We start from the raw sequence: 125,806 nt of genomic DNA on the forward strand, positions 1-125,806 counted from the left end.
TTATTGTCAGGCCTCCGCTGCCTGTAGGCCTGTCAGAATATTCTCTCCTGTTATTGTCAGGCCTCCGCTGCCTGTAGGCCTGTCAGAATATTCTCTCCTGTTATTGTCAGGCCTCCGCTGCCTGTAGGCCTGTCAGAATATTCTCTCCTGTTATTGTCAGGCCTCCGCTGCCTGTAGGCCTGTCAGAATATTCTCTCCTGTTATTGTCAGGCCTCCGCTGCCTGTAGGCCTGTCAGAATATTCTCTCCTGTTATTGTCAGGCCTCCGCTGCCTGTAGGCCTGTCAGAATATTCTCTCCTGTTATTGTCAGGCCTCCGCTGCCTGTAGGCCTGTCAGAATATTCTCTCCTGTTATTGTCAGGCCTCCGCTGCCTGTAGGCCTGTCAGAATATTCTCTCCTGTTATTGTCAGGCCTCCGCTGCCTGTAGGCCTGTCAGATTATTCTCTCCTGTTATTGTCAGGCCTCCGCTGCCTGTAGGCCTGTCAGATTATTCTCTCCTGTTATTGTCAGGCCTCCGCTGCCTGTAGGCCTGTCAGATTATTCTCTCCTGTTATTGTCAGGCCTCCGCTGCCTGTAGGCCTGTCAGACTATTCTCTCCTGTTATTGTCAGGCCTCTGCTGCCTGTAGGCCTGTCAGAATATTCTCTCCTGTTATTGTCAGGCCTCTGCTGCCTGTAGGCCTGTCAGACTATTCTCTCCTGTTATTGTCAGGCCTCTGCTGCCTGTAGGCCTGTCAGATTATTCTCTCCTGTTATTGTCAGGCCTCTGCTGCCTGTAGGCCTGTCAGACTATTCTCTCCTGTTATTGTCAGGCCTCTGCTGCCTGTAGGCCTGTCAGACTATTCTCTCCTGTTATTGTCAGGCCTCCGCTGCCTGTAGGCCTGTCAGACTATTCTCTCCTGTTATTGTCAGGCCTCCGCTGCCTGTAGGCCTGTCAGACTATTCTCTCCTGTTATTGTCAGGCCTCCGCTGCCTGTAGGCCTGTCAGATTATTCTCTCCTGTTATTGTCAGGCCTCCGCTGCCTGTAGGCCTGTCAGACTATTCTTGCCTGTTATTGAAGAGTTATCACCTCTGATCTGTCAGGCTCCTTGACCCCCTTCTATCTTTCACATGTGAGTTGTTCCCTGTCCTTGTAAGACATATCCCATTTTTATCTCAGCAATGATAACTACCAGGATGAGTTTACACCTACTTTGTGCCTTTGGACAAATAACACTGATGTAGGTCAAAGACTCTCCTTTCTCTGGTGTGTTACTCAGATTTCTCATTTCTGTTCTCATAAAGTCATAGAAAAGTACAGCACAGAAACAGGCCCTTCAGCCCATCTAGTCTGTACTGAACCATTTAAAGTGCCTACTTCCATTGACCTGCTCCGGGACCTCAGCCCTCCGTATCCCAACCTTCCATGTATCTATCCAAACTTCTCTCAAATGTTGAAATCGAGCTCGCATGCACCCCTTGTGCTGGCTGCTCATTCCATATTCTAAGGACCCTCTGAGTGAAGAAGTTTCCCCTCATGTTCCACTTAAAACTCTTCATCTTTCACCCTTAACCCATGACCCCCCGGTTGTAGTTGCACCCAATCTTAGTGGAAAGAGCTTGCTTTCATTTCCCCTATCTATACCCCTCATAATTTTGTATACCTTTATCAAATCTGCCTTCAATCTTCTACATTCCAAGGAATAAAGTCCAAACCTATTCAATCCTTCCTTATAACTCAGGTCCTCCAGCCCTGTACATTTGTCTGTACTCTTTCAACCTTATTTCCATCTTTCTTTCTTGTAAGTAGATTTAGTTATTTACATCATTTAGTTTCCCTTTGTGATACATCCACTGACTTTATTTCCTTTCTTTCTTTTCAAATCTTTTTATTGTTATATTATACAGGAAAAATAACATGAGTACATTGAAGTAACAACACTTACAATGCCTCAAAAAAAGCATTATCTTAAAGATTGAAAAAAAAATTTGTGATAACAAAAAAAACCTACTAAGCAGAAAAGTGAAAAAAAAAGAACCCATTGGGTGTACAACCCTGGAGTCATGTGTCATACAAAAAGCTTCTAAAAACAAACATCAAACCGCCAGCAAGAAAAGAAAGTACACTAAAAAATTTACAATTAGATCATGGAAAAATTATATCAATTAACTCAAATGATAATAACGAGCAAATGAGCCCCATCTTTTCTCAAAATCAAATAAAGATTCAACGGTTTGACTTCTAATTTTCTCCAAACTAAGACATAGCATCACTTGAGAGAACCATTGTGACAAAGTGGGAGCTGATGTATCCTTCCACTTCAACAAAATGCCCTCCTAGCTATCAATGTAACAAATGCAATAACATGTTGGTCAGACACAGAAATACCATGAATATTTTGAGGAATTATTCCAAAAACCACAGTTAATTTATTAGGTTGTAAATTAATTTTAAGTGCTTTAGAAATTGTTGAGAAAACCAACTTCCAGAACTGTTCCAATATAGAACAAGACCAAAACATATGTGTCAGTGTAGCTATCTCAGTTTTACATCTATCACAATGACTATCAACATTAGAAAAGATTTTAGAAAGTCTCTCCTTTGTCAAATGATAACGATGTACAATTTTAAATTGAATCAATGAATGGCTAGCACAAATTGAAGAAGAGCTAACCAACTTCAATATCCGCATCCAATCCTCCGTCATAAAAGACAAATTAAGATCCTTTTCCCAATCCTGTTTAATCTTAGATAAAGGATGCTTATCCCATTGTAATAATAAATTATACATTCGTCCAATAGAACCCTTAATCAAAGGATTCATACTCATAATAGTATCTAACAGGTCAGCCTCCAATATGTAAGGAAAATTACTTAAATATTTTTGTAAAAAATGTCTAACTTGAAGGTATTGCAGAAAGTGTGAGTATGAAAGAGAATATTTATCAATTAATTGTTCAAAAGGCATCAATCTGACTTTATTTCCATTCACTTTGAAACAATGAATACTCTCAGTTTTTGCAAACCTGGACCACCATGTCTGCATCCTCCCCTTCACTTCTTGACATCCCTTCAAGCCAGTGTAATATATAAAACTATCAACCCTGCTAACAAAAACTTAATTTCTTTCCCCACCAACCACAACACCTCACTTCTCAATCTCTGAAATCCAGCACAACACAGACTCTGAGTCAATAACGGGGGCGGGGGGGGAGGAGGAGACAGAGAGAGAGTAGAGTATATATATATATATATACACACACACACACACACACACGCATACATACATTATGGCATCTATAAATAACACCCAGGGGATACAGGTGGCCAGCCTAGGCAAGGAAACAATATTGCATTGTGAGATTTCTGACAGCACAATTGTTTGGAGATAGGGGTGTGGGAAGAGGTAAAATGTATAATTTATTGTAAGTGTATAAGTATGCTCCATATTCCTATGACCTGTAACCTAGGCCCAGTGTCTGCAAGTCCGAGGCCATGATCTGGAGGTGGCCATCCTGGGGTTAGAGGTGCACATGCACGTGTGTGTGTGTGTGTGTGTGTGTGTGTGTGTGTGTGCGTGCGTGCGTATGAATGTGTGTGAGCGTGAGTGTGATTCTGTGTGTGTGTCACAAAAAACTGTTGGTCACTTGTTTAAGAAAAATAACAAGATGACTTGAGTCGCGAAACTAGATTGAGGTGCTTTTATCTACCTCAAAACAAGACAAAAACTGGAAAAAAACAATATATATATAGCTACTCTCAGACAAAGCACAAAAGAAAACTAATCCCAAAACCTTGGTAACCTGAGGCTTATAACTGCTAAGCCCCTCCCCCTAGACCAACCAAAAGCTAATTAACACAATTATCCAATTAAAGATGGTATCCTCCGCCATCAGCACACCTGTGCAGGTTGCTGCTGCCTGGAGCAGCCTATGAGACAGCCCCATGCAGCAGCTCTGGTTCAGACCCAGTCACTATTACTGCTGGGGATGAGTGTTTTACCGAGAGCGCCATGTGCCGTCCGTAATCAGTGACGGGCCTTTGTCACAGTGTGTGTGTATGTGATCGTGTGTGTGGGGGTGTGACAGGGTAGGAAAGGGGATTGTTTTGTTGTTTTGTTGCTTGCTGTATGTTGTTCTACTGAATATTGTGGGTGGACTATGCCCGTGCCAGACAGTTGCAGGCTGCCTCCAGCAAATCCTGATGTTGTGCTGGTCGCTAATGCTAATGCTAACAATGTATTCCACTGTGCGTTGCGTTTTGATGTACGGGTGATTAATAAATAAATCAAATGATGGATGGATGAGCAACACACTGAACCTGCTCTCAAACAGCGAAGAAAAACAGCATTCAGCAAAATATAAAATATGCTTTAAAGGCAAATCAAGATAATAGGAGCTTATTTAAAAAATAATTATATTTTCTTACTTTCTTTTCACAACATAGAAGGAAGCCAGTTGGCTCAATGTCTCCAAGGACCACCAGGCTCCAGGACAGCTAATTCCACCAGGCCATCAGACTGATTATTTCACGCTGATACAATTGTATTTCTATGTTATAATTAACTGTAATGTTGTACATACTATTTATTATAAATTACACATTGCACATTTAGATGGAGACATAACATAAAGATTTTTACTCCTCATGTATATGAAGGATGTAAGTAATAAAATCAATTCAATTCATGTTGACTCCTATTGAAGTAATCTCATCAATCCCATCAATACTATCATCCCATCAATACTGTCAATCCCATCAATCCCATCAATACTGTCAGTCCCATCAATACTGTCAATACTATCAATACTGTCAATACTATCAATCCCATCAATACTGTCAATACTATCAATCCCATCAATACTATCAATCCCATCAATACTATCAATTCCATCAATACTATCAATCCCATCGATACTATCAATCCCATTGATACTATCAATCCCATCAATACTATCAATCGCATAAATATCATCAATACTATCAATCCCATCAATAGTATCCCTCCTCTTTAAGCAATTCACTCTCTCATACATGCCGATCACTGGCCCTTTAATTAATTTGCCACTAAGTACACTACAGGGTTAATGCTTCAACTTTTGACGCCTTTCATTGGATCTGGGAGCAATCAGAAATCAAACGTAATTTAAATTGGATTCAAACTGGGGGATGGGGTGTGGGCGGCAGAGTTGCAAACAGAGTGAATGACACAGGATGTTGGTGCCAGGCGAGAAAGGATGGTTAATGCTTCAGCCTCCTAGAGAAGATATAAGTAGAAATGACAAAGGAACGATTGAAAAGAACGAGACTTGATCTGGCATGTAGAACATTAAAATTATTGGAAATATAAATTTAAAAAGAATGCTGGAAATGCGCAGAGGGTTAGAACTGCAGTTGTGAAAAAAGAAGCAAAATTAGTTAATTTTATGTGTGGTTGAAATGCTCCGACTAAGAACTCACACTGGGAAAAAAAATTCTGGTGGAAATGACATCTGTAACAGTGAAATACAACAACCAACAAGCCACATTGGACAAGTATGTCGTAAAAACAGGAGGACCAGCAATGTGGGGCTGTGATTGGCTGAGACAACTATAATTTCATTGGAGATCCATCCACAATTTGTGTGCCACAACCCCTGCATTGAAGCCAACTGAAAGTGAATTAAGAAAGATACTGTATGATGCCAAAACTGTTTCCATGCTGAACACTATGAACTGCTGCCCAACAGAGGGCAAACGGGTGTTGGTGCCAAACATATTGGACCATGCTGCTCTGAGTGGTTTAACTACAACAGTTTTTATTAGGCAACATATCCGAGAACACTTCTGATATGTTAATTAGTTACTTGAGAAATGTGGTTTGGGATTAAGCAGGAAGAGAGTTCAAGGAGCTTCAGGAAAGATGCAAGCATACAGCTTCTGTGAGAAACAGAATTTACTCTGTGTGCATTAAGGTTATTGCATGAACTTCAAGTGGGGGATAAAAAGCTGCCTGTCAAAGTAGATGCAAACACCAAAGCTCAGCTGGATGAACGGAAGATCAAAAAGAAAGGAGTCAATGGAGAGACAAAAATAGAGGATTCATCAGATGATGTTGTGGATGAGGAAACCAAGAGGAGGGATCAGATCATAAAGAGAGCAAGAGAAGGATTAATAAAGGAATACTCCAGTGAACTAAATACACCTTCCTAAGATCAGAATATACAAACTAGAAGAAAAGGCATGAAGAAAGGTGTCCAAAGCTGTCAGAACCACTTCCTGCAGTCTCAGAACCAACTCCTACAACCACCATGTGGAGGCCCCAGAACCCAAGATGGATTCAGAGTCACAAGTCTCACCTGCCAGGCAGAGTGACCTCCCTTGTCAGGAAAGGCATTATCTCACAAGAGTAAGAAATCCTCCACAGCGATGAAATCTTCAGACTTGAATGGTACCATTTAAAATTCACTCTGCTATAGATGTCTATATATAGTAGCTGTTTTATATAGTATACTGTGTATGTAGTTGACATGCATTCTCTATTGAGTTGGATTTCATAGCTAAGCAGGGAAGAGGGCTTTGTATTTAATATTTCAGTTTTTTTTGATCAAGCATTCTGTTCATTTAAATAAACCATTATGTGTTATACGTGAATTGCATATGTTATGACACTACCATGTGATATGTGAGCCCGTTGCTAAAGTAAAACATGAAGTTAGAATCACATTTTGACCTCCAGTCTTTTCCCTTTAATTAGTTTAATGTATTGAAGTTACAAAACACAACACATTAGCTTGGAAAAATTGCGAATTATTTTGAACATGAATCATCCTGGCAATCACTCAGAGGTCTCTGCTATTTCTGGATTACCAGTTTTTCCTGATAATGGTCCTGACCATGGATGTCCAGTCCCTGTTCACTTCTACCCCCATCAAAGGCCTTAAAGCATTCCACTTCTTTCTCTATAAAAGAACCAACCCAGTTCCCCTCCACCACCACCCTCCTCCGTCTAGCAGAACTGTTCCTCACCCTCAACAATCTTTCCTTCAGCTCCTTCCACTTTCCCCAGACTTGACTGGTAGCCATGGGCACCCACATGGGCCCCAGCTATGCCTGCCTTTTCTTTGGCTATGTAGAACAGTCCATGTTCCAAGCCTTCCCTGGTAATACTCCGCAACTCTTTTCCACTACTTTGCCTTCAACTTCCACCCTGCCCTTAAATTTTCTCGGTCCATTTCTGACACCTCTCTCCCCTTTCTCTCGGTCTCTATCTCTGAAGGCAAACTGTTGACCAACATCTTTTATAAATCTAGATTCCCACGGTTATCTTGGCTGTACTTATTCCCACCCTGTCTCCTGTGAAATTCCCTTTTCTCAGTTCCTTCGTGTCCGCTGCATCTGTTTCCAGGACATCAGAGATGTCCTCCTCCTTCAAAGAACGGGGTTTTCCTTCCTCCACCATTGATGCTGCCCTCACCCGCATCTCCTCCATTTTCTGAACAGCTGTGCTCACCCCATCTTCCCGCCACCTTAATAGATTTCCTCTTGTCCTTACCTATCACCCCATGGGCCTCTGCATCCAACACATCATTCTCTGCACTTCCACCATCTCCAATGGGATCCTACCACTAAACACATCTTTACCTCTCCTCCCCTTTACTCTCCACAGGGATCCCTCCCTTTGTGACTTCCTTGTCCATTCATTCCTCCCCACAAATCTCCCCCCCGGACTTATCCCTGCAAGTGGCCAACATGCTACACCTGCTCACTCACCTCCATTCAGAGCCCCAAACAGTCCTTCCAGCTGAGGCAACACGTCACCTATGAATCTACTGGGTCATCTATTGTGTCTGGTGCTCCTGCTGTGGCCTCCTCTACATCGGTGAGACCCGTCGTAAACTGGGGTCTGCTTCATAAATTGATGCAGCTCCACTCCATCCGCCAAAAGCCAAACCTCCTGACGGCAAAACATTTTAATTCCGATTCTCATACTGACATGTCAGTCCATGGCCTCCTCATGTGCCAAGATGAAGCCACCCTCAGGGTGGGGGAACACCACCTTATATTCCGTCTGGGTAGCCTCCAACCTGATAGCAAGAATATTGATTTCTCCTTCCGGTAAAAAAAAATCTCCATCTCCCTCCCCTCTTCTTCTATTCACCTGCCTATCACTTCCCCCCGTCCCTCCTCCTTCCTGTTCTCCCACAGTCCACTCCCCCCTCCTATCAGATTCCTTTTACTCCAGCTCTTTAATTTTCCAATCCACCTGGCTTCACCTATCACTTTCTAGATATCTTCTCCCCCCGCCCCCCATCACCCCATCTTTTTATTTTGGTGTCTTCCCTCTTCCTTTTCAGTTCTCATGGAGAGTCTCAGCCTGAAACATCGACTAATCATTCATTTCCATAGATGCTGCCTGACCTGCTGAGTTCCTCCTGTGTGGGCTGCTTTGGATTTCCAGCATCTGCACATTTCTCGTGTTTCCTGATAACGTCTTAGTTTATAATACTAAAACTTACATCTGTGACAACTTTCTTTTCATCAGTGTTGTTAAGAATACTAGCTCATAGGATAAGGCTTCATCTGATGCTGTGTTCTTCATTTGTGGTGAATTGAGTTGCCAAAGAGCTATTGGCCTTCTGTCGTTATGTCACTAGATCGGGAGCCGAGGTTGATATCAGGCCAGTTTAATACAGCAGGAACAATACATCTGATTAGCTTCCTCATCCACTTCAGGGAGTACTTAAGAGTCATCCATATGAGGCAGGTTACATTTGAACCAAAACAGATTTCCTCCCATTAGTGAACGGAAAGAGTTTTACATTGACAACTAAAGACACTTCTCAAGATTTCAAATGAACTAGATTTAAATTCTGGCACTCGGGTGGAATTTGAACTTTTGTCTTTGGATTGTTAAGACTAGATCCCTTACCCATATATAACTTCAGATTAGCATTCCCTGCCACACGCACATCGAAAACAGCAAAAGATCGACGACCAACAGTTTGTGTGTGCTGGGGGGGAGGGGGTGTCCCCAAGTGACACTATGCTTCTGGCACCAACAGAACCTGCCCACAGTTTACTAACCCTTACACATCTGGGAGGAAAGCAGAGCACCCAGGGGAAGCCTACAAGGTCATGCTGATGGAGAGAACATTCAAACCCCTTACAGACAGGAGCAGAAATTGAACCGCTGGCTGGGGTTGCAAAAGCATTTGGCTAACTGCTAGGCTACCATGTTGCCCCAGACTTGGCTAAGGGTACTTTCCCTTAAACCAATTTTGCTACGAAATATTAAATATCGAAAGACATGCTTTTCAAAGTGGTGCTGTAATAACATCTACTTAAATAATGGCCTTGAGCACTGCCCCCTTAATTCTTCATTTTCCCTGAACAGCAGGTCATTTGCTGTTTTTCAATCTATAGCGAACTTTCCAGCAGAAGGATAATCACTGCAATCCAGACATCAGTTGTTGCTCTATTATTCCTTTTACTTTACTCCACTGATAACATTTTGTTTCTCACATTCTGCTGCTTCTCAATAAATTGAAAGCAAGTGACTATTGTTAACCAGCTAAACAAAAACCATAAACAGCAAATGCATTGGGTTTAATAAATATTTAAACAACATTGCAAATATTCAGTCTGATGCTATACATACAGATTCGGGATATATTGTCACATAGAAACAGTGGGTCTCAATGAGAGGCGGGTGGTGGATTCTTCATGTAAATTCATGGCAAAATACAAAAAAATGGCAAATGGAATATTGGCCTTGTACCTTAGGGACTGATATATAAATATAGTTCAGCTGTCTGAGTCTTGTTAGTTCATATTTGTAGTACCAAGGACATTGCGTACTACCATGCTAAAGGAAAAATTGAATGCAATATATACATACATTGGAAAGATACCTGGCCCCCAAGGGTTTAATTATAAAGAGGGATTGCACAAAGGGTTGCACTTAAATCAAACATGGTATAGAGCCAATACCCACAAGAGAGCACAGGAGCAGAACTGGGAGATCTTTGCACTTGTTTACGGACTAAGTAAGGCTACAACTCTAATGCCATTGGCCAAAGGTAAATAAGCATTTAAGTGGGAGGTTGGAAATCTGGTCGAATGGTGCCAAAACCTCTCATTCAACATCAGCGAAACCGAAGAACTGATTACCGACTACAGGAGCCAGTTCTCACTAGGGGTTTGGAGGTGGAGAGGGTGTCCTAGAACCAAATTGTGCCATTTCAAAGGCATAAGCCACCTCTTCTTTAGAAGTTTGTGCAAAATCAGCAGGTTACTTTACTGCCCCAAAGATTCTACAACTCATGTTCAGTATCATTTATTATTAATGATCTCACCAAGGACATTATCTTGTTATCCCATGCTCTCATTATTTACTTATATTTACACTTGGATATTGATACCTTCTATGCTCCCGCTCTTTCATTGATCCTGTTTACAGCTACTGTTCTGTAGGTTTGCTGAGTATGCCTGCAGGAAAAAGAATCTCAGGATTGTATGTGTACTTCCAACTTTTATTTGTTTCATATTTGCAGTTTGTCCATCTTTTGCATGTTGGTTGTTGTGAGACTTTTGTGTGTAGTTTTTCATTCATTCTATTATATTTCTTTGTCCTAATGTGAATGCCTGTAAAACAAATCTCAGGGTATTATATGGTGGCATTTCAGATACAGGAGCAGCAATAAGCCATTTGGCCCATTGAGTCTGTCTTCATCATGGCTGATCCATTTTCCCTCTCAGCCCCAATCACTTTCCTTCCCCCTGTATCCCTTCATGCCCTGACCAAGCAAGAGTCTATCAACCTCTGCCTTAAATGTACATAAAGACTTGACCTCCACAGCTGCCAGTGGTAACCAATTCCACAGATTCACTACTCTCTGACTAAAGAAATTCCTCTCATCTCCGTTCCGAAAGGACACCCCTCTGTTCTGAGGCTGTGATCTCTGGTCATAGATTCTCCACATCCACTCTTTCACCATTTGATAGGTTACTCTAAGGTAACATTCTTCTAAACCCTAGCAAGTACAGGCCCAAAGCCATCAAACACTCTTCATATGGCAAGCTATGCAATCCTGGAATCATTTTGGGGCACATCCTTTGAACCCTCTCCAGTTTCAGCACATCCTTTCTAAGTAAAGGGGCCCAAATCTGCTCACAATACCCTAAGTGAAGCCTCACCAGTGTTTTATAAAGTCTCAACATTACATCCTTGCTTTTGTATTCTAGTCATCTTGAAATGAATGCTAACATTGCATTTACCTTCCTCACCACAGACTCAACCTGCAAAGTAACCTTCAGGGAATCCTGCACAAGGACTTCCAAATCCCTTTAAACCTCAGTCTTTTGTATTTTCTCTCCATTTAGAAAATAGTCAACCCTTTCATTTCTTTTACCAAAGTGCATGATCATACAATTCCCAACACTGTATTTCATCAGCCACTCTTCCCAATCTAAGTCCTTCTGTAGCCTATTTCTTCAAAACTACCTGCCCCACTATTTTTGTATCACCTGCAAACTTTACAACAGTCATCAATTCTATCTTCCAAATCATTGACATATAATGTAAAAACGATCACTCCCAACACAGACCCTTATGGAATACTACTAGTCACCAGCAGCCAACCAGAACATACTCCCTTTATTCCCACTATGTGCCTCCTGCCAATCAATCACTGCTTTATCCATGCTAGAATCTTTCCTGTAATACCATGGGCTTGGAACTGGTTAAGCAGTCTCAAATGTGGCACCTTGTCAAAGGCCTTCTGAAAATCCAAGTACACAACATCCACTGACTCCTTTGTCTATCCTGCTTGTTATTTTATCAAAGAATTCCAACAGATTTATCAGGCAAGATTCTCCCTTGAGGAAACTATGTGACTACAGCCTATTTTATCATGTGCCCCCAGGTACCCCGAGACCTCATCCTTAATAATCGACTCCAACATCTTCCCAATGAATGTGACGGATGGAATCTGTTATAGGAAACTTGCAATGTCATTCACTTCAGCCCACATAACAGAAAAACAAATTATTTTGCAAATGCAAAAGATTGTTAAAATGACATTCAAAGACATCACTTTATCCTTCTCTTGAAGTCACTGCAAACTAGCATGCGGAGGAATCAACAATTTGGAAGGCAGTTGGAACATTGCCTGTGGAGCACCTAGAGCGGGGGTTGGCAACCTTTTTGCCTCTGTGGGCTGGATTGTGTATTAATGAGAGGACAGAGGGCCAGATAAATGCCATACAAACTTGAAATATGGGAATTATCCATTTAAATACATCTAGTTATGTTTTGCCTCAAATTAATGAATAATGTTAGAGTGAGTTTTTTGGGTAGATGAGGGGTACGTACTTAATCCTGTTCCATGCTGTATCTCAAATATAGTCAACGCAGACCACACCTCGGGGGTACATACTTAATCCTGTTCCTTGCTGTACCTCAAATATCTAATCAATGCAGATCACATCTCAGGGGTACATACTTAACCCTGTTCCATGCTATATCTCCAATATATACTGTATATATAACCACTGCGGTCAGACTACCTGGCCCCAGTTTCCTTTCTTCTGCTTCTCACTTCCATAAGAGTGGAGTGACACTTGCAAGTTTCTAGTCCTCTGGAATCATTCCATAATCTATTGATTCCTGACATCACTACAAATGCCTCCATGATCTCTTCAGCCCTCTTTCAGAGCTCTGGGATGTACACCAGCCGGTCAAGTACCTTCAGACCCTTCAGTTCCCTAGCAATGGTAACTGCACACATTTCATGACCCCAACACCTGCAATATCCACCATACTGCTAGTATTTTCCAGTGAAGACTGATGCTGAATACTTATTCAGTTTGGTCCACCGTTTCATTGTCCCCCATTACTACCTCTCCAGCATAATTTTCCACCCTCACCTCTTTTTCACTTTGTGTATCCGAAGAAATGTTTACGTAAGGAATAGGAGCAGGAGTAGGGCATCTGGCCCATCGAGCCTGCCCTACCATCCAATAAGATCATGGCTGATGTGCCTGTAAACTCAACTCCATCCACCTGCCTTTTCCCCATAACCCTTACTATGTTAAAACCTATCTGTTTCTTAAATATATTTAGTGAAGAAGCCTACTTCCCTGGGCAGAGAATTTCATAGATTCACCACTCTCTGGATAGAAGTTTCTTCTCATCTGTCCTGAAACTTCTCCCCTGAATCTTGAGGCAATGTCCCCTAGTTCTAGTCTCACCTACCTTTGGAAACAACTTTCCTACTTCTATCTTATCTGTCCCTTTCAAAATTTTGTATGTTTCTATAAGATCCCCTCTTATTCTTCTGAATTCCACAACTGTACCTCCTCCTCGATGTGTTCACCATTTTTTGTGTGTGTTGCTTCAATTTCCAGCACCTGCAAATTTCCTCGTGTCTAACCTCTTATGGCCCCAGAACACATCTGGCACTATCAGGAAATGTCACAAGGAAGAGAAATGGACTATACATATTGATGTCCACAGGCATTTACAGATATACAGTAGAGTGCATCCTAAAACAGCAGTGGTGGACAGACTACAACAGGTAGTCATAACTGCTCAACATCCCACCAGGCTCAGATACAGCCACTTTTCCCAAACATTATGGCTGACCAACACCACTACATTACCTTCTCCAGTCTTTTGTACAGATACTGTCTTTACATTACTTCAACATGTTACAATGGTCCCAGGAAGTTGTGTGCACTCACTTCTTTTGGTACCGGTGCACAAAGGTTTGTCACCCTCCACCTCAATGGCATGTCAAGTGCATTTCATGATCACACACAATCCCATTTCCTTTTCCAGTTTCTGATGCAAACAATGTTAGCATGGAGTTTGCAACGATTTTTCTACAGATTTTAAAGCTGGCTTATTTATACCACCTTTATGAAAGAAATTATTGATTCACTATGCTGAATTTAAAGAAGCAAAGGGTACATAATGGCTAGATTTTTTACATTGCAATGGCTTCCTGACCATTTCAAACAATTTTAATAATATGAAGAGTGTTAGTACTACATTCTGTCAGAGAGTATGATTAATAAGGCTCATGGATGTGTATTATTTTATTTCTTTTAAACAATGAACAAACTGGACTTGATAGTTGTTATCCTTAAAATAGCTTCAGGTTTACTTCCACTTTAAAAATTCCGTGCACACTCGCCACTAGGCAAAGAATTGCCGGTACAAGATTTTTTGCACATTGAATTGTACAAATTCAAGGGAATGTTGCATATGAGTGATCTCTGTATACAAGCTACCTTGTGTTTTTAAAAATTATTATGCATGTTACTTTGTGTTTTTCTCTGCATTTCTTTGTTATTCTTTACACATGCGTACTGGAAATGACATTAAATAATCTTGGAGCAATTTTCAAAAATGTCATCTGAGCATCTACAGTTCAATTTCATTAAGTTAACCTACAGTTCCAAGAACAGAAACAAGATGTGTCCATATGGTCCAGGATTCTTGCTAGACACAAACATCGCCAAACAAGGTCTGTAGAGATGAAGAAAAATATTAACAATGGTTGTTTTGGCATTACACCATATAGATTCAGTTATATCAAAGTTAAAAAATTCACTTTTATTCATTGCTGCAGACAGCAATTCACATTAACTCTTCAAAAATAGTGACAGTAAAAGGCAGTGTAGCCACAGGTTACTACCCCCATTGCAGGACTGCACCCTCATTTCAACTTTGTGTAATCTTGCCCCTTACAGGATCATATGGGTAGTTAGTGACATAGAATAATCACAGGGTCAGTCACTACTCAATCAAGCATCACCCATCGAAGTTACAGGATTCAAGTTACCTGATTTAACAGACCAAACATCTAGATCATAATGGCCCAGTCTTGGTGATAGTGTTCATGTCATTTTCGTATACATTATTTTGTAAATTGTATTTTTCAAAACCTTTTGGGAGAAAAGCAGTGTCAGTGTGCTTGAAAACAAACTTAATTTGTGTATTAATAGTCCAGTGAGCAATGATATCCACTGCCTCACCTGGAAAGTGAAATACAGTCTAGAAAATCCCCCAATTCAGCCTCACCTCCCCACTTCCATGCCCCTAGTAGCTTCATTATAGCTGGCACCAATCTGTCTCAGAGGACCATGGGGGATGATCAGTTATATTATTTATCATTTATATATTATATTTCCAGTGTGGGCACGTGGCCAAGTGGTTAAGGTATTGGACCAGCGACCTGACGGTCCTGAGTTCGAGCCCCAGCGGAGGCAACATGTGTTGTGTCCTTGAGCAAGGCACTTAATCACACATTACTCTGCGTCGACACTGGTGCCAAGCTGTGTGGGTCCTAATGCCCTTCCCTTGGAGAACACTGGTATTGTGGAGAGGAGAGACTTGCAGCATGGGCAACTGCTGGTCTTCCATACAACCTTGCCCAGGCCTGCACCCTGGAGAGCGAAGACTTTCCAGGCGCAGATCCATGGTCTCGCAAGACTAATGGATGCCTTAAAATGATTATTTCTAGAGAAAAGTACGTCAAATATAAAATACCACAAAAACACCACTCATCCTCAGCAAGTAAAAATGCACGAAGTTAGCTCAGTAACAGCCTCTGATACTTCCGCAGATATGATCTCAGAAAGGCATATGAGACTCATCACAGCCAACGCTTCAAAATTGTTTGAAATAGTATGCAAATATGTCCATCTAAACAAATATTTTTTAAAAATTCACCTAATTTGCGTTGTTGGGTTCAGCAAGTGCGATGACAGCAACTTTGGAGACAGCAGCCTCACCATCTGTGGTGTACAGACACCCCCTTCCTTCTATCGCCATCCTAAATATATTAGAAATCTTATTAAAATACTTTACTAGCAGCCAAAAGCTATCCTTTCAAATAGTAGTTATTTTTATATAGTCCACCTACATCAAGAAATGCAAATCAAAACATACAATTTAATCTGGAACATCAGCTTTTTTGACATTTAGGCAGAAATTTCTTAGCTGATGCTGCATGTTCATACATTTTCAAAATTGCTTTGTTAAATTTAGCTGGCTGACAAAGAATTTGCTAGGGCAGTAAAAGCACCCACCTTTCCAACCAAACTGATGCAAGTGGCTTCCGTACAAATCAGGGTGTAAGAATAGCTTGTGTTCAATGTGCATCTTAAGACTCTTGTAAGCCTAGTAACTGGGACACCAAAGACAAGAAAAAGTGTGAAGGAGGTTGGTTGCAGTTATATTATCAACCCAATACAAAACTTAGCCCAGAATCAAAAAAATAACAGTACCCTATATACAAAGTGATCATTGAAGGCCCGTCTCAATTCTAAATTCAGACCTTCTAATCATATGTTCTGAAACATGTCTTCAGCTTTACAACATAATCATAGAAAATCATGATGTGAACAGCAGTGATGGAAGTTCTAATCATCAGACATGTATATTCATCACAAAAATTTACTCCACGACACCAACAAGTAGGTGGGATTTGCAGGGTTAAATGCAGCACCAAAGCCAGAGTAGAATTTCAACGGGACCAGACAGAACACTAACATCACAGCTAGTCCAATTGGGAACTTAAAAGAACTAGATCTTAGTATTCTTGAAGGTAACCAATTTTGATGTCTATCGCAGGATGTGAAGTTAGTAAGTAACCCATAATTTGCATTTTACGGCATACGTTTCAGGACTGAATGTATAACAAGCAAACCGGAATAGTTTGTTACCTTGCAAGTTAGCCCCAGCTACTGTCTACGGAGGAAGACAAATTGGAGATATCCACGCCATTTCCACCTTATTACATGGAGAAAGAAAACAGAAAAGTTAGTGTTTATTTACAGCACATGATAAAAGGATACTGTTCTATTACTGAAAATAGACAGCCCTCATAATTGCAGGACATGTAGTCTTCTCCTTTATAAAAGGATAACTTTAAGTAAAGTGAAAGTTTGTAATCATCGGGCATTTAACAAGACTGTTTTCTGTCACCCCCAGGGGCGATATATTTTCCACAACACTTAGTTTGAGATAATGATCAAAATGTCACTATGCACCTGTGTATGCACTCGATTCCACTCGGCTCCATGGCTCAGCCAGTTTCACACGAGGAAACACGGACAATTAGCGGCAATCCAAGCGGTCCCCCCCCCCGCCGGCCTACAAACTAGAATGGTAGACTTTCGTTGCCAAGCCGGTCGAGCCCCTCACACTCGCCGCGGGCAACGTGGTGAGGCGGCGCCATGTAGGGAGGCCGCGCCGGCGCCCAGGCCCGGGCCTGCTAGCGCAGAGACCCACCCTCGCCTCGACCAGGGCGAGTCCAGGTTTCACAGCGCTCCGAACAACGCCATGCGGCCGCTCTCGGGCCTCGGCTCGCCCGCCGCGGTCTCGGTCTGCTCCTAACAACACTTTGTTCGGGTTCCACCGGCCAAAGAGTGCGGCGGACCGGCGGCCCCCATTCTCCCCACCCCATGCGGCCGAGGTATCCGGCGCTGTAAACCCCGTCGCTCTCTCATACCCAACATACGGGCTGATGGACGCGAGGCCTTGGTCTCGCTCGCCCACCAGCTCCGCGCAGAAAAGGCCGTCTGTGGCTGCGGCGCCGAATATAAAGCGATCTCGGCAAGAGGGCGGATCTAAAGGACATCCCGGCCGGGGCCTGCGTCCTATTGCAGAGCCGCAGAGACATTGCACACACCCACGTCCCCACTCCCCTCACCGTCCGGGAGACACGGCCCTGAACTCCCTCCATCGTCTGAGAAATGCTCACAATCTAGTCTAATAATTTTAACCAGTTATCGTTTTCATAGCAATACTTAAAACGCTGTCATGTATTAAAATAAGTGTTCGAGTAATTCATGCTGACACGACTGTATTTCTGTTATGTTGTCTGTCCTGTTGTACATAATATTTATTATAAATTACTATAAACTGCAGATTTGGACGGAGACGTAAATATTTTTTCTCCTCGTGTATAGAAGTAATAAAGTCAATTCGTAAGTTATCGAATAGATAAGTGTATTGGAACAATGTGGAACTATGAGGTCAAAGGATTTAAAGGTACAAAGTTCAAAATTATTTTGTATTATCCAAGTACAGTACATGTATGTCACCATATACGAGGGGTGATTGATACGTTCGTGGCCTAAGGTAGAAGGACAGGAGTTATACAGCTCTCGTTACATGCACGTGCAGTTCAACTCTGAGTGATTATGCAGAAAGTTTGAAGTTAATAACTCATCTCCTTCTATCTTAGGTCACGAACTTATTAATCACCCCTGCTGTGGACCACTGTCTGGAGGTCCAAGACGCCGACTTTCTAAGGGATCTGTATGCTCCACAACCGCTGGACTAAGTGTGTAAATGTAGGAGGGGACTATGTTGAAAAATAAACGTGCCAGGCAATTGGACTGCAGTGCTGTGTATCGGGCAGCTGAGGCCCATGAGTCTCTCTGGTTGAAGGATAACCTTCACCTTCTACCAACGGTTATGATAACGTAAAACTATATTGTCCTTACTTTGACTGCAGCTCTTTAAATTTATCGCAAACCACGGATGACTTGTGAAGACTACGCCATGACCCGTTCCGTGCAGCTCAATTTTAATGTAATGTGTTTCATTTCTACTTCCACGCTTGCCTTAACAGATCATCTGAACAGATTTGGGCTGTTGTCTGTTAACTGAATTTTAGGCACATGGCAAGAGAGGCATTATTTTTGATGCAAGTATCTACTAACTAGAAAAGGAAAACGAGGTTCCTTTGTGTCGTTTATTGCTGCTTATCGTGCGTTTCCCAAACCACGTAATTTTCTCCTTTGCTGTAATCGTAGAGATCCAAAACAGTGGTCATGTAACTAGTATAGTAGCTGGCATAAATTTTAACAGTTCAAAGGTCTACTTTATTGGGGAAAAGCTATCATCCTAGCCTACAAAAGAAAAACAGCTTGATTGAACTGAAAGAAAGACATTTTCTGCTTCCACCAACTGTGCAACAAGACCATGAATTAGGCCATTCAGCCCATCGAGTCTGCTCTGCTACTTCATCTTGGCTGATCCCAGATCCCACTCAACCCCATACACCAAACAAACCATCATTTTAGAATCATCAACAAGTTGGTGGTACTACGAGAACAAACCAGAGTAATTAACTGTACCCATAAAAAGTATTCACTCAGTTTTTGAGGAAGGCCTGCTCTAGGCAGCTTCAAACTGTGCTATATTCTTTCCATTTCTTGATGATGACTTAACTGTACTCCAAGGGATATTCAATGACTTGAAAATTTTCTTGTATTATCTCCTGACTTGTACTTTTCAATTACCTTTACACAGAGTTGCTTAGAGTATTCTTTTGTCTTCATGGTGTAATTTTTGTCAGGATACTGACTCACCAGCAGTTGGCCTTTCAAGACACGTGTAGTTTTACCACAATCAATTAAAGCACCTTTACTGCTCACGGTGACCTCCGTTTAACTAATTAGTGACTTCTAAAACCAATTGGTTGCAGCAGTGATGATTTAGTGTGTCATATTAAAGGAGGTAATCAAGGCACATGTGAGACTCTGAAATCAGCTCCATGGTCTGATGAAACCAAAATTGAGCTTTTTAGCCATCAGACTTAATGCTATGTTTAGCATAAGCCAAACACCACAAATCAAAAACACACTATCCCTAAAGTGAAGCATAGCAATGACTGCATCATGCTGTGAGGATGCTTCACTGCAATAGGCCCTGGAAGGCTTGTGAAGGTAGAGGGTAAAATGAATGCAGCAAAACAGAGAAATCCTGATGCAACTTGGTAGATTTACCAGCAAGACAATGGCTCCAAGTATAAAGCCAAAGCTACGCAGGAATAGCTTAAAAACAACAAAGTTAATGTCCTGGAATGGCCAAGTCAGAGTCCAGACCTCAATCCAATTGAGAATTTGTGTCTGGACTTGAGAAGGGTGGTTCACTCATGCAATCTGACAGAGCTTGAGCAGTTTTGTAAAGAAAAATGGGGGAAAATTGCAGTGTCCAGATGTGCAAAGCTGACAGAGACCTATCCACACAGACTCAAGGCTGTAATTGCTACCAAAGGTGCATCTAGTAAATACTGACTTGAAGGGGGTGAGTTATTATGCAATCAATTATTTTGTGTTTAATAATTGTAATAAATTTAGAGCAATTTGTAGAAATTTGTTTTCACTTTGACACGGAGGAGTCTTTTCTGTCAATTAGTGTCAAAAAACTCAAATTAAATCCACTGTGATTTGATGTTGTAAAACAGGAGAACTTCCAAGGGGGAGTGGGATGAATTCTTTTATAGGCACTGTATCTTTAATTTCTCCTTAGAAAGAGAACCATAGAGTTGTGGTTAACTACATTTTACATTTAAAATTAATAGTACCTTGTGAAGTTATCCACACAAAAGAAAACCAAATGGGACAAATAGCAAAGCTCAATATCTAAAATGTGCCATTTGGTTTATAGTTTCAGGAAGTAAACAAATTATTACAATATCTTCTGTTAAAGATTTCTTTTAAATATATATTACAGTTCTGAAAAGTCTAATTTAAAATGTTCTGGGAGTGGGACAGGTTTTAATCATCATTAACAGAAGAACAGACTGGTGTTTTAAATATAAACTCCTCAGTTATTGTTTGTACTTCAGGTGATGACCTGCATTCAACCATTCCAGACTGCAGGCCAAATGCAAATAAAAACCAAAGGCTGCATGTTAAAATCATGAGAAATGAAAAATAAAACAAGTGACCAATGATATTATTTATTATAAATGTAGATTATATATATATAAAAATTCACATTAAAGTACATGACTCAAAAAATGCTAAGAGTTACAAGTAAAATTAATAAACACAAACAGCTTCAGAATTTAATTTATTGTGGGAAATCATTAAGAAACAATGAACATTTAGACCCAAATTTGTTCTAACCACTGCAACAAAATTCTTCCGGATTATTAGGCAAGTCACTGATGTCTGAAAATAGCAGACAAATGTGGGGGGACATTGCTTTAAAAGTACATGCTAGTTATAATTGAGTTATATAGCATTAAATTAAAGTGATGATCTCTTGTGCACTCTCTCTCCCCCCCCCCCACCCCTCTGTAATGTCACCACTTAAAAGGAAAAACAAAATTGGAAACTGCAGCAGATGCCTCAAAAGCAGTTAATCAGTGGATGGTGTTTAATGTATAGATTCCCTTCATCATTTGTTCATTCAGACATTTAAGGATAAATCATAAGTACCATGCTCTGATAATTACAGCTGATTTCTCTTAAAAAAATTAAGTGTTGAACCTATTCAATGTTGATAGTGACATCATGAAACAGTCAGATATTTTTCTGAACATCAACAATAACTAAGTGCATACAGTTTCAGTACAGAGTATATAAATATAAAGACAAAATGATTTATAAAGACATATAACAGAATGATGAGATGTCAGTGGCTGTCATCCCAGGTCCTCATTTATTAATTCAAAGTGCACACAAGCAGCAATGTACATGAAAAATGAGCATTTATGATATTTAACTGCCATTAATCATTTCAATGATTTCATACCTTTTATCCAGCGGACTATAGATCAAGTACTGTGCTACTTGTACACCAGATATGTTAAGTGCAAATGTAATGCCAGTAAAGTATTAAATGTTTTGTTAGAATTTTATAATTGAAAATAGTTGAAATCATAAGTTGCACTGGATATTCAACAAAATAAACTTAACATCACAATCTCAGGAAAATTTCAAATCTAGGTGACGAGAGCTTCAACTTGCAAGGAAATCATAATCCAATTCTAACAGTGTTCTGAATGCAAATTATATAGAAAAAAGGTGACTATAAAATGCAATATTTAGATTAAAATATTAAACATGACTAACTGCCATTACATTTCTGAACAAAATTTGGATTAAAATGCCTGCATCATATTTTACTTCTCAAACTCTCACAATTTTACAATGCAACTAGTAAGTCTATAGTTTCAGTTGGATAGGACAAAAAATATGTAATTATATAGAAAACATCAGTACTTTTTCTTAAAATGTATCCCCTAAAATAGAAAGTAGAACAATTTCCATCATCGAGATTTGTTTAATCTTGTATATGTTGAAGTAGGTGGTGACAAGAAAGAGGTTTAAGATGGGGAAAAGAAGCTGGATTTCTTAACTAGTAGAAAATGAAAATCAGACAAGATTTTAACTTAAGATGTGACATTGTCAGGAAGAATTACTTGATAAATTCTTGTAGCAACAATATTTCAATAGGTGCTTAGGCAGGTCTTATTTTAGGGGCTAAAAATCGTACTTTCAGCACATGCTCTAGGTCCCGAAGCTTTGTTAATGCTATTCTGAAGCAGCTCTAGGTAGATGCTCTCAATAGGACTGCTGATAAAAGTCAGCAGACAAGACAGGATAAGACAAAGGCCAAGGAAGCAACAAGGTTGTGTGTTATGTCACGTGCCTGGCATCATGGTTAAAATTTTAAATCATACAAAATTTAACAAATATATAACACAATTCCAGAAAAAGGCTGAAGATGAAACCCATCTGTTTCCTTAGTGATTCGAAGAAGAAGCAATTTGGAGAAACCCACACAACCAAACCTCGTAACTTGCACCTCCAGCTGTTTTCTTGCTCCTTTGTGTGGGAAACACCATATAGGGATCTGAAAGAGAATATCCAACAACAAAAACAAGCTAAACTACAACTTCTTATCCAATTTTATTCTTAGGAAGGTGTGAACTTCTTACGAGATTGCACACAGACTGCAAATGTGAAGGTTGGGGGTCACCTGCTTATGAGTGTTATCCAATGCCACACAGCACGTTGCTCAGAGGTGGACAAGAACATTAGGGAGGATTTATGGATTTCATATGGCTTTTCTCAGTTCTTCTCCATAGCAATGCAGTTGAACAATTGAAATTTAGATCAGAAAACAAAGGATCCATGCCAGAAACTCAAGTACCCCAATCCATAGATCCCTTCCAATACCATCTTAAAAATATAATTAGTCTGGTCTCCACCAGAATACTTCTTTAAATTGTGTCAGGTTATCATTTAGCATATACATTTTAAAATTAAATTCCAAAATTGCAATCATTGTGGTTTATTCTCCAACCTCTTGAAATCGATGTCTACATAAATAAAGGGCGTCATTAGTAGAAAGTTGATAAGTGAATCTACATATTCAATGAGAACACTCACAACACACTGGAGGAACTCAGCAGGTCGGGCAGCATCTGTGGAAACGATCAGTCAACGTTTCCACGGATGCTGCCCGACCTGCTGAATTCCTCCAGTGTGTTGTGAGTGTTGCTTTGACCCCAGCATCTGCAGATTATTTTGTGTTGACATATTTAATGGGTCTGTTTAAATGTGTTTTCCAATCTGTCCAAATGGAATTTATCAAGCTGTGAAAATGACAGCAATTTAGAAATCTCCACTGAGATTGTCACAATTTATGACGAAGTTACAAAAGTAGCATAATTATGTTTGAGTAGATCTTGCTTACTGAGATTGTTACAAGCAGTACAAAGAGCATATACTGCTTTTCACTGTTACATGGTCATCCTAAATCCTGCATCTGAAATAGTTAAATATGATGAATGGAGTGCGTCATCTATTCAAGTACTAATGTTCACTGAAAAGCAAAAAAAAATATGCAAGTGTTGGAAATCTGATACAAAAATGCTGGGATACACAATAGGTGAGGCAGCACCTGTAGAGAGACAGACAGAGCCAATGTTTCTTCATGACCACCCGAATAAAATGTCATTTATCTGAAATGTAAATTTTCTTTCTTTTTTCAGGTTCTGCCTAATCTTCTGACTATCTTCAGTCCTTTCTGCTTTTATTACTTGTGTTCTCCAATTTACCAGGTTTATAGCACCATTTAAAAATAACTTCACAACTAGAAGTATTACCTGAAGTTGCACTATAACTTCAAAGTTTTCATATAAAACCTATTTAACCAAACATAATTAAAATGTATGTAACAGAAATAAAGCATGCTTCTGTTTTCAGATGTGACACAGAAGGAAATGAACTCATTTAATATTACATAAAGCTTATTGTAATGCATTTGAATGGAGTAGCAAGAAATAGTATTACATGAAAAATGGAGAAATACAGATAAATTGGAGGAAAATGCACATGGAAAATACAAAGGGAAAAAAATCAGAGGTGCCTGAAATCTGCTTCTTTAAATTAATGCCAGCAAAACACCCAAAGAAACCACCACACAATTTTTACAATCTACTTACTCCAAATGATAATTGGCTAGCCCACGTTTTTTTGTGTTCACTATTTAAATTGACATAATACAGCTGCAGTGACTAAATTAACAGTATATACAAAATTAGTAGAGCACTCCAATCACTGGTACAGCAGAGATAAACTACGCATATCCCCACTTATGACCTGATAAAGTAGAGGCTTGCCCATTAAAAGACTTTTTATACGCCATCGCTCGTCATAATAATTAATCTAAGGCAAGTATGGATTTTTAATTAGCATCAAATACCCTATTCTAACAGTCCGTAAAAATACATTCTTAAAAACACTTTTATCTATCATTTAACAGACTAATCCTTGTTACATGAAAGTAGCAGTAATCAACAAGCTTCGGTGAAGATTATGACACTGAGAGCACTAGTTTTATTAAGCTGACTGCTTGATCTTGATGATAAACAGGAATATTTCCAGAAGGTCTTTCTATAGCTGCATATACAAATAAATCATGTAGCAATACTTTAGAAAGCACTTTATTTTGTTTTGAAAGGAACTAAATATGGATGAGTTTCAATTTGCCCACATTTATAGGTCAAGGTTAAAACAAGGTATCTTGATTTTTTGCATATTGCACTGTCACAGTAAATGAATATGTTCAGGTTAACAATGTCACTTTTAGATTTCCTATTCCAAGTTGCCAACCTTCAAAATGGTTGTAGAATTTTCAACACAATAAGGACGTGCAAATATGCTTTAATAGAAAATAAAATACTTACATTAAAAAAGTGTTCTTTTTCCCACAATGTTGGATAACCTATATTTGATAAAGAGTACCTTTCAAAGACATGACAGATAAAACAGATTACCACTACCCTTGTTTCTCCCTTTTCTGACAGCCATTCATAATTGAGAAGTTGCTTCAACATCACAGCCAATACTGTTGAATTAAACCAGGAATGCCTCATTACTTCAATCTACCCTTTTGGCAGGAAACCAGCTGTGCTTCTGCATAGGCACGTCTCATGGCAAAAATGCCTAAGGAGGGCAATTTGTGTGGGAGGAGCCGAAAATCCCTCACACCACAGTATATTGTGCCATCCTGCAGTCTAGTCCATTGGCAGGTCTGAGGTGAGACTACTCACCAGCAGAAGTTTCAAATGGTCAACTATCAAGAGAACTGATGACCTATAGAGTTCCAAAAGGTGCAGTTTTGAATTGATCATGAGTGTGATAAAGCACCACTGAAGTCAAGCAATTTCTAGCAATTTGTAATTGTAGGTTAACATATTATCAATGTGCTCTGAAACAAGTAACTCAATCGTTAATGCTGCAACACAAAAGTAAAGGTATGTACATTTATATTATCAAAAAACAATCACACATAATGCTAAGCTTTTCAGCACTTAAAATCTAATTTCCACCCGCAGTCCCAAAACATATTTTAAAACAGAGTCCTTGTATCAAAAACTTGATCCTTGTCGAGTTTGTTGAAAGTCATTTCTGAGAGGTTGTTTAACAGTGGGTACAGTATTCAGCTCTTCCATTGTTAAATCCAGTTTGTACCTCAGATAGTTGTCATTCTGCGGGATGGAAGAATAGAATACTAAAAGAAACCCTAACATCTTGAGTGACAGATGATCAAAGAAACAGCCTTGCATAGAGGGGCGCAAAACACGTAAAATGTCATCAAAAGCTTCAAAATAGTGCCTCCTTCACAAGTTTTGCATATTCACACTGATTTACATCATAAAATCTACTTTGTATCCTAAGCATTTGAAATTTTAAAAAGGCACCGTAGTCAGACAAATGGCAGAAGATCTGCGAAGAAATAATCTGACTTATTGAAAGCCTTTGCTAACCGTACAGCTGTAAAACATGGCAAGCCCAAAACTGTCTTTGTTTTAAAATCTTTACAGAATTTTCTTAAATGGTTCTTCCTGTTCAGCTCCTGTAGTGGAGCACAAATGGATCAGCAGCTCAGAGCACAAGCATCTCCCTTGGCTTTGCCGGCTGAGTTTATAATCTGCATTAAGCAACGGCCAAATTCTTCCAGAATCATCCGCTCAGTGGCAGCTTTTGTTTGGCTATTCTTCTCTCCTTCCTCAGCTTGTGCAAGGAGACACTCACACGTTGCTTCTGCCACTTCCTTCGTCACAAATGTGAAAGGTAACCTGAAAAAAAGGACTTAAAATTAAGAGTCTATCAAAAGGGAACCATTAAGAGTTTTTATAACTTATAAAGAAGCTTTTGAAAAAATTCTTCTGTGCATTAACTGATTAAAGTAAAGTATAAAGTACCCAAGGGGAATTTGGTGCAAGAAAAATCAATGGAAATAGTTCTTTTAAAATTGATTTTGGAAGATGGAGAATAGGAAGTAAACTAATTGACAATCACTTGGCACTTTCAAAAAGTGCCCAGTGAATGATAGGCATAGAGCCATAATTATAAAGTTAAGATCCATATCAGCTTCTCAACTGACACCCCATGATCACAGAAGCTAGTTTTCAGTCAATTCAATTCACCTCATATACCAAGAAAAGGGAGAAGGCACTGGGTACTAAAAACTGGTTTGGGATCAGACAACCTAGCTGTATGCTGAGGACTCCAGAACTACTTGGGCCTTTAGTCAACACTGGTAACTATCTAGCAATGTGTAAAATTGTCCAAGTTCACCCACTCCATAAAAGACAGGGCAAACCAAAATCAAGCTAATTCCCCCCCCCACCCTCCAATCAGTCCATTCCCTATCTTCAGAAAATGAGGAGTGCCAATGACAACATTAATGTACCAATTACTTGATCAACTACATATAGCTTGCTTTGCCAGAACCAATGGGCTCCAGACCTTGTTGTAGTCATGGTCCAAACCGGGACCAAACGGTAGATTTCCAGGTGTGAGATACACTTAACTGACCTTAACATCAAGGCAGCATTTGATTATGGCATCAGAGATTACTGGTAAAAGGTTAAAACAATGAACAAAGGGAACTTTGCCATACTTAATTGGTTATTGATTGTTGGAGGTCAATCATTCCAGCCCCAGCACCAAGCCATCAAAGCCCCTGTGGGGCTGTTTCATCTGTTAAGGCTGATTTATACTTGTGCGCACCAGCTTATGCCGCAGCCTACGCAAGTGGGCTGTGCCGTTGTAAGCATTTATACTTGTGCGTTGGTGTGTCTGCGTCGCTCTGCAATTCGCGCATGTTATGCATGCGCACAAACCTGCCCGTGCAAGGCTTCATGGTCATGGTAATCTTTCTCGGGGTAAACAAGTTTAAAGTAAGCGTCTTTTTTCGTAAAACTGAAATGTGTCCTCCATAATTTCGGAGGCCTGTAAAGCTTTATAGAAAGCATTGCAGCCAGAGTTCCTTCCCTGCCCTTCAGTCGCCCAATGGGAAGCTACTGCAGCGTAGGAGGAAATGCGATGCTACCAAGTGGACCAATCACAGTTGTTGCGGTCTGCGTTGCCGCAATGCGTAGTTACATTTTGAGAGAGGCGCGCGTCAGGCTACCGCATAGGGATCCGCATAGGCTTTGCATAGGGCTCGTGGCTATGCCCTACCTTCAATGTCAACTTGACGCACAAATATAAATCAGCCTTTACTTTTCTTTCACCATACAGTCAGAAGTGGGAACGTCTACTGATGACAGCACTCATATTCAAGTCCTTATCAAAATGTATGCCTGAATGCAATAAGACCTAGACAACATTTCAGCATTGCTGAGAAGTGTCAAGTAAATTCACACATCACAAGTACAAAATAATGACCTTCTACAAGGTGTCAGTACCAGGGTGCTCAAGGCCTGTGCCCCTCAGCTATGTGGAGTACTTCGCCATGTATTCAACCTGAGCCTGAGGCTCCGGAGGGTTCCTATATTGTGGAAGACGTCCTGCCTCGTCCCTGTGCCGAAGGTGCTGCGCCCCAGCGGCCTCAATGACTACAGACCGGTGGCATTGACCTCCCACATCATGAAGACCCTGGAGAGACTTGTTCTGGAGCTGCTCCAGCCTACGGTCAGGCCACACTTAGATCTCCTCCAGTTCGCCTACCAGCCCCAACTAGGAGTTGAGGATGCCATCGTCTTCTTGCTGAACCGTGTCTACGCCCACCTGGACAAGCCAGCAAGCACTGTGAGGGTCATGTTTTTTGACTTCTCCAGTGCGTTCAACTCCATCCGCCCTGCTCTGCTGGGGGAGAAGCTGACAGCGATGCAGGTGGATGCTTTCCTGGTGTCATGGATTCTTGATTACCTGACTGGCAGACCACAGTACGTGTGCTTGCAACACTGTGTGTCCGACAGAGTGATCAGCAGCACTGGGGCTCCACAGGGGACTGTCTTGTCTCCCTTTCTCTTCACCATTTACACCTCGGACTTCAACTACTGCACAGAGTCTTGTCATCTTCAGAAGTTTTCTGATGACTCTGCCATAGTTGGATGCATCAGCAAGGGAGATGAGGCTGAGTACAGGGCTACGGTAGGAAACTTTGTCACATGGTGTGAGCAGAATTATCTGCAGCTTAATGTGAAAAAGACTAAGGAGCTGGTCATAGACCTGAGGAGAGCTAAGGTACTGGTGACCCCTGTTTCCATCCAGGGGTTCAGTGTGGACATGGTGGAAGATTACAAATACCTGAGGATACGAATTGACAATAAACTGGACTAGTTAAAGAACACTGAGGCTGTCTACAAGAAGGGTCAGAGCCGTCTCTATTTCCTGAGGAGACTGAGGTCCTTTAACATCTGCCGGATGACGCTGAGGATGTTCTACTAGTCTGTGGTGGCCAGTGCTATCATGTTTGCTGTTGTGTGCTGGGGCAGCAGGCTGAGGGTGGCAGACACCAACAGAATCAACAAACTCATTTGTAAGGCCAGTAATGTTGTGGGGATGGAACTGGACTCTCTCACGGTGGTGTCTGAAAAGAGGATGCTGTCCAAGTTGCATGCCATCTTGGTCAATGTCTCCCATCCACTACATAATGTACTGGGTGGGCACAGGAGTACATTCAGCCAGAGACTCATTCCACCGAGATGCAACACAGAGCGTCATAGGAAGTCATTCCTGCCTGTGGCCATCAAACTTTACAACTCCTCCCTTGGAGAGTCAGACACCCTGAGCCGATAGGCTGGTCCTGGACTTATTTCATAATTTACTGGCGTAATTTACATATTACTATTTAACTATTTATGGTTCTATTACTATTTATTATTTATGGAGCAACTGTAACGAAAACCAATTTCCCCCGGGATTAATACAGTATGACTACTACTACTACAATCATAATCCTCCAATAGAATTAACTTCCTGAACTACTGCCACTGTCATCCTGCTTGGAGGCAGGGAATGAGGTCACAGCTGATCAAAATTCATCCTGACCACAATAAACACTATGGTGAGAAAGGCAGGTCAGAGGTTGAATATTTTGTGGTAAGTCACCACTTGACCTTTCAAAACTTCTCTATCATCCGCAAGGCAAAAGTTGGGAGCATGATAGAGTGCTTGTCTGGATAAGCGCAGGTCTAAACAATTCTGAAGCAGCTTGAATACCCAGGACAAACTACCTGTGTACTTGATTGGCACAATGGTTTTACAACCTTCAATTTTCATCCACTTGACCGTAAGCACTTCATGGGTAAATTGTGTATTAAGTGTGAAATCACCGTAGGTACACACACCAACCATTCCAACACCAAACACACTCCAGTGACCTTCACTCCCAAACAGGAACATGTCGGTGTGCTTGGACAAATAGTACTGAGCTATGGAGAAAGAGTACTTTCAGAAAGAAGAGTCGATTCTGAGAGGGAACCATTTAATAGACCTTTATAAACTGAACAAAAATTGAGCTCAAATGAATTATGTCTTTAACGCCAAAATGATTTTCAAATATATATCTGCACTTCCAGATGATACCAAAGCTGGCTGAAAGATTGATTGTGAAAAAGTAGAAGGAAGTGTTGACAGAAATATCAATGGCTGGATCAGGTGGGAAAATGATGCTAAATGGAATAAAATTGGGAGAAGTCTTAGATAATGGATTTGAGGAAAGAATATGCAATGCAAGGTAGAATCCCTGAAAGCTGGTAAGATGGCATAAGGTAGGTGGACCAAGAGAATACTACAACATGAAAGAGTTTACGTGCAACCCCCGTATTATGGCCATTCAGGTAATGGAGATTCACCCTTACAGAGTCAAAAATTACTACTTAAAAATTCAAGATACTGAATAAAGTTCACTTTGGAATTTATGTGGGGTAAAAAGTAATCGAATAAACATTTTTTTTCCAATTTGTATTTCTTGATGCATGTGCTGATGATGCAGCTCCAGGTTATGGATAATTAAAATACAGACTGTTTTGTAGGAACACAATTCCTCTATAAACATGGCTATCACCTATATTGGTTATCTGAGAGACAAGGCTGCATAACTTGAATTACGAGATTTCAGTGAGTCTGAGGTTTCCTGTGACAAGGAGGTTGAGAGAAGATGGTGCTCTCGAAACCCCTGCTGTACATGGAGGGTGGGACAAATGCTAAGTAGCATTTCCCTTTGGCCAGCATTGTCACATTATGCCAAATGACTGCATGTGGCAATTGTTTTTGATTTAAGGAATAATATCCATTTTATGAAATCTGAAATCTACAACCTGGCCGAGATTTGAATCAGTGATCCACTTACTTTCCTCCACCACTTGTAACAGCTGGTGTTGTTCTGGTAAGCAGGTCAGAAATCTGTGATGAAAGCTTGGTCTTGGCAGCCGTCTGTTGCTGTACACGAACCTCTGCAGCATCTGCCAGATGCATTAGCGTTTTCCGCTCCGGGCTCTCTTCAAAATTTTTACAGCCGACACACTTACATATTGAGGAACACATAATCTTTGCCTGATAAGCAAAAACACGCAGGGAAACATTAGCTCTCAGTCAGGCACTATTTCACTCATGCCTCATCATCATCATCTCTAAAACAGGGAACTCTAGTAACAGATAATAATGCTTCAGAGAGAACAGCTGAAGTTAGCTAGCATCATATCAATTTTGAGATTAATGTCAAATTGTTGGGCAAACACAAGAGCTGAGCAAATTGCCTACCTACTTCTCTCAATGTATGCATTTGTAATTTAGTAAGGATTGTTCTTTCAGCTTTAAAAAAATTATACCTCTTAGTCGATATAAAATTTTGCAATACAAGAATGCCACCACTGACTTTTCATTTCTGTCACTGTGAAGATTTAACACAAATTTTGCAAAGGTTAAGACCACATAGACTCCAAATTAATTAAACACTCTCCTTCACCAATATTTAGTCTGAAAGAGGAAATATTTTTAAAATTCACACATTTGTAGGGATTTATATCACATGTATATCGCTTACGAGTGTAAAATGTAATCAGGAGTTTGTCTGAATGTTTGTCATGTAAGATATGATTGAGGTTGATCTCTTGGACCTACACTCAAGAAGAATCACTGGCAGTAGGGGACTGACAACCTGGTACATACCTCAAAAATTTCCTTTCCATTCGTGAAAGAGAAAAATAGTCAAGCTAGGGAAGAGCTCCAGAATTATTTATGCTCTTGATGTTAAATGCATCATTTATCTGGATGAAAGATTAAGGGGCCAAATTCAAGTTTTCAAAGCAGCAAGAGGCAAGATAAAGGCACCCTAATTTGAGCTACAAACAGGTTTAACTTTAAAGTATCCTAAGTTCAAAATATTTTTTCATAACACAGCAGACACGTGGAATAAATAGAAATATGACACTGTATTCATTGATTCCTTCTTTATAAAATACAAGATTCTCTGAATCTATTCTTAAAGGATCAAATACTCTGCAGCACATAAGAGTTAACAATTGTTTTGGTTCACAATTGTGCCCACTTTGTGCACTCCTCACAACCTTAAAATCTTGTCTAGCACTCTTTCAAGAATTTCAGCAATTCTCAAATCAATATCCACCCTCAACACATCCACCAATAATTTTTGAAATGTTATTCCTTTACTCTTTCTTTACAGGCTTCTATTTGATCCCTCTTATGATGTTATTGCCTGGTTCTTTTTATAGATGTCCATACAAACTGTTCATGTATTATTTATACTGATCCTCTGACCCCTATATCTCTCAATGGATAATACCATTTTTGACCTTCTCTACTACAAATCCAAAGCTCGTTTTTGATAAAGCTTTTTTTTGGAGTTAGAAACATAGAAAACCTACAGCACAATACAGGCCCTTCAGCCCACAAAGCTGCACCAAACATAGCCTTACCTTAGAAATGACCTAGGCTTACCTATAGCCCTCTATTTTTCTAAACTCCATGTACCTTAAAAGACCCTATTGTATCTGCCTCCACCACCATCGCCGGCAGCCCATTCCACGCACTCACCACTCTCTGCGTAAAAAAACTTACCCCTGACATCTCCTCTGTACCTACTTACAAGCACCTTAAAACTGTATCCTCTTGTGCTAGCCATTTCAGCCCTGGGAAAAAGTCTCTGACTATCCACACGATCAATGCCTCTCATCATCTTATACGCCTCTGTCAGGTCACCTCTCATCCTCTGTCGCTCCAAGGAGAAAAGGCCGAATTCACTCAACCTATTCTCATAAGGCATGCTCCCCAATCCAGGTAACATCCTTGTAAATCTCCTCTGCACCCTTTCTATGGTTTCCACATCCTTCACATAGTGAAGTGACCAGAACTGAGCACAGTACTCCAAGTGGGGTCTGACCAGGGTCCGATATAGCTGCAACATTACCTCTCAGCTCTTAAACTCAATCCGACAATTGATGAAGGCCAATGCACCGTATGCTTTTTTAACCACAGAGTCAACCTGCGCAGCAGCTTTGAGTGTCCTGTGGACTCGGACCCCAAGATCCCTCTGATCCTCCACACTGCCAAGAGTCTTACCGTTAACACTATATTCTGCCATCATATTTGACCTACCAAAATGAACCACCCTACACTTATCTGGGTTGAACTCCATCTGCCACTTCTCAGCCCAGTTTTGCATCCAATCAATGTCCCGTGTTAGTAACCTCTGACAGCCCTCCACACTATCCACAACACCTCCAACCTTTGTGTCATCAGCAAATTTACTAACCCATCCCTCCACTTCTTTATCCAGGTCCTTTATAAAAATCACGAAGAGTAGGGGTCCCAGAACAGATTCCCAAGGCACACCACTGGTGACCGACCTCCATGCAGAATATGACCACTCTTTGCCTTTTGTGGGTGAGCCAGTTCTGGATCCACAAAGCAATGTCCCCTTAGATCCTATGCCTCCTCACTTTTTCAATAAGCCTTGCATGGGGTACCTTGTCAAATGTCTTACTGAAATCCATATACACTACATCTACTGCTCTACCTTCATCAATGGGTTGGGTACATCCTCAAAAAATTCAATCAAGCTCTTAAGACATGACCTACCTTTCACAAAGCCATACTGACTATTCCTAATCATATTATGCCTCTCCAAATGCTCATAAGTCCTGCCTCTCAGGATCTTCTCCATCAACTTACCAACCACTGAAGTAAGACTCACTGGTCTATAATTTCTTGGGCTATCTCTACTCCCTTTCTTGAATAATGGAACAAAATCTGCAACCCTCCAATCCTCCGGAACCTCTCCTGTCCCCACTGATGATGCAAAGGTCATTGCCAGATGCTGAGCAATCTCCTCCCTTGCCTCCCATAATAGCCATGCTCAAGCTTTTCAGTCCGCTGTAAGTCATCCCTACAATCGCTAAGATCCTTTTCCGTAGTGAATACTGAAGCAAGATACTCATTAGGTACATCTGCTATCTCCTCTGGTTCCAAACACACTTTTCCACTGTCACACTTGATTGGCGCTATTCTCTCACGTCTTATCCTCTTGCTCTTCACATTCTTGTAGAATGCCTTGGGGTTTTCCGTAATTCTGTCTGCCAAGGCCTTTTCATGGCCCCTTCTGGCTCTCCTAATTTCATTCTTAAGCTCCTTCCTGCTAGCCTTATAATCTTCTAGATCTCTATCATTACCTAGTTTTCTGAACCTTTCATAAGTTCTTGTTTTCTTCAAGACTGGATTTACAACAGCCTTTGTACACCATGGTTCCTGTACCCTATCATCCTTTCCCTGTCTCATTGGAACGTATCTACACAGAATTCCACGCAAATATCCTCTGAACATTTGCCACATTTCTGCCGTACATTTCCCTGAGAACATCTGTTCCCAATTTCTGCTTCCAAGTTCCTGCCTGATGGCTTCATATTTCCTCTTACTCCAATTAAACGCTTTCCTAACTTGTCTGTTCCTATCCCTCTCCAATGCTATTGTAAAGGAGATAGAATTATGATCACTATCTCCAAAATGCTCTCCCACTGAGAGATCTGACACCTGACATTTCCCAATACCAGATCAAGTACAGCCTCTCCTCTTGTAGGCTTATCTACATATTGTATCAAGAAACCTTCTTGAACACACCTAACAAACTCCACCCCATCTAAACCCCTTTCTCTAGGGATATGCCAATCGATATTTGGGAAATTAAAATCTCCCACCACGACAACCTTGTTATTATTACACCTTTCCATGAGACTTTATATAAAAATCACCATGAAAGTTAAAATCGTTATTCATTGATGGATTAATTATCATTTGGGAAGACAAACATTGAATGCAGTGTAGCAGAGGTATGACGATAATCAGTCTGGTGTTTCAGTATTAACCTTGGAAAACTGGAATTAATCATTTGGAACCGAGACAGTATCAGTAGATGATAGGTAGACTGAGCAGGGTGGAGTTGGGAGACAGGTAAGTGGATGATAGCTAAAAGCAAGCAAAGTACAAAGAGTTATATTTAGTGAGAATGGGAAAGGCAGCGACGACAGCTAGGAGGGCTATTGGCAGGAAGACAAATCCTACTGGTGTTTGAATTTAATAAGAAAGGAAAGTGGTAATGGAAACCATCAGAGTAGAGGTGCATGTCAGATGGAATCAGATGGGGGAATGAGTGAAATGTATAGGTAGCAGGTGGATGGACGCAGGAGGGAGGACCCTGGGTGGATCAGGAAGTGGGTAAGGTTACTTGGAAGTTTCTCACAATAACATTAAACTCACAGGAATAAGTAATTGAGCTATCAGAATCAATCAAGGGTCAATAAAATCAGGAAAGAACAGAAATAAATTTGGGAAGGTCAGTTTTTTAAATTTAAAGTACAGCATTGTAACAGGCCCTTCTAGCCCACTGAGCCCGTGCTGTCCAATTACACCCAAGTGACCAGTGAACCTACTAACCTATACACCTCTGGAATGTGGGAGGAAACCAGAGCACCTGGAGGAAACCCAGGCTGTCAAGGGGAGAATGTACAAACTCCTTACAGACCGGCGAATTGAACCTGGATCGCTGGTGCTGTAATAGAATTATGCTAACCCCTATGCTACTGTGCCACCTCCAAAGTTGTAAATGGTCATTGCAAAAAATGAAATTTGAAAGATCTTGCTTCCTTTTAGAAGCCAACTAAATAACACATTTTAAATGGATTGTAAAGTGATAAGAACCAGAAACAAAATCCCATTCAACTATTCTTACCTCATAGCATTCACAATAATTTTTCAAACATCCTGACCTCTTGCAGTTACAGCCTTTACTATGTCTTCTATCAGATTCGCCTTCTTTGCCTTTTCCTATCTTTGGCTTAAATGCTTCTGGATTTCTGTCAAGACATGCCTGGAAATGAACAACAAGACTTAGGATATTTAGATATAACAGAATGCCAAATGGCTATGAAGAGCTGCAGCATCTTTTTCCTTCTTGCTATGTTTTCCAATCAAAGCTACTATACACTAATGGTAGAGAAAACTACTCAAGAGTCCTCTTGTAGCGAATTGGCATCACAGGCAAGCATTCAGATTTTAAAATCCTAATTATCTCCAAGAACTAAGAGACAAATTGATTTCAAGATTGATATTTGTCTACAGGTTTTATTCATGTTAATGCTCAGTTTAAATAAAAGGTTGAGAAAGAAAATATTTCAGAAGGCATGAAACCATAAATCAATTGGTGCTGCCACATCTGGTGAGAATGGCAGCTATAATCAAAAATAAAAATGCTGGAAACACTCAGCAGGTCAGGCAGTATCTGTTAATGAAGAAACAAAGTTCATTGTTAGATCAAAGATAGTTTATCATGCTGTAAACTCCATTTCTCTCTTTGCAGATGTTCTCAGCATTTCAGATTTTTTCAGCGATTTCAATATTTCAATTGTCAGTTAATACAGGCTTTCAATCTTTAGTTATCCATTTTTGGTTGTTTACATAGCCAAATTAGCTGGTGGTGTAGTGGCATCCGCACCGGACTTCGAGGCCAGTGGTCTTGGGTTTGCATCCGGCCGGCTCCCTGCATGCTTTCCGTCCATGCTGGGTTGAGCATCGAACTAGCAACTCGGCCTCGTACAAAATGACAGAAGTGCGAATGAAACAGCAAGGTTCCTGCCCAATGTGAAGGAAGAAACAACAATATAGCAAAAATTGCTTGTTTGATAACTTCATAAGGAATGAAGAGATAAATCACGTCTTTAAGAGACCAAAGCCACAAATATCAGAGCTCCGTCTACAAAGAACAATGAATAAATTATTTTCTAAGACAACTAACTAACTTCCTTGTCGACAAAAGAGACACAAATGGAAGAGAGAGAAAGAGGAAAGAAAAAACAGAATGCTGGAAGAACTCAGAAGGTCAAGTATCAACTGTGGAAGCAAAAGATCAATGCTGACATTTAGTGTCAAGATCATGTATCAGGACTGAGAAGAAAAAGAGAGACAGCCAGTATACCACAGTGCAATGGAGGGCAGGACTGAGGCTGGAGATCCAGATGAGAGCTTTGTGGGGACTGTGGAGGACGAAATGATGGGCAGATGAAACGAGGTGCAGATATGTAAGTGGGAAGGGATTGGGAAGTTGAACGGAGGGAGAAGAAATGAGACCCAGGCTGTAGATGCTTGAATCCGGAATAGCAATCTTCTGGAGCAGCTCAGCGGTTGAGCAGCGTCTGTGAGGGCAAAAGGTATCACTGATGTTGCGGTTTGAAACTATGTATTAGTACTGAGTGTGCAGAGGGAATTAAACCAGTACAAAGAAGAGAGGGGAAGTAATGAACAACGCAAACAACAGGAATTCTGCAGATGCTGGCAATTCAAGCAACACACATCAAAGTTGCTGGTGAACGCAGCAGGCCAGGCAGCATCTCTAGGAAGAGGTGCAGTCGACGTTTCAGGCCGAGACCAAGGATCCTGATGAAGGGTCTCGGCCTGAAACGTCGACTGCACCTCTTCCTAGAGATGCTGCCTGGCCTGCTGCGTTCACCAGCAACTTTGATGTGTGTTGCTTGAGGGGAAGTAATGAGGCTGGTCAGTAGGTGACAGGTTGAGCAAGGAGGAGTGAAGGATGACGGTCACATAGAACCAGGTAGGGAAGGAGTTGGGAAACAGAAACAGGTGAATGATAAATGGTGCAGACAAAAAGAAACAGACAGAAGCAGCTTGGGAGGGTAAGGGGGTTAGGAATGCTAAAACGTGAAGACAGCTAGGAGGATGATAAGTGGGAATACAAAGATTATCTGTATTGGAATCGGACAAGCATGGAAGATAATGATTGGAACCATAGGAGAAAGGTGAAAAGCAAATGGAACTAGAAGGGAGGAAGAGGCAGGGGATCCAATGGGAAAAATGCGTGGATAGTAGATCGGTGGAAAAAGAGGAAATAAAAGGGAGGACTGGAAATGGATCGGGGTGTGGGTGGAGCAGAAAAAATAACAAAACACGGGAGACAGGAATTAGTTGATACTGGAAAAATTCAATGGGCCGCAGACTACCCTGGTGAAATGTAGGGATTTGCTTCTCTAATTTGCAATGGCCCATATCCTGGCAGTGGAAAAGGCCAAGAAGAGGTCAGTTTGGAACGGGAATGGGAATGAAGTTAAAATGGCATAAAATCAGGGGCTCAGGATGGTCACCGCAGACAGAGAACAGCTACTTCTCAGTCTGGTCTCACTGAGTAGGCTACAGCAGGAGCACTGGATGCAATAAAGGGAAAAGAAATATAGTGAAAGGTGAGTGTGTGTGAAAGAAAAACTCTTTGAGAGTGTGCTTTACCTAATATTGAAAACCTATTGTTCATACCATTGGGTCATAATCTACCCTAACAGAAATTACAAACTGATGGTCATCCAATTTGCATTTGGCATCTCCATAGCAATAGAGACGGCTGCTTACAGACAGGTTGGTGTGTGAGTGGGAAGATATATTAAAACAACATAACTGGAAGCTCGAGATTGCCGTCACAGACAGAACACAGGTGCTGCACAAGAGTCAAATGCTTCCTTTTCAACTATATTTTTATTTTCGGTTTTAAATTTTAAAAAGATACTATAATCATATTGTCAAGGTTCAAAGATGGGAAGCAAATTTCCTTGTCTGAGCCATCAATCCAGGCCTTCTGATTATAGAGATAATTTTAATGCACAATACCATTAATCTTTACAAAGAATTTACTAAGACCACACGAATATGACAATCACAGTTTAAGAGAAATTAATTATTCCTTTCTGAAAGAAGTTGCCATGTAATCATTTTGTGCCTAATAAAGGTTCATGGCCTAAAATCCTGTTGTCCATATCATACATTGTTGGAGGGTTATCCAGCTGCTAATTCTCTTCCATAAAGTGCTCCAAAAGGCATGTGTTTCTAACTGCCTATGACAACCAAGTCCAACTCTTGGCCTTCATGTATGGCTTAGCTGCTAGGCCCAGCGGAACTGTTTCTAGTGACGAGAAGGGGCAAAGGTGGACCACTGGCACCTCAAAACCAGTTGCTTCAGGTAGGTGGGGCTTTTCAGTCTTGGACAGCAGCCCGCCTAGGAGAAGGAAAACTCTGATTTTAAACCTCCACTGCCTTGCGGCCATACCCACCCATGGGAAAGGCTTCGGGAGTAAACCCCAAGGAAGAAATCCAGAGCCGGGGTCCCTAAGGCAGTTTGATGTTGTTTACAACTTCACTCTGGCAACCTCTGTGACAACACTGATGCCAAGCTGTATCGGCGCTTGCCCTTCCCTTGGACTACATCAGTGACATGGAGAGGGGGAACCCACTGCATGGGCAACAGCCGGTTCTTCAAATCTTCCTGCCCAGGCTTGCGCCCTGGAGAGGACACCGTCCACCAGAGGCACAAACCCATGATTCCCTGGGAATGATGGCTGCCTATGTATCTACACAATTCTCTCGCTTAGTTGTTCCATTTACAGTAGTATGTTCATCTATGTAATTTCTACGACTGGAACAAAATTAGAGCCAGTTCAAAATGCTGGAAGAGGACAGCAGGAAGAACATCCACATAATTTCTCCAACTTTGTTTTTACTTCTTTAAAATCAAATAAACTTGCATTCCCAAGGGTGCCAGATTAGGACAATGGTTCTGCAGAGGATTCCAAATGTAAGCTATGTATGTGAGGGAACTATCTCTTAAAGGTAGGTGACGACAATGTTCCAATTAGGTCACAAATAGCCAAATAAACTTGCAGTTAATGTTCAGGAAAATAGCAAACTATTCTCATGGATTAAAGAGCCACTTGTAACTGACATCATAACATAACAGATAACATGTTTGAGTATTCTTGTAAGCTTTCAAAATCCTGTGTGAAGAACAGGAAGACAATCAATAAGCATACATTATCGTTAAGCTGCCTCAGGCATTTTATTGATAAATATCCAAAGCTCAATGATGAGAATTCCAAAAGCAAAATGACTCAACAGCCAAGAAATAAGCTTATCACAGTAGCACATTTATCCATTTGCACTCCTCTGCTGTGTACTTCACAACTGAAATCTGCATTTTCTGAAGGAACTGGCACTTTGCTGAGGGAAAATTCAAAGTTTTGTGCACTCCACGCAGCCTACTTTCATGTGCACTCTTTTGGAAAGTTGCAAGCAAGCTCAATCCTCATGAAATCTGTTACATAGGCAGGCATCTTTGCCCAAGTTTCTCAGTGTTGAGGGAGGTGGCAGGAATAATGAAGTTTTGAAGGCTGTAATATATTCTAAAATCGGTGATGTTGAGTAGGTGAGCCTGGTGAAAACAGGTTAATGATGGAAATTATCATTCCCTGTAGTGCTCTGAACACTTTACACAAATTACACCCTTACATTAGAGACACACAAGGAATCTCACTCACCTTTATTGCTTTCAGCCGCTCAGCTTCGTGATCCAGATTATTAAAACAGTTGGTACAATTGCAACTATTGCAAAATTCTCCATTTGCAAAGCAATCACAGTATCTAAATGAATAAATATTTATTGATTTTAGATGATTTACATTAAACAGAAAGATTTCACATAAATAAAATAAATGACAATTACCCCCTCAGATTGTGCACCATTCTTAGATAACACAAAGATTCCAACTTTTATCTATATGATCGTATCACTGTAAAATATATTAGAGATACAACCAGGGAGCTGTCATCCATTCCAGACCGGTCTAAGAAGGCACATCATTGTGCAGTTGCTTGTATGGAGTGCAAATGACAGGCTTAATTGCCAGTTGACAGATCACATGAACCATTTGTGTCTTAGCAGTGGGAGAGCAGGGTCAGGGATCACCAAAATGAAGATGCTAGCAGTACTCTACATGTGAGAGGATTATACCCAGCTGTCAAATACAAGAACACAATAAGAGCAGTGGACGACTGTGCCTTTCAAACCTGTCCTGCCATTTCAGTGCAATCATGGCTGCTATACTAGCCTCTACTTCTTTTGCACCAGTTTCCCAGAGCCTTCAATTCCTCAATCTTTCACGCAATCATCTAACTCCACCTTGAGAAATTCTAACAATTTGCCTCCACGACGCTCTGAACAGAGATGTTCACAGATACACTATTCTCTGAGAGAAGAGATTTCTATGCACCTCAGCTTTAAATGACTGGCCCTTTAATTTGTATCTATATCCCTTTGTTTGAGGCTTTCCCACTAGTGAAAACATCTTCACATCCACATTATCAAGCCACTTACACCTGTTTGAATAAGGCCATCCGTCATTCTTCTGAAAACCAAGAAATAGAACCACTTGAATGGACAGCCTCACATCCCAGGTACAGACTACTGTAGTACTATTAGTCCCTTCCATTTAATACAAGTACATAAAAGTATCAAATAAAAAAACAAAACTGTAAGTTACAACAATTAATCTGGCTTCAATTGTTCTGTAACAATATGCAACAAATGTGTAGTCTGAAAACAAAACACAAGTGGTCTAGTCAATCTTCACCAAATCCAATTTAATCAGAGCATAATAAATGGAAGATGTAGTGGTGATTCAGTGCCTTGTTCTTGCTCTGCTGTTCAGCAAGACCGTGACTGATCTCTAATCAGCAGTAATCTCTCACCATTTAAAAAAAAAGTTCTGTTTTTCCAATCTTTCCAGTGTTTGAACCAATGTAATTTCTTCCCATGTATTCAAAACTCACCCTTCTTGTTGTGTCTTAATTATCATTATCTGCTCCCGTATCATTTAACTCTCCCAGTCCATTGCATCTTACTTCTTCCCACTTCAACCAATTCAGTTTAAATGGTTCCCAAAAGCAAAGTATCTTCTACAAGATTACTGATTGCAGTCCTGTTGCTAGGAACCCATCCATCTTGATTAGGTTCTTGCATACCCAAAACTGGTTCACGTACACAAAAAAGTACTTCCTTTAGTACCTTGACTCTAGGCATGCATTAACATACCTTATATTCCCATTTCCACTTTTATTGGACCATGACATTGTGAGCAATTCAAAGATTACCATCTTTTGAGTACATGCATTTTAATTTCTTTTCCAGCCCCTGAAAACCCAACTAAACTACATTAGCTATAATCCTTCCCTTTATAATTCATTGTGTTGCTCAAACATAACGACTCCCAATCATTTCTTCTTCTAATGGAAAACGATGCCTTCCTGGTGGCAGGATAGAGGATGTTGAAATCTAATGCTGAGTACTGGTTTACGTATTCAACATGTTAAGATGATTCTTGCCTTTTCAAATAGGCATTTACCACCAAAAATTTGTAGCTGCAATCACCTTCTCAGATTTGATGATCACATGTACATCAAAAACACTGTGAAATGTGTCATTTGTGTTAACAAAAATAAATCAAAATAAATTTATTATCAAATTTATGTCACCATATACAACCCTGAAATTCATTTTCTTGTGGGCTTACTCAATAAATCCATTATAGAATCACTGAAAGACCGCTGCAACTTGGGCGTTCAAACAGTGCGCAAAAGAGAAATGCTTAAATACCAAAAAGAAATATTAATAATAAATAAATATCGAGAACATAAGATGAAGAGTTCTTGAAAGTAAGTCCACAGGTTGTGAGAACATTTCAATGATGGTTCAAATGCCTGATTGTTGAGGGGCAATAACGCTTCCTGAACGTGATGTTGTGAGGCCTGAGGCTCTTGTTTCTTCTTCCTGATGTTAGCAGCAAAAAAAGCAGCATGTCCTATGTGGTGGGAGTCTGTGATGTTTCATGTTGATGTGCTCATGGTGGGGATGGCTGTACCCATGATAGACTGGGCCATATCCACCACTTTTTGTAGGATTTTCATTCAAGGGCATTGGTGTTTCCATACCAGGCTGTGAGGCAGCCAGTCAATATACTCTCCACCGCACATTCATGGAAGTTTATCACAGTTTTAGATGTCTTGCCAAATCTTCGCAAGTTTCCAAGGAAGTACAGGCGCTGCCGTGCTTCCTCCATAATTGTACTTGCGTGCTGGGCCCAGGACAGGTGTTCCGAAATAATAACATTGAAGAATTTGAAGTTGCTGACCCTCCCCACCTCTAATCTCCAAATGAGGATTGGCTTATGGACCTCTGGCTTCCTCCTTGTGAAATCAATAATTAACTCCTTGGTGTTGCTGACTTTGTGGTTAAGGCACCACTCAGCCAGATTTTCAATCTCCTTCCTATATGCTGATTTATCCCCACCTTTGATACGGTGTCGTCAGCAAACTTGAATGTGGCATTGGAATTGTGCTCAGCCACACAGTCATTCGTGTAAAGTGAGTAGAACAGGGGGCGAAGCACACAGCCTTGTAGTGCACCTGTGCTGATGGAGATCGTGAAGAAGACGTTGTTGCCAATCTGAACTGACTGGAGTCTGCAAGTGAGGAAACTTGAGGATCCAATTGCACAAGGAGGTATTGATGCCAAGACCTTGAAGCTTATTGATTAGTTTTGAGGAGATGATGGTGTTAAATGCCGAGCTGTATTTGATAAGGAGCATGCTGATGTATGCATTTTTGCTGTCCAGATGTTCAGGGTTGAGTGAAGAGCCAATGAGATAGCATCTGCTGTGGATCTCTTACTCCGTTAGCAAATTAGAGTGCATCAAAGTCACTTCTCAGACAGGAGTTGACATGCTTCATCACCATCCTCTCAAAACACTTCTTCTTCACTGTGGATGTAAGTGCTACTGAACGATAGTCATTCAGGCAGTCCGCCACGTTCTTCTTAGACACCAGTCTAATTGAAACCTGCTTGAAGCAGGTAGGTACCTCAGACTGCTAAAGTGAGAGGCTAAAGATCTCAGTGAACACTGTAGCCAGTTGATCAGTACAAATCTTTAGTACTTGGCCAGATGCTTTTCGTGGATTCACATTCCTGAAGGCTGCTTGTAAGTTGACCTTACAGACTGAAAACACAGGATCACTGGGGGCTGTGGGAGCTTGTGATGGTTTCTCCATGTTTTGACGGACAAATCGAGCATAGAAGACATTGACCTCATCTGGAAGTGAAGCCCTGTTGTCGCTTATGTCACTTGATTTAACTTTATAAGAGACGACAGTATTCAAGCCCTGCCACAACAGTTGAGCATCCTGCGTTGGTTCAAGTTTAGTCTGGAATTGCCATTTCATTCATGAGGTGGCTTTCTGGAGATAGTACCTGGACATCTCGTAACTTTCTTTGTCACCAAACTTGAAGACTTTTGTGGAGACACACTGTCTACAGCTGCTTTAATAAAGTCCATGACAACCATGGTGTATTCATTCAGATCCCCAGATGAGTCATAAACACGGCCCAGTCCACCGATTCGAAACAATCCCATAGCCATTCCTCTGCCTCCCACGACCATCTCTTTTGGTCCTAATCTCTGGAGCTTTGCTCTTTAGGTTCTACCTATATGCAGTTAAGAGAAGGACAGCCAACTGATCCAATTTACTGAATTGCAGCCTGGGCATGAACAGTAAGATATCCCCACCTTAGTATAACAGGTCCAGACACAGTGATCTACTGTGTTTGTATCTCTGGTAGTACAGGTTATATACTGATGGTAATTGGGCAGGGTTTTCTTCAAACAAGCCTTATTACAAAGCATCTCAAAATACCCAACTGACATAGGAATTGCAGGCAACAGAACTAATTTCCCCATCTAAACAAAGTCTGGTCTCAAGAATCATCTGTAAGATACAGCAAGACATCTTTATTCTCATACTCCAAACCTCTGATACTGGAGCCTAACACAATATTTGCTGTCCAAAATGTAAGCAATCACTACTTATGAATAGCAACATTTATTTGTCTCACAGGTGAACACTTCCCCAAGTAACACTCATTCTACAACTTTTTATGCCCTACCTACAGCGCATTTTTAAACCTAGCTTTGTATTGTCAAATTTTGTCCCTGCTTATAATATATTGATCTACATCGTTGAGATCCAAGCAGCACTCTTTGTGGCACTCTATCAGTTACACCTTCATTTTATCAATGAAGATATCAATGTCCTTCCCATAACCAATCCTCAAATTTCTGCCAATATATTATTCCAAAGCCATGAGGTCAAACTGACATAACATAGCTGTGTAATATCTCATAAAATGCTTTCTTGAATATCCTTCTCTTCTCACCCAGCCTGTCAATAATACAACCAAAAACCTCTAAAAGATTCAAGCACTTTTTCTACAAGTTTTGCTTCTTTGACCAACTTATTCTTTAGGAGAAAGGCCTTTCTTGCTAATCTGGAAGGGAAATAAAACTAGGTTCCAGTGGCATTATTATAGGATTTAGCATATATCAAAAAGGTAGCAAATTCAGCTCTACAACATATTTTGCAGTAGTTTGAGGTGGGTTGGGGAAAGGCGGAAGTTGGGGATCTGGTACTGTGGTTGAAATTAACATTAAAAAAAAGCCTTTTACATTTGGCTTATTGTAATAGGTCTGCAAACTTCCTACTTACAGTTTGAGGCACTGAGACTTTGTACAATTACAAGGTTTCCGAGGCCGTGATCCTGATTCTGATGTGGATGATCTGCATAAAAGGAAGAGTAGGAAAGAGAAAGTAAGTAGATGGAAAGAGGAAATCAATAGCAGCACTGAATAATTCCATGCTGCTAAATGTCAGAATTACAGATAACAAAACAGAATTAATTCAACATACACATAATTTATTGGTCACAATGTGCTCTTCATTTAGTCCAAAAAGTTTATTGTCTTATTTTTCTTTCCAAAATTTCTATTTGACTGCGTTATAAAGTAGCGTGGAATTGCTCCCAGAAAAATGGAGGCTATACTACCAATTAATCTTTCAACAAATCATCTGCTCAATCAAGAAGTTATTTTCTAAATGCAGTAAAAATCTTATAAAATATAATTAGAAAAGTGATTGAACCAGACAGATAACCTGAATTCAGCCCAAAGTGGAAAAGGGACTATGTCCACAAATGCACTTTAGTCAACAAATCTTTCTATCAACCCACTTACAGGATTACATTTATGTGTTACATCAAAATCCTGCTAGAGGAAATACGAATACCTAGATAGCAATGAACTGGTCTCTAATGGAGTAACAGGTCTTTCCCGGTGCTCCTAGCTTACTTCCTTTTCTGCTTCCAACCTTTTGAAATATTACTGTTAAACCTGTTATTATCTTACTATGGCTACCAAAGCAGCTTTAGAACCTATTACGGGCTTGCTTCAAAAGTTTTCAACAGACTCGCAAAAGCTTACTGGGGAGTTTCATCAATTCAGAAAAGAAGCATCGGCCGATTCACAACAAATCAGCTTTGAAGTTAAACAAATAGGTACAAAACTAGATGTTATTCAAGAAACTTTAATTGAGCATGATAAGAGGATAAAAGAGCATGAAGAGATTATAACGATACTGGATAAGAAAACTGATGATCTGCAAAAGCTGTATGAAAAACAATCTAAGTCCAATGGAAAACTGAGGCAGAAAAATAAGAGACCTTTTACGGTCCCAAATATGTACATTTCCTAAAAGTCCTGATAAGAATCTACTTGATGTAATTTTTAATTTGAAACCTTTTTATAATGGATCTATATCGAATATTTATAATATGTTGCTAGGAATGAGAAGTGTTCCTTTAGGTAAAATTAAAAATCTTTGGGAACTAGACTTACAGACTTCAATTTCTGAGGAAACTTGGAATGAAATTTTTAAATTGGTTAACACTTCGTTATGCGCTCACCACTCTCTTCTACAATTTAAAGTGGTCCATAGGGCCCATATGACTGAAGCTAAGTTGTCTCGCTTTTATTTGGATATCTCCTTATTGTGATAATGGAGAAGCTTCACTCATTCATATGTTCTGGTCATGCCCAAATCTTGAAAAATATTGGAAAGAAGTATTTCAAACTTTCTCGATACTTTTTAAAGTAAATTTTAAGCCTAATCCTTTGACCACTTTATTTGGTATTGTTGGAGAAAAGGATAGTATTTTGGAGAAATCTGATTTGCACATTTTGGCTTTCATTTCTCTTATGGCCAGAAGGACGCTCTTGCTTAAATGGAAAGATGCGGTGCCGCCCACTCACATTTAACGGCTGCGTGATGTGATGTCACGTTTAAATTTAGAGAAGATTCGGTGTTCAATTTCTGAATCTGGCCAAGACTTTCAAACATTGTGGGGACCTTTTTGAACTATTTTCAAAACCTTTGATTTGCTGTTAAAGCACAGATGATGGCTAATAATAATATTTTCTTTTCCTTTTTTCTTCTTTACTGATCAGCTTTGGTCTTGGTAGTGGGTTAGATTTTTTCCATATAATAAATTTACTATATTTCAATATTATGAATTAATCAATTTGTATAAATATAGAGTAAGGCGTTTGTATGTGCAATTCAGTATAATGTATTTGATATATTTCTTTTTTCTTGAACTCTGTATTCTCCTATGTAGAAAATTAATAAAAATATTGAAAAAGAAAAGGTACAAATTTTGCTTTTGACCAAAAGTGAAAACATTCCCTACTGTCTTCCACCACCAATATCTTTTTTAACTGTCATTAATTTTCTGTACAGCAGACTACTCAAGTGATGAGTAGTGATTATTATATTTGTATATGTTTGAATTAACTGACATTATCCCCTTAGTTTTAACAAATAATAAAATATATTCCAGAAGATTGACATTTAGCACAAGTTGCATACAAGATACAACTTAAAAAGTAAACAGTACAATGCTAATGGTGCTTCTTAAGTGATGAAACAGAGAGTTCAGCAGCTTCATGGCCTGGGGGAAGAAGCTGCTTCCCATCCTAACAGTCCTTGTCCTAATGATACAGTAGCTCCTGCCTAATGGCGGGGGGGGGGGGGTCGTCAAAGAGATTGTGGGTGGGATGGGAGGGATCCTTGACAATGCTAAGGGCCCTGCGTATGCAGTGCTTCTGATAAATATCTCAGATGGGTGGATTAGAGACCCCGATGATCCTCTCAACAATCCTTGCAATACTTCCTGGAGCCTTGCAGTCAGATGCAGCTGGTCAGGGCACTCTCAATGGTGCTCCAATAAAAATTGGTTAGAATGGGGGCGGGGAAAGCTTCGTTTGCCTCTATATCCTCAGGAAGTGAAGAGTTAGTGTTGAGGACCAAGTGAGATCATCCGTTATGTGCAGTGAGGAGTGGTCAGCCTGCACCTCCTAAAGTCCACAATCATCTCTTTGGGCTTGTCCATGTTGAGATGCAAATTGTTGTGCTCACACCATTCTACAAATTGCTCTACCACCTCTCTGTATGCCGTCTCCTTGTCGTTGTTAATGAGGCCAACCACTGTTGTGGTTACGATGAAATGCAAAGAGATCTTGATCAGTTAGGGAGGTGGTTATGGAATATAAAAAGATTTCAACTTCCATAAGTTTGAGGTGATACATTTTGGACAAACCACAGTAGAACTTATACAGTGGCACTGTGGCAAGGTGCTGAGGAACAGAAGAACTTGGGAGTACAAGTGTTCGATTTCCTGAAAGCAGTTGCACAAGTAGAAAGGGCGATGAAATAGGCATTTAGAGATGGCTGGCCTTCATAAGTCAAGGCATCAGGTTTAGAAGTGCGGATATATTGTTATGCAAGCCATCTGTGAGGCTGCACTTGGAGTATTGTATACAGTTTTGGTCACCCTTTTTTCTGAAAGAGATCATCAGGCTGGAGGAAGGTGCAGAAGAGATTTATGAGGATGCTGCCTGGACTGGAAGGTCTGTGTCATAGAGACAGATTAACCATGCTGGATCTTTATCCCCTGGAGCTCAGGTGAATGAACAGAAGTATATGGAATCATGAGGGGTACGGATATTATGGACAGTCAGTCTTTTTGCCAGGGTTGGGGAGTCCAAATCTAGAGGGAGCGGGTTTAAAGGAGAGCCAAGAGATAACTCATTTACACCGAGGTTGTGAGTACCTGAATAAGTGCCAGAAGAAGTGACTGTGGTGGGCACAATTGTAACATCTAAGGAGCATTTGGATAAGTACATGAAGCCAAGGGGGTTGGTTGTTGGTGTATGTGGCAAACAGCGCCAACTGAGACCAGCAGAAAGGATGCATGGACCAGTTGGGCAGGGGGGCCTGTTTCTGAGCTGTATTTCTCCATGACTCTAAAGCTAGACCGACGCTAACTGTAGGAACAAAAAGTCTGTTACTCTGCTGCCTATGTTTTTTTAAACACAGTTTTTTGTAATTCTGCAAATTAATACAATGACTTACCCATTGATCGGCAGTTTTGCTTGAGTCTGAACGTGGGATGTTGCAGAAAACCCATTGTTACTGGATATTGAAACGTAGGAGGTCTGTTGTAACTAACGAAAGGAAAAACTAAATTACTTATTGCATATTTGGGCAGTTTTCTTGCCCATTTCTTATTACAGGCCGACCTTCACTAATCCGGCACCATTGGGACCTGAAGAGTGCTGGATTAGTGAAAATGCCGAATTACAGAAGGATCACATTAAGCATAATCAGTGCCGGATTATCGAAGGAACTGGATTACAGGTAGTCGGATTAGTGAAGGTCAACCTGTACCAGGTATAACCTACGACAATTTCTTTCATGAATGCATCACTATAATATAACGCACTGAGAACACACTAAGAACTGAAATTCTTTCAATTTTTCTTCACTTTTCACTGAAAAGTTGTATTTTATTGGAACTTGTTACACTATCTACCCTTCATAGGAAGGCTCCTATAGGAGAAGCAATTTGATTACATCGAGTATGTTGAGTAATGTTTTTTGAACAGATTTACATTTGAAATGTAAAAGGCAGGGGTGAGAGCAGGAAGGCATGAGCAAGTTACGCGTGGGGTGCTGGGAGGTTGTCAATGAGTGAGCAAGAGACAGGTAAGGGAAGGGCAAAGGACAGCGGGAGGTGGTGGGGGTGAGTAGTGATTAGATTATGATTTCGTGAAGAGGTCTTGAATCAAGCTTAAATTGGGAAATGAGTGTGTCACTACTGGTCAGCAACCTTGTACAATCTAAGAACATGTTACAGGATCGTTACACACATGACATAACAGCCAAACCCGAATAATCACATTGTCAATTTTGCTGATGACACAACAATGGTGAGGTTCATCACCAACAACCATGAGAAAGCCTACAGAGAGGAGGTGGAAGAGCTCAAGACCTGGTGACAGGCAAGTAACATCTTCCTCAAAGTCAAGAAGACAAAGGAGACAGTTATCAACTTTAGCAGAACTCACACCATCCACACCCCTCTTTACAACTGGCAGCACAGCAGTTTCAAATTCCTGGGAGTGCACATCTCACACAACCTCTCAGGGCCCCAGAACACATCCTATATATTCAAGAAAGCTGAGACTGAAGAGATCTAGACTATGCACATCAATACTTAAGACACCCTACAGATGTGCATTAGAGAGCATCCCAACATGCTGAATCACTGCATGGTACAGAAACTGTACTGTGGTGGAGAGGAAGGCTTTACAGCGGGTAATCAAAACTGTCCAATGCATCACTGGCACCAGCATACCTGCCGTCAACGACATACATACAGAAAGCTGGCAGAAGGCGGTCAGCCATTTAAGAATGATCCCATCCACCCTGCTCATGGGACTGTTTGTCCAACTCCCATCACTAAGGAGGCTACGTAGCATCCACACTCGGACCCCCAGACTCAAAATCAGTTACTTTCCCCAAGCAGCAAGGCTGATCAGCCCACTGATCCACCTCCCCCCACCCCCCAGCATAACTACTTTACCATATCCTGTCAGTCACCTTACTACTAGACCTAGCACCACTTCATGTACATATAATTAATGTATATACGTTAGCTTTTTATTTATATTTATTTTATATTTATTCTGTTCTTTATCTTAGTGTGTTTTTATAAGCTGCATCAGATCTGGAGTAACAACTATCTCGGTCTTCTTTACACACATTGGGGAAATGGCATTAAACAATCTTCAATCTTGATATGTGGTTCAAACAAATAGTTACCATTTTCCAAAGCAGTTATCATTCTGTAACCTTATGACTGATAACGTTTCTTCAAATGAGGCATGCAATTTTTATAGAAGTGTCTAAAATTTACGGATCCAATCCCTTCACCAAAGGGGTTGTGGAAGTGCATTTTACATGAGCCAATTTAAATCGCTAGTATTTGCCATTACCGTTTGCTCCTTTTGAACGTATACAAAGGACTCCAGGTGGCTGAGATGTGCTGATTGGGGGAAAAAAGCTGTCCATTTATTAAAACACACTGACCTTCTCAGCATGGAGGCCTCTGCATATTGATGCAATGACCTCGCATTACTTTCGAGACAAGGAAATATACTAAGAACAATGTAAAAGACATTGTTCTTTTCAACATGGATAGTCAAGAACAGGAAACAGTGAAAATAAATCAAAGAATAGGGATAATTTTAGTCTGTAATAAATCAACAAATACTGGTCCAGAATATACTTGGCTACAAATGGAAGGAAGGCTGCCATGGTTCACCAAGACTTCCACTTTGGAAGATCTTTAAAAGGCCATACGATCATAAGACATAGGAGAAGAATTAGGCCATTCAGCCCATTGAGTCTTCTCCGTAGCATAGCTGATCCCAGATCCCACTCAACCCCACACACCTGCCTTCTCACCATAACATTTGAGGCTCTGGCCAATTAGGAAACGATTAACGTCCACCTAAGTATACCCACGGACTTGGCCTACATCTCAGTCTATGGCAGAGCATTCCACAGATTCACTACTCTCTGGCTAAAAAAAAATCATCTTACCTCTGTTCTAAAAGGTCACCCCTCAATTCTGAGGCTGTGCCCTCTAGTTCTGGACACCCCCTGCACAGGAACCATGCTCTCCACATCCACCCTATCTAGTCCTTTCAACATTCAGTACGTTTCAATGAGATCCACCCACCTTCTTCCAAATTCCAGTAGGTACAGGCCCAAAGCTGCCAAACACTTCTAATATGTTAACCCCTTCATTTCCTGAATCATCCTTGTGAACTTCCTCTGGACTCTCTCCAATGTCAATGCATCCTTTCTGAAATATGGGGCCCAAAACTGTTGACAATACTCCAAGTGTGCACAGCCTGACTAGTGTCTTATAAAGGCTCAGTGTTATCTTCTTGCATTTATGTTCTAGTCCTCTTGAAATAAATGCCAATATTGCATTTGTCTTCTTTACCACAGACTGAACCTGTAAATTAACCTTCTGGAAGTCTTGCACGAGGACTCCTCAGTCCCTCTGCACCTCTGATGTTTGAACATTCTGCCCATTTAGATAATAGTCTGCACTATTGTTCCTTTTACCAGAATGCATTATCATACATTTCCCAACAATGTACTACATCTACCATCTTTTTTGCCCATTCTTCCAATGTGCCTAAGTCCTGCTACAATCACATTGCTTCCTCAGCACTATCTAAGCCTCCACCTATTTTCTTATCATCAGCAAACTTTGCTACAAAGCCATCAATTCCATTATCCAAATCATTGACAAAATGTGAAAAGTAGCAGTCCCAATACTGACCCCTAAGCGACACCACTAGTCACTGGCAGCCAAACAGAAAAGGCCCTTTTATTTCCACTTGATGCCTAGACATTGCCCTCAGCATATTGCAGAAGGATGTACAATACATCAAAATTTAGTGCTAGAAAGGTGTTAGATAACATTACAACATCTTCTGTGCATTAAATTGTTACACTCATCTTCTTAAAATAGCTCTGGGTTATTACCCCTTACAATTGGACTATTTTACTTGCCTGTGTAACGTACTGAGCTGGGACTACTGCATATCCCATGCTGCCAGCTCCAGGGGCTGGTGCCAAAACAGTGCCTGGTGGGAGATTTGTTAAATTGGGCTGGATCTGTGGTAATGCCGTTGCAGGCATAATGAGTCTCTGTTGGGGTTGGCTGGTGGTAGCCGTTTGTGTGGTGCCAGCAACTGGTTTGGGAACTACCTGCAGACAGAAATATAAAACATTTTTAATACTTGAATGCAATTCATGACAAACAAGATTAGGAAGACACAGATAGGTAAATTACACAGACAAAAGAAATGAAATATAATGTTATATACCAATCACTTTAAATCAGAGAGAAAAAAAAATGATATGAAAGGAATTTATAACAAGAAGCCCAAAGTATGCAAATTAAGGATTGCAGGAAAAGGCTGAAAAGGCTGTCCAAAGCTTCAGGATCTTGGGCTTTATAAAAAGAGGCAAAAAGAAATGCAATAACTTTAATTAGACTTTGTTGGAAAAAGGTGGATTATTCTGGCTAGTATTCTTCCATAAGGATGACAAAATCTCAGCGTTCAGATAGATGTATTGGTTGAGTAACTGAAATTTAAAAACCCGCAGCTGCTAGAAACCTGTCACAAAAATAGATGTTGAAAGCGTTCTGCAGCTTATGCAGCAATTGTGGAGAGAGGAGCACTTAATATTGCAGAGTAGAAAGAAGCATTGGTGATGGTGTGTAAACTTAAACAACAAATGAAACAAATACAAAAATAGGTTGGAGACAAAAGAGACAGAGAAATAAAGTACATAAAAGTACACCCACATCTAAGTGGAGATAGAAAACTTTGGTGGGCATTTGTATATCAAAAATGGGCAGTTTTTCTTTGTTCAAATAGTCTGTATTAAAGATTATTTCCATGGAAAGGCTAGATAAAGATGTCCTTCCCAGCATAAGGGAAATTAGATAGCATTTAAAACTATTTATATTCTAAACATTTTAGTAAGAAAAACAGAATGTTGGAAGAACTCAATTTCTCAAGTAGCACCTATGGAGGCAAAATGTACAAGTCAACATTAAGTTGAGACCCTGCATCAGGATGAGTGGAAGAGGGAAAAATGCCATTATATAGCAGCACGACAGGAGCAGGAACAGAACCTGGTATGTGACAAGTTGAACCAGATTGGGGAGGGGAGGGGGGAGATGATGGGCAGACAGAACCAGACGGGTAGGATTAGACAAATCTGTCACACCCCACCTTCCCCATCTGGCCATCATCCCCTCCCATCTGGTTCTACCTATTACACACTACTCTGTTCATCCCACCAGCTGCTACACATTGACCATCTTCCCTCTTCCTCTCAGCCCTGACGCAAGGACTCAATACAAAATGTTGACTTGTACCTTTTGCCTTCACAGGTACTGCTTTTATCAGGTCACCCTTCAGCCTCTTGATGCTCCAGTTTGTCTAGTCTTTTCTTTGAATACTCTCTAATGCAGACAACATACTAATGAACCTCTTCTGTAGCATCTTCAAAACCTCCACATCTTTCCTGTAACATCATGTCCAGAATTGCACAGCATACTCCAAAAATGGTGTTTCTAACACATTATATAGCTGCAACACAACTTCCCAACTTTTATACTCAATACCCTACATGATAAAGGCAAGCATGCCATATGCCATTTTTTTAAACCACACTATCTACTTGTCTTGCCATTTTCAGAGGACTATGGACTTGCAGCTATGGTCCTGTCATTTACTGAATATTTTCCTCGTTCACTTGACCCTCTAAAGTACAACATCTCACACCTGTCCAGAACACATCTGCCATTTCTCTGCCTATATTTCCAACTGGTCTACATCCAGTTGAATCTTTTAACACCCTTCCTCAAAATCCACTTCTGCCAATTTTGGTGACGTCTGCAACTTTACTGACCAACCCTTGTAAATTCTTGACTAAATATCACCAACAGAAGTTTTCGTAAGACCATAAGTTACAGGAGCAGAATCAGGCCATTCAGACCATTGAGTCTGCTCCATCATGGCTGATCAATTTCCTTCTCAGCACCAATCTCCTGCCTTCTCCCTGAAACCCTTCATGCCCTGATTTCAATATACTCAATGACTTTGCCCCCACAGCAGCCTGTGGCAATAAATTCCACAGATTCTCCACTCTCTAGCTAAAAGGAATTCCCCCTCACCACTGTTCTAAATGGATGTCTCTCTATTCTGAAGCTGTGGCCTATGGTCCTAGACTCTTCCACCGCAGGAAGCATCCTCTCCATATCGATTCTATTGAGGCCTTTCAACACTTGATCGGTTTCAATGAAGTCACCCCTCATTCTTCTGAATTCCAGTGAGTACAGGCCCAGAGCCATCAAACACTCCACAAATGGTAAGCCTTTCAATCACAGAATCATTTTCAAGAACCTCCTTTGAAACTTCTCCAATATCAGCACATCCTTTCTTAGATAAGGAGCCCAAAACTGCTCACAATTCTCCAAATGAGGCCTCACCAGTACTTTATAAAGCCTCAATATCACATGCTCTCAAAACGAATGCTAACTTTGCATTTGCCTTCCTCACCATGACTCAACCTGTAAATTAATCTTTAGGGAATCCTGCAAGAGTCCCTTTGCAGCTCTGATTTTTGAATTTTCTCTCCATTTAGAAATTAGCTTACACTTTTATTTCTTCTACCAAACTGCGTGATCATACACTTCCCGACACTGTGTTCCATCTGCCACTTTTTTGCCCATTCTCCTAATCTGTCTAAGTCCTTCTGCAGCCTCTCTGCTTCCTCAACACTACCTGCCCCTCCACCTATTGGCAAACATAGCCAAAAAGCCATCACTTCCATCACCCAAATCACTGACATCCGACATAAAAAGAAGTGGTCCCAACAGCGACTGCTGTGGAACACTACTAGCCACTGGCAACCAACCAGAAAAGGCTCCCTTTATTGCCACTCCGTGCCTCTTACCAATCAGCCAATGCTCTAACAATGCTAGTATCTTTCATGTAATACCACAGGTTCTAAACTTGTTAAGCAGCCTCATGTGGGGCACCTTGTCAAAGGCCTTTTGAAAATCCAAGAACACAACATCCACTGATTCTTTGTCTACCCTGCTTGTTATTTCTTCAGATTTGTCAGGCAATATTTTTCCTTAAGGAAACTACCGGTATACTGACCTCAGCCTGCAAGTACTGTGAAACCATATCCTTAACAATTGACTCCAACTTCTTCCCACCCACTGAGGTCAGACTAACTGGTCTATAATTTCCTTTCTTCTACCTCTTTCTCTTCTTGAGAAGTGGAGCGACCTTTGCAGTTTTCTAGTCTCCTGGAACCATGCCAGAGTCTATTGATTCTTGAAAGATCATTGCTAATGCCACCAGAATCTCTTAAGCCACCTCTTTCAGAGCCCTGGGGTGTAGATTATCTGGGCTGGGTGCTTTATCTACCTTCAGACTTTTCAGTTTCCCAAGCACTTTCCCCATAGTAGTGGCAACTTCATTCACTTCTGACCCGACATGCTCGAACTTCTGGCATACTGCTAGTGCCTTCTAACGTAAAGACTAATGCAAAATACTTATTCAGTTCATCCACTATTTCCTTGTTTCCCCTTTGTACTACCTCCCCACCATTTTCCAATGGTCTGATATCTCTTTTACCCTTATATATCTGAAGAAATATTTGGTATCCCCTTTACTATTATTGGATAGCTTGCCTTTGTATTCCTCCTGACTTTTTAGTTGCCATCTATTGGTTTTTAAAAGCTATCTAATGCTCTAACTTCCCACTAATTTCTGCTCTATTATATGCCCTCTCTTTGGTTTTTAAGTTGGCTTTGACTTCCCTTGTCAGCCATGGTTGTGTCATCCTGCCCTTAGAATACCTCCTCTTTGGGATATCTATCCTGCGTTTCCCGAATTGCTCTCAGAACTTCCAGCAATTGCTGCTTTGCTGAGCTAAGTAGTTATGGCGCCCAATGGCAACTCCTTTGCTGGCATCTTTGAAAACAGCCCTATTTCCATCTTTAATATCTCTATTTTACCCTTTCAGGGTTTTTTTGAAGACCCTGACCTGGAGTTACACGCTGACTACAGTTCTTTATGGGAATGGGACCCGCTCTCGGGGTTCCACAATTGGCCGCTATTTGGCATGCCAAGGTCTTGGCCTAAGATTTCGGCACAGTTTCAGAAGCCTAGGATCTCTAGTAACTGGAGATGGGCGGATCAAAGATTGGTGTTACCACAGGAGACCCATGTGTCTTTGGGGAAGTTGGAACATCTGCTGTGTGCCTGGGGACCCGGGATCCTTGTGATTTCCAGGCACAGAGCTCGAAAAAAGCGATGTAATGGACTTTTAACATCGTAATCCAGTGAGTTGTTTATTATGTCTCCCTGCTTGCTGGAAAATGGAACGCAGTCACCTCTTTCTCCTTTATTAGGAGAGAGAGAGCCTGCAGCATGTCGAATTATCGGGTGAACAATGTAGTCTTTGGGGTAACTGCAAGTCTGTGTCTTTGCTATTGCTTTGCTCCCACTTGAGTGCTGGTAGCGGGTGCGCTTTGTTTTTGCCGGTAGGGGAAGGGGGGATTGTTGCTCGCTGCCACTTACGCGCGGGTGGGGGAAGCTGAGGGGACTTTGGGGCTCTAACACTTAACTGTCATTCATGCTTTGGGGCACTCCTCTGTTTTCGTAGATGGTTGCGAAGAAAAAAAGCATTTCAGGATGTGTATTGTATACATTTCTTTGACATTACTTGAACCTTTGATTCCTGCTAGTGTTCCCTTCCAACTACCTTTGGCCAGATCCTTTTTCATGCCTCTGCAATTCCCTTTACTTCACTGTAATATTGATACATCTGACTTCAGCTTCTCCCTCTTAAATTGCAGGGTGAATTCTATCGTATTATGATCACTTGTCCCTCAGGGTTCCTTCACCTTAAACTCTCTAATCAGTTCCGGTTCATTGCACGACAGTTAATCCAGAATAAATTATCCCCTAATGGGCTCAACCATGAGCTGCTCTAAAAAGCCATCCTGTAAGCATTCTGCAAATTCCTCCTCTTGGAATCCAGCATCAACCTGATTTTCCCAATCTACCTTCATATTGAAATCCTAATGACTATCATAAAATTGTCCTTTTGATATGCATTTTCTATCTCCTGTTGCAATTTGTAGCTCAGCAAAGATCCTTGCAGATCATCATCTCACAGGTCACAGACCTTCAGTCAGAACAGCCCTCCACCACTAATCTCTGTCCTTTATGGCCAAATCAGTTTTGAATTTAATCTACCAGGTCTCCCTGGATCCCACATGCCTTAATCCTCTAGATTAGTCTACCATAAAGGGCCACTGTCACAAGTTTACTAAAGTTCTCATGTACAATATCCATTGCCCTACCCTCAATCATCTTGGTTACCTCTTCAAAAAAATTAAGTTTGTAAGAAATGACTGCCACTTCATGAAGCTACTTTCCTGCTAAATATATGCTTCTCCAGAGGTGATGATATTCTGTCCTTAAGAAATTTTCCAAGAATTTCCCTTCTAGTGATGCAAGGCTCAATGATTTTTAATTTCCTGGTTTGTCTTTATTGTCTTCTTTTACAGAAGAATTACACTGGCTGTTCTCCAGTCCTCTAGGCATGGCCTGTAGCTAAAGAGGATACAAAGATCTCTGCCGTGAGGCTGTTGTTGGCCCTCAGGAACAGGTTCCATTAGGCCATGGAGACTTACTCATCTCAAGGTTCGTTAACAGGCACAACATCTCCTCTTCAAAATCAACATGTTCTAGAATACTCCTCCCTGACCTCACTGCTCTCCATTTCCTTCTTCATGATGAATACAAAAGTACTTGGTTTGTACCTCTCCCACTCCCTCTGGCTCCAGGCATGAAATCTCTCCTTTGTCCTTGAATGGTCCTACCCTTTCCTTAGAAATCTCTTTAATCCTACTTGCCAAGGATATTCATGGCCCGTTTTAGCCCTCATCATTTCTTGTGCACCTGTTTCCTTTCTATTCTTCAAGGGCTCTGCCCAACTTCAGCTTTTTCATGGACTGACATGTCGGAATGAGAATGGATATTGGAATTAAAATGCTTGGCCACTGGGAAGTTCTGCTTTTGGCAGATGGAGTGGAGGAGCTTGACAAAGCAGTCCCCCGATTTATGATGGGTCTCACCAGTGTAGAGGAAGCTGCATCGGCAGCACCGGACACAATAGATGACCCTAGCAGATTCGCAGCTGGAGCGCTGCCTCACCTGGAAGTACTGTTTGGGGCCCTGAGTGGAGGCGAAGGAGGAGGTGAATGGGCAGGTGTAGCACTGAGGCTGTTTGCAGGGATAAGTGCCGGGAGGGAGATCAGTGGGGAGGGATAAATGGACAAGAGAATCATGGAGAGAGCAATTCCTGCAGAATACTGTTATAAAAGGTCTTTCCTCAATTTAACACTCCAATATTCTCCATGCAACCCCCACCCCCTAGACAAATTTCAGTCTCATCTCTATCCGTAACTATCTGAAAACACTGAATGTTTTCACCAAATTCCGATCACCTAGCCAGCTTGATTTCCCCAATATAAGGTCTAGTTGAAAATAGCTTTAAAATCAGAGAATTGGGAAACTTATGGAAACATGATCACATAAAAGTCAGCTAGGAAAGACTGTGAGCTTGAAGAAAGATTCTGTCTATGCCTGAAAGGCTCCATAATATTCTGCCCATTTAAAAAGTAGCAATAAAAATAACCATGGCTATCTTGCAGTCTTGTAGTTAAAGGTGAGAGATAAGAAAAGGTAGAGGCAGTAAATAAACATTGAAGATATAGTATCTGCAGTATAAAGAAAGGAACCAGGAGTTCATTCATGGTAAAGAAATTAAGGTAGGTAATGTCACAATATACCAAAATAAACCTGAAATCTCCTCAATTTGGTAATCTGTATTCCACGGTTCAAAAAGAAATAGTTACAGTTAATGGATAAATTAATAATAATCATCTAAAGTTTCTTAAATTCTAGAATAGACTATAGATGCAAGGTAGCAAATGTATCATGTCTTTTTAAGAAAGGATAAGACAAAACAGTAAACATTTGTTAGCCCGACATCATTGTCAAAAAAAGATGCTGCAATCAATCAGAGAATGAAATGAAATACAGAAATTCATACGATGATTAGACTGAGTCAACGAGATCTTCTGAAGAGAAAAATCAGATTCAACAAAACTATTACTGTCATTGGTGACAGCACCATAGATGATGAGGCAAACAGCACTGTAATATTTGACATACATATTACTCACATTTTTTATCTGTGCTGGTGCAATTGGAACAGACATGCGAACTTGCGGATTCAGTACAACAGTCTTGGCTGGTTAAGAAAAAAAAAGTATTGCAAGACAAAATAGAAAATTTATTCTTAAGTATTTTAGAATCTTGTATAGATACTCCTCTACATCAATTGAAAAACTGATCCATATTAAAAAAGTTAACAATCACAGGTAATAGACAAGAGGCTTTGAATGCTTGAAAAAACATTCTTCCAAAAATGCTAGGATGTTATAGAAACAAATTTAAAGTACAAAAACTATATTCCTAACTGCATTAAAAATTATCAAATATTTCAAAAACTCTAAGTTTATAGATTAGATGAGATAATCTATTCAGCGTTACAACATCCACTTACCATACAAATTACAAACCCTCTTGGTATCAAATGCCACTCAAATGAACCAAGACCTTGCCCTTTCTATACTTTCTTCCCATCTTAATCTACTTTTACATCCTCTAGAATAATGTTTATTATTTCCTTATATATTCCTTGAGACTTTCTAATACACATACTGCAGAACAGCCAAAAGATAATACTTTTCAAAACTGTTATCTGGAAACTTGCAGAGAGTGTAAGGAGAGAGCATGGTGATCAATGAAAAGGACTGATAGCTTCAGAGGATACAGATAGGGCATATAGAAAATAAAAGCTACTCTATGTTTAAGAAAAATGTTTCAACTTAACCAGGAATGAATAAAATTTTAAACCCTTCAAGAAGGTTGGATCTAGCTTACTGTATATATTTAAAACTATTTTCCTGTAGGAACAATGTGTGCTCCTTTGTCTTAAATTGGACTACCAATCCCAGTAAAAAAAAAGTGTATTTCATGTAAATCAGGAAGATATTGTTCATAATTTTCTGTTGCTTCATAAGCAGCACTATTTCAGCATCTTGCCAAAGGACTCAGTACTGGAGTACATTTTAGAGTATAATTCTGCCTCAGCATGTCATCAGATTGCGAAATACTCTGGCAGAAGTAGTGGAAGCTGAATCTATTATTGCTTTTAAGAGTCATATTACGGTACTATTCATGATTTTTTTTAAGTACAGGAAAATGGAATGTTGGACGGCTCTCCCAGACGTGGGCCAAAAGCTTCTCTTTGACACTGTGGTTTAAGATAGTAAAAGCTAATGAAAGTAAAGCAACCTGAAACTAACACATACTCTGCTGCATCCTGCCCACACATCCTGACCCACAAATCCTATTCAAGCATAGTAAATTGCTTCTGCACAAACCTCAACTACACAAGTTCTGAGGCAGTTTCTCTTTAAATACCTTTTTCCAAACCTGCCCTTAAATCTCCTTATGTGGGTTGTTATCAATTTTTTTTGTAACAACACTCCAGTTAAATAAAATTCAAAAAGTCATTGCATCAGTAAAGGGATTATGCTCATTTCTGATTACTTCAGGCACTTTATTTACACTGATATCTTGAAGAACTCAAAGAGAAATTATAGTATTTGTGCTTAACAGCCAGTCTATATACAGTACTAATTTAATGCCCAGCACCTATTCTAGTTATGCTACATAATTAAGTGACTACTGGATATTCAGCAGCATACCAAATAAAGTGTTTAGAGGTTGTGTCAAATGTTAGTTGGCACAGCAGGGCATTGTAATTGCCCTGAGGTACATTGCATTACTCAGAATTGCTATTACCTTGTTCTTTGTATAGTTTGTAGTTTATGTGGGCACTTTCCTCTCTGTTTATTTCTCCATCTTAAAGTTGAATAATCCCAGTATAATCAAAAACAAACAAACAAGCAAAAAAAAAATCATTTGGGCTTGGTCCTCAAACCCAGTAACTTAAATACAACAGAAAAGATAACCAAAAGCATAAGCTGAAAAAAAAACAAATGGAACTTTTTTTATTCTTATACAGATCATAAAACTGCCAAAATTTAAATTGCAAATTCAGAACCAGTTATTTACATTTATATACAAAACTATCCAGACAATGGGGGAACATTAAAAATATATAACTGAGCCAAAGACATTTGTAGACTATCAAAACCAGGCCTAAAGGGGAGTCTGGAGAAGGAAATCCATTGTATCGATACTGATGCACATAAGGCCAAACAGCAACAAAGGCTGATGACTTCAAGGCTGAAGGAAATTGAAGAATAGGATGGGTACAATATTAAAGTACAAAAATGCAAAATTTAAATTGCAATTATTAGTGACCAGAAGGCAATACAAGTCAGGAAGGATGGAATTAAGGTTGAGCACAATCTATTAAGAGTTAGGTGACAAACTTTTTGGGTGAGGCTGGGAAGGGAATGAAATAAAATCAACAAAAAATAAGAGAATGAGAACAAAAGAATTCCCCCATTACTGACCGTTTTAATTGCTGGTGATTCAAGTGATTGATGGCAAACTGTGATGGATCTTTGAGAGTCAAATTGAGATCAAAATGGGAAAGACAAAGATTGTCATCACTCTAGTATAGCATGTAGATAGACCATAGCAAAACATGTCTGGAGTTTGTATCAGTTTCCCAGTATTGCAGAAATATCAACTTAGGAGCAGCATATTTGACCTGCTGAATCGAAGCCAGGTCTATCTAAAAGCAAACCATTCACTACTCCTGAGAGAAAACTGCACATTAGATATGTAGTTTCAGAACAGGATAGTAATACAGCAATCTCAAGGTTGGTTGAGGTGATGCTGCAAGTTGCTAGAATATGAATGAAAATGGACTATGTCTGACGATAATGTAGATGTTGCTACTAAGGGCAGACATATCCACAAAGAGCAGATGTAAAAGACAATGACTGGTGTTCAAAATAAGTCAAGCAGCTTTCCCAATGAAAAGGCCAGGAAGGAACAGTGATGAAAATGGATTACAGCTGTACCAAAAATGTACAGGGTTAATGGATGGACAATGATCACAGTGGTTATTCACTGCAATTTGAATTGAAACCATCTGAGGACTATGGCAGGACTGAAAAGTGACATAAGCCTCAAACAGCAAGTTCTCAAAAAAAGGGACAGATTTAACAAGTGTTATGGACTCAAGAGTTTAAGAAAGGAAGTGCAGTGCTAATTTAGAAGTTAGAAGGTTAAGATGAGCATAAACACAACAGTTGAGGAAAGAAAGATAAAAAATGTCTTAGAATAACATTTGCATTGAGGCTTCAATAAAAAGGCAGATGAAAACTACAATTGTGAAAGAGGCCAGTGAAAAAAGCTGGGGTGTAAAGTTTCTCACATTTGCGAATACTCACAACTCCGAATAGAAATGTTTGTTTTTTAAAACAATTATAGTGGTTTACAACATACCTAAGATTTTCCTAATTAGTCAAATGTCTCTATAAATAACTCTAGGCCCAAAGTCAGGCAGATAATATTAACTGTGTCCCTTCTCTCAGGTACTACTTCTATCACTCCATAATACTGCGGTAATAATAGTGAATTATTCTCACTGAGTACCAAAAATCATACTTCACTTAAGCTGAAAATTTCTGAAAACTTACATGTTGATAAATTTATTACAAATTCAGACACATATCAACAATAAAACTTCATAGAATGCCAAATATTTTGCACAACAGAGGAAAGCAAAATTTCTCATGCTTCCAAATTATATACAAAACTTCAATACCTTTTATTCTGCTTCAATGAACTTGAGAATATGAACAAAATGTAAATACTGGTTTTCAGAAAATGCACAAGTATTTTTAAATAAAAAGATCATCGTAGGCCAAATCAAACCTAAAGCATTACAGCTCAGCAAGTGTGCTCACAGAAAATATTTATTGATCCTCATCTGGAACTAATAAAAATTTATTGTATTTTGTAGAATTAGCATTAACCTCTCAGCTTTGTTACAGTTAAGAGATTTTGGACAGAAAGTTATACCATTCAATATTGACACCAATTCTTCAAGCTTCAAAATATACTTCAGAAATATTTTCATTTTGATCTATCAAACGTATGATTTAGAAACAATTACAAAATAACATCCTCTTGAAGCAAACCTTGTGATAAAGGCTGTGTGTTGGTGCTGGAAGTGGAGCTGACTGCTTGTGAGGAGCCACTAGCCGTTGTTGCAGTAACTAGCCGTACATAATGAAACTTGCTGCCTGGTACTTGAATTGGGTGAACATTGGGTGGTGTTGCCAAAGGGATGATGGTCTTGAACTGGGTATTCATTGGTCCCATAGATAGCGTCTGGACTGTAGGTTTCACTGCCTGCTCAGGAAGTAATAACAAAGAGACAGCAGGCTTTACTAAACAGAAACTCCAAACTTACAAAACATTAAGTGCAAGCTAATAACACGAGCTTTTGAAAAAAGTTGAGCAAAATCATGCAAATGTGCAAGTAAAACTTTCAATTCTAGCTTATTTTATACATTGCTTCACGTTAACGGTGAAAATTATTTTTAAGTTTGGTCATATTGTTTCTCTTTCATAGAGCTCTTTGATAAATTGGTAAATTGGTTTATTATTGTCACATACCAAGTTAGAGTGAAAAACTTGACCTGCATACCATTCATATGGATCAATTCATTACAAAGTGCATTGAGGTAGTACAAGGTAAAACAATAACCAAGTAAAGCTTTATAGTTACAGAAAAAGTGCAGTGCAGGTAGAGAATGAGGTGCAAGATCATTACAAGGTAGATTTTGTGATGTTAAGAATCCATTGTATTGTACCAGGGAACTGTTCATTAGTCTTATAACGGCTGTTCTCAATTATGGGAGTACGTGCTTTCAGGCTTCTGAATCCTCTGCCCAAAGGGAAGAAAAGGGGGAGAAGACAGAATGTTCGGAGTGGGTAGGGTCTTCAATTATCTTGGCTGCTTTTCCAAGGCAGTAAAAAGAATAGACAGAGTCAGTAGCTGGTTTCTGTGATGTGCTAAGTTGTATCCACAATTCTCTGCAGTTTCTTATGGTCAGTGGCAGAGCAGTTTGCATATCATGCTGTCATGCATCTGGAAGGATGCTTTCTGTGAAACAGCTACAAAAATTGGTGAGGGTCAAAGAGGACATGCCAAATTTCTTTAGCTACCCAAGGAACTGGAGGTGCTAGTGAGCTTTCTTGGCCATGGCACTTAAGGTGGTTCAACCACAAATAGGGTATTGGTGATATTCAACTGCTAGGAATTAAAAGCTCTTAACCCTCTTGATCTCAGCACCATTGATATAAACAGGAGCATGTGCACCAGCCAATACATTGCTCTTGTTTTGCTGACAGAGGGAAAGGTTGTTTTATGACACCATGTCACCAGGCTCTCTATTTCCTTCGGGTACTTCAATTCATTGTAATTTGAGATACAACCCAAAATAGGGGTATCTTTATTGGCACAGCTAGAGCAGAACCTGACCAGCCAGTCATGAGAATACAGAGAGTAGAGTAATACCGTAATACGGATACATCCGATTTAGCTTCTCCCCCTCAAACTGCAGGGTGAATTCTATCATATTATGATCACTGCCTCCTACAAATTCCTTCATCTTAAGCTCCCTAATCAAATCTGATTTACACAACACAAAATCCAGAATTGCTTTCTCCCTGGTAGGGTCGAGCTGCTCTAAAAAGTCATATCATCGGCATTTGACAAATTCCTTCTCCTGGGATCCAGCACCAACTTAATTTTCCCAATTGATCTGCATACTGAAATCTTCCCATGATTATCGTAACATTGCCATTTTTATATGCCTTTTCATCTCCCATTGGAATCTGTACCCACATCCTGCTTATTGTTTGAAGGCCTCTATATCACTTTCATTAAGGTAAATTTCTCAATTCTACCTACTAGGCTTCTACATCTTCAGATCCTACGTTACTTCTTTCTAAGGACTTTATTTCTTTTTTTTAACCAACAAATCCACACCACCCCCTCTGCCCATCCTTTTGCAACATTGTGCATCCTTGGATTTTCAGTTCCCAGCTGTGATCTTTGAACCCCAACTCTGTAATGCACACAATGTTATATCTGTCAATTTCTAACTGCACTACAAGTTCACCTACCCTGTTTCACATAATGGGTGCATTCAAATATAACACTTTCAGCCTAGATGCTTTGGTGGCAGAATATAACTAGCAGGATGGTTAAAGATGAAGAGAGTGGTTGTCACGTATTTCCAAAAGGCATTCAACAAGATGCCACATAAAGGTATAACACAGTATAAGACTCACGCCATTAGGGTTGCATATCAACAAATATAGAGGACTGGCTAGCTAAATGAAAATTGGGATACATGGATCAGTTTCATCTTGGAGTATTCTTTGCAGGATGAGATCAGGAATTAGCACTGAGGCTTCATTTACCTACAATCCAGGTCAATGACTTAGATGAAGGGGCCAATTTATATTCCCTGGTAATAAAAAGATAACAAAATAAACATAGTAAGGTCACAATATGCAAAAGGAGATATACTGTAAGTAAATGAGCAAAACCTTTAGTGATGGACTATTACGTAGAGAAATGCAAGGTGATCCGCTTTATCGGGAATATAATGCACATGGAAAGAGACAACAGATGTGACATAAGAAGTCATCTGATAATTCTTGATTGAAAACAAAATTAGCATGCAGACAGCGACTAATCAGGAAGACAACTGAAACAGTGGCCTTTTAGCACAAACTGGATGGAGTACATCAGTAATGAAGGCTTGATGCAATTGTACAAGAATATATCTGGAGTAGCGCATGAAGCGTGTGTCATTCACAAATGTACTTGTATTTGACTCAGTTCAAAGAAGGGTCATTTGGTTATTCCTGGTATGAAGGGCTAGTCTTATCAAGAACCATTCTGATTCAGCAAATTGTCAAGTCAAGTGAAGGTTATTGTCATTTAACTATATACATGTATGTAATGTATACAGAAGTGAAACACTTCTTCAAACCAGGGTGTAAAGCACATAAACACACAACACACAATAACTTATGAAGGAAAGGATAAAATCTACAGATGAATCACACACAAATAACAAACTGAAGTGGATTAATATTAAATACTGTAAGATATGGAACAGGTTAGCCAGTGACAGCTGGAATACGATGTGGCTGGGAGTTCAGAAGTCTAATGGGCTGGGGGAAGACATAGTTCCTCATCCTGACCATTCTTGTTTTTATGCATCAGTCTCTTGCCTGATGATGGAAACTCATACAGGATGATGGATGAATGGGTGGGATTCTTAATAACACCAAGGGCCCTGTGTACGCAGCCCTCCTGATAAATCTCCCTGATGGATGGCAGGGAGACCACTATGATCCTCTTAGCTGTTCTCAAAGTCCTTGGTAGGGACTTCAGGTCCTCTGCAGGGAAATACTAGCTGAACTTCAGAAAAATGACAAGAAATAGCATTCTTTCGCGGGGGTCTGGCAGGTACATGATTGGGTAAATGGATAGCTTATGATAACAGCTATCTATTTATCCAATCTAAACTGCTGTGATCTTGTAAAACTTATAAACCTGTACACATTATAAGCGCAAACAACAGGAATTCTGCAGATGCTGGAAATTCAAGCAACACACATAAAAGTTGCTGGTGAACGCAGCAGGCCAGGCAGCATCTCTAGGAAGAGGTGCAGTCGATGTTTCAGGCCGAGTCCTGACGAAGGGTCTCGGCCTGAAACATCGACTGCACCTCTTCCTAGAGATGCTGCCTGGCCTGCTGCATTCACCAGCAACTTTTATGTGTGTTGCTCACATTATAAGCTCTTGCTGCTCTTGTCACAACCACTGAGACTCACAGAGTCTAACCTTTCACTGCAGCTGAAATCCCACATCCATGGAATGATTCCATGGTGCAGTATAGAAACAGGCCATTCAGCCCATCGCAAACATATTGCCCATCATGCCTACCTATACCACCTGCATTCATTCTACCCCCCTCTTTACCATGCTCATTCAAATAGCTATCAACGTGCCTTTTAAATGTAGTTACTATCCTTGCATTCACCGCCACCTTTGGCAGCTCATTCCAGATACCAACTATGTGTTAAAATATACCCTTCAGATTAACTTTCTATGCCTCTCAATCAGATATAACTCTATTGTACCCAGCCTCCTTCAGTCCAAGGGAAACAGACTTGGCCTTTCCAATCTCTTCTGATAACTCAAGCCCACAAAAACCAGGCAACATCCTTATAAGTATTTTCTGCACACATTACATATAAACTTGTAGCAATGATTGATGGAGGAAGTCTATAGGGGATTCTCCACCATACAGGATGAAGAACTTGGGAGAGAAATAAAGAGGTTTCATGACATCATTATTCCATTATAAATGCAAATACAGAAATTCATTATAAGTAGTTATTATGGCAATGGGATTTTATTCTCAATATACAGGCTATGGACAGAAGCAAGATTACAAAAAATACACTAAAAAGCTAAATTTATTTAAAGCCAATTCTCTAAATAGCTAATGCTCAGTAATATTTTTTCTTGGCTCCAAGTGAAAAATATAAAAAGGCTGTTTTGCTTTAGATTGGAGTGCAGGAACTATGAATTAGCCCTATCATATATTCAACTCCCAAATCGCTTCACCAAATAAATTGCTAAATTACAAGGAAGGCAACAGACTAGAGCAAGCCACAGAACAATTGTACTTTCAACTGAGTGTGCAATGATGCAAAGTAGCATGCCTGAATGTATGTACAAATGCCTTCAGGAAAAAAGGTAGTTGAGGTTAAACTGAAAATTTTCTTCACAGTTTCAACGTAGTTGCATGATCAAGAGTTTATTTGTGAGGTATATAGAACTCCGTTGCTTACTCTTTCCCTACTGTATCATACAGACTTTATTCGGTGAGCTATCCAGATTTTGCCCAGACTATCCAATAAAGGCAATTAACATAAAGACAGATATATCCTATATGAAAAATAAACACGATTACAATTACAGTTCAAAGTAAATTTATTATTGAAGTACATATATGTCATCATATACAATGCTGAGATTCACTTTCTTGCAGGCATACTCAATAAATCTACTGAATAATAACCATAACAGGATCAGTGAAAGACTGCACCAACTTGGGCATTCAAACAGTGTGCAACAGTCAACAAACTGTACAAATACAAAAAATAAATAAATAAAAGCACTGAGAACATGAGATGAAGAGTCCTTGAAAGTGACTCCATTGGTTGTGGGAACATTTCAATGATGGGGTGAGTTAGGTTGAGTAAAGTCACACCCTTTGGTTCAAGAGCCTGATGGTTGAGGGGTATAACTGTTCCTGAACATGGTGGTGAGAGCCCTGAGGCTCCTGTACCTTCTTCCAGATGGCAGCAGCAAGAACAGAGCATGCCCTAGGTGGTGGGTGTCCCTGATGATGGATGCTGTTTCCCTGCGACAGCATTCTGTGTAGATGTGCTCAACAGTGGGGAGGGCTTTACCTGTGATGGAATTAGCCCTATCCACTACGTTTTGTAGGACTTTCTGTTCAAGGGCATTGGTGTTTCCATACCAGGCAACAATACAGCCAGTCAATATACCCTCCACTACACATCTAAAGAAGTTTGTCAATTTTAGATATCATGCTGAACGTTCACAAACTCCAAAGGAAGTAGAGGCGCTGCCATGCTTTCTTCATAAATGCAATTACATGCTGGGCCCAAGACAGGTCCTTCAAAACAATAACACCCAGGAACAAAGTTACTGACCCTCTGCACATCAGACTCTCCAATGAGGACTGGCTCATAGATCTCTGGTTTCCTTCTCAAGAAGTTAATAATCAGCTCCTTGGTCTTGCTGACATTAAGTCAGAGGTAGTTGTTAGGGCACCATTCAGCCAGATTTTCAATCTTCCTCCTATATGCTGATTTGTCACCACCTTTGATACAGCCTATGACAGTGGTGCCATCAGCTAACTTGAGTACAACACTGGAGCTGCACTTAGTCATAACTGTAAGGCGAGTGGAGCAGTGAGCTAAGCACCCAGCCTTGTGGTGCACCTGTGCTGATGGAGATTGTGGAAGAGATCCTGTTGCCAATCCCAACTGACTGGGGTATGCAAATGAGGAAATCCAGGAACCAATAGCACAAGGAAGTATTGAGGCCAAGATCTTGAAATTTATTGATTAATTTTGAGGAGATGCTGCTATGCTGTAGTCGATAAAGAGCATCCTGATATATGGATCTTTGCTTTCCAGATGTTCCAAGGTTGAGTGAAGATCCTATGAGATGGCCCTGCTGTGGACCTGTTGCCCTGGTGGGCAAGTTGGAGTGGATCTAAGTCTCTTCTCAGGCAGGAGTTAATATGTTTCATCACCAATCTCTCAAAACAGTTCATCACTGTGGATGTAAGTGCTACTGGACGATAGTCATTGAGGCAGGTCACCATATTCTTCTTGGAACTGGTATAATTGAAGCTGCCTGAAGCAGGTGGGTACCTCAGTCTGCCGAAGGGACAGGCTAAAGATCTCAGTGAACCTTCCAACTAGTTGATCAGTGCAGGTCTTTAGCCTTTTGTGGGTTCACCCTCCTGAAGGCTGTTCGTACATCAGCCTCAAGACACTGGAATCACAGGATCATCAGGGACTGAGGGAGTTTTGTGATGGTTCCTCCATGTTTCGATGGAAAGAAGCAAGCATAGAAGGCATTGACCTCATCTGGAAGCGAAACCTTGCTGTCAGCTATGACACTAGATTTAGTTTTATAAGGGGTTATAGTATTGAAGCCATACCACAACTGTCAACTTAAGTTTAATCTGAAATTGCCACTTTGCCCGTAAGATGGCTTTCCAGAAGTCATACCTCCACCTCTTGTAACATTCTTGGTCCTCAGATTTGAATGCCTCTGCTCTGGTTCCCAGTAGATTGCAGATCTCATCATTCATCTAGGGCTTCTGATTGGGGAGGACCCCACGTGATTTTGTGAGGACATACTGATATACAACTGTTCTAATGAAGTCCGTGACAATCATGGTGTAAATTTATTCGGATTCATAGGTGAGTCTTTTAACACAGACCACTGACTCAAAGCAATTCCGTAGCTGCTCCTCTACGCCCCGCAGCCATCTCTTTGTTGTGCTAATCTCTGGAGCTTTGCTCTTTAGCCTCTGCCTGTGTGCAGGTACAAGAAGGTCAGCCAAGTGATCTGATTTATCAACATTCAGTTTGGGGATGGAACAGTAAGCTATCCTTATCTTAGTATAACGGTGGTTTAGTGTGTAGTGTGTTTGGACCTCTGGTGCTACAAGTTATAAGCTGATGATAATTGGGCAGGGTTTTCTTCAAACAAGTCTGGTTGAAGTCCCCCAACTTTGATTTGAAATGCGAAGGGATGGACTGTTTCTTGTCTGGAGATGGCATCATGCAATAAGTATCTCAAGCGCTTGATTAGTCGGCTGCTAGTGATACGTAAACTGCAATCAGGATCATGGAGAGTTCCCTAGGTAAATAAAATGGATGACATTTGACCGCAAGGTGTTCATGGTCGGGGCAACACCAATTTGACAAAACTGCCACATCAGAGCACCACCAAGAGTTTATCTTCTGCCTTTTCCGAATCAGCAGGTTGGTCCATATGGAGAATCAAGAAGCCTTCAGGTTTGACATCTGTATCTGCCATGCTGAGAGAAAGCCAAGTCTCAGTCAGACATACACTGGTGCTAAAAAGTTTGTGAACCCTGTAGATATTTCTCAATTTCTGCATAAACATTACTAAAATGTGATCAGACCTCATGCAAGTCCTAAAACAAGATAAAGAGGAGCCAATTAAATAAATAACACAAAAACATTATACTTGTTCATTTATTTATTGAGAAAAATGACCCAATATTACATGCATTTTTTGGATAAAGTATGTTAACCTCTGGAGAAATGCCTTCTACAAAAGCTATTTGAGTCAGGTGTTCAAATCAATGAGATGAGATTGGAGATGTGGGTTGTAGAGGTGCCCTGCCCTATAAAAAAGACAAACAGAGTCAAGTTACTGACAGTCTGCTCTTCTCAAGAAAGATCTGCTTATGTGCTCTATGCCTTGATCTAAACAACTTTCAGAGGACCTTAGAAGAAGAATTGTAGAGATGCATGAAGCTGGAAAAGGCTACAAAAGCATTTCTAAACACCTGAGTGTTCAGCAGTCTATAGTAAGATAAATTGTCTACAAATGGGGGTAATTCAGTACTATTGCTACTCTCCCTAGGAGTGGGCATCCTGCAAAGATCACAACGTGCATTGCTGAAGGAGGTGAAAAAGAACCCAAGGGTAACAGCAAAAGACCTGTAGAAATCTCTAGAACTTCCTGAAGTCTCTGTTCATGTCTCCACTATAAGCAAACCACTGAACAAGAATGGTGTTCATGGAAGGACACATGGAGGAAACCACTGCTCTCCAAAAAAACCATTGCTACACGTCTCAAGTTTGCAAAAGACCACTTGGATGTTCTACAACACTTCTGGGACAATGTTCTATGGACAAATGAGACAAAAGTTGAACTTTTTATTAGAAAAGCACATTGTTATGGTTGGAGGAAAAAAGGCACTGCACACCAACACTAAAACCTCATCCCAACTGTGGAGCATGGTAGAAGGAACATCATGGATGGGGGCTGCTTTGCTGCCTCAGGACCTGGATAGCTTGCAATCGTTGAGGAAACAATGAATTCAAAATTGAATCAAGACATTTTACAGGAGAATGTCAGGGTAGCAGTCCATCATCTGAAGCTTAATAGAAGTTGGATAATGCAACAAGACAATGATCCGAAAGACAAGAGTAAATCAATATCAGAATGGTTCAAAAACAAGAAAATTTGTGTTTTGGAGTGGCCTAGTCAAAGTCCTGACCCTAATCCTATAGAAAAGTTACAAAGGACCTGAAGCAAGCAGTTCATGCAAGGAACCCACCAACATCCCAGTGCTGAGGCAGTTTTGTAAGCAGAAATGGCCTAAAATTTCTCCAAGCTGGTGTGCAGGACTGATTAAATTATCGGAAACGTTTGGTTGAAGTTATTGCTGTACAAGGGTTTCATACCAGTTACTGAAAGCAAAGGTTCACATACTTTTTCCACAAATACATGTAATATTGGATCAATTTTCTCAATAAATAAATGAACAAGTGTGTTTTTTGTGTTATTTTTAAAAAATTGGCTTCTCTTTATCTAGTTTTAGGACTTGCGTGAAGATCTGATCACATGTTAGGTCATACTTATACAGGAAAAGAGAAAATTCTACAGGGTTCACAAACCTTCTAGCACCACTGTAGAATACAACAGTCTCTCATTTCCCTTTGGTAAAGCAATTTTGTTCTCAGGTCCTCAATTTCATTTTCCGGTATCTGCACATTTGCTAACAAGATGCTGGGTAGAGGGGGCCTCATCCCTCTGTGTTTCAGCCTGACTTGGAGTCCCCCCCTCCTTCCTTGGCGAAGAACCTTCGTCTGCTTAAGGGGGTCATATTTGCCAGGTCTACCAAGATCTGCAGACGATTGTGAAATCTGTAGGTCATTAAGTTGATCTAAAAGTACGTTGCTTAGAGGGAAATTACATGCTGCAGACTGGAATAAGAGTAATTCAAAAGAGGTATATTTAAAATTATATTTAGAAATATTGCCCACAGCCCACAGATGTCGCCATGGTTTACCGCACTATCGTGATGTCACAGCTGGGCCCAACAACTAAGCATCCAGTTTTGGTTCTGTATATACTCTACATCCTTTGTTTAATTATCTCACCCTCATTATTTCAGCTTTCCCTTCTCCTGTATTCGTTTTTAACTCTTTCCTATGCATTTAATTTCCCAAATTCACTGAACCCCCAGGCTGGAAGTACAACTGGTAGCACCAACAACATTGCTCAGACTAGTAACTAATTTAATTTGCATTATTGACCATTGTAGCACAAACCATCACATTGATGTTTAATGGGGAAAGAGCACTGGAGGATGTTTGGTTATCTGATTGCTCCAGCTGCTATTGTTTCATAATCTGTTAAGAAGCTCTGATACTTAGCAATACAACACAAATTCCTTGTTTAAGTTTCTTGTGTTAACAACAATGTTTTGTTTGCTGGCACAGGAAAATAAGATACATTTGTGAACAAGGTTCCTTTAATGAAATGGTTAAGTACTGTAAAGTGCTCAGATAAAATATAGAATATATTTATATCCATAAAGTAAAATTGTTGGATCTTTAAATCATCCAATTTAATCATCATTAAATAGTCACAGTCTTAAACCAGAAGTGATTTCAGGACTTAGGATTAAATTCAGCACTCCAGCAATGAATGTCCCACTTCTTTTGACCTTGTGTTCTTTCACTTGTATTCCAAACTTCTGAGAATGAGAATGAAAATAATTCCACAACTTTGTTTCCTGAGAAGTTCCTTATTATAGACTTTATTCTTGCAAAGTTCCGCTACTCAAGGGCCGAGTATACCACTCACTAATTTCTAATCAGATATTAAAAACCAACAATAATTATTATCCTCTTGCATTCTTCATGTGTTTACAAAATGAGCTACATGTGAACATGCCACAACACACAACCTGAAAACTTTTTCCTTCAATCAGAAGTCTTGAATCAATAGCAACAAATTGATTGTTTTATGACAAAACAATAATGATAGTAACTTAAGGAGGCTTGCATTTCCCAGATCAGTCTGAATGTCCACTTGTGAAATTATTGTTAATAAGCACTGAATTTCCTCCTCTGGCCCCTCCATCAGCTTTTCTGCAGCTGCATCAATCTATTAACAAATGCTTTGGGTTGCATCTTGCTCAATAGTGAATCTCAAAAATCCAGAATGTAGTGACAGATATGCAGGTCCAACATTTGTCAACTCAATCTGCTGCTGAACTACTTGCGGAGACCAACCTGGCGGAAGATTTCCCAGTATCCATACTGATGGAGGTAAAAGGAACCTTTTTGACCTTATGGAGAATCAACCATTTCTAGACCAAGACTAATGTGTTTGAACACCTAAAGTGCTTCAGAACTGATATATTTTGAAAAGACAAGTAATGATGTCCACTGTACACCAATAATATCTCAACTTCAGCAAATGAGAAGCAAATCACCATTCATACTTTTGATACTAAATTGTACTCAATTACATTAAATTACATGGAGCATGGTCTATTCCCTTTAAAAACTGGATTAAGGCTGGTCAGATACACTTCACAAAGGACAAAAGAAAATCACAATGTAGGCAAAACACATTCAAGTTCAGGCCCCAAGAGAGGTGGGGGGGGGCGGTGGGAAGCACATTGACTGCTATTTACTGCCCTTTCAATCTGTTTTTAAAGAGGAGGGGATTAATGGGAACAGTAAGTATTAACACAACCACACAAGGTTTCAAAGATTAAACTTTTCAAAATTATTCCTCCAAGTTCCCATGTACCCCTGTAAATAGAGAGAGGAATCAAACCTTATTTGGGGACTTCAGTGGAGAGATGGCTATCTTGTTGGATGTCTGCTGTGCTGCAGAAATGAGACTGGCTCCACTAACAGCTTCAGAAACTGTAATGGCATTTGGGGCAGTTCCAACTGCATTCTGAGGAAGAACTTTACCTGCAAAATAACCAAACATCAGATATAAATATACTTAATTATTTACATACTCCAGAACTAAGTTCACAAAATAAATCTATAAATTGTAATAGAACAACCTGTTATAATGTTCTTGTTGTGAATGGGTTTGGCAATGATGACTTTTGTGATAATTGGTGCTGCAGCAGAAGTGGATGTACATTTCTTTGCGATCTGCAACGTACAGAAACATATGTAAAGAGAAAAGGTAACACGATTTTTAAGAAGGCCTTACTTGTTGGTTTGCTGTCCCTACATAGGTATGACATAAAGAGATATCTATACTGCAGAATATTTTGATTAGTAGCCCCACATTTTTTGGGTTACCATCTCTTTGACCCCCAGACGATAACCCCAATGCCTCCCTCTCTCTTTCTTGCAAATTACATAAAAACTGTAACGAATTTTGATTTATGGTGCACAATGACAGAAAATAAGAACTGCAAGTTCAATGCAGTGACAAATGATTGCAAAAATTATTCAATTTAAACTTGCAAATAAAATTATTTCTTTAATTATAGTAAAAATGATTTTCATCAATAATTTTAAGAGTGTACATTAGTAGTCCAACTATTCACTACTTTGATGCTTTTTCACTTTTCAATGAAATGGACGCAGTGATGTCAGCTTATTAACAGCAGGCTGAACGTCACCCAGAAGGAATCCCCACGTTCAGTAATTTGCAGTCTGTTTTGTTGTATTGAAAGGAACTGAGCGACAGCACTAAGACCATGCCCCACTATATAATGTTGGAAAGGCAGTAAAGAACATTTTGACATTTTCCAGTGCAGGATAGCATTCAGAGATTACTTTCTGCAACCAAAAGCCTTGATATGATTTTTTGAACATCCGCTTCAGCTCGAAGTCATTTTCTAGCAAGATTTGTTCTTCCATCCTTCCGGTTAATTCCTCATTACAAGTGTTCAGGAATGGAGTTATTACCCAATCTGCAATTTGGTTTGAGAGAAGATCCTGAAATTTCTTTGATGTGCCTTTATGCAGTCACCCAGGTGGGCACAGAATACTTGAAGATCATCATCTGATATTCTTTCTCAGAGGCTTGGAAATTGGAAAAGGTCACGATGGCTAATGATGCACTTAAATACAGTTGATTCGGACAGAGATATGGAGACGACTGATTTAACTTTGATAAGGTTCACATCATTTCCTTGCGATTGAAGATTGATTTCATTAAACTTTGCAAATAATACTGACAAATAAGCAATATCATGCCTAATCTAACACCCTTCCCTTGGACAACATCGGTGTCGTGGAGAGGGAAGACTTGCAGCGTGGGCAACTGCTGGTCTTCCATACAACCTTGCCCAGGCCTGCGCCCTGGAAACCTTCCAAGGTGCAAATCCATAGTCTCATGAGACTAACTGCCTATATATCATGCCTAATATTCCGGAGTTGATTACTGAAGTGCACAAAAGCATTTCATGCAGTTTCCTTTTGAGAGCCATCTGACTTCTGTGTGCAACAGTAAGTGTTCAAACTGGTCATCATTTTCTATACAAAGCTCTCGAAATAGTCGAGGATGGAGAACATGATCTTGATTTTATCTATCACTGTGCTAACAGTATTTAATGATTTGTGCAGCGATCATTTAGGTTTTTAGTAGCAAGATTTTGTCTGTGAATTACACGGTGAATGATAAATACGTTTGCTACAGCTTTTTTCATGGAAGTAGTTCAAAGATTGTTTAATGTTGTCATTTCTAGATCCAATACAGCACCCAAAAAAATCACAGAAGATAAAGAACACAATAATTTAAAAAACACAGTAAATATAAATGCATAAGATAGCTTATATCCATAGGTTAATTGTATGTCCATAAAGTGATGCCAGGTTGTACACAAGGTGATTGACATGAAACAATAGAACAGTGGTAGTTGAGGAATGAAAGGGGTGGATTACGGGGTGAAGGTGTTGATTAGCCTTACTGCTTGGGGAAAGTAACTGTTTGAGACCGGTGCTTCTAGCAGGGATGCTATGTAGCCTCCCCACTGATGGGACTAATTAAACAGCCCATGAGCAGTGTGGGCAGGATCCTTGATGATGTTACAGGCCCTTTTCCAGCACCTTTCAGTACATAATATGTCTTTTATGACAGGTAGCCTGGTGCCAGTGATGTAGCTTATTAGGATGCTCCCTTCAGCCTCCTCAGAAAGTAGAGGCATTGGTAAGCTTTCATGACTATAGAATATGTTCTGGGGTGATAACCCCAAAGTGGTGTCCTGTCATCGACGGTGCTTTATTTGTTACACAAGCAAGAATGTTGATGAGTAAAATGTCCTCTTCGAAAAATTGCTCAGCAACCTGAAATATTGACTCCCCCTTCATATCTGTTTCTAGTCCCCTTGAAAATAACAATTCTTGAACCATGCTTTTTCATCTTTACTGAAGTGAGCATAATCAAGATGTAAAAATTTGTTGCCTGGCAAAGTTGACTCATCCAACTGCAGATCAAATTCTGTTGTCCTAAGTTTGTTGCACAATGTGTCTTCTTGGATATTTCATTTATTCATCTTTTAAAGGAACTGCTTTATTTGCTCTTGCAACATATACGAAACCGCACTCAGAACCGCTCTTACTACTGGTAGAATCAGTTTTTCTCCAATTGAATGTGGTTTTCCAGATTTGGCAATGAAAAGTTGTATGAAGCATGCAAACAGTCACTGTTTTATTGTGAAGTGCTGGCAAAATGCTTAGGAGTGTTTTCCATTTCTGAAAATAAGCCAAGTTCTTGATTGCTTTATTGGAGTGTATTCTCTTCAAATGTTCAAGAAGCTTGGATGGTTTCATTGCCTCATTTGAAAAAAAAAACTTCACACAATATACACATAGGCTGCTGTTGGTTGCTTGGTGCTGGTATAAATCCTTATTTCTGATCAACACGTACAAAATGCTACAGTAATTGAGTAGGCCAGGTAGCATCTATAGAAAAGAGTAAACAGTCGATGTTTTGGGCATAGATACTTTATCAGGACCACATTTCTGATACTCTGTACCATACTGTCTACACTTCTTTTTTGTTTAGTCTGCTGCTGTCATTTTCACCATGGATTAACAGCCACAGTCAATTGCCCATTGTTTAAGCCCAACCTCAAGCGCTGCAGTCAATAAAGGGGAAAGTTATGCTGTCATCGTAGCTGAAGAAAAATGCAAGTCCCTGCCTGAAGGAATGTAAAGTAGGCCAGCCGATATCCTAGTTGGGCCGTGGGCAAGGGAAATGCAGTCAAGACCGTTCAAGGAAGATTCTGAACTTTACCCCCAATGAACACCACACCCTAATTCACAGGAATTGCGTCACTGCGTGATTAGAGTAGGGGAATCGTAGTAGGTAACACTGTAGTAAGGTACAGGTGTCCCCCGCTTTTCGAACGTTCGCTTTACGAAACCTTACTGTTACGAAAGACCTACATTAGTACCCTGTTTTCGCTAACAGGTGTTTTCACTGTTACAAAAAAATCAGCGCGCGATAAAAGGCAGCGCGCCACGCGCCCCTAGCAGCCGCTCTCCCCCAGATTCGGAACTGCATCCTCGCCGGCATTGCTTAAACACGTGTCTGTGAGCAGCCGTTTGCAAGATGAGTTCTATGGTATCGGAAAAGCCTGAAAGAGCTCGTAAGGGTGTTACACTTAGTGTAAAACTAGACATAATTAAGCGTTTCGATCATGGTGAACGAAGTAAGGACAACGTGAGTTTCACTTGTGGAAGCTGACGAAGATGATGTTGAAGAGGTTTTGGCATCGCATGACCAAGAACTGATAGATGAAGAGCTGATGCAATTGGAAGAGGAAAGGATAACAATTGAAACTGAATGAGTAATGATACAGTACGACTTTAATTTTGAAAGGGTACGTCGGTTTAGGGGATATTTGCAGGATGGTTTGAGTGCTTACAAAGAACTGTGTGATCTAAAAATGCGCGAGGCTCAGCAGTCAAGCAAGCCTTCCACATCAGCCACAACAGACGACGAACCTCGACCTTCGACATCAAGGCAGGCAGTCATAGGAGAAGATGAGCTGCCTGCTCTAATGGAAACAGATGATGAGATAACACCCCAGTGTCCCACCACCCCAACACCCAGGCCGCGGACAGATACCAATTCACAGAGAATGCAGCAGTAGCCAGGAGACACACAGCACATCTTTAAGAAAAAAGCCAAAATAAACATGCTAATTAATTAGGTGCCGCCCAACACATAATTGTCAACCAAGATCAGAGGTGATGCAATCAGCACTGATCTGGGCTGACAATTGCGTGCCGGGTGGCACCTAATTAATTAGCATATTTATTTTGGCTATTTTCTTAAAGATGTGCTGGATGCGTCCCGGCTACTGCTGTACCACTGCATGCTTCGCAGCAATGTATCGCTTGACGGCCTGGAGGGTGGGGGCCACTGCACCACCCAAACTCCAACAAGTCTAACACACCATCATCAGTGTGCTCTGCGCTTTCCCAATTCCGGTAACTGATACTACACTGTACATACATTATTTCACTTTATATCGTCTGTGTATTTTTGTGTTATTTGGTATGATTTGGCAGCTTCATAGCTTAAAGGTTACTGGAGAGCGCTTGCGCCGTGCTTTTGCCAACGGCACTTGCGTGAGATTTTCGCTACAGAGAACAGTTCAGGAAAAGTATTTCTACTTTATATAAGCTGTGTATTTATCATATCATTCCTGCATTTACTATATGTTACTGTTATTTTAGGTTTTATGAGCCGAACCACACCGCATCCAATTTCTCATCCAGGCAGTGTACGATGTGCTTCCAAGCCCATCAAACCTGCACACATGGGGCAAGGCAGAGTCATCTGCGTGCCCACTGTGCTCCAAGCGAGGAACCCTGGAGCACATCCTCAGCGGCTGTGCAAGGGCACTTGGTGAGGGACGGTACAGGTGGAGGCATGATCAGGTCCTGAAGACCATCGCTGAAGCCATCAGTGCAGGAGTTGAGTGGGTGAAGCGGTCCCGACCCTCCAAGCAGACCATTGCCTTTGTCAGAGCTGGGGAGCAGCCAATACCCGCCAAAAGAACATCTGCAGGCATTCTGACCTCTGCAAGGGACTGGCAGGTGTTGGCAGACCTCGAAGGGCAGCTGAAGTTCCCCAACCACATCACAGCCACCACCCTGCGACCAGACATTGTCCTAGTGTCTGAGTCTACTAAGCAAGTAGTGCTGCTGGAGCTGACAGTTCCATGGGAAGATAGCTTGGAGGAGGCCTTTGAAAGGAAGCTCTCCAAGTACGCAGGACTGGTCAGCAATTGTCAGCAGGCTGGATGGAGAGCGAGGTGTCTCCCAGTGGAGGTTGGTTGTAGGGGATTCGTAGCCCGTTCCTTAGTTAGAGCCTTCAGCATTTTGGGCATCGAGGGAGAGAGGAAGAGGAGAGCCATCCGCAGTACCACCACCACCGATGTGGCAGAGAGGGCCTCAAGATGGCTGTGGCTTAAAAGAGGGGAGCCATGGAGTCATAAGTAGCTAGCCATCTGGACACAAGCTGGGGTCTGATCAGCCCCGGCTGGGTCACCTGGAAGAGGTTGTATGATGTTGAAAGACCCGAAACACCCGATGATTCCAGGAACATCACTGAAGATGTGTCCAGAAGCACCAATAGATGTATGTACACAGCTGTTATTTGGCATGATTTGGTAGGTTATTTTTGGGTCTGCAAACGCTCACAAAATTTTCCCATATAAATAAATGGTAATTGCTTCTTCGCTTTACGACATTCCAGCTTACGAACTGTTTCACAGGAACGCTCTACCTTCAGATGGCAAGGGAAACCTGTAGTGAACAGCAACAATGCGTGAGGTGGGCCCAGCCTGGAAGTAACACAAATTTTTCAGTACAGATTTCTCATGATATACCAAATACAGAAGCGTCACATTGCTTTTCAACAATTAGACAATGCTTCAAGCAAAGTCTAAAAGAACGATGGGTTAGCAAGAGATGAGATGTTTCCATGAAGCACTGGGATCAAATATTTATAATAAGCAATTCATTTCTTGAATTAAGCCTGTAATCCCTCAACTGCCCTTCTTGCTGTTGAGCACCCCGCCAATTCCCCCTTTATCTTTATTACCCCCCTCAAAACTCCCATTGGTGCTCACAAGCTAGTGTATGAACGGCAAGGGGGGGGGGGGGGGAGGAGGAATCACTCAAATTCATCTTGAATCAAGGAAATGAACCCCTTAACTTAGGGAGCCGTTTCACCAGAGATCTATAGTCATGTTTCAAGGACAAGAGTAATTAGATGGATCAGTTCAAATACCAACTATAGCCTTTGAGATGCCTTCCTGCTTTGTCATTCAATCAAATAGGAAAATAAAAGATGAAAACTAGTGAAAGGACAAGAAAAAAAATACAGGATCATTATGACATGCACTGACAGTAACAAACAAGCCTTTGATCTGTGGATTATCAATAAGGGTGACTACTAAGTAACTTGTATGCAGAGCAATCTTTTGGGTGATTAAACTCCATGCCTGAAATACATGGCAAATGAGCAAAAATTAATTTACTTTTAGAATTCTACAAATGAATTTCAAAATGCACATAAATCATTGATCTATTCCATTTGTCAGAGGAATGAGCTTTACAGTGGTGGAAACAAAACTCAAAAAGATAAAAGCACCAATAGAAATAGGATTTTAGAAAAAAAACAAAAGATCTGCACAGATGTGAACACAAATCATCATTCAGTGATGAACTAATGTCTATATACCATAAAGTAATCATTGTGGTTACTGGTTAAAAATCATCTGTCAGATTTAAGACCACCACGACCATTACATGAAAAACAAAAAAAAATCCCAGTCTAAACTCTGGAGCAGAAGGATGTCACAGTAGTAACTACAGTGCCAGAATGAAGTGAATGCACCAGGGAAAATGAGATCAGTCAAATTCCTCTGCAACTGAATTCCAGACTTTGTAACAGGAAGACCAATCTGTGCAGATTGGTAATAACATCTCTTCCTTACTGACAAAAGGACGATACAACCATTGTTGGCAGAATCTCGGATGCAGACAAGAGAGCAAGTTATACCAGCTAGTTGAGTGGTATCACAGCAACAACCTTGCACTCAACGTCAGTAAGTTGAGAGTTGATTGTGGACTTCAGAAAGGGTAAGACAAAAAAAACACCAACCAATCCTCATAGAGGGACCCAATATCTGAGGATCTAACCTGGTCCCAACATATCGATACAGCTATAAAGGCCGCAAGACTGCAGCTATATTTCATTAGTTTAGGGAAATCTGGTTTGTCACCCAAAACATTCGAAAACTTCTACAGATGTATCATGGAGAGCAAATTGAAAGCCTGCATCACCGTCTGCTATGGTGGGGGGTGGGGGGGGAAGAAGGGGGAAACTACTGAACAGGATCAAAAATTATTCAGCTCCATGGTATCCAAGACATTCTCAGAAAGGTGGCAACCATTATTACGGGCCCCATCACCCAGGACATGCCCTCTTCTCATTGTTACTGTCAGAAGAGAGGTACAAAAACATGAGGGCACACACTCAGCAATTCAGGAAAAGCTTCTTCCCCTCTGCCATCGGATTCCTAAATTAACATTGAACCCATGCTCCATATCTCACTCTTTTTAGTATTTCTGTTTTAGCACTATTCTTAATTTAACTATTTAATATACACATATACTTCCTGCGACAGATTTTTAAAAAAATATATTTACCATGTATTACATTGTATCGCTGCCACTAAGTTAACAAATTTCACAACACATGCTGGTGATAATTAAACCGGATTCCGATTCTACGTTTGATGAGCTGTTTCATCATCATTACAGAAAATATTTACCAATGGATTTTGAAATTGACAGGTGATTTGTGTGTGGCAAGCATGGCAAATTAAAAAAAAAGCTGTTGCTCTAAATGCATGTCTCAAAATATGTGGTGATTCACTCACTTACATTCTGCAAAGACAAGAATAAAATTGAGGAGTACTGAACTGGCCAATATGAAAACTGTACAAGAATGCTGAAGTTCTGAATCTGCAGTTTGCTGACTAGACTCTAGCTCGCATTAAGATGTGTTTTTGGCCGCTTCTTTTTTTTATTGTTATTTTGATTTGGGGTGACCTGCAGATAACGAGCACTGAGCTGAACTGAATGTGCCTGGATTTCAATTTAGTGTTTTATATTGAGTTTTTCACTCTCTTTTGGTGCCATTTGCACGATTTTTTCTATTTTGTGTATGAGGAAGGGGTTTTCTGTTTTTCTTTGAACAGGTTCCATGGTTTTCTTTGTTTCATGGCTGCCTGTGGGGAAGACAAATCTCAGGGTTGTATACTGCCTACATACTTTGATAATAAATGTACTTTGAATAAACTGCTAAGATTCCCTTCAGAAATTAGTGTAATGGATTCCCTGGGCGCAAAGATTTTGTTCCCATCCAAAAAACAACTAATAACACTACTGAAAAGGGGTAGCAACACAGACAATTTTAAGACCTGATTTTGCAGTTCAGCGTAAGTCAATTTGTGCTACTGCAAAATACAATAAACTCTTGTTAATTAAGCCTTGGGTTAATCGGGCCAACTCTTAAAAAAATAAAAACTAATCCGGAAAATTGCCAGGAATCCCTTTATTTGGGACACTATGCCATTTAACTGGGGCAGGAGACTGCTGGTGAACAGGTTCTAACTAGCATCAGCCACAAGCAGTAGTGTGGCCATTAGACGTTACACAGTGGTTAGAGTGATCAGTATTCGAATAGTGTCTGGTACATGTGTTTGCATTCAAAAAGCAGTATTTTATGTTACTGATAGCTGGTGAAAAATAAGCAAGACGATTCAGAAGTGTTTTGCTTACTGCAATTTCAAGCATTCAGGTTTGCAGATGCCAAAAATGGCCATGAGTGAAAATGAAATGATTTTACTACTTCAACAAATTAGGAACTATGCAGAATATGAAGCTATTGACTGTCATGTTTTGTAACTTCAAAACATTAAACTAATTACAATAAAAAGACAGGAGTCCAAAATCATGATTGCTTAGTTTGTTTTTACTTTAAGTGAGGCACCTACTAATCATGTGGTAGTGTCATAGCACACGCAATTCACAAATTATATATGTAAAATTCAAGGAACATATTACATACACACACTTAAGTTTTATTTATATATTAAAACATACATACACTTATAGTGTATATATACACTATTATGTAAGTTTGTAGTTGGAGGATGAAATCATCGATAGCATTGTACGAAGGTAGTCCATTATCTGCACCAGGTGTCTGCGCTGATTTTGTTCCTGGACGAATTCTTCCACTGATAACCATTAGGAATGTACACAGTTTTATAGTACTATTGGTAGTCTTCGAATTTGTTCTGTATTTTATTTAAATTCATAATTTGTTACTCAGTTTGTCTTTTTTAATATATACCTTTTAACTATTTCCACAAAACTTCGGATAATTGGGGCAGCCACTTAACTGGGCCAAAATGTACAGGTCTATGTCCCAATTAGCCAGAATACAATATATTACAAAAGCTGCTTTTGCAAATGTACTAACTGGGCCTTCAGCTGATAGGCCCAGCCTCTCTAAAACCCTTCACTATAAGCATCTTGAACCCAAATAACCCCCTTTTTTTATGATTTTATTTTGTCAAAGCTGTTATTTAATAACAAATAACTTTGTTAAAGCATTTTATGACTGCGTAACTGAGCAGAGCATTTATCAAGCACACTTGAGACAAAAACAAGATAGGGACTTCACTTAAAAAATTACATTAATCTAAAAACAACTTCCATTTATAGGTCTGATTTCAGGAAGCTAAATATTTAAAGCATTACTATGGACTTTATAAAACTAGTGCAAGCACTAAATAACACTGATTATTTAAGCCAAAACATTGGCTCATGTTTTTCTCGAAATAATCTGTACCAATGGCTTTGAAGACAATATCTGCAACATTACAGGCAAAAAGACTTGGATAGTTAAAAGCATAATTTAACAAAAGACTTGAGCTTTGTCTCTAAAAACTGTGAAAAAAAAACACAGCATAAACAGCATGTCTTTCCCTGTAATGCACACATCTTTTTAAAAAAACCTATACGTAATTTGAAATTCAGTACAAAGTGAAAATTCTATAAGATCTTAAAACTCTACACCCCAGATCATTGTGAGTGTATAGTTAAGAGGTTTGTAAAGTGATAGTTATGGACACGGGGAATGAAGACTGGAAGACAGGGGGAATGTAGTACCTCTAAACAAAACGGGTGACAATATACAGACCCTCATTTCAATTTGAATGGGTAAATTAATGAAATTGATCTGAGTATACTTGGATCTCGGTAATACAATCAAATTCATCAATTGTAGTAGAGAGGTGGAAGGTACAGGTGTCCCCCGCTTTTCGAACGTTCGCTTTACGAAATCTCACTGTTATGAAAGACCTACATTAGTACCGTTTTCACTTTCAGAAGGTGTTTTCACTGTTACGAAAAAAAAAGCAGCGCGCGCCCTGAGCAGCCGCTCTCCCCAGATTCGGAACGGCATTCTCGCCGGCACTGCTTAAACACGTGCCTGTGAGCAGTTGTTTGCAAGATGAGTTCTATGGTATCGGAAAAGCCTAAAAGAGCTCGTAAGGGTGTTACACTTGGCGTAAAACTAGACATAATTAAGCGTTTCGATCATGGTGAATGAAGTAAGGACGAAGTGAGTTCAGCTTGTGGAAGCTGACGAACATGATGTTGAAGAGGTTTTGGCATCCCATGACCAAGAACTGATAGATGAAGAGCTGATGCAATTGGAAGAGGAAAGGATAATAATTGAAACTGAATGCAGTAGCGAACAGACCGAAAGTGGTCGTCCAGGAACTGAACGTGAAGCAACTGCGTGAGATTTTCGCTGCAATGATAAAGTACGACTTTAATTTTGAAAGGGTATGTATGTTTAGGAGATACTTGCAGTATGGTTTGAGTCCTCACAAAGAACTATATGATAGAAAAATGCGCGGCGCTCAGCAGTCAAGTAAGCCTTCCGCATCAGCCACAGCAGACGACGAACCTCGACCTTCGACATCGAGGCAGGCAGTCATAGGAGAAGATGAGCTACCTGCTCTAATGGAAACAGACGACGACATGACACCCCAGTGTCCCACCACCCCGCGATTCGCAGAGAATGCAGCGGTAGCCGGGAGGCACACAGCACATCTTTAAGAAAAAAGCCGAAATAAACATGCTAATTAATTAGGTGCCGCCCGACACGTAATTAATTAGCATGCTTATTTCGGCTTTTTTCTTAAAGATGTGCTGGATGCCTCCTGGCTACCGCTGTACCCCTGCACTCTTCGGTATCTGTTGGCGGCCTGGAGGGTGGGGGCCACTGCACCACCCAACCTGCGACGACTCAGTCTAACACACCACCATCAGTGTGCTCAGCGCTGAACCAATTCTGGTAAGTGATACTACACTGTACATACATTATTTCTACTTTATATGGGCTGTGTATATTTACATGTTATTTGGTATGATTTGGCAGCTACATAGCTTAAAGGTTACTGGAGAGCGCATGCGTGAGATTTTCTGCCAACGGCGCTTGCGCGAGATTTTCGCTACGGAGAACAGAGCAGTAATGATTGTGGAAAAGTATTTCTACTTTATATAGGCTGTGTATTTATCATATCATTCCTGCTTTTACTATATGTTACTGTTATTTTAGGTTTTGTGTTATTTGGCATGATTTGGTGGGTTATTTTTGGGTCTGCGAAAGCTCACACATTTTTCCCATATAACTAAATGGTAATTGCTTCTTCGCTTTATGACATTTCGGCTTACGAACTGTTTCATAGGAACGCTCTACCTTCGAATGGCGGGGGAAACCTGTACCACTAAAAACAACTTTGATTTCTTAGACAAATTACCACCACCAAGTTCCTTATGAGAAGCACCATCACATTACATGGTTAAGCTTACAAATATACATACTTGAAGAATATCTACATGAATAATTGATTACATGATGCAGTGAAAAAGAAATTAGCTAAAAAGGTGCCACAAGACTGGGGTGTGGAAAACAAAATGATGAGTGTGGTGCTCATAACTCAGGTTTGTGTCACTGCCACTGCCAACCTAGTGCTGGTGTGTTAAACTTCAGATGCAAATTGGTTATATTTTCAACTACACTTCAGATCAGATGCAGGAGTTTTAAAAACAATGAGTGATCATTTCAAACATATTTCTCAAAGTTATGAAGGTAATCACAATGAAATCTAAGAAACAACAAAACTAAATTTGCATGAAGTTTTTCACATCACATCCTTAAAAACTTGAACCAAGTAGATATTAAGATGGAGGTGACATGTTTTTGAACACAAAAGCAGTTAAATCCCCAAAATTGGGTGAGATCCATTCCAAAAGGCTGTGAAAAAAAAACAAAGGAGGAGAGTGATTGTTGTCACAGAGAGAGTGATTTTGGAAGAGTGGCAATGATTTTTCTATCACTGGCAAGATATCAGAAGACTGGAAGTGTGATGTTCAATTATTAAAGAGCAGGGGTAAACCTGGTAACTATTGGCCATCAAGTACATCAGTGGTAGAGAAATTATTACAAACTTTGTGGATAAAATTCTAAGAAACAGGACTGATTAGTGATAGTCAACATGGCTAATAATAATAGGCTCTAATAATAGGTTGGTATAAAAAGTTAAGACAATGGGACACAAAACAAGCTGGCTAACTAAATCTAAAATTAGCTTGGTAACAGAAGGCAGAGGATAATCGTGAAAGACCTTTCTTGTTTGGAAGTGTACATTTAGCATGAACCATAGAGATCAGTTGGAACTTTTTTGTGCTATGGAATACAATTGACTTGGATGTGGTTGTAGGATTAATAATTAATGTTTGAAGATGACAAAATTTGGTGGTGTTATGGATAGTGATCAAGGTTATCACAGTTCATTGGTAGATTGAATTTAATCCTGAGGTGATGCATTTGGGAAATTAAACATGGATAGAAAATATACAATAAATGGTAGGGCACTAACGAATGATAAACAGAGACCTGGGGTTGTATTGTGTACAAGCTCTGGTCACCACACCACAGGAAGAATGTGATTACACTGAGGAAGAGAAGAGATTCACCAAGATGTTAACTGAATTATAAGACTTCGAGAGACTTCCGGTAGAGCTCATTGAGTGAAGTCGTGCTCTTGACTCGCTCCATTACCTCTGAGTTTTTTTTCCTATGATCAGCTATATTTAACTAACCATCAAGGCATCGACTTTTACAATAATCTGAAACAAATTGGGCTTTTTGATATTCGGATGCTTTCGAGGTCTGCTATGTCTAAGAACGGAAAAAATGGGAAAGACGGCAAACTTCTGGTTAGACGGAAAGGTACCGATCTCCCTCCGAGTGAATCACCGTTGACTCTGAAAGCTATATCGGATCTAGTTCAAGGGAAATTTCAACCTCTATAACAGAGCTGATTCCTGCAGAAACTTCAATTAATTTCCAGAAAATTGCAGATTCAATCGATAAAATGCAAACATCTATCACGGAACATCAGTCGACTATATCTAATCTTCAAAAATCCACGCAACAAAATGAACTCAAGATGGAGAAAATTGAAGAAACTATTACTTCAATGAAGAAAAAACTGGACTTTCTTACTTTTAAAAACACTGACTTAGAATCCAGAATGCGACGGCAGAATATTCGAATTATTGGTGTTTGTGAAGCTGTTGAATCTGACAACCCTATAAAGTTTTTTTCTCAACTTTTAAAAGATGCATTTCCTACCGTATTTCCTGACCAACCACCGTTATTGGATCGGGCTCACAGAGTTCCATCATATTCGTCTAAGTCAGATAAACCTCGACATGTCATTTTACGTTTTCATTACTTTCAAGACAAGGAGAAACTGCTTCGATTTGTTCGATCTAAAGGTTACATTGATTTTTTGGATCTTCAGTTCCGATTCGTGGAGGACTTCAGCAAATAGATTCAGGATCAACGGGTTCGTTACAGATCTGTGATGTCGGAACTCTACAAGATGGATTTAAAACCAGCGCTGCTTTACCCGACGCGTTTAAGGATTCATATGCCTGATGGAGCCCTTCGTTTTTTTGAATCTCCATCGGATGCCCAGAGTTATCTGGATCAATTTTCACCTTCAACATCTTAATCGTAATTTTTAATTATCTCCGTTTGATCGGAGGTTGTGAATCTGTCGGGTTTAATTTTTGGTTGCTTTATATGGGCAGAAAAGTTTATTTTTGATTAATTAATATGGTTGCCAAACTTTCTTTCTAACTGCGTCATTCCTTTCTTTTTCCTTGGTGATTCTGGGTGGTTATTCCCTCAGCATCATTTCGTGTATTTCCTTTGAGGCCTTAAATTTCGTAGTCTTTAAATGTACTTTTTTCTGTAGGTTTTCCTAACTAGTTTATATTAATAATTTCGTTTCTTTTTTTTTGGTTATCATAGGGTCTGTGGTCTGTTACGGTTTTCTTTATATTTTCCGGCTTTTTCTCTGTTTTATATCCTGTTTGTCTGAACTGATCTACTTTTTTTTTTATTCTTTTACTGTTTTATAACTAGCTGATCTTTTTTATATTTACACTTTTTTTAGTGAGCGTCTATCGGAAGTCATGGGGGTAGTTTTAGTGCTTGATTCTTTCTGGCGGGTCTGCTTTAGATTTAGCCTTGCGGTCATGGGGTGGGGGGTGGTGGGAGGGGCTTCATGTTTTAGTTTTTTTCTTCTTGGGCTATTTACATTACTGAAGCATTGGTTGCGTTCTCCTACCCGTTATCTCTGGTTTGTTCTGTTCCCTTTCCCGGTTCCTGGGTCGAACCTATCGTCAATCCTCTTTTTTGCCGGTTGACTTTAGGGTCTATGGAGTCTATTATTAACTTTGTCTCCTGGAATACTAATGGTCTTAATCATCCTATTAAAAGGAAAAAAGTTTTTAAAGTATTCCGGAGACTTAAAGCACATGTTCTATTTTTACAAGAGACCCATGTGCGGAGGGGGGACAGACTACGTTTTTTTAAATTCTGGAAGGGACAACAGTTTCATTCAATTTCTAATGCTAAGATTCAAGGCGTCTCTATTTTTATAGACTCCTCAGTTACTTTTGTACAACATGATATTATCTCTGATCCGAATGGTAGATTTCTACTGGTTAGTGGTCTACTATTCAATAAAAAGGTAGTTTTGGTTAACGTTTATGCTCCCAATATGGACTGTCCGGAATTTTATAAACCATTATTTAATTGGTTCCTGAATTTGAATGAGCTTTCATTGATCTAGGGCGGAGATCTTAATACTTGCTTATCTCCAGTTTTGGACCGTTCGGCTCCACTACGGACCTTACCCAATAAATCTGCAACTTTGATTAATTCATTCCTCTCTGATTCTGGGTTGACGGACATTTGGCGTTTTTTGCATCCTCAGGAAAAAGATTTTTCTTTTTTTTCCACATGTTCACTATTCCTATTCAAGAATTGATTATTTTTTTTTATTGACTCTCGGCTTATCTCTTCAGTGATTAAATGTGATTATGATTCTATAACCATTTCAGATCATGCTCCACTTAAGCTTTCTATTAAAATTCAGGTCAATACACAAAATAATAGGCAATGGCGTTTTAATTCGTTGCTACTTCAGGACTCGGATTTTGTTAACTTTATGAATGAACAGATTGATCTCTTTTTTACAATCAACTACACAGAGGATATTTCTGTGAACATTCTTTGGGATACTTTTAAAGCTTATATTCGTGGTCAGATTATCTCGTATTCTGCTGCTTTGAGGAAGAAGTTGAAGCAGGAGGAGTTGGTAATTGTGGACAAGATTAAGGAAATTGATAAGAAATATGTTACAGCTTCCTCTGAGGAGTTGTATAAACAAAGAACTGAACTTCAAATGGAACACAGTTTATTACTTTCGTCCTCGATTGTAAACCAATTAAAGAAAACAAGAAGTGAATTTTATGTACACAGTGACAAGGTTGGTAAACTGTTGGCTAACCAACTGAAGTCTAATTATACTAAATCTCAAATTAATCAGACTTATAATCAAAATGATCGACTGACATTTGATCATGCGGAGATCAAACCTTCTTTGATTTTTATTCTTCCTTATATCAATCTGAGTCTTTACGAGACTCTAAATATATGAATGACTTTTTAGATAACCTAGATTTCCCTGAGATTTCACAGGATATGTCTTCTATGCTTGATACTCCTATTACTACTGATGAGATTAAGAATGTTATTTCCTCTATGAACCTGGGGAAAGCTCCTGGCCCTGATGGGTTTACCGTGGAATTTTATAAGTTTTTTGCACCTTCATTAATCCCTTGGTTCTGTAGGGTTTTGGAGGCTTCATTAAAACTTGGTAAACTTCCCGAATCCTTTTATAGAGCGTCAATCTCTCTAATATTAAAGAAGGATAAAGATCCTGCTCAATGTGCATCTTATAGACCAATACCTTTATTAAATGTTGATTCTAAAATTTTTCCTAAATTATTAGCAAACAGATTAGAAAAAGTACTTCCTTTTATTATTTCGGAAGACCAAACGGGTTTTATTAAAAGTCGTTACTCTTTCTATAACATTCGCACACTTTTAAATATTGTTTATACCCCCTCACAAAAGGTTCCTGAGTGTGTTATCTCTTTAGATGCTGAAAAAGCTTTTGATAGAGCAGAATGGCCTTACTTATTTACGGTGCTTGAAATGTTTAATTTTAGCTCGAAATTTATATCCTGGATCAAACTGTTACATCATTCTCCTCTGGCCTTGGTTCGTACTAACTCTTTAAGCTCACCTTTTTTCCCCTCTTTTTCGAGGTACTCGACAAGGTTGTCCTCTTAGTCCTTTATTATTTGATACTGCATTAGAACCTCTTGCAATTGCCATTCGAGAATCTCCAAATATTATTGGGATAACTCGGGACTTAAAGTCCCATAAAATATCACTCTATGCTGATGAATTACTTTATATATTTCTAATCCTCAAAAATCTATCCCTGCTTTAGATTTATTAGCACAATTTAGTCTTTTTTCAGGTTATAAATTAAATCGTAGTAAGAGTGAACTTTTCCCAATTAATAAACAACTTCCCTTGTATCATAACTTTCCGTTTAAATTGATTAATAATTATTTCTCATATCTTGGGATTAAAATTACTTGTAAATACAAAGATTTATTTAAGACTAATTTTTTACCCTTAATTGATCATATTACTCAACTTTCATCTAAATGGTTTCCATTATATTTAACTTTGATTAGTCATATTAATGCAGTTAAAATGTTTATTCTGCCAACATTTTTATATATATTTCAGGCATTACCGATTTTTGTTCCAAAATCTTTTTTTGATAAAGTTGACTCTAAAATTTCTTCATTTATTTGGCAAAATAAAAACCCGAGATTGGGTAAAATACATTTACAGAAAGCCAAGAGAGATGGAGGTTTGGCATTACCTAACTTTAGATTCTATTATTGGGCAATTAATATTCGACATATGAAATTTTGGTTACTTGACCAAGATACACTATCCATTCCTAAATGGGTAGTACTGGAATTACAATCTGCTCAGGGCTATGCACTTGGCTCTATTTTAGGTTCCTCTCTTCCTTTTGATTTGAAACGCCTCAAACTGGTCTCTAACCCGATAGTTAAATATACCTTGCGTATTTGGTTTCAATTCAGAAAATTTTTTGATCTCAACCAATTTGGGCTAGCGATCCCTATTTTAGGTAACATTTTTTCCTCCCTCTTTCACAGATCGTGCGTTTCAAATTTGGAAGAGTAAGAGTATTTCACAGTTTTTGGATTTATTTTTAGATGGTTCCCTTATGTCTTTTGAACAATTATCTGATAAATATAATTTACCAAGAATACATTTTCTTAGATATCTTCAAGTTAGAAATTTCCTAAGTCCTATACCTGCTTCCTTTCCAATGCTCCCTCCTACATATATTTTAGATATTATAATTAACCTTAATCCATGTCAGAAAGGTGCAACGGCTATTATTTATAATATTATTATGAAACATAGGAAAGCTCCAATTGATAAGATTAGGTCAGATTGGGAACAAGAATTGGATTCTATTATTTCCGTGGATGACTGGGGGCAGATTTTACAATTAGTCAATACTTCCTCTATCTGTGCTAAACATTCCCTAATTCAATTTAAAGTTGTTCATAGAGCACATATGTCCAAAGATAAATTAGCTCGTTTTTATTCTCATATTAATCCTTTTTGTGATAGATGTCTGGGGCAGATAGCCTCTTTAACTCATATGTTTTGGTCTTGTCCTACTCTGGAAACTTTCTGGAGAGACATTTTTAATATTATCTCAAAGGTATTGAATTATAGATATCTCTCCTCATCCTATTACTGCTATCTTTGGATTACCTAAAATTTCCAGTAATCTTTCCCCTTCAGCCCGTAGAATGATTGCATTTCTTACTTTAAAGGCGAAAAGATGTATCTTACAACATTGGAAAGAGCCTAATGCTCCAACTACCTTTTTTTGGTTTTCACAGACGATATTATGCTTAAATTTGGAGAAAATTATAAGTAATCTTTCCTCACTTAAATTTGAACAGACCTGGAGATCTTTTATTCAATATTTTCATTTAATGTAATTTTTTTTCTCTTTTGTTCCATATTTATATTCCCTTGCCTTTTTTTTTTTAAAACTGTTTTTAATGGAGGTCGGGTTTGAGGACGTGATCTTAAGTTCTTTAACTCTACCTGTTTCCAAGTTAGCCCATTGCTTTTAGTTTAGTTGCACGGTGGGTTTTTTTTGGGGTTTTTTTCCTTTTCTCTATTGATTGAGAGAGATATATATATTTTATATATATATATATATTTTTATATAAATTAGTATACTATTATTTTACCATATTATTTTATGTTTAAATTGCACTGTTTGTATCAATTTTTTCTTCTGTATTAATATCTCCTGTAATTTCTAGCAGTGTATTAGTGCCTTTATGGTTTACCCTTTGTATACTTATTCAATAAAAAGATTTAAAAAGAAAGAAAAGACTTCAGTTAGGGGTAAAGATTGGATAGGTTGGGCTTGTTCTCCCTGCAGCAAAGGAGACAGAGGAGACACCCAACAGAATGATGTAAGATATTGGGAAGCATACATACTGCAGATAATCTAAAACACTGCTCCCCATGGTAGGGTATCAAAATCAAGAGGGCATATGCTTATGGTGAGAAGGGGTTTTAAAGGGGATCTCAGGGGTAAGATTTCTTGTTTTTAAACAGTGTTGCTGATATCTGGAACATCCTGACAGTGGAGATGATGGAATAAAACACAATTACTATGTTTAAGAGTCATTTAGACAGACACTTAAATAGGCAAGGCATAGAAGAGCCCCAATGCAGACAAATGGGATTAGTGCAGATGAGCTAAAAAGGTCTGTATATACACAGTTGGCCAAAGTACCTTTTCAGAACTATACAACTATATTATGACAGACAATCGAAAAAATGGTATACTCAACTTCATTAGAAACAAGTCATCCCTTACCTGCAATGTTTTGAATTGATTTTGTGTCGGCTGGATTGATGCATTTAACGAGTTCCCAGGACCCAAAGTATTTGATGTTCCAACTCCAGTCTTTCCATCAAACTTTTCACCAAGAGTGACCATCTTGATTTGTTTCTGCACCTGTGGATCCACACCTTGAAATTGTGATTGGACTTGAAGGTGGGTTGATTGACTTGGTGGCAATGAAAGCACGATGGACTGTCGGGGCTTTCCTAGTGTAGTCACTACAAACTGTTGTCCTACTGTCTCTGATTTAACAGGCTGGCTTGAAGTGGGAAGATCAGAGGGTTCTGATTCTGGATTAAGAGCAACCTGATTTTCTGCTTTAGTTCCAGCAGTTGTACTTGGGTTGCTAATGTTACTTGTAGACTGTGATGCACTGTCAGGATTTACTTCCATTTTTTGCAACGAGTCACTTAAAATAAGTGGAGTACTACTATTTGTCAACACAGTAACATGATCTGCAAGGCTTGACAAAACCTGCGAGTTCTTGCCTTCATCTGGATGTACCATTTCCTCCAATTCAGTTTCCATGGCAACTAAATCCTCATGCTCTGATGTTATTGTGACAGCCTCAATACTGTCATCTTCGTCAACAGTTGTGTCCATTATCTCCTCAGGAAGTAGGCTAATCACTTCAGCCGATACCACTTCCATCTTAATATTGTCGATACTTAGCAAGGCCTAGGTAACTGAAACAAAAAAAAAAACAGCAGAAACCACAGATGCTGCAAATGAAATAATGATGGAAAACTTCTCCCTTGATGCATCCATGGTGGCACAGGTACAATAAGCATTCAAGAAAAAACACTTGCACTTATGTAATGAAATATAGCCAAAAGCTCAAGTTAAAAATAAAAAAGCTACAAATAGATCAATTAAAAAGGAGGGGCTTAAAGGAAAAGTTCTGATAAAGGGCCTTTGATTGGAAACATTAACTGTCTCTTTCCACTGATACTAAATAACCTGCTGAATGCTTCCAGATTTTCAATTTTTGAGTTTCAAAGAAAACCTGACATTAATATAGCACCCTTCATGCCCTTTTCATCAATATCCCATGGTGGAGTAAAACCAATTAAGAATTTGTCATTGTGGTAATGCAGCAAACACAGCAGCTAATTTGCACAGAGGAGGCTGCTGCAAACAGCTAGGCAATTGCAGATACTGAATTTAAGCAACATTGAGGTTCCTAAAATAAATTGTGAACCTCAGGCATCTAATTCAGCAGAAACAGTGGTACAGTGTCTGACCCCAAAGCTTGAGACCTACACAGCTGACAGCACAGCCATAAGTGACAAGGAATAGGTCAGAATTTTAGGAATGTAGAAATCTTAAAAGGTGGGACAAGACTGCAGAGTCTTCTGAACACAGAATGTGAACGTTAAAAATTATTTGGATTCTAAGTTCAAGGCTGAAGAACAGGACTTGACAAATTATAAGAAAGACATGGAAACCTTAAATACACCTTAATACATTGTTGGATTAAGAAAGTGCCAAGATTGGTGATATTGTGTGGGGAGTCATAGGCTTTTATGTGGGATGGGGTCCCGAAACTTCATTCAAATAATTATTTCTAGGTTTATTAATTTATTGTTTTTATTTTGTTTCTGGACTCTATTTTCTTTTTCCATAATGCATTGAGACTTAAAAGTTATCCCTGGTCAAATAAGATGAAGCTGGGCACAATCTAATCTAACCTAAAACATGTTTAAACTTTTTCTTAAAAAAAAAGTGCTCACATAGTTGAAGAGGACAATACTTAAGGTCTTCAATAAGGTAGGAGGTGCCAACTTTCTGAACTGTTTTTTTTCAGATGAAGGTACTGCCAGCAAGCATTTGTTTAGGGAGTTCCAGGATCTGGATTCAGTAACAATGAAAGAAGTGCTATATATTTCCAAGTCAGGATAGTGTGCAACTTGAAAGAGAACATGTAGGCAGTGGTGTGCCCATGCCCTGTTGCTCTTGCCCCTCACAGCTGGAAGTCAAGCAATTCTGATGCACTTGTAGACACCATATACCATAGCCAATGCATTCTGGTGGCATAGGGAATGTATTTTTTTAAATGATGGAAATGAGGTTCCAATCAAGAAGGCTGCTTGGATAATGCTGAGCTTCTTGGGACTATGTCCAAACAGGTATGTGGAGAGTACTCCACACGACATGACTTATACATGGCAGAAAGGCTCTAGATGGCCAAGAGATGAGTGCCTTGCTACAGGATAACCAGCCTTTTACCTGCTCTTGCATACATTATATTTGTGTAGATTCTCCAGTTGAGTTCCATGATAATTCCCAGAGTACTGATGTGTTTTAAGCAACAAAATTGAACATCAAAAGGTACACAAGCAGTGATTGCTTATCCTGCTGAATTTCAAATAGGATTGAATGTTATTTCCTCTTCTGAGGGCACAGCTGAAATTAAAAATATTCTCGGGCGGGGAGGGTGTGAGGAGTCAAGAGATGGTATTGCAAGAGGTTGGTTTTCTGTACATATCTAACATATTCAATATTCCTGCAAACCCTGTGGATGAGTGTGGGGTACGAAAGGAGAGAGCAAACTGACCATAGCACTGTGGTACAGGAACCTACTCAGGTGGTGGAGTCAAAAAGGAATACGACTACAACAGGGGAAAGATACTGTCAGAGGGATAGAGAAACTTCTGCAGCCAGCTGAAAAGAGACCCAAAGGCTTTGATGCACATGTGATGCAACGGTGAAGGAGATCTCTTACAGCCTAGAGAGAAACTCAGAGCAGTTAGGGGAAGATACAGTTGTCATAGACCACTTGTTGATACCCAAGGAAGAGATTCTACTGAAAGTTTTTGCAGTCAAGCACTGAATTAAGAATCTGAACTATAAAACGATCATTTCTGGATTATTACGCAAGCCACAAGTCAATTGGGTCAATGAGATGATAGGCCTTTGATTCACTGGCGATTGGCATCAGTACTGGGAAAAGGGAGCGTTGTTCCATTTGGACATAAAACCTGCTGGGGCTTTAGGAAATCAAGTAAGTAGGGAGTCAAACAGGACATCAAATGTAATAAAGGACTTGAAGAAAGAGGAAAATCCTGGTGAAGGGAACTTTAGGATGTTAGTAAGGATTAAAAAAGATCAGGAAATGTAGAACTAGATCACACCAGAAAGAGACAGAGCAAACTCACAAAATAGCATTGTTAAGATATCTGAAAAGGTGCTGGCTATAAATGCAAATATTTAACTACAATAAGTTGAAAAGTGATAGGTGTAATTACATAATTCTGTGAAGGAGAATTTAAGGAGTGGGTACAGGATGCCTTTTGGATCAGAATGTTGAGCAGCTAAAAACAAACAGGTTATCCCAGATTGGGAGCAACAAACAACTTTCTGAGGAACTCAGCAGGTTGAGAAACACTTGAAGGAGGAAAGGAATTATTGATGTTTCGGGTAAAACCCTGGAATAAGTAAAACATGTTTAGCTAATACTTTCTCCATTGATATTCACTAGGCAAGAGGACATGGGGGCTAGAGACTTAAGGAAGGAATATCTTGATATTATGGAACACACCTGCATCAGGGTGAAGAAAGTATTGAAATATGGTAGTACATTAGGCTCAACGAATTCCCACTGCCATACAGGATTTATCAAATCCTGTCGAAGGATCTCAGCCAGAAGTATCAACTACCCATTTCCCTCCGTAGGCGCTGCCTGACCTGCTGAGTTCCTCCTGCTCCAGGATGAAAAGGAGAAATGCAAAAGGAGGTATTTTTAGACCTTAGTTAGCCAAGGTGAGGTACCAGAAGAGTGGAGAATAGTTAATGTTGTTCCCTTGTTCAAACGGGGAAGTAGGGATAAGCCTAAAACTGCAGGCCAGTGACTGTAGTGATACGGAAATTGTTGGAGGCGATTCCAGGGCACAGGATTTATTTTTACTTAGAAAAGCCAGGATTGATGAGAATGAATCAGCACGAGTTAGTGCAGGATTAATCATGCCACACAAATCTGAATGAAGTTTCTTTTTTGAGGAAGTATCTATGAAAATTGACAAAGGCAAAGTAGCAGACACAGTTTACAAAGCAAAGCTTTTCATCAGGGTTCTGCAAGATAATATTCAGAATTCCACAGAAAATGAAATAATTTCTGCTGAGTAGATGGTGGCGATAGGCTCACTATTTTAAAAAAGGCAGAGAGGAAACAGAAAAATATAGTCATAAAGAAAACAGCAAAAATTTTTTATAAAGGATGGACAGTTCGAAAAAGGATTAAATATAATCAATGATTTCTGGAAGGGAAAGTTTTTGACAAGTGTGCAGGAATTTTTTTGAGGATGTAATTTCGAGAAAAGATGGAGATAAAACAGTAGATTGATGTATTTTGATTTTCAGAAAGTCACCGATGAAGTCTGATATAATAGATTAGACAGCTTCTATCCAGTTGTTGTACTACTGAACAGGAACAACCACCTGGTATGATAAAAGTGGACTCTTGACTTCACAATCCATTTTGTTATGGTCTTGCACCTTACTTTCTCTGTATCTATAACACCTCATTCTGCATTCTGTTACTGCTTTCCTTTGTAGTACCTCGATGCACTGATAAGACTGGTAAAATTTAATTTACCAACTACACTGCGACAATGAAATGATCTATATGGATGGCATACAAAATAGTTTTCCCACTGTACTTAGGTCTCTGTGATAACAAACCAATTTGGAAAAAAAAGCAGAAAGTCAATGTATTATTTAAATGATGTTAGATTGGAAAGTATTGACGTAGAACAGGGGCTCCCGATCTTTTTTTATGCCATTGACCCTACCATTAACTGAGGGATCTGTGACATAGAAAGAGCTGGATGTTGTACATCACTCACTGAAAGCAAACTTGCAGTTATCATGTCAAATCATGTCAGCCTTCGTGAAAGAAGATTAATGTACAGACACAAAAGATGGTTTGCTACAACTTCACAGGGCATTAAAACTGCCATCACTGGAGGAGTGAGTATAGTACAGTCTCCTTACCCTGGAAAAGATGTGCTTGATGTGGAGGGAGTGGAAGAGAGGTTCATTAGATTGTAAGACTGCATTTTAAGGAAAGCTTAGGCTGAATAAGTTTGGATTCACTAAACTTGAAGAGAGTGAGAGGGGATCCAATTGCTGTTGATAAACACAAAATGCTGCAGGAACTCAGCAGACCAGGGCAGCATCTATGGAAAAGAGTAAACAGTCAATGTTGCATGCTGAGACCCTTCTTGCAGTCCTGATGAAGGGTCTCAGCCCAAAATGTCAACTGTTCACTCTTTTCTGGAGACGCTACCTGGCCCGCAGAGTTCCTCCAGCATTTTTGCTGTGTGTTGCCTAGATTTCCAGCATCTGCAGATTTTCTCATGCTGTTTATAAAATTTTGACAGCTAGATTGATGAACCTATGAAGATCATTTCCCCTGGATGGGCCATCTGGAATAAAAACATAGGTCGCAGAGCTAAAGATCTAAGACTCAGATGAGAAATTTGTAGACACTAGTGAGTCTATGGAATTCCTTATCATACAGAGGACAAGTTATTGAATACAATCAAGGAGACAATGTTTGAAAGCAGAGGCAGCAAAGGCTATGGTGTAAGAACATAGCATCAAAGTAGGTGACATTAGACCCACTTCTGCTTCTTTTTTCTTACACCAGATAAATCTGAATCTGTGGAAGGACTATAAGACAAAAAGGGCAAATAAGCAAAAGCTGATGAAGTAGGGCAAGTGATGAGTGCACTTGAACATTACATCTTACTCACGAATTTTAACTTTACCTAAATACATAAAGTTGCATATGGAGTTAAATCCTTTTAACAGTTTGGGAACTTAACCAGAAAGTTGGTCTTATTAAAAAGTTGTTTAGTAACTTACTCTGCTCCAAAGTATCTTTTGTGGTTACATGTTGATATTATCCAATCTTTCCACAATGACATTTCTTCTGTAGACAACAATTATTGGGATCTGTAACAAATTCATAATGAAATGTAGAGTTATTAATATCTATTAACAGTTTCACTTTATGGTGCAAATTCTAAATATTAATAACCAAATAGAATTTATGCAGATATTCTTTTCCATTTTCATTTTGAAAACTCAAGCCAAGGTTTCTATTTGAAATTGGACCAGTTGAATTGAAATTGAGTTGTTGAAACCAAATGTTCAACTACCCTATGGTACCACAACAGACACTGTAGGCCTGGGGCTTATCCTGCTCATTAACAACAAAATTATCAAAGCCATAAATTATGAAAAATGTGAACACTAATCAGTTAAATAAAGTTGTTCTACACTTCAGGATGAATATAGAGTTCAGATGGCATACACCAACATCCAGAGGTCACAAGATCCTTGTGCATCTATTGAGCACAATCCGTAAATCAGATTGAACCATGGTGTTCCACTCGGTGGCCATAAATCCCTTACTCCTTCAAAACTACAAACTGAAACATTTGCCTATTTAATGCATCTGTATCTACCCCAAATTTAAATTCTAAATGACAGAAAAGTGCCCTGTGGCCTATTACATCAATACTCATTAAGCACCCATTTACTCTATTCACAATTCCAACAATTAGCCTGTAGTCGTCTGTGACTTGGTACAGATCGAAAAAAGTGTGGGAAGTTGGGCAAATTTTAACTCTAAGAAAAACAACCTTGTCAAAAAGTTGTCACTCTTGCAAAGGAATGAACAAGACTTGGACCAATTAAGCCTTGCCTAGCATAAGAATAACAAGAGATAATTATGTAGTGTGGTGGTTCGCACAACACTTTACAGTACAGGCAACCAGGGTTCAATTTCCATCTCTATCTATAAGGAGTTTGCACGTTCTCCCCAGGACCACCTGGGTTTCCTCCCACAGTCCAAAGGCATACCAGTTGGTAGGTTATTTGGTCATTGTAAATTGTCTCATGATTAAATCAGGATTGCTGGGCCTATTCTGCGCTGTATCTCAATAAATAGTAGCTAGGAATTAAATGCAATTTCAGTTCATATACTGATCTCATGGATAACTTAAAACTTGCAGGAGAAAGGTGGCTAGATTGATAATGCCCTTCAAGAAAATATTTAACAAGGCACCACAGTAGCATAGTGGTTGGTGCAACACTATTACAGATCAGGGTGTTGGAGTTCAGAATTCAATTCCAATGTCCTCTGTAAGGAGTCCACATACTCCCCATGGAATGCATGGGTTTCCTACCACAGTCCAAAGATGTACCAGTTAGTAGGTTAATAGGTCAAATTGGTTTAAGAGGTGGAAGGCTCCTCCTGCTGCTAAATTGTCCCATAACTAGGTTAGAGTTTAAATCAGGGTTGTCAGGGATTGCTGGGCGGTACAGTTGGAAGGGCCATGCCTACTCTGTGCTTCATCTCCAAATAAATAAAAATCCATCTCTCTTTGTTTTCAGCCTCAATAGCTCTCTAGGATACACAATTCCAAATATTCACAAGCCTCTGCGTTAAGAAACTTCTCTGTTAATACTGTCCTAAATGGCCCTTACTGCATTTTCAGATTGTGACTCTAGTTCTCGATACCTCAGCCAAAATGTATATTGACATATTACAAGGATTTCTTTCCTTCTGCAGGGAAACCAGACTTGTATGTGATTTATACCTATGCTTCAACAAGGACCCTGTATAGACACAGACATAGAATAGTACAGCACAGTACAGGCCCTTCAGCCCACATTGTTGTGCTGACCCTTAAACACTGCCTCCCATACAACCCCCCCACCTTAACTTCCTCCATATACCCATCTAGTAGTCTCTTATATTTCACTAGTGTATCTGTCTCCACCACTGACTCAGGCAGTGCATTCCACACACCAACCACTCTCTGAGTAAAAAACCTTCCTCTAATGTCCCCCTTGAACTTCCCACCCTTTACCTTAAAGCCATGTCCTCTTGTATTGAGCAGTGGTGTCCTGGGGAAGAGGTGCTGGCTATCCACTCTATCTATTCCTCTTAACATCTTGTATACCTCTATAATGTCTCCTCTCATCCTCCTTCTCTCCAAAGAGTAAAGCCCCAGCTCCCTTAATCTCCGTTCATAATCCATATTCTCTAAACCAGGCAGCATCCTGGTAAATCTCCTCTGTACCCTTTCCAATGCTTCCATATCCTTCCTATAGTGAGGTGACCAGAACTGGACACAGTACTCCAAGTGTGGCCTAACCAGAGTTTTATAGAGCTGCATAACCCAAAATACCTTTACTCTTATACTCAAAGCCTCTTGCAATAAATTCCAGCATATGCAATTGCTTGCTGATCCGACAAGTTAACTTTGAGTTCCTGTACAAGAACACCCAGCTTCTTCTGAAGATGACCAACTTTAAATCTTGGACTATTTGTCCCCCCCCCCCATTTAAAAAAAGGATGGCCTTACACTTTTGGAAACTATGTTCTATCTGCCACCTCTTGCCATTCCTTTAAATGTCTACATTCTCTCAACGCTTCTCCAAATTTTCTTCTCTACCATTAAACTGGGATCTATTACAGCAAAAGAAAACATGCTGTTGGAGGAAATTAGCAGGTTCCATGGAGGCAAAGGGGCAGTCAACATTTGATGTTGAGACCCTGCATCAGGGCTGAGAGTGTAGAGGGGAAATTGCCAGTATAGAGAGACAAGGGCTGGGGTGAAGCAGGGGTTGGCAAGCAAAGTGCAACCAGATAAACAGGGGGATGATCGGCAGATGGAGTCAGAAGTAGGAGGGATGGAGTTAGGTGATAGGTAGAGACAATCAGGTTGGGGAAGGGGACATAGAGATATTGTTAGGAAAGTGATGTTTCCAAAAAAATGCAAGAGGCAAAGTGGCTGCAGATGTTGAAATCTGATGAGGAAGCTGACAAAAGGAACCAGATGAGGGAGAGATCAACAGTAATGGCCCCACCCCCTGTATCTCTATACTGGCAATCTCCCCTCTACACTGATGCAGGGTCTCTACCTGAAATATCAACTATCTCTTTGCTTCCATGGATGCTGCTTGACCTGCTAAATTCCTCCAAGTTTTGCTGTAATAGATCCCAATTTGATGGCAATAATGGTTGGAAAGAAAATTTAGAGAAGCATGTTAAAGGTAGGGATCCATGACAAAAAAAATAAACAAAAACAGGTTGATGCAGAGTGTGGGTGATGGAAGCGTGGAACCAAATGGGGGAAAGTCAGAGGAAAGAGCACATAGACTGCGGGTTACCTGAAATTGGAAAACTCAATATTCATATCATTAGGTTGTACACTACCGAGGTGCTGTTCTTCTAGTTTACAGTTGGCAGTGGAGAAGGTAGAGATGTCCGTGTGGGAAAGGAAGAAGTGAAATGGCGTGCAACTGGGAGGTCAGAATGGCCATTACATATAGAGCAAAGGTTTTCCACAAAATGGCCACCTAGTCTATGCTCCATAGAAGAGGCCACATCAAGAGCACCCAATGCAGTGGATAAGTTTCATGAGAATCCTTCTTCGACCTTTTTGTTTTGCCAGTGGGGGGGGGGAGATTGTTGTTTGCTGCCACTTACGCGCGGGAGTGGGGAGCTGGGGGGGGGGACTTTGGGGTTCTCATGTTTAACTGTCATTCATTCTTTGGGGCATTTCTCTGTTCGTGGATGTTTACGAAGAAAAAGCATTTCAGGATGTATATTGTATACATTTCTGATATTAAGTTTGACCTTTGAACCTTGAGCTGGTCAGCTGTTTAAGTCCCTGGATGGTGGTGAGGGAGGTAATGCTGGGACATGTGTTACACCTCCTACAGTCAAAGTGCCCTGTGATAGAGGGGGAGTGGATGGATCAGGATGAGCAATACAGGGATTCACAGGAACAGTGAAAGGAGAGAGAAATGTATGACTGATGCTGGGAGTACAATAAAATAAAGCTGGCTCCATTTCCAAATCATTGACAGAAATTGTGAAAACTAGAGCTCCAACACTGATTCTTGTAGCTTCATACTAATCAGTCTACCTGGTCAAAAATTATCCATTATTCCTTCTCTCTGTAAACCGGTTCTCGGACATGAACTCTGAAATATTGTTTAATAATTTAAGGCACCTTATTGTGGAGATTGTGAAATTTCCAACATACTCACTACCTATTCTGCTAGGTAGAACATTTCACTCAAGATTTGTTGGACATTTCCTTTCCATAAATTCATGCCAACTTGCCCAACTCCTTCTGTTATCAACCTAATATCCTTTTATGACTATCATGCGAGATGCCAGCCTTCTTCCTCTCTAATGATGATAAGCTAACTGATCTGAAGTTCCCATTTCTCCCCTCCTCTTTGCTTAAAAAATGGGGTTACATTTGCCATCAACTCCTGTCTGGGAAACTTCTGGAATCTATAGAATTTTGGATTATGGCATCCAATGCTACTTCCTCCACTGCAACCAGTTTCAAAACCTTGGAATTTAATCAGATTTCAGTTTTATTAGCTTCTGGATACCTTTTGTTTAAAACAATTTCTTCAGCATCTCATTCCCTTTAGACAGTAGTTCATCACAGACTGTATTTTGTTGGTCTTCAAAGGAGAATACAAACTGTAATTTAATTTCTCTATTTCCTTGTTTTTTTTCTATTTCAATCGGTGAAGATTGCACATTAACTTCTACTAATCTATTCTTTTTCACATCTCTATATAAAAAAAATTTTTTTTTAAATAACTGATCAATATCTTCATTTTCCTTTGCTAGAGTCTAAATTTTCCCAACCTGCAGGCAAACTGCACTTCTAGTAACATTATAAGCCTTTTAATCTGATCAAATACCTTTTTGAACTTGTTAGTCATGCCTAATCTACTTCTCATTAGGATTTAATGCCTATATATTTCTGGTAAACCACGTTACTACTAATTCACAAGTGAATCAGTCATGTCGAGATAGGCCCTATGCTGCAGTTGGCGTCACTGATAAGCAAAGAAAATGGCTGCCAGTGGAAGAACTGTACACAGGTCTAGACTGTCCAAAGGCAATTAATGATCTCAGGGCAGTGGAAGATCTGTATAATATTTTCTGCCCTCTATAACATATTTGCATATTGCCCCCAATATGCAAATTATCAGCGCATTTGCCTCACAACAAACAAGATTTGCCACATGATCAACAGTTCTCTGACCTTACAATATTTCTATACACCCATGACTGCATGAACAAATTCAGCTCTAGCTCCATTTATAAGTTTACAGATGACACCACAATAGTGGGCCAGATCTCAATGAGGAGACAGTGCAAGGAAGGAGGTAAAGAGCCTAGTGGCATGGTGACAAGATAATATTTCCCTCAAAACGAAGGAGCAGATCATTGACTTCAGCAAGTGGGGTGGAGTCCAATGCTCCTGCTGTATCAATGATGCCAAGACAGATGATTGAGATTCAAAGTCCTATCCACAACACTTTGCCCTGCTCCGGCCACGTGGAACTACAACCAAGGACACTAAAGCCTTTACTTTCTCAGAAAGCTAAGGAAGTTTGGCATCTTAACAATTTTTTTGCAGATGCATAATAGAAAGCATTGCATCCAGATGCAAAGCTTGTTATGGCAACTGCTCTGCCCGAGACTTGAGGAAAATGTAGAGCTGTGAACAGACTGCAGACTATCGACACTTCCCTTTGCCTCAGGAATGCAGCCAATGTAATGAAGAAACATTCCCACCCAATCATCCTCATTTCTCCACTTTCCCACCGGACTAAAGACACAACAGCTTGAGAGCACATACCATCAGACTCAAGGCCAGCTTCCAGTCCACAGAGCCAGCACCACAATTCACTGTGATCATGGCTGATCATCCACAAACAGTACCCCATTCCTGCCTTCTCTCCATATCCCTTCACTCTGCTATCATTAAGAGCTCTATCTCTTTCTTGAAAGCATCCAGAGAACTGGCCTCCACTGCCTTCTGAGGCAGAGCATTCCACAGATCCACAACTCTCTGGGTGAAAAAGTTTTTCCTCAACTCCATTCTAAATGGCTTACCCCTTATTCTCAAATTATGGCCTTTGGTTCTGGACTCCCCCAACATCAGAAACATGTTTCCTAACTCGAACGTGTCCAATCCCTTCATAATCCTATATATTTCAATCAGATCCCCTCTCATCCTTCTAAATTCCAGAGTATACAATCCCAGTCGCTCCAATCTTTCAATATATAACAGTCCTGCCATCCCCGGAATTATCCTCGTGAACCTCCGCTGCACTCTCTCAATACCTAGAATGTCGTTCCTCAATGAGGTTTATAAACACTGTAAAATGAACCTGTTCACATGTCGGGATGGGGACCTGGAATGAGGTTTATAAGCACTGTGAAATGAACCCGCTCCCACATCGGGAAGGGGGCCTGGAATTAGGAACAGGCCGTGATACTCAAGTTGAATAGTAAATTGAATAACTAAAAATACCCTTTCCCGTAGATAAGATCCTAACTGTTTGGCAGGTCTCCATTCCCGAAACGGGGTTACTGAATACTTCGGCATATCTGTAGATGGGACCATCAGAACGCAATAATATTTGGATGGATGGGTTCATATACACGTAAGGGGGCGCTCTTTAGACCGAAAGAGAGAAAAGATCAAATAATTCGCATTCTTTCTGCATACAATTTATAAATTACCTGCTTGCTAATTGTTGCTAAAATCAAATATAGAAGTTACACTTTACAGCTGTTTAGTCTTTTGTTTTAAATCGCACACTAATGAATGTACCAATTTTTAACATGCTCTCGAAACAGGTAAACTAGACTAGACAAGTTAAAATTCAACCTTCGAGGCGGAATCCTGTCACACGTTACTGCGTCTTGGAGAGCCACGTCTCTACAAATGAAAGACTGAACGACAGGCCTTTATTTACACCCGTGAAGGTCTACGATTGTATTGAAAACTGGCCCTGATAAACGAAAAGCTCCTGGAATGTTTCACGTCACGTTTTGCCAGCCGGGAGAAACGAAACTCGGGTCGAGCTTTTTGGATCGAGCTCGAGTGTATTATTAGGCAGGGATTGCATTTCGAAAGCTCCGCCATTTTCACCTCGTCATCATATTTCCAGAGGAAGGCAAGGCCTGTGCGAGCCTGAGAGGCACACAAAATACGAAAAAAAACCGCGAAGAAAACTCAACAGGAAATAACACACATTTCCAAACAAAGCCCACAAACAAGCGTCCGATGCCGTTGTCGCAATCCCCAACCACCCAAAGTTACAAAACAACAATTTACCTGCGGCCAGTGAAATCTCAACTGCACTAGCGACTTCAACACACACAAAATACAGTCAAGAGCTCGGACAACACTCCATGAATGCTACAGTTTCTGGACACCAGCGCAGCCAAGAATATAACTATTTGGATTAACAAAATAGAAATCTGGATCACCAAGTGCAAACCGCTGTCAAAAAAAGTTTACGTTATAAACAAAACTCAATTAGGGTGATGACAGGGAATCATTAAATGCGCCAGACGAATTAAAATTGCACAATAAATTTTAGATTACACTCATGCGGTCTCTCCCAACACCACCACCCACCCCCGCCCAACATCTCGAAATCGAGGGTGACTTTTTAATAACGACAGATCTAGGAGAGGCGGGCGCGGAACGAAATCAAAACAAAAATAGCAGGATAGAAGGTGACTAAAAGAACTGTCATCAGTAAAGTATGCTGGATTCAGAAAAAGAGGCAACACTGAAGGTCAATGAGATCAGGTGCCTGAAGGGAAACGGTGTAACGGGTTGCTCCTGGAGCAAAGAATACCGCGCCCCCCCCCCCACCACCGTCCGGATAGCGAGCCACTAATCCTGAAGCAAAGAGCACCGGAGATCGAGGGCTCACACCTGGAGCAAAGAGTCCGCGGACTGAGGGCCTGTTCCTGAACCAAAATGCACCAACCACGGACCGTGGATCGAGGGCCTTTCCCCCCGAAGCAAATTGAACCACCGGCCCCGGTCCAGAACGACAGCTCGTTCCCGGGGCAAAGGGCACGAACCACGGTTCGGGAATCGAGGGTATTTTTCAGCCAGGTGCACCGGCCCCGGTCCGGATGGAGGACCTGTACGTGGAGCCAGGATCCGTAAACCGCAGGTGGCGACGGCGGAGGCACTGGCATGCATCGGCTCCCGGGGGTCCAGCCCGCCTCTCCCTCCCACTTTCACCGGGAGACGCACCCTTGGCGCCCGCTGCCCAGCAACTCACCGGCTCTCACGGCAAGGCCGTGGCGGGGCGGGCGGTGGCCGTGCTGCGGGCCGCAGGCCTCGGGCGGGCGGGCGACGCCGTCTGCCGACCCTCTCACTCGGCCCTGGCTACCGGGACACTGAGCGTTTGTTCAAAATCACGCGCCCAGCGCCATTCCTCCCCCGTCCGACATCCCATAATATCGGGCCGTTCCGCGGAGCACGTCGGCGGCCCCGCCCACCTTCTCGGCGCGCCGGCCGCCCGTGCGTCACGGCGCCCCGCCCCGCCCCTCGCGCGGTGCCGCCGCTGCCCAGCCGCTCCGCTCCGGTACCGGAGCCAATGGAGGTGCAGGCTCTGCCTCAGCTGGCCCGAGAGGTGGTGTATGCCACCGGGTGCTCCCTCCACCGAGCGCACTGAAACAGCCAGAAGGGGTTCTCATGGCCACCCACAGCGTTCTTTACATTTTGAACGCAGCCCCAAAATTTGATGGGGATGCTACACATCTCAAACAGGCGTTAAAACCATCGTTGCCTTTGTCCCTCCGGTAATGTCTTGCTATGATGGAGCTTTGCACTAAAATGGTATCAAAACTTTGACAAACTTCTACAGGTGCACAGTGGAGAGTATCCCGGCCTGGTGTGGAAACACCGATGCCCAAGAACGGTGCAGTCTATAGAGAGTAGTGGATACCAGCACAGACCCTGGTTGGCAAACTCCCCATCATCCAGCACATTCTCAAGAAGCAAGGCCGCAAGAATGCAGCTTCCATCATCCAGGCTATGCTTTCTTCTCACTTCTACCATTAAGCAGGAGGTACTGGAGCTTTAAATCCCACAGCTCCGGGTTCAGGAACAATTACCCTACACCAATCAGGCTCTTGAACCAGCGTGGATAGCATCAAACACCTCAACGCTAAACTGAATCCACAACCCTAGAGATTCACTTTCAAAGACTTTACAACTCCTGTTCTCAGTTTTTTATTTATTTACTTTGTATTATTCGCACAATCTGTCTGTTGCATTTTGGTTGTTTGTCAGTCTTCTAATCCATGGTGGGTAGGTTTCTGGTTCATCAACTAACTTGTTTAAAGGTATAGCAATCACGTGAAGGTCGTTAGGAGTTGTAGCGGTAATGAGAGGGTCATTAGTGTTGTCTTTGTATGAATGGAGGTGTGAGCTGTTGTGGGGACACTGGGGTCGAGATGTTAGGACTGCATTGTAAGTAGCTGATAGGGGATGTCTTACCCCAGCCCACCTCCCTCCCCCTGGTTCAGGGATGGGTTTTCCAGTTTAACAAAGAAGGCTTCTTTAACCCTTCGTTCAAACCACCTGTCCTCTCTGTCCAAAATATGCACATTGTCGTCATCAAAGGAGTGTTTCTTGTCCTTGAGGTGTAGATATACAGCTGAGTCTTGACCTGAGGTGTTAGTTCTCCGATGATAGAAACATAGAACAATACAGCACAATACAGGCCCTTCGGCCCACAAAGCTGTGCCGAACATGTCCTTACCTTAGAACTACCTTGCCCATAGCCCTCTATTTTTCTAAGCTCCATGTATCCATCCAGGAGTCTCTTAAAAGACCCTATCATTTTCACCTCCACCACCACCACCGCCACCCCATTCCACGCACTCGCCACCCTCTGTGTAAAAAACTTACCATTGACATCTCGTCAGTACCTACTTCCAGGCACCTTAAAACTGTGCGCTCTTGCGCTAGCCATTTCAGCCCTGGGAAAGAGCCTCTGACGATCAATGCCTCTCATTATCTTATACACCTCTATCAGGTCACCTCTCATCCTCCATCGCTCTAAGGAGAAAAGGCTGAGTTCACTCAACCTATTCTCATAAGACATGCTCCCCAATCCAGGCAACATCCTTGTAAACCTCCTCTGCGCCCTTTCTATGGTTTCCACGTTTTTCCTGTAGTGAAGTGACCAGAACTGAACACAGTACTCCAAGTGGGTTCTGACCAGGGTCCTATACAGCTGTAACATTACCTCTCGGCTCTTGAACTCAATTCCATGGTTGATGAAGGCCAATGCACCGTATGCCTTCTTAACCACAGAGCCAACCTGCGTAGCAGCTTTGAGTGTCCCATGGACTCAGACCCCAAGATCCCTCTGATCCTCCACACTGTCAAGGGTCTTGACATTAATGCTATATTCTGCCATCATATTTGACCTACCAAAATGAACCACCTCACACTTATCTGGGTTGAACTGCATCTGCCATCTGTTCATGAAGCGGTTGGTTTGTCTTGCCAATATACTGTACAGTTCTCATTGCATTAGATGGCACATACAATACTGCTCTGTTTATGTTTGGATGTAGGATCCTTTGGTTATAACAATATGTAAAGATTCATGCAAAGATAAGACTAACAACCTGCTCGTTATCACTATGTTTAACGCCCCTCGTGTGATTGCTATACCTTTAAACAAGTCACCGAGTTTATAAACTGGAAAACTACCCACCATGGGTCAGAACTGAAGAAGCCTCTCGGATAAGTGGTGAAACATCTTCAAGACAACACAGCAAGTCCAATTGCCTTGACTTACTACTGCTTGATACACAATGACCTGGATGACTGAGAACCTTCAAAGATGTATATTAGTCTTTGTTATTTATAGTTTTTCATAAATTTTATTACATTTCTTTATTTTCCTCTAAACGCCTGCAAGAAAATGAATCTCCAGATAGTATATGGTGACACATACATACTTTGACTTTAACTGTTGGGGGGGGGGGTGAAGAAACCACAGATGCTGGAATGTGGAGCAACAAACAATCTGCTGGAGGAACCCCAAAACTCTGGTTTATTACAATACAATTCTGATCCAGTCAATCAATTAGTTTTATGAAGCAATTTTTAACAATAAGGAGAAAGCAATTTGTCCTTTAAACACCCTTTTGTCTCACAGCAGTCTTAGGATCAGAGAGAAAGACCCAACACTTAAAAGTTGTTTGCAGGTAAGAATTTGTTATAGTTGATTTCAAGCAGCCTTGAAAGCAGAGAGGAAGAGCAAGCAATGTTTAAGGGAGACAGACTCTAGCAAAGTGGCCACTTTGTAAGCAGCCCTGTTTGAGTTGCAGCAAAGAATCTGCTGGAGGAACTTGGCCTCCGTGGGAGCAACAGAATTGTTGATGGGTTGGGTCAGGGCGGAGAGGGGAGGGCGGATATAAACAGCAGGAGAGTGATGAGAGCTACACACATGTTGCTTGGATTTCCAGCATCCGATTTTCTCTTGTTTGTGATGGGGAAAGGCTTAATGTGATTGGTGGACTGAGGAGGGGTGCAAGGTGGCAAGCAGGTTGGAGAGGTGAGGAGACAGTAACAGGTGAATTGATAGTTTGAGTCAAATGGAGAGAGCAAGGAGGTGGGACGGAGGTTATGATTGGATACGGCTGCTGCAGGGAGCAAAGCAGGACAACGTAGGCTCCCAAGGCTGGATTCCAGTAAGGAAGGGCAGTGAGAATGGGAGTCATTAGGGGACAGGTATGATGTGGGTGGGTGGGGGGAAACCAGTGAGTATAATGTATGGATGGAACCAGAAGGAGGAGGGGATAAAGATGCATGAAAAAGGGCGGTAGAGAAAGGAGACAAACATAGGCGGACCAGAAGGGGGAAATGGGGGCGGGGGGGGGTTGAAGAATAGTTACCTAAATTTTAGAACAAAATTTTGTTGACTACCCAGATGGAAGATAAGATGCCATTCCTCTGGGTCGCTATGGGAAGGGGAATTGAAATGGGATGCCAGCCATTGCATGCTAAGCAGTCGGGCTCTCGAAACAGTTGCACAGTCTGTACTCGGTCTCACCAGTGTGGAGGAGGCCACAACAGAGGCGCCTGTGAGGGCTGCTTAGGCCCCTGTATGGTGGTGAGGGAGGAACTGAAAGAACAAGGGTTACAAAGACAGTAAAAGCAAGGGGAAATGCCGGAGAGCGGGGAGGAATGAGCAGACGAGGGAGTCGTGGAGTGATCCCAGAGGGAGGGGTAAACGTGGCTGATGGATCTGCTGGCAACAGGTGGAAATGACAAAGGGTTATGAACTGTGACGTCAGCCCTTGCTTTCCTCTCACAGATGCTGCTCGACCCACTGAGCTCTTCCCACAGATCGCTTGTTGCTCCAGATTCCAGCATCAGTGGTGTCTGGTGACTCCTGTTTGAGTCACAGGTTAGAATTCTAAGGCTTTAGCTGTGAGGCTTTAACAAAGAGGTGGAACACAGGTAAAAGCCCAGGCAAGGCCTTTCAGCTTTTACCTTCACACCTGTTAAGTCAGGATGGCGGTCAGGGCAGTAGTATGCTCCTCCTGCAGGATGTGGGAGACCTGCGAGGCTTCCAGTGACCCTGGGAAATGTCTAGTAGTCAGGGACACTGGAAGTCTCCTAGGTGACCATATTAAGGAAATGGGCCTGAAGCTGAATGCACTTAAGATCATTCAGAATGTCATGAGTTTTAGCAAGGTGTTCATACCTAAGGTATGACCTGTAGGTAGCAGGGGTGACCACAGAGAAAGGTAGAGGCGGTAGACAGTGCAGGATTCCCCTTGGAAACAAGCATACAGTTTTGGACACTGTTGTGGGAGAGAGAACGATCATAGCAGAAAGCAGCAGCAGCCGCCAGGTCTGTGGCACCAGAGCTGCCATTGAGGCTCAGCGGAGAAGGATGAAGGCACGTAGGACTGCAGTGATGGGTGACTCAAAAATTAGTGGAGGGAGAAGCAGAGAGGAGATTCTGTGGCCATGGAATGGACTCCAGAACGATGCTTTGCCTCCCTGGTGCCAGGGTCCAGGAGCTCTGAGCAGCTACAGATCATTCTTGGGGGAGAACTGGAAACAGAGGTCATTGTACAACATGAATGACATGGGTAGGAAAGGGAATGAGATCCTGCACAGCAAATGTAGGGAGATAGGAAGGAGGTTATAAAGCAAGACCTTGGGATAATAATCTCTAAATTACTCCTAGTGTCCTGTACTAGTGAGGTAAAACAAGAGGATACGGCTGAAGAGTTGGTACAAGGGGGAAGGATTCAGAGTTTTGGATTATTAGGATCTCTTCTGGGACCGGTGACCCGTACAAGAGGGATGGGTTGTGCCTAGGCTGAAGGGGAACCATTATCCTGATGGGCAGGTATGCCAGCTGCTACCCGGAGAGCTTAAGTTAGGTTGGCGGGGGCAGATAGGAGGCTAGAAGTTGATACGGAATTGAATGACATGCAAGTTCACTACACAAGAAAGGCAGCAGTGTGGCAGGGAGGGAGGAAAGACTGCTGGATTGAATTCATTTACTTCAATGCAATAGTCTGACAGGCAAGACAGATGAACTCAGTCTTTGCTTTGAAATAAATGCAAGAGGCCTGACAGGGATGATGGCTACATGGAATTGGAAACTTGTATCATCACAGAAATATGTCCAGGGCAGGGTCAGGATGAGCAGCTCAAATGTTCCAGGGTACAGGTGCTATAACGATGGAGGAAAGAGAATGGGGAGTTGCAAATGTTTCAAAAAGGTATTACGTATATAAATCTCTGGGCCCAATCAAGTATATCCAAGAACCCCGTGGGATGCTAGAGTAGAAATTGCAGGAAACCTAGGAAAATTAGGAGCTTGGCTAATTTTATGCCTTTATTTAAGAACGGCAAAGAAATGCCTGGGAACTAGAGAATAGTTATCAGACAGAATTCTGAGGGATGATAAGCTGAGTCCATTAGGGATAGTCAGTGGAGCTTTGTGCATGGGGAAATCGCATCTCACAAATTTGACTGAGTTTTCTGAAGTGGCCAAGACAGTAGACACTGTTCGTATGTTCTTCTGTAAGGCTTTTAGTAGGAACAAGAGATTCTGCAGATGCTGAAAATCCAGAGTAACACACACACACACACACACACACACACACACAGAATGCTGGTGGAAGTCAAAGTCAGGCAGCGTCAATGGGGAGGAACAAGGAGCTGATGTTTCTAAAGCTGACAGCTTTTAATAAGTTTCTGCATGGTAGGCTGCTATGCAAAGTTAGATTGCACAGGGTTCATTGAATTGCATTGGATACACAATTGGTAAGAAGCTGAGGGATCATGGAAGGTTGTTTTTCAGACTCAAAGCCCTTGGCTAGTGGTGTCCCCCAGGATGTGTATTTGTCATCTACATCAATGGTTTGGATGATACTGTATAAGGCATGGTTACTAAGATAGCAGATAACACTAAAATAGGTGATATAATTGGCAGGGAAAATGATTATCAGGATTCAGAAGGCTCCTGAGCAGCTGGATAAATGAGCCAAGACACGGCAAATGGATTTTCATTCAGGTAATGGCAAGGTGTTACCTTTTGGGAAGACAGATAGGACTTTCACAGTAAACAGCAGATCCCTGGGAAGTGTTGTAGAACAGGAAACCTAGGAGTACAAATACCTGTACGTGGTTTACTGAAGGTGGTATCACAGGTAGACGGGGTGGTGAAGGTAGCCTTTGATGTCTGGCCCTTATCTGTCAGGACATTGAATATTGAAGATGAGATATGCTAAGGTTGTTCAAAGTATTGGTTAAACTACATTTGGAACATTGTGTTCAGTTTTGCTCACACTGCTGTAGGAAAGATGCCATTACAAAGTAGCCAGGACTAGGGAGCAGTGTCTCAGAAAGGCAGTGTCCATTATTAAGGACCTCCAGCACCCAGGGCATGTCCTTTTCTCACTGTTACCATCAGGTAGGAGGTGCAGAAACCTGAAGGCACACACTCAGTGATTCAGGAACAGCTTCTTCCCCTCTGCCATCAGATTCCTAAATGGACACTGAAGATTTGGACACTACCTCACTTTAAAAAAAAAGCACAGTATTTCTGTTTTTGCACATTTTCTAATCTATTCAATATATGTAATGGATTTATTTGTTTATTTATTATTATGTGTTATTTTATTTATTTTCTCTCTGCTAGATTATGTATTACATTGAACTACTGCTGCTAAGTTAACAAATTTCAGGTCATGTGCCGGTGATAATAAACCTGATTCTGATTCAGAGAAGAGATTTATGAAGATGTTTTGGGACTGGGTGATGGGGAAAGTTCAACAGGTTAGTACTGGGTTCACTGGACCATAGGAGAATGAGGGATGATCTTATAGAGATGTATGAAATGATGAGGAGCATAGATAAGGTGAATGGGCATCGTCTTGTTTTCCCATGGCTGGGGAAATCAAGAACTAGAGGGCATAGGTTTGGGATGAATTGGGAAAGATTTAATAGGAATCTGAGGGACAACAGTTTCACCCAGAGGGTGATCAGTGTATGAAATGAACTGCCAGGGGAAGTGGTTGAGGCAGGTACATTTAAAAGGCATTTGGACAGGTACATGGATTGGAGAGCGAGATGGACCGAACACAGGCAAATGGAACTAGTTTAGATGGGAATCTTGGTCAGGATGAACCTGTTGGGCCAAAGGGCCTGTTTCTCCACGGTCTGACTAACTTTCGTAGCCCTACTGTGAGTGAAGAACCATGGGGGGAAGAACAACTCTAAGAGTCAGCAATTTCCTTTAATACCACTCGCGATCGTGGTTCAAAAGGCAGATCTGCTCTGAGAAACTGAGAAAGAGAATGCTCTCACAGTCATGCTGTTCTACTGGCCTGGCAACGGTAAATGTACATGTCCCAGTTTTGGACTGTAGCATTACTTCCCGCTCCAGCAGAAGGTTTCTCCATCTGTGGGGAAAATTTCCTTTTCAACATGAGCAACTTTCTGTCACATGAAAATCACTATAGCAAATTTAATGATATTACACATATCACCAAAGTCTCAATAAATTAAGTAGAATTTATAATACAACTTTCAACCTGATTACAACATTTGTGCTGTCTTCATCATCATACCACAGATGCCCAGTAAATTGGACGATTATAGTAATTTCAGAATGTGATTTTAATCCTTGCAGTATTAAAGGAAACCTGGTAATTGGTGAGTTTACTATGGTCCAAGTTGGCTCCTGTCTGGAATATTCTCAATAAGGAGCACCTAGATCCCATTGTTTCCAGGTGGGACCTGTGTGGACGAGTGTATTGGTGAGGGAAAAGCTGGTTGGAACTCCATTGCAGAAAGCAGAGCATCATAATAGGGGATTGTTATGTTTTGTAACTTAAAATTAAACTAGTTCAAAGAAACTCACAGGAGTCTGAAAATACGAGTGAAGTTTGAGTTTACTTTAAGTGAGGTGCACACATATCACACAGTAGTGCAATGATGTATGTAATTAACACTTTTTAAAAACACACAACCCGTAATTAAATATTTAAATGAATAAGAATGCTCAGTCAACCAAGATGTAAACAAGATCAGTCATATTATTGAAATATTAAATACACAACAGGGATGGTGGTGTATAAAGACCAGATGTCATATTACATATTTTAATAGATGACTCTGGACAGATAGTGTATACATTGCATGATCTACTCACTCTATTGATTTAATTGGAATTCTGAGATAATCAATTAACATTTGACTTGAGCAATGAAGGCATCGTGATGTGCTCCTTAAAAGGACAACATATAATAAATGTTTAGTTTTCTTACAAAATACTGGTATTCACTCTTTACCAAACAATCCTAACTCCTTGGGAAAAAAGACAGAAGGAAAATTTACCGTTCAGAAAAAGAAAATGAAATTACTCCTAGTACTTTAACGAACATCATAAAGCATATTACAATATTATTACAACTGGACATATATCAAGAAACTGCATGAATCAAAACATTCTCAGCGAACATTGAAATTAAAACTATTTAAGATCCATTTTTGAAGAAATTATTTTAAAAATAAGTACAATGTAGAATTTTTTTTTATTTCCGGAGGACAGGAGATTGATATTTTTGACATAGAATTACAATCAGAGTAAACAAACTTGTACTGAATCCTTTGGAAACTGAGTGGCATGGTGGGTTAAACTTAAATTAAAGGCATCTATATTCTGGAAATCTAAAACAAAAACTTTCCCCACAGATGCAGTGTGATCTGTTGAGTATTTTGAGATGTTTTTTGTTTCAGTTTCACTAAGTTTAAGGAGGTATACAGTCTCATGGAATTGCTTATGTAGATCTTGCTACATCATAAAGTGTGTAATAATAGCTAATAGTGAGGTGTGAAATGGGATAAGAACTACATTAACTTTACAAAAACAACAGGAATTCTGCAGATGCTGGAAATTCAAGCAACACACATCAAAGTTGCTGGTGAACGCAGCAGGCCAGGCAGCATCTCTAGGAAGAGGTACAGTCGACATTTCAGGCCGAGACCCTTCGTCAGGACTAACTGAAGGAAGAGTTAGTAAGAGATTTGAAAGTGGGAGGGGGAGGGGGAGATCCAAAATGATAGGAGAAGACAGGAGGGGGAGGGATGAAGCCAAGAGCTGGACAGGTGATTGGCAAAAGGGATACGAGAGGATCATGGGTCAGGAGGTCCGGGAAGAAAGACAAATTTTTTCTCCCTCTGTCCCTCTGAATATACCCCTTGCCCATCCTCTGTGTTCCCCCCAGCCCTTGTCTTTCTTCCCGGACCTCCTGTCCCATGATCCTCTCGTATCCCCTTTTGCCTATCACCTGTCCAGCTCTCGGCTCCATCCCTCCCCCTCCTGTCTTCTCCTATCATTTTGGATCTCCCCCTCCCCCTCCCCCTCCAACTTTCAAATCCCTTACTCACTCTTCCTTCAGTTAGTCCTGACGAAGGGTCTCAGCCTGAGATGTCGACTGTACCTCTTCCTAGAGATGCTGCCTGGCCTGCTGCGTTCACCAGCAACTTTGATGTGTGTTACATTAACTTTACACTTCATTTTGCTCATGCTGAATCATTGAAAAATCATTGTCTTTTTATTACCAACAAGATTTCAAATCTGCCAGTTTGATTTTCAGATTTTTTTCGTGAAATATACAGCATGAAAATTTAAAATATCTTTAAAATGTGGTTTCAATCTTCAGAAATAAGTTAACTCCTTTTATACACAAAAGTTAATTTCATAAAGGGAACAGGAATATTAGAAGCTTGGCAGGAAATAGTTTCATAAACATTTTAAAAGGAATAAGTAATTGAGACGGAGATGAAAAGTGCAGACAATTTGCAAGAAAAAGAATGAAGTGGAGGCAAAGGAGAAGAAAAAAATAACAAGGTGTAACACAGAGGGTTGGTTAATGTTAAAATAGATGCCAGGTTGGAAAGTGTAGACAGATACCACCAATGCTTATAACAGGAGACTAACTTTCAATTTTATCTTGGAGGAGCGTAATCAAATTACTATCAGCTATTGACTGGGGTGAAGGACAAAAATGTGGCTGGTTCTGCTTAGGTTGGCAATTTTTATTGAGAGTGAAAATGACACTGAAGAGACAATTGGTGAACAACACACACAAAAGTTTCTGGTGAACGCAGCAGGCCAGGCAGCATCTCTAGGAAGAGGTACAGTTGATGTTTCAGGCTGAGACCCTTCGTCAGGACTAACTGAAAGAAGAGATAGAGATTTGAAAGTGGTGAGGGGGGAGATCTGGCAATTGGTGAAGTTGAGTTGCTGAATGTGAAGATGAGGAACACCACTTTGTTGGAAAATGTAGAGATGGATGTGAAAGAGTTTGGGTTGCATGAATAAAGGACCTTGGGAAAAGCGATACCAGATCCAAAACTGAACCTCTGGGCTAAACTGATAGTAAGAAAACATGGAAGAGGCTGTGCAAAAAGGATTGGTGGAATAATACATTCTATATAATACTTTGCAGACACTTAATTGAAACAAGAACGAAATTATATGTTTCATCAACTAACACAATTCATTCTAAGAATCACAGCAGAGAGCCTGACTTTACTGTCATGAAACATGGAGCAGAATAAGTCAATAAAACACGAAACATTGTAAAGTCAGTAATTTAATGTTTTATGCGCCTGGTAGCTGAATCTCCATTGTCCCACTACTGAAACTTTGGGTGGTCAGTTTAATCAGAGAACAATCTATGCAGATGATCCATGCAGGTATCATAGCCAAGTTGTTTGCATGCTTTTCACTGCTGTCTTCAAGTAAAAGGTAAAAGGTACAGGTGTCTCAGGTTCAAGAACAGTTACTACCCCTCAACCATCAGGCTCTCGAATAAAAGGCGATAACTATACTCACTTGCCCCATCATTGAAATGTTCCAACAGCCAATGATATCATTTTAAGGTTCATTGATAACACACAGCACCTGCTCACTAGTATTTTTTTCTCAACCCTTCTATTTTTGCAAATTTTCAGAATGTGATTTACAATAGGGTGTGTGCAATCTTACTGATATAACTGTTCCTGAGAGGAGCTTCTATGGACAAATACGTGTCTATTTGCTTTATCAACAAACTTTTCTAAAATAAGGTACAATCAGATCAAGGTGTTATCCTGGGATTAATAGAGCATTTCAGTTTATTCAATGTCCTTTCTTTACAAAAGGACATCTCTGATCCATTATGCCCCCCCACCAGGGTCACCCGTGGCACAGAGACTATACTCATAAGTGGAAAAAAAACCCGACCTCTCCTGCCTGATTTTTGTCGTACATTTGATATACCTGGATTTTTTTGCCAATGCCTCGAACACTTTCCTTTGCTCTACACTCCTTAAATGACATCTCTGTAAGTTTGCTGTCTGCATCCTGTTGAAAATCAGGGGCCGCTGTCACCTCTCAATGGTCTTATCCTTCCTTATCACTTCAACTTCCGTCATCTCCTCCAGAAAACCCCAAAACATCTGTCCACACGAGCATGTCAACACTACCAGAGGTTTTACGCGTCGAGATGCCAAGCTTTGTCATTCTTTTGCAAAAATCTCTGTCTTTCCTCTTTTAAGATGAAGATCTGCCACATACTACAAGCACACATTCTGGCATTTTCATGTGTATTTAAAAATATTTCTACAAAATATTTTGGCTCTCTTATTCTGTTAAATATACACAATGTCACTGCCTGAAAATTTCACTTTTCTTATTCCTTGTGATTATCATGGAAATTGTAATTGAGACAATGATATCAGCTACATCCTGATCAAACTCAATGTTACTTGCCAAACATTAGTAACTTTAAGGTGAAAAACATCTCTGTCTATTTGATGTTGTCTCACAAGCCTTCACCATCCTCTGTCAGCTGTCATCAATACACAGGAACATAAACAAGAAAGAAATAACATTCACATCACACAATTGCCAGGCAATTCAACAAGAAAAAATCCATCTATCAACCGCTGACATTCAATGGCATTACCATCACAGAATTCCCCATCTTCAATATTCTGGCGTTACCACAGATCAGAAACTAAACTGGAGTCACTGTCTCCACAATAAGGCTGCAAGACCAGGTCAAAGGATATTAATACTAAGGTGAATAACTCAGCTCCCAACTCCCCAAAGTTTGTCCACCGCTAAAAAAGCTCAAATCAGGAGTGTGATAAACTCTCCACCTGCCTGAACGATTGCAGCTTCCAACAGCTAGGCAGCAAAAACAATGGAACACCAACATCTAGAAGTTACCTTCCAAGCTGCACACCATCCTGACTTGGAAATATATCACCGTTCCTTCACTGTCACCGGGTCAAAATCCTGGCACTCTCTCCCTAACAGCAACGTGGCTGTACCCACATCTCAAGGGCAGTTCAAGAAGCTATCTTACCAACCACCACCTGCTAAAGGGCAACTGGGGAAGTACCATCAAATTCTGGCTATGAATATAAAAAATATGAAGTTCTGAGAGGCAGGGATCTGGTAGATAGCCAGAGTATGTTTCCCCACCGTTGGAAGTGTCTAAAACTTGAGGAGATCAGAATCAGATATATATATATATTTATGCTGTTAAAATAAGTAGAGCAAAATAACAAATAAAAAGAGGTAGTTAGGTAGTGTTCATGGGTTCAATGCCTATTTGGAAATCAGATGGCAGAGGGGAAGAAGATGTTCTTGTCTTCAAGCTTCTGTACCTCCTTCCCAATGGTAACAATGTGATAGGTTTAAAATGAGAGGGAGGAGGTTTTTAGGAGATCTGAGAGGCAAGGCTCTAATTTCTCCCCCCCCCCCACCAACACACACACACACAGAGCGTATGGAGTAAGCTTCCAGATGAGGTGATGGTAGCAGGAATAGTAACCACATCTGGACAGGTACTTGAAAGAAGCATAAAGGGAGAGGGAAGTAATCAGAGTCAGGTTTAATATCACTGGCAAACATTGTGAAATTCATTAACTTAGCAGCAACAGTACAATGCAATACATGATAATTATAGAAATAAATAAATAACTACACACACACACACACACACACACACACACACACACACACACACACACACTAGATTAAAATAGTGCAGAAACAGAAATAATATTTATTTTTAAAAATAGTGAGGTAGTGTTCATGGGTTCAATGTCCGTTTAGGAATCAGATGGCAGAGGGGAAGAAGCCGTTCCTGAATCGCTGAGTGTGTGCCTTCAGGCTTCTGTATCTCCTACCTGATGGTAACAATGAGAAGAGGGCATGTCCAGGGTGATGGGGGTCCTTAATAATGGACGCCGTCTTTCTGAGGCACTGCTCCTTGAAGATGTCTAGGATATTATGAACGTTGGTACCCAAGATGGAGCTGACTAATTTTACAACTTTCTCTAGCTACTTTTGGTCCTGTGCAGTAGCCTCCTCCCTGCCCATACCAGGCAGTGATGCAGCCAGTCAGAATGCTCTCCATGGTACATCTATAGAAGTTTTCAAGTGTTTTGGTGGACAAACCAAATATCTTCAAACTCCTAATGAAATATGTCTGCTGTCTTCCCTTCTTCATAGCTGCATTGATATATTGGGACCAGGTTAGATCCTCAGAGATCTTGACACCCAGGAACTTAACGCTGCTCACTCTCTCCACTTCTGATCCCTCTATGAGGATTGGTATGTGTTCTTTCGTCTTACCCTTCCTGAAGTCCACAATCAACTCATTCGTCTTACTGACGTTGAGTGCCAGGTTGTTGCTGCAGCACCACTCCACTGTTGTACGCCCTCTGTCTCACCTTGAGATTCTACCAACAATGGTTGTATCATCAGCAAATGTCTAGATGGTATTTGAGTTATGCCTAGCCACACAGTCATGGGTATAGAGAGAGCAGAGCAGTGGGCTAAGCACACACCCCTGAGGTGTGCCAATGTTGATCGTCAGCGAGGAGGAGATGTTATCACCAATCCACACAGATTGTGGTCTTATGGTTAGGAAGTTGAGGAGCCAATTGCAGAGGGAGGTACAGAGGCCCAGGTTCTGCAACTTCTCAATCAGGATTGTGGGAACGATGTGTTAAATGCTGAGCTATAGTCAATGAACAGTATCCTGACATAGGTGTATGTGTTGTCCAGGTGATCTAAAGCCGTGCGAAGAGCCATTGAGATTGTGTCTGCCATTGACCTAGTGTGGCGATAGGCAAATTGCAGTGAGTCCAGGTCTTTGCTGAGATAGGAGTTCAGTCTAGTCATGACCAACCTCTCAAAGGATTTCATCACTGTAGATGTAAGTGCTACTGGGCAATAGTCATTAAGGCAGCCCACATTATTCTTCTTTCTTTTTTTTTTGGAGTGTGCCTGCGTGCGTGTGCGTCTGTGCATGTGCATCTGCGTGTCCCTGCGTGCGTCCGTGATGATGTCTTTTTCATGGCTTTTACGAGGTGCGGAGCAAGAGTGGATGAGAGAGAGAATTCTGGCGCGCCACTCTTCACACAGACATTTTTGCAGTATTTTCCCTTTATTTTACGTGGTCGAATTGCGATCTCGACACTCAACCCGGCACGGATGGAAAGCGTACTCGGGGGCGGACCCGACTAGTTTTGAACCCAGGAACCTCCACTCCCGGGTCCAGTGCCGATGTCGTTGCACCACCAGCTGGCCCTGGACATTCTTCTTCTTGGGCACTAGTATAATTGTTGCCTTTTTGAAGCAAGTGGAACTTCCGCCCGTAGCAGTGACCAGTTGGTTGGCACAGGTTTTCAAAGCCTTACCAGGTACTGCATTGGGAACTTCTGCCTTATGAGGGTTCACCCTCCTGAAAGACAACATGATATTGGCCTCCAAGACAGAGATCACAGGGTCACCAGGTGCAGCAGGGATCGTCACAGCTGTAGTTATATTCTCCCTTTCAAAGTGGGCATTGAAGCTGTTGAGTTCATCTGGCAGTGAAGCATCGCTGCCATTCATGCTATTGGGTTTCACTTTGTAGGAAGTAATGTCCTGCAAACCCTACCAGAGTTGATGTGTATCCAATGTCACCTTCAAACCTTGTTCGAAGTTGTTTCCTCACCCTTGAAATAGCCCTCTGCAAGTCATACCTAGTTTTCTTGTACAGACCTGGGTCGCCAGATTTAAACGCTACAGATCTAGTCCTCAGCAGACGACTTAGCTCCTCGTTCACTCACGGCTTTGGGTTTGGGAATGTACAGCAAGTTTTCATAGGCACACACTCATCCACACAGGTTTTAATGAAGTAAAGCAGGCAAGTGGTATTAGTATAGAATGGGATTAGATAGAATATATGATGAACGTTATAGATGTGGCGCACCAAAGGGATTGTTTCTGTGCTGTGCAACTCTATGGCTAAATAGGCCATTGTCCTTTGAACCTACTCCACCATTCAACAGGATCACAGCTGATCCACTAACAGGGCAGGACATAGTGTTGATCTTCACATCCCTTGATTGTTTTGTTATCCAGAAATCTTTTGAACTATGCTGTCAAGGTCTGCAAAGCACTTTGGATAGAGTATTCCAAAGATACACCATTCTCGAGTAAAGAAATGTTCCCTCCTTTCAGTCCTAAATGGTCTACGTCAGAACTTGAGTCTGTGCCCATTTGTTCTAGACTCCTTAAGCAGGGAAAATACCCTTGGTACATTTACTCTGCATTTGAAGATGCTGCGTGCTTTAATGTAGTTTCCCAATCTACTACTGCCAACACCTCGAGTTTCTTTAGTCTGGATTGAAACCTCTGGTTCTGGATTAAAATATAACACTTCTGAATTTAATGCTAAATGCTATCATATTACAATGATTTTTTCTAAGGGGTCCTGTTACATTTAAACTGTTGTATTGCACAATACAAGCCTGATTTTAAGTCAGTTCCACAATATACTAACCTATAACATCCATAGTCTAATTCATTCCAAGAATTCATCTTCTTCATTCTTCCTACTAATTACTTGCCCTTCCTATATGTAGACTGAAGTCTTTATTGTATTACTCCAGTTACATGCATTTTTAATGCCGTTATCAACGCTATTCTCTACATAAAAACCCGTATATCTGAGAGGAATAAGATTCTCCACCAATCTTTTCTGGTCCTTGTTGTTTCCAAGTTCCACTTTTATCTGTCTTTCTCCTTGGAATCTGCTTGTCTTTCTAAATAATGCAGCACTTTCCGCCCATCATCCTGCCCCTTTCCCCATTCCACCTATCACCCACTAGCCTCTGTCTCTAAACTCCTCCTTCACCTGGTCCCCACGCCCAACCTTGTTGCACCTTTGTCACTTACCTCTCCATCTCACCTTCCCTCGAC

At 40.5% G+C, this 125,806-nt stretch overlaps 1 protein-coding gene and 1 long non-coding RNA gene across 6 annotated transcripts; both read right to left on the reverse strand.

Annotated features, from left to right (window-relative positions):
- Positions 1 to 14,048: 14,048 nt before the first annotated feature.
- Positions 14,049 to 17,556, reverse strand: LOC140195167 (uncharacterized). The gene is made up of 6 exons (XR_011885381.1): positions 17,023 to 17,556; positions 16,696 to 16,762; positions 16,060 to 16,157; positions 15,701 to 15,803; positions 14,811 to 14,913; positions 14,049 to 14,494 (listed from the first exon to the last, which is right to left on the reverse strand). It is a non-coding gene; the product is annotated as an uncharacterized lncRNA (long non-coding RNA).
- A 5,682-nt stretch (positions 17,557 to 23,238) lies between these two features.
- lin54 (lin-54 DREAM MuvB core complex component) lies at positions 23,239 to 109,485 on the reverse strand. Of its 5 annotated transcripts, XM_072253049.1 has the most exons (17): positions 109,271 to 109,485; positions 108,301 to 108,421; positions 107,851 to 108,156; positions 100,982 to 101,071; positions 95,087 to 95,799; positions 75,620 to 75,713; positions 75,379 to 75,521; positions 64,034 to 64,247; positions 61,713 to 61,772; positions 60,023 to 60,090; positions 52,741 to 52,938; positions 49,219 to 49,310; positions 45,460 to 45,531; positions 40,404 to 40,506; positions 35,768 to 35,905; positions 30,878 to 31,080; positions 23,239 to 26,369 (listed from the first exon to the last, which is right to left on the reverse strand). In XM_072253049.1, the coding sequence occupies exons 5-17, from the start codon at positions 95,762 to 95,764 to the stop codon at positions 26,168 to 26,170; spliced, it is 2,265 nt and encodes a 754-aa protein (XP_072109150.1). In that variant the 5' UTR covers positions 95,765 to 95,799; positions 100,982 to 101,071; positions 107,851 to 108,156; positions 108,301 to 108,421; positions 109,271 to 109,485; the 3' UTR covers positions 23,239 to 26,167. The 5 variants fall into 5 exon arrangements, with proteins under 5 accessions (XP_072109150.1, XP_072109149.1, XP_072109148.1 ...); XM_072253048.1 differs by lacking the exon at positions 107,851 to 108,156; XM_072253047.1 differs by lacking the exons at positions 107,851 to 108,156; positions 108,301 to 108,421.
- Positions 109,486 to 125,806: the final 16,321 nt, after the last annotated feature.

The sequence above is a fragment of the Mobula birostris genome, chromosome 3 (genome assembly GCF_030028105.1).
Source record: "Mobula birostris isolate sMobBir1 chromosome 3, sMobBir1.hap1, whole genome shotgun sequence".
Classification (NCBI taxonomy): Eukaryota; Metazoa; Chordata; class Chondrichthyes; order Myliobatiformes; family Myliobatidae; genus Mobula; species Mobula birostris.

Bases quoted from the DNA above. Each gene is read 5' to 3' on its own strand.
- lin54 (XM_072253047.1), bottom strand. From the start codon at position 95,764: ATGGAAGTGGTATCGGCTGAAGTGATTAGCCTACTTCCTGAGGAGATA. The intron at 64,248-75,378 runs GTTTGATTCCTC...CTTCCTGAGCAG, and splicing joins CACTGAAGTCCCCAAATAAG to GCAGTGAAACCTACAGTCCA. The intron at 45,532-49,218 runs GTAAGTCATTGT...CCTTTTATGCAG, and splicing joins GCAAAACTGCCGATCAATGG to ATCATCCACATCAGAATCAG.